The sequence below is a fragment of the Pelecanus crispus genome, chromosome 12, assembly GCF_030463565.1.
Source record: "Pelecanus crispus isolate bPelCri1 chromosome 12, bPelCri1.pri, whole genome shotgun sequence".
Taxonomy (NCBI): domain Eukaryota; kingdom Metazoa; phylum Chordata; class Aves; order Pelecaniformes; family Pelecanidae; genus Pelecanus; species Pelecanus crispus.
Genome location: NC_134654.1, coordinates 20,634,030 through 20,769,559, shown reverse-complemented (window position 1 = coordinate 20,769,559; position 135,530 = coordinate 20,634,030). Strand labels below are relative to the sequence as shown.

Below are 135,530 nucleotides of genomic sequence, written 5' to 3'. Positions count from 1 at the left end.
ATATAAATCCAGAGAGAAGGAGCAGCAGCATGGAGGCAACTGCCGGGGTGGGGTGGGGGTGTGTGTCCCTACGTGCCCCCCCAGCATCCCTGCAGCAGGGCAGGAGAGGGAAGGGTGGTGGGAGAATAACAAAAAATAAATGGATGGAGGCAGCTGTTGGCACCCCGGATCATGGCCAAGGGGGCACAGGGCAGCTGGGTTCCCCCCCCACCCCGGCTCTGGATTTCCTGGGCGCTTGTTGCAGCGGCCAGAGCAAAGCGCGCCTCTCCTCTGGCTTCCAAACCTAGCCCAGCTTCTTGCACAGACACCCCCGGGCCCCCCCTCACCCCATCCTACCTCCCTGGGCACCCCTCCAGGGCCAGATGGAAGCAGAACTGGGGGGCTGTGATTTATCAAGGTGATTTCCCCCTCCCCGTCCCTGTGACTGCCATTCATGGCCCTTCCCTGGGGAGGGGGAAGCTGGGGGGTTTTTTAGTTTTCAAATCAATCTTGCTTAAAAAAACACACAAAAAAAAAAAAAAGAACAAAAAAGAAAAAAAAAAAGGAAAAACAGGTTGAAGGTTTTTTATTAATTTAAAAATAAAAAAAAAAAAAAAATCACTTTTTTAACACCAGCTGTCCCTGCCTTTTCTCTTTGCTGGGAGGATGTCCCTGGCAGGGCACCGAGAATGGGGGTGAGCCCCGCCACGCTGCAGTGTCACCGGTGGGGGCAGGCCCCCCCCCCAGGAGCTGCCAGCAGTGCCAGGAAGCTGCATGGAGTCCCATGCACTGCCTGCGCTCTGCCTGCAGAAGCCACCACTGCTATCCCCAAAGATGAGAGCAGAGGGAAGAGGAGACCCTGGAGCCATGGGTGTACAAGTCCTGGCATAGCGAGGACCCCTAAGTACTGGGGTGTGGCCAAAACCCCATCCTGCACCCTTGCAACCCCCCCCCCCCCCCCCCCGCCCCAGCAGCCCGTATCCTCCTGCAAGCCCCACTGTGTGATGAGCCCCCCCCGGCCTCAGCATTGTGGGGACACCCAGTCCCCCTGCGACCCTGGACGGCTGCCAGGCTTTTAGGCAAACGCTGTGCTGGGGGTGATGCCTCCTGAGCGTCCCCCGCTGCAGACGGGCCACCAGCCTGAGGACGGGGCGGGGGGGTCCCTGACCTCCCAAGCCGCTCACTGTGCCACCACCCTTGTAGTGGCTTCAAGCCACACGCCAGTCCCAAGCCACTCCTGGTTTAGTGCTTAAATATCCAAACTACATTAAAATCGAATAAAAAAAACACAGCTCCCATTGCCACGCTGCTCATGCAACAAGCAATTGGGATCCTCCACCCCACCACCACCACCAAAATGGGAATGCAGCAGCTCCACAGATGCCAGCAAGGGCTGGGGGGCTCAAGGCACAGCAGCAAAGCACCCCCAGGGGATATAGGGAGACCCCCATGGATGAGGAGACCCCAAGGAAAAAAGAAAAAAAAGCCTCCAGCTGGGGCTACTCACCCGCTCCGGTGGCACAGGCAGCACCCAGCCCCACAACCCGCTATGGGTGCTGGGTGCTCATGTTTATAGGGGTGGCGGGGGAAGGGGGGGGGGTGTTTATAGGTCACAGATGTGTCCCAGAGGCAGCAAATGGGGCTGGGGTGGGGGTTGAGCACCAAAGGGGTCAGCCCCAGCTGGGCCATATCCTGCAAACGCAGTCAGTCCCAGGGCGGGTGGTTTTTAGCCCATCAGCACCTTAAACACCTGTGGGGTGCAGGATGGCCTGTTGCTGGCTCTACCCTGGTGCCCACTGGTTTTCTCCGAGTGCTCCTAGTTATCCCACTGGAGGTGGCACTGGGGGGGAACCCAGATCCCTCTGGCTCCACCTGGGCACCCCCAAAGCAGGTTTTTAGCGCCCATTTTCCCCCTGAAAAACCAAACTCACCAGGGAAAGCATCCCCTGGGGACTAAGGTGCCTGGGAACCACAGTGGGGTGGGCAGGGATGGGGTCTCCCCCCCCCCCCCCCCCCAAACTTGGGGAGAAGATCCACCAGGAGAGCGGGATTTCCACAGGGCAGTTCCCAGGGACACGTCACCGGAGGGGGGTGAGGGTTGCTCCCCAGATACCTGGAGCCCTCCTGGCTGTCCCTGGGGTTCCCCTCAGGGTTTCTCACCCTCCCACTCACCCAAAAGGTGCCACCATCTTCGTGTCCGCCCCAAATGTGTCATTGCATGTGTGCGTGGGGGGAGCCGGGGCTGTCCCCAGCGGACAGCCCCGGCTCCCCCCACGCACACAGCCATCTGTCCCCAGATGTGACACCCCCATGTCCCCCACGCTGCTGCTAGGGACTGCGGTTTCCCTGCCCGGTACCTTACCACTCATGACGCAACTTGTGCTAGGTCTCAGCGCACACTGGGGCTTTCTCCCATCCGACAGCAAGGGGATGGGTGGCAGAAGGGGGCTGGGGAGAAGCAGCCCCAAGCTATGGAGGTGGCATAAAAGAAAGGGGGGGGGGAAACATGTCCCGCCAAGGTTGGGGGCAGAGGAGGGGTTATGGTGCTTTGCTCCGGAGGTGGGAAGCATCAGCTGCCCCGAGCAGGGCAGCAGCGGGGTCAGTGCCTTCCTCTTTCCATCGATGGCATTGTTGGAAAGGGGACAAGGGGGTGACAAAGGAGGGGGCGTTTCTCCACTAGGAGATAAGGAAACCAGCTCCGTGATGCTCATCCCTCGAGATAAGCGATAGCAAACCGGTGGGATTTGCTTTTGGCATTAAGCCATGTCCTGCTGCCGCCCTTCCTGCTGGGATCCCCGTTTCCCACCACCTTCAGCAACTGAGCATCATCATCCTCCTGCTGCACCGCCTGGCTCCCCGAGACCCCATTTGGGGCCACCAGCTCCCCTGGCAGGGGCCATCGGGGCCAAACAGGGCTCATGGAGGCCGGGGGGGTGTCAGGGGGAGCGGTGGCAGCGCGGGGCCGGCACAGACCCTGGGAGGGGGTTGGATTGGGGCTGCTTTCAGCTCCTCTGGAGACGCGTGGCCGCAAGACGAGGGATGCTGCCGACCCCTCCTTGTGCATGATGGGAAAATCCTGACCCAGGGCCGCCCTGCTCAGGCTACACAGGCGCTCGGCTGCCCATCGCCCTTTATTGCTGCTGGCCAGAGCCGCTTGCTCCCCTGCTCGGCCATCAGGGTGGTGGGGGTTCAGTGGGGGACCCTCAGTCCTGCCCGGCTGCCGGGGTGCTGGATCCGTCCGGCGGGGGCTGGAGGGGTGGGAGGAACCCCCGTGCCTGGGAGAGGTGGCCATGGGACGAGGCTGGCCTGTGCTCCGGCGAGGCGGCGGGGCCTGGGGGCGAGAGGCAGGGGTGAGCCCCCCTGCAGCCGTGGGGCAGCTCTGCCGGCCCAGGACGGGGCAGGCAGCGGGGGCACCTGCCTGGCTGGAGACACCCAGAAACAGGGTCCTGGCCCCCAGCCTGAAGCAGACAGGCTGCGGTCCCACACTGGCCAGGACCACCCCTCCACGTCCCCCCCACCCCACTCCGGCTCCAACACGGACCAGTTGCCCCATCCGCCAGCCCTCCCCCTCCATCCTGCCCCTCCCCATCCTACCCCCAGCCCCAGCCCCCCATCCCACCCTGCCCGCTGCAGGCACAGACCCCCGCTCGCCCCCACCCGCCGGGAGACAGCAGGGTGCCCTCTCCCCCCCGGTGCCCCCACAGGGCCATACCCAGCTGGCTGAGTGAGGAGCCGGCGCTCTGGGGCCGCGAGAGCAGGCGGCCGGTGTCCTGGGTGTCCCACTGCCTTGGGGACAGCTTGGGCCTGTCCCTTGGGAAGCCTGGCAGGAGAGACCGGGGGGAACTGCGGGACCGGGGGGGGGGGGGGGAGCCAGGGGGGACACAGGTGGGGGAACACCTGGCACCCCACAGGCGCCCTGCCCACCCCGCTGTCCCCTTCACACCCGCTGGATCCCCCTCCCCAAGCCTGCCCCGGTCGTACCCTCCTTGCCCACGAGTGCAGGCCTGTCCCACCGGCCCCTGTAGATGTGGCCATCCTGGCCCAACAGCTCCATCTCGTCGTGCTGGGAAGGAGAGAGCTGGCTGAAACGCGGGGCCAAATTCAGCATCCCCAAGCAACCCTCCCACACCCAGCTCTCCCCGGGGAAACTGAGGCACAGATCCCCGCCGGATGGTCCTCATCACCCTCCCAGCCTGGGTGGCCCCTGCCGTATCCCTACCTTTGTCATCCCTACCTTGATGGAGAGCAGGGTGGGGGGCTGGAGCGGCCGTGGGGCGCCGGGCGGGAGGGGCTGGGGGCGCAGGCAGCGCTGCAGCGGGTGGGTGAGGGTGTGCCGGCCCCCGCAGTGCCGCGGCACGCTGGGGAACCCGCACTCGGCCGTCCGCTCCCTGTGGGACAGGCACGGGGATGCTCAACGCCTGGCGCGGTGGCACCCCGTGCTTCACCCTGCTACGTCAGGGAGGGGGCCAGGGGTGTGCTCCCCGGCGGGCTGTGCCCCTCCCAGCTCCCCTCCGACTGCTGCAGGAGACCCACGCCCGTCCAGCCGTGCTGGATCTGCTCTTTCCCCACGGCCCTGGTGAGCTGCTCAAGGCCATGGCAGGTCCCTGCACCCTACGCAAAGGACACCAGGAGGCAGGAGCTGGGCTGTGCCAGCTGCTGTGCTTAATTTCGGCAACTTGTTTCACAGGAGGCACCTGAATCCCCATCAAGCCTGAGGTTAGGCTAAGACCAGACACAACTCATCACATGTGGCTTCAGCACCATTGAGACAGAGACCTGGGCTAGATGGGGCAGCGCAGGGGGGGCTGTAAAACCCCACAGACCTGGGGCAAGCGCAGCTGACCCTCTGCAGCACAGCTCTGCTCCCCTACCCTGCCCACGCCCCCTGGACCCCTTTGCCCCCACCCCAGGAAGAGCTCTCCCTCACTGGGGCAGGGCCACCCTGCACCCCAGGGGGTCGGGGATGGGTCCCTGTGTCCCCTACCTGTGGCTCTGCTGCTGTGTTTGCTCCAGCTCGAGGACGGCATGGGGACGCCCGGCAAGGCGGGGGGGCAGTGGTGGCATGGACGGGATGGCCACGATGTGCCTGGGGAGGGCAGGACCAGCGGGTGGGTGACAGGGGACAAACGACCACCCTGCCTTGGGGCAGCGCCCCAAAAACCCACAGGCTTGTACCCCACGGCATCCCCCTGACTGCTGCCCCCGGGGCGGGGTCCCTGTCCCCCTGCTAACAGGCAGGGCTGCGGAGGGGGCTCAGCAGGGTTGGGCCCCCCAGGCAGACACCCCAACCCCCATGCCTGGCACAGCGGGGCACCGCCAGCACCCACCTCCCCCCTTCCCCCCCACGCAGCCCCCCCCCGATGCACCGGTGCCGGGTGCTACTCACGGGCCAGGCACCAGCACGCTGAGGGGCCGGTCGCAGGACACGCAGTGGAAATGGGCCAGCAGCTGCCTGGGGTGGGAGAAAAGGGCTGGGTGAGCTCCGGGGCAGGGAGCACACCCTGGCTGCACGCAGGCAGGCAGCTTGCAGGCAGCAGGAAGGTGCCGGGCGCTTCGTTGGAGCGAGTTGCAGCATCTGTGGGGGGAAGCTGGGGGTTTTGAGCCTGGTTTATCCCCCACCACCCCAGCAAGGTCCCAACACACTGGCTGGTTACAAAATAAAGGGGGTACGATGGGGGAGAGTGGTTGTTTGTGGGCTCCCACCTGGGAAAAAGCTCCACCTTGTATTAGGCACTGGAGAATCCACAGAAGCAAGCACCGAAAAACCACCACCACCTTGGGAACTGCTCCCACAGGCCCCCATGGCACCCCAGTCCTTTAAGAACTGAGGGTGCTGGGGCTGGCAGGGATAAGCCAGGGGGTTTCCTGTACCTCTTGCCGGGGTGGAATGCTCCCAGCCTGGGAGCAAGCGCTGGGCCTGGGGGATGCAGGATTCCCACAGTTTTTAGGATGAGCTTTGTCACGGCTGCCCTGAGGACCAGGACACGCTCGCCTCAGCCCTGATGGCACCTCTGAAACCCAGCAGCTGCCCATGGCCACCCAGGGCGGGCAGGGATACGAGGTGAAGGGCGCAGGCGCCCACGCCTGCCATCCAAACCAGCCCTTGCACTGGTCTCATTGCTTCGTCAGCACTAATTACCCGCCCTGCGCCTTGCCAGGAGGGCAGGTCACAACCCAGCTCCACAGCGCCACGTGTTGCGCCCCTGCCCGGGGGGATGAGCTGCCGTCCCCCACCCTCGCCCCACAGAGCCTTTGCACCCACACACCAGTTTTGGTTTGGAAGGGCTCCATGCTGCAGATGGCCCTCCTCGTGCCCCCTCTAATGTCAGGAACCGGCTGCTGGTGGGAGAAGGCACAGCTACTTCCTTAGCGTCCCCACCGTTCGCTGGCTACATTGGTCCTATGCCAGGGTACCACGCAGGCACCGACCGGGATAGCCAGAGGGAACGGGGTGAGTGCGGTCCCCGAATCCATTGCCGTCCCCATCGCACTCACTTCTTAATCCCAGCCGCATCGTCAGCCTCTGTCTGCATCGCCTTCTTGAGCTGCTCCAGGACGCTCTTCCAGTGCTCCTCCAGCTGCTGCCTGAAGGGCCCCAGCTCCAGGCGGTCCAGCTGCGGACGGGCACACACCCTCAGCTGGCTGCCCTGGGATGGGACGTCGCAGTCCCCAGGGAAAAGCCGGGAGGGGACCCTTGGAGAGATTCTGCCTTAGGCTGCCAAGCCCCAAAGGTGCCGGTTTTGTGCGGCGGGGATGAGCCACCCCTCACCTTGGAGTCCATCTCTTCACTGAGCTGTCGTTGGACCTGGTGCCAGCCCTGCTCCTGGCCCTTCACCTGGCTCAGCATCTCCTGGATCACCTCATTCAGCCGCTCCATGCTTGCATCAAACTGGGTGCAACTGACTTTGCCGGCCAGGGCGGTTTTGTCTGCTTTCTAGCAACAGGGAAAGGCAGGAGAGCAGTGGGGAAAGGATGGAGGTACGATGGGCAGGCCAGCTCATGTCGGAAGGAGAGGGAGAAATGGTTACGTGGCCCTGCTCACCCCATCACCCCCGTGGGGTTGGTCCCACCAAGGGACCTGGGGGGAGACAGAGTGACCTGGTGAGGGACCCACAGCCAGTCTGGAAATCCTCCCTCTCCCAGTTCTGCCACCGAGCCCCCAAGGGACAAGGGGCATTTGTCACCCTGCCCGGGACCCCCTTGGCTGGCGCTGGGGACCCTCGAGGCCATACCACATCGATTCCCAGCACCAGGTCCTCCTTGTCCGCCTTCTCCTTCTCCAGCCTCTCCAGGGACTGGAACAGAGCCTTCCAACACAGAAAGCATCCCATGACACTGCAGCAGGGTCAGAGCTGCCTCCCAGCCAGCTCAGCACCCCCCTGTTCCCCCTCCCTACCCAAAAACCTCCAGGAAAGGTGCTTTGAACCTCCACAGGGCTGTGGGCAGGTTGGCAGGGGGACAAATTCCTTGTGGTCGTCTGCCTGGAGGATGCTCTGACCCCACGGGGTTTCAGCCACCTACCTCGATATCTTTCTGCTTCTGGTGACGGTCATCCAGGAGGTTCCCCGTGACAGAGCTGAGCTTCTCATAGTCCCCTTGCACCTGCATGACGGTGGCCTGGATGCGCTTCAGCAGCTCCTCATCCTGCTTCAGGGAGGAAGATGACAAGGCGGTGCTGTGCAAGGGGGTCTGGCTGCCCCACAGGGACAGACCCAGGCTACTTGGGGGTGGCTGCGGGCTGTCAGTGCCAGCAGGACATGTGCATCAAGGCTTTAATTTCCTTCTGTGCTGCTGACTTGTACAGGCAATTTGGGGTGCAGTGACAGGCTCCCCCATGTTACAGTGAAGCACAACCAGCAGGATGAGTCCCAGCAACCCCCTCCCAAGCCCCCCATGCCAGCATCTCCCTACCTGGCTCCTCCCTGGCAGCTGCCTCACCACCTTGCTCACTGTCTGCCGCGACATGAAGGAGTCCACCAGCTCCTGGAGCTTCTCATAGCGCTGGAGGAGCTGCCCCACCTGTGCGCTGGTGTCTGTGCTGCAGACAGGGCATGCTGCCTGTGCCTCTGCTTGCTCCTGCCCTGCACTCTCCACCATCGCCCTCAGCTTGTCCAGCTGCAGAAAGGGAAGAAGGAATCGGCTCTGAGATGGGATGGATATGGCCAACAAACCTGGGTGCCGTGGAGGCTTGATGGCCCCATCCAGCCAGGGGATACGGCTGGGACCCCTGCCAGGACCACCCCACTGAGCCAGCGGGCGGTGGGAGCGCTCCCCCCGGACCTCACCTGCTCCTGCAGCTGGTCGGCCGTCTTGGTCACCAACTGCTCCAGCATAGCCTTGGTCATCTCCTGCTGTTCTCCCAGCTCCTTCAACTCCCGCTGTATCTCCTGCAGCGTGGACCTGGTCAGTGAGAGCGGGGCATGGGCAGGCTTAGCCTCCGTGGGGCTGCTCGGGGGGTGTCCCTCACCCCCCAACCCAAGATGCTCCCAGCCCCCCTGGGCTCCATTGCAGCCCCACAGGGTAGGAAACCCTCTCCCGTCCTTTTACCTCAGTTGCAGGACGAACTGGTCGCTGCCATCTGCTTTCCAGTCAGCTCCAGCCAACCCCAGCTTTCCAAGGGCATCCTCCAGCTGCCTGATCTGGGAACGGTGGTGGCGGCACAGTTGGGGCTTGGCCCCCTCTGTCGCCCTGGCATGGAGACCCCTTCAGCTGCCCCCTCCCTGCCCAAACTCTCCCCTAGCATCGCCGCAGCCCCCTCAGGGACCGCTGCTGGCTCACCTTCTCCTTCTCGCCCTGCAGGTCACTGGCCAGGCCCTGCAGGGAGGATACCTGGCCCTGGAGGTCATCCAGGACACTGGCGTTGCTCTCCTGGTCTAGAGGGACGTGGTCCAAGGGGACACGCTGTCAGTGAGGGGGTCTTGCCCTCGGGACCAGGCTCTGGGTGCAATGAGCCCTTGACCCAGGGTGTCCCCATGCCAAACACCCCCCGCCAGCCCCCCCAGGGCTCCCACCTCCCTCCTGGAAGAGCAGGCGCAGCTTCTCAAGCTCGGCATGGTCTGACTTGGTGGTTTCCAGCTGGGCCACCTGCTCCTTCAGGGTGGCATAGAGGTGGCCAAGCTGCCCGATCTGGCGGAGAGCCTCCACCGTCTCTGCATAGCGGCTGGAGGCGCTGCCGGAGCCCAAAGACCCCCAGGGCACCTCTGGCTCTTGCGAAGGGGGTGTGGCCCTGGGATCGGTGTCGAGGGGGATCTCGAACCCCTGGGCTGTCAGCGAGAGGGTCCCCGCTGCCGGGTGGTCTGCCCGGGCAAGCTGTGTGCTGGGCAACGCCTGGCCTCCCTCCTTGGGGCTTGTGGCATCCATCTGCGTCCCCAGAGCACCGGGGGTGGCTTCAGCAGGGACTTTCTGAGCACCAGGAAGGCTGGGCTCCGTGCAGGGGGGGCTTGGCTGAACCTCTGCTCCTCCTCCTTGGGTCTCTGGAGGTGCTGGCTGCATCCCTGGGATGGTGATTTGGGTGCTGAGTGTCCCTGGCTGCATCCCCGGGATGGTGGTTTGGGTGCCAGGGGTTCCTGGCTGCATCTCTGGGATGGTGGTCTGGGTGCCAGGGGACCCTGGCCTTGTCCCCAGGGTGGTGGTCTGGGTGCCAGGGGACCCTGGCTGCATCCCTGGGGTGGTGGTCTGGGTGTCAGAGGACCCTGGCTGTGCCCCCGCGGTGGTGGTCTGGGTGCCAGGGGACCCTGGCTGCATCCCTGGGGTGGTGGTCTGGGTGTCAGGGGACCCTGGCTGTGCCCCCGCGGTGGTGGTCTGGGTGCCAGGGGACCCTGGCTGCATCCCTGGGGTGGTGGTCTGGGTGCCACGGGATCCTGGCTGTGTCTCTGCAGTGGTGGTCTGGGTGCCACGGGATCCTGGCTGTGTCTCTGCAGTGGTGGTCTGGGTGCCACGGGATCCTGGCTGTGTCCCCGCGGTGGTGGTCTGGGTGCCACGGGATCCTGGCTGTGTCCCCGCGGTGGTGGTCTGGGTGCCACGGGATCCTGGCTGTGTCCCCGCGGTGGTGGTCTGGGTGCCACGGGATCCTGGCTGTGTCCCCGCGGTGGTGGTCTGGGTGCCACGGGATCCTGGCTGTGTCCCCGCGGTGGTGGTCTGGGTGTCAGGGGACCCTGGCTGTGTCCCCAGGGTGGTGGTGCTGGCGTCAGAAGTCCTCATCCCATCTGAGGGAGCGCCTGCCCACTTCTCAGGGGTCACTGGTGCTCTCTGCATCCCTGCTTGTGTCCCCAGGGAGCCAGGCTGTGTCCCTGGAGTCCCCTTGCTGGTCCCTTTGCTGGTGCTGTGTGCAGGCGGTGTCCCTGGTCCCTCCAGCCCCAGCGCTGAGCTTGCCCCATGTGGGGTGTCTGTGCCCAAAGTGGGGGACTCGGTGGGGGCAGATGGGCCCCCACTGCCCTCCTGGGAAGAGGAGGCAAAGGGGGGCAGGTTTATGGGCAGAAGTGCAGCAGCAAGGACAGACCCAGGGCCCCCCACCCTGTCCCCAGCCCCTGTCCCCAGCCCCCTCAGCTCACGGAGCCGAACTCAAGTACCCCACAAGAGCCCAAAGGCAAAGACTGCCCACCCCGCAGAGACCCCCGAGCTCCCACAGCCACAGCCACCCGGCCCCTCCCCAGCCCCCTTAGCCCTTTGGTTGCTTCCATGCCTGCGGAGTCATTTTAGCATCTGATCCAGGGGATCAGCAAACACCCTACTGATGCCACCTGACACAACAACAAGGCATTTTTTCCTCTAGCGATGGGATTCACTGCTCCAGACCTGCTGGACCAGACCCACTTCCCAGCCCAATGGGCTGCGCCTGCGTTTCAGGAGCAGCAGCCCTAGGTGGGATTTGGAAACCCTCATGGTGCAAAATGCTGGGGTTTGCCCCAAAATGTCTCTCTGCTGTCCCCTGCTCCCACCCACCAGCCCCAGAAAGACCGGGAGGGCAGGGAGACATTGTCCTGCCCAACGTCAAGCAAGGCCATGGGGCTGCGTGGTCACCCCGAAGGTTTTGGGTGCTCACTTGCCCCATGGAGGGGCTGTTATGGGCTGTCAATGGTGCAGACGATGGAGGAGGTCTGTCTGTTAGACCAGCCAAGGAGCTGCCCTGGCTCTGCCTGTGCCAGGCCCTGCCTCCCGGCAGGATGCGCAGGGAAGTGCCGAGCAAATCTCCGCAGAGGCCCTGGGGCATGCAGTGGCTGGAGGCGCTGGGGGCTGCGGTCCCGCTGGGTCCTGCTCCTGCAGCCAGGATGCCCCAGCACTCACCGCCAGCAGACCTCGGCCTCCTCCTCCTCCTCCTCCTCCTCCTCCTCCTGCTTTGCTGCCCACCAGGCAATCCTCCAGCACCTCCCAGCGCACCATGTTGCTCACCTCCTCCGGGGCCGGGTAGAGGCTCAGCCTTTCCTTCAGCTTTTTCTGGGGAAGGAAGGGATCAAGGGGTCGGCTGTGGCCACACAGCCAGGGCAGATGGGACCCACAGGAGGGCTGACCCCGCCAGCAGCGTTGCCCGGCACCACTGGGGACCGTGCCCTGACGGATGTGGAGGGACCGGGTGCACTGGACCCCCCAGCAGAGCTGAGGAGACGGCTGCCTCCTGTCCCTGCACAGGATCCGGGTGTGCTCGGGGCCGTACCACATCATTGTCCAATGTTGTCTGGTTGCGGAGGCCTGGCAGCTGGCCGGCGGCGTCCTGGAGGTTCCCCTAGAGCAGGGCAAGGAGCGGGATGGCAGTCCAGATGGGAGAGGATTTAAAAGGAGCATCCACAAATTAACTTGGGCACGAGACAGAGGGATGCTGGGCAGGGCTGTGCCTGGGAGCTGTGCCTGTACTGCACAGGTAGACCTTTATCTCCCCTCCTTCCCAGCACCCACATTTCTGTTTTTTATATCTGCTTAGTTAAAAAGTGCCTTAGCATCACTACGGTTGATGCATGCAGTTACCTCTTCAGCACCAGCCTGACTGCAGGCAGCGGTCCCCTTTTCTGCCCCCCCCCCCCCAGACAGCACTGGCAGGCAGAGGGTGGGAAGGCTCCAGGTGGGGTGGGCTGAGCTCCCCCACTCCCCCCCTTGGGACACCCCCCCCACTCTACCCTGCTGGTGCCCCTCACACTGGGTGACACCCAGGGCCGCAGGGCAGGGGGACGCGGTGAGGGGCAGGGAGGGGGGCGAGGGCTCACCAAGCCAAGTGCCTCCTGGATCGTCCGGATGTCCTCTCCCATGCGGGACTGTGCCGCCTTCATCCCGCCGATCTCCTCAAGAAGATCCTGGGAGAGAGCCATGGCCTGGGAGAGGGGGGTGGCAGGGGTGAGCCCCAGGGGAGGGTCCCTGGGGACCGGGACCTCTACCCTGCCATGGTCTGCGCAGAGCAGAGGGCAGCGCAGGGCACCGTTCAGCACATCTTCAACAGCCAAGAAGGGGCAGCAGCTCCCCACAGACCCCCACCCCTGCCCCGGGGGGCGGCCCATTGCACAACCCGAGTTGGCAGGGACGGATCCAACCCTGTCTGCCCATGCCAGGCTCCGTGCGAGACCACTGAAGCCGATCCAAAGGGCAAAGAGCTGCTGCCATCCCCTCAACCGCAGCCTGGCCCGGGCAGGCAGTGGCAACGGCCGCTAACGAAGCGGAGAGGGATCAAGCAGGGGCCTGCCCCGTGGAGGGCGAGTGCTCCCTGCTCAGCCGCCCGGGCAAACCCTCCCTGCTGCCGTCTCCCTAAGTGTCCCAGCCTTGGCAGGATCCGGCCCTGCAGCACTGAGGGTGGCCCCAGCTCTTCCTCCCCAAAACTCCGCTCCTTTCCCGCAGTGAAGCCCAACGTGCCACTGTCAGCTCGGGCTTAAACCTGTCGTTGGTCTAAGGGCAGCGCAACAGCGGCGTGGACCCTGGAGGAGGGGGCATCTCGTGGGGGAGCACCCAGGGGACCGGCAAGAGCCTCTACCTTGGAGATGCCGCTCTCATTCGCTTCGATCTTCTTCTTCATCTGCCCCACGTCGGCGGCCACAGAGGTGACCTGGGAGCTGCTCACAGTCCCCTGCAGCGGGTCCTTCCCAGGCGGCTGCTTCCCAGGCAGCTCCTGGGGCTGCTGCCCCGTGCCCTGGGCCCTGTCCCGGTCCTTCCCCAGGCCAGGCTGTGCCTGGGCAGGCTGGTCCCCCCGCAGGAGGGGGGTCGGGCTGTGCCCCCGCTCCTGGGCAGGTAGGTCCTGCAGGCCCAGGTGCCCGAGCACGGCCCGCAGCAGGCTGTGCAGCGCCGTGAAGTTGACGGCCCCGATCTCGGGCGTCCCGATGGCGACGTCCAGCAGCTGGGACAGGCTGAGCGGGGCCATGGCTGCTGCCCTGCCTGAAAACACAGAGCCTGACCTGGGGCGGGGGGAGCACCTGGGGGGTAGGATGGATGGGCAGCCGGCAGCCTTCCTCCTCCTCCTCCTGTCTCCTCCTCCCCGCCACAGAAAGCGGTCACACCGCTGTGGGGACGGGCGGCAGGGTGCCCCCCCGAGGGCAGGGCTTTCGGGGGGGAGGGGGATATCTCCTTCCCGGCCGCCCCAGCCACCCCCATCCCCGGCTCTCCCCGGCCCCCCGCAACGCTCCAGCTCTGCCCCTCGGGCCCCCCATCCCCGCCCTCCCCCCCGTCCGGCCCCCCCGGACCCGCACCCCCGGCCCGGCTCCTCCCGACCCCGCAGCCGCAGCCAGCGGCCCCGCCCCGCGCCCTCAGCCCGCCCCTTCCCTTTCTTCATTGGCCACCACCCGCCGCTCCTCGCCGCCCATTGGCCGAGCCCACTGCCCGCGTGCCCGTGTTTACGGGGGCGGGCCAGGGTAGCGTCTCCCGTTGCTAGGCGACGCCCAGCCGCCGGCGGCACCGGGCCGCGCTCAGCCCGTGGCACGGGAGACGCCGCCGTTCCCCGGCGCCTTTCCCACGCGAATACCCAAAATGCGTCCGGTGACGCCTAATATTTTGAAGCAGCTTACTGCAGCCCGCGCCCGGGGAGACGAGCTGCCCCCGCAGAGGGCTAAGCCATGTGCACAGCCCGGCCCGCTCCGAAACCATCCAGGAGGAGACGAGCCCCGGCAAGGAAGCGCCTCAATTTTTTTTTTTTTTTTTTTTTTTTTTGAGGTATCAAGAGCATGACAGATTTTACCCTCTCCCTTAGATGTGGGAATGGCGGAAGGCTGCTGCTGACAGCACCAACAGCCGGATTTCTAGCATCCAAAGCATCTACGCTCCAAAGCAAAGAGCCGTATAAGCAAGGAAAAAAAATGCAGATAAACACATACTTCCAGACAACCCCAGGAACTATTCAAACATTGGGAAAAATCTTTGAACCCAAGTGATCCATCAGACATGTACTTACAAAAATAATCAACAAGAACTTCTTTTCCCTTATGAACCTCCAGCTCTGACCATCAGAGCAGACATCTCCCTTCTTCGGCGAGGCACTCTAAGACAATTTCCAAGAAAGGAGGAGGGTGGGCAAGCAGGGAACAGAACACACACCTTGCTTTTAAAAGATAAAGAGATACCCATTTTCAGGCATTAAAACCAAAGCATACAGATCTGCTCTGTGTATTTTTCTTTTCCAAGCTGGGAGGACTGAACTCCAAGAGGGAGTAGAGAGATTAAGAGGTGGGACAAGATGCACCGAGCAAGAAGCTAACCCTCTTATGAGGGATCCCAAGCCTCAACTCCAGTAACTGGCAGAGCTGCAGGCTCAGGAGCTCTAAAGCTACACCCAGGGACTGGTCAAGCTTTCTAGACAGCACTCAGGACTGGCACGAAAACCTGCAAGACCCCTAAAATAGCACAGTGGTACAGCAACAGCAAGGGAAGGATCTTGGGGCAGAAGGGGAAATGCCGAGGTTTGATGCTGATGTGATGGCAACCTAGGTCCAGGCTGGGTCAGGCCGGGCAGATGCTGTGTCCTAGTGTACACTGACCCCAACCCACCATCTCCCCGTGACCTTGGGGGGCCCAGTGAATACAGGGCACCAGCTTTCCTAAAGCAGTTAGGGATTTTGAGGCGTGAACAGCTCCCGGCTTCAGTTTAGCCAACTGCTTTTGGCTTCTAGTCAGGGTACGGTTTGAAGTGAACCTGGGGATAACTCAAGCTGTGGTCCCGAGTACGACCCGGGGGACACCGGCACAACCCTCTGCTCACTGGAGCCGTGGTTCCACGGTTTCTACCCAAATACAGCCCAGTAAAAGCAAGCCTGAATGGGGCAACAGCTCTCAACAAGCCCTGACCTTGCTTCTGGCAGGTCTGACAGGCAGTTTGAAGGGGAGAGAAGAGCAATACTGCTCACATTTTTAACACTGGCTTCCAGTATGAAAAGCATGATCCGGTACTGGCTCAGAACAAGGGGGCAGGCAGACATCTGCGAGGACTTCACACACTTCAGTCAATCCGTTCAATAATACAGCACAGTGCTGTGTTACTCCACCAGGCTGAGGAGCCATGTTGTGGTCACAGAGTACAGCTGTGATTTGTTCATAATACTTTGAAAATGCAGAAAACCCATCGACAGCCTTAAAACCTCACCCAGCCCTGCGTACCCCTCGTGGGATTTGGTTTGGAGGTTTAATCCGTGCTGGATACTGGAGGCGACCCAACTGCTCGGGGCTTTCACGTACCCTCACTGGCTGCGAGGCAGGACGCTATTCTGTGAGACAAGCTCTCCCGTGCCGAGGCACGCTTGTTTGCCTGGTGTTGAAGGCTTGTCCTGCACAGAGCCGCTGCCTGCCCCTTGGCACCGTACACATTTTAGATGCTGGAGTGGAAGAGAAGGATGTAGGCAGAAGTTGAAGGATAAGCAAAACTAAACAACAACCTGCTAGAGACAGCCTGTCATCAGCAGTGCTCTTTTGAAGCAACTGCCTCCAAGCAGGATTTGTTCCTCACATCAGCAGGCTAGAAAGTGGTATAGGTTTTACCGGAGCATCTTTGTTGGCCTCATCAAGAGGAAGATCACAGTTTGGGAGCTTATTCTATCATCCTGGAGACAAAGCCCTTCACAAGCACCTTGTGTGGCTTTCTCAAGCGTCCCCTCCAGCCAAGGATTAGTGTCACTCAAGAAAGGAGCAAGCAGTGAGTCCTACTTCCCCATGGAAGGCGGCTGCAAGCTGCCAAGTGAGCCTATTTACAGCAACAGCCCCACGGTACAGACACAGCAGCTGTTCAGAGGGTACAGGGTTCACGGGAAGCACAAAAAATGAAAAATCCTATGCTTTTTATTGCAGGTTCAGTGTTAGTGTTCTGGGGAGCACATTAAAGGCAGATATTGTTCCAACTCCCCTTCCCCACGAGACTGCCACAACTCATCAGCCCCAGGCAACTCAAGAAATTGTGCCTGGTTTTGCAGTGCAGACAAGTGTTCAAGTGAGGACCTAGACCCTCATGTGACTTGCCACTGAAGAACAATAATGATCCGAGGCTTGCAAAATGAAAAGGCCAGCACATTAACTAGCACCCCTTGCCCTGCTGGGAGACACACGTGAGCTTGTTCCCAGCGCCCCGACACAAGGGTGTCAGCAGCCCTGTGAATGGGTTGCCCTAAGCTGTCCTTTCTGGATGTTCCGCTAACTTAGTTCTGATGAAAGTCCTTGCTATGCTGTGCAAGAGATGAGAGGCCACTCCGTTGGCAAGGAGCTGCTCTGCTGATCAGCTCTGCCAGCAGCAAGCAGTCCTGCCCAGCTGCCCAAATGAAGCACTCCCTTCTGCACTCTCAGGCGAGTCACAGTCAGAAACAGAAACCCAAAGGCTATCTCCTCTTGCTGCCCACACACAGCAATGAGCAGCCTCTATTCCCTTCTCATAAGCTGACAGCTACTTCTCTTTTGCTTTCCTTTCCCTCCCTACAGGGCAAGAGATGACACACACACAGAGACACAAAAAAATTAAAGGAACTTAAAAATTCAACACCACCTCATTTCTCCATCTCTCTTAATTAAGATGTAATCCTCCCCACTGCCAGTGGCCTTTTCTATTCACCTGTAAAGTGCTGGTCAGGTTGATTTTTTTCTATTAGAAATCATGGCTCAAGACCCTGAAAACCTTCACGCTCCTACAAGAATAAACAGTTGTGTTATGCCTATAATTTCTGGTATTGCTTTTTCATGCATATTTCCCTTCTCTTGTGGAAGCCAGGACAGGGGCAGCGCCAGGTCTAGTCATCGACAGTGATGTTGCGAAAGAGATAGGCCATGGACTCGCCATTGTGGATTCGTCGGATGGCTTCAGAGAGAATCAAACTGATATCCACAGTCTTTATCTTGGGGCACTGCAGCTTCTGTACCTCGTGAGGAACTGTGTTGGTTACTACCACCTACAGAGTGCCAGAAAGAAAAGACCATTAGTTGTGCCGCTGATACTCTCACTGAACAGCTACCCTAGATTAACTCCACAAGTGGTGCGTACCTGCTGTTTCACAGTTCAGGGGGAGAAATCCTTGTACGTTAGAAAAAAACAGATTAAAATAAATGGTCTCCCCCACATGACACTCAATCTGTTGAGGGGACCGGCATAACCAGCACTCTACAACAGCCACCTCCACACAGGCTGATGGGTCCAGTTAGATCGCAGGATCTGACATGTTTGTTACTAAGGGCAAGGTTTGAAATCTTATCCTCTTAATGTACCCAACAGCCTGTCAGCAGCTGGGGGAGAGGGACAGGCAGAAGGTCTGCACAGTGAGAAAGCAGTCACATGCACCCAGCTGTGGTAAGGGAAGTGTCCGGGCAGGGATGACTAGTATCTACGCATTAGGGAGAAAACATACACAGAGAAGCAGATCTGATCTGAACAAGTATTAATCACACATGCTTTTTTTTTTTTTCTTTCAATGAAGAACCAGCTAACTGAAAGCATCTGATGAAACCAGTCATTTCAGAAATGAGCTATGTGGCAGGGGAAGAACATCAGTTTGTGGGTTTTGGTGCCTTAAATCAATCCAGCTGCCAGAGCCAGCCCTTCCTCTGCAGTCCAGAAAGCAGACGCACCTCATCGATGGAGGATTCCTCTATGAGACGGGGGGCATCTGCTGACAGGAGTCCATGAGTAGCCATCACAAAAATCTTGTAGGCTCCGCGCTCTTTCAGGATCTCTGCAGCAGCTACAAAGCTTTCCACATCATCGATGATATCATCCTGAGAACAAACAGAAATAACATCAAAACCAGAAGTTTACTGTGCCTGCAGGGCAGGAGTGGATCTGCAAGGTACTGCAGCTTTGGCCGTGCACACTGCCGAAAAAAATAATCCCTGGCTACTTCAGCGCTGTTGAGATGCAAGGACAGCCACATGCATGACAAATCTGTGAATGCCATCTCCCTAATTTACAGACCCTTTGCTAGTGTGCAAAACAAATATTGTGTCTTGGAAACAAATTAGGCCCTGCACGTGCACACACAGAGCTCATCTTCAGCAAGGTGGTTTTTTTCATGGTGATAGTAGCTGCATGTTGATTACTTACACTGCAGCATGGCACAGCAAGTATGAGAAGCTCAGCAAGTTTTTTTGTTTGGTTGGTTGGGTTTTTTTTAAACACTTCAAGAGATTTCTCTGCATGTCCTGGATTTGTTGAGTATTTGTAGACATCTGACATTTACAGATTCAAGGGAGCAAGGAGATTTCAGCGTTCAAAGTGCTGAAGTACAAAGGGTTTTCAACAGAAAGCTGAAATAACCAAAGACACCAGCAAAACTGGAGACAACAGGGGTAACAATCAGGTTCCCACCCATACACCAGCACAGTCCCTCCTACCCTCTGGAATAAAGCAGCTCAAGAAAAGATGCTGGGAGGAAGCCCCCCCCCACCTCATCACACTCATACCACAATGATGGCAATTCTTCCTCCAACATCTCCAACCACAGTTATTGGCGGTTTCTCCTTGGCCATCATCACTAAAGAAGAAGAAAAAAAACCCAGGTCAGTTAGCCTTGAGTCAAACCGCAACAGCTCCACCACACAAGAAGCCCAGCCCTTAACTGTGTCAATATTGGTACACAGATACAGACACGTGCTTTACACTATCCTGACACCCACCTAAGTGGGTAACCACTGGTTTAACCATCGTTTTCCTCTTTAAACGAACAGCACTGCTGCATAAAGATGAAACTCTCAGATTCTGTGGGGACCTCGTACTGACATCAGAGACAGCAAATCCACATTACCCCTGTGCAAGGAGAGCTACAAAGCAGCACCTAGTTTACGGGAAATATCTGTGAGTTTCTTTGTGCTCCAGAACAGGACTTCAAAAAAAAGGGGTATCTCATGATTGGGAACAACAAACGGGCTTCTCTGAGCAACACCTCTCAAAGGGTGTACGCTTCACAAGGTGCAATTTTTCACCTGTTGGACCCACTAATTCACCTGAGGGATTTCAGACTTGCACTGCAGCTTGCTTGCTTTCTCTCATATCACCAAATACACCAGAGGGCTTTTTCAGAGGCTGTAAGGACCTTAATAATACCTGTTCAGGCAAAGAAAGCTTCAGGAAGTTTGCAGAAGCAAATTTGCTGGGTTTTTTTTTTTTTTTTTTTTTTAAGTGGATTAATGGAAAGAGCAGGACAAAATCCAGTTCAAACTCAGTTCTACAAGCTTGGTGCAACCAGCAGTTGGAAGCAAAAGGATACACTGATGAGATGTGCTGACACGTGGTGAAGAGATGTACCAGGAAATAAGGTTCCACTGCCTCCCAACTCTACTTTTGCACTGACATGTTGATGCAAAAACTACCTGTGTAACAGACTTTATCCTGAAAAACTTCCAGCAGCAGTATAAAAAAAGTAAGAGAGATATGAACTAGGATGCACTGAGAACATCCAGATGTAACACAGTCTTCAGACTCACATCAAACGGCAATCAGCCTCTGATACTGGCCAGGGACTTGCTGTCCATAAGCCAAACCTCTCACTTGCCAGAGGGTGCTGGTTTATACAGTGAATGCAGTACAAAAACTCCCAGCATGGAAAGGACATGGTGGTGGGCATGCATGTGTCATTAGGTGATAATCTGGGCTGATGTAACCACTGAAGCCAAGAGGAACATCCAGCATTTTGTAACACTTACCTGGCCCACCCGCACACCCCCCCACCCCTGACTTTATGCTCTCTACAGGGAGTGCAGCAAAGTGTCCAACCGAGGCACTTTGTACCCCTCCTCTTCGTAAGCTCAGGTCTTGCCAGGATTCTGGCCACAGAGGCTTCTCAAGTGCCAGGGAGTTTTGGACACCCTAGATCACAAGATTTTTCTCCTTTAAGATAACCTACTTCAATATAATACCTGAGCAGCATGAGAACACAAGCCGTTGCCCATTAAAAAGCCTGTCTGAATATTGATTTCTGCCCTCCTGGGTCAAAAAAGTCCTACACGAAACTCCCCATCCTGCACAGCAGGCTGATCCAGTACTATTCCCACAACTCATCAGTGCCTGGGAATGCTTAGAGTGCAAGCACAGCTGGGTGAGTGAGTCAGACTGGGGGATGCGATGAAAGCAATTGTAAGGACCACAGCTCCAAAGATGCATGTGTAGAGCTGTTCTTCACATACATGACCTACTCCACAGACCGGTTTTCCGTAAGCCTACCACAACTGTATAAAAGGTGTCCAATAGTTCTGTTTTGACCAAGGTTACATTACTCATTGCTAGGTTTTGTAGTTAAAGCCACAGCTACCTTGTACTTAAGAGTTAATCGCTCTTTGGAACACAGATTCCCCAGCCTCCCCTACACTGTTATTTCTGAGTCTCCTATCAAATGCAAAGTCACGTCTAAATCCTGAAGGGAAAATATTCTTATGAGAAGGAAAAGCACTTGTAATGAACTAGGATTAAGCATCATAAGAGATAAGCAGACCGTAAATTTCAATTACAGGCACTACCTACCTGCTTAGATTAGTTATTAGTTTATTATCTAGTTTGGACAGTAACAAAACTCCTGGTGGGAACTATGAAATACCAAAAGGATTACATCTGGCTGCCATCCCATCCTTAGTGTGCATCCACAGATGAGTCCCATTTCTGTTTACAACAGTCGGGCTAGGGAAAACTCTTTTCTAAGCAAATGGTGAACAGGGCTAAGGAGCTGAAATTCAGCACTATCTTACTCACAAACACACGAAGTTTCAGCAAATCAGTATCCCCCTATTCCACAAAGGAAGCAGACATATTCCTTGTTATGCGTAAAGGCTAACACAGCAGCTAGCAACATTAGCAGTGCATCTCTTTCTTTTTTAAATGCTGTATTTCAGTTTTGCTTTATTTTTAAGGTATGGTAGGCAACATGTCGACCTACCCGAATCCTAAAGAGATGTTCTCCCTTTTTCTTGTTCAATTTTCTCTGCAAAGAAAAGAAAAAAATTGCAAGCCAAAGATCTACCCACAACCACATCAAATCTCAAGAGAACTGCTCCAGTGTGACGAGAGCTTATGCAAGGGTTACTGCAGCCAGTTTCTTTTTCTTCAAAATCTTTGGACATATGTGCAAGTCAGAACTGCTACAAGAAGGTGGCTTGAAAAATGGTTCAAATAATAAAGAGCATTTTCCTCCCAGACACAAAACCTCTATTTGTATGTAGACAAAAGAAGGCAACAGAAATAAACCACAGCTGTACTTCTGCCTGGTGTAACCCCCTGGATTATGCACGAGTTTAGGTTAAAAGAGTTGCTGCTTTTTTACCGGAGAGTCAGAAAAGATGCTCATGGTATCTGTAGCTTCTGGGCAGAAAAATAAAGAAAAGAGAAAAAACCCAAACCAACCACTATTTTTATAAAACAAGAATATCAAAGAACACTGAGGGGTGCTGGGGAAATAAGTTCATCAGCCAAACACTCTAATCTGCACTTACATTCTGATGTGAGTAATATATGCCAAAGTACCACGCGTTAAAGGCGAGATTATCACTGGCAAGAAGAAACAGCATTCCCAGGTGCATAAACCCATTGCTTTAATTAAGCAGTCAAAAATGGGTTAAGAAATGCTAAAACAAATTCTGTTTGGAGCTGACAGTGTGCATTAAAACAATAATCACCAAGAAAAATAATGCTGCATTTACAACAGAGTCTATGAGCAAAAGGCTGCTCGAGAATGAACTATTTTGTGAAGAGACAGACCTGGAAGGACAGATCACATCCCTGTGCCCAGCCTCAACACAGGAAAGCGATGGGGGTAGGGAAGAAGGAACAGACCTACAGACACTCCAGTTTTTCACCCAAAGTCTCTTCCTTCATGGCAGTTTGCTGGGTTCTGGGTTTGAAGCAGACCATTAGCTATCTGTATAAAGTACTGAATTTCAAAGCCACTGGAATGACTTAACAGATGGTGCTCTGCTCCTTTTCTCTAGGACAAGGAAACATGCAAAGAGTCCACATGCATTTGTTAAAGCACAGCCCCAAGCCAGCTGCAAGCTTTGAGACACAAAGAGCACACAATCAAAGAGAATAACCTCGAAATGACATCCTGTCTCAAAGGCTCCGATTTCTGGGTTTTGAGCGACATGAGCTGTTGCTGCCGCTTTAGCGCAGCACTTTAAGAAGTGCAATTGGAAGCACCTTTGGCATTTTTCTGTTACAGCTCCGTATGACACCAAGTCAGAGTATGACATCAGGCTACACTCTCAGGACAATAAATAAGCCATTACACTGCATAACACTCGTTAATTAAAGGCACGTGATCTCTACTAGAACAGGGAGAAAAGGTGCATGCCGGGACGCAGGAGCCCAGCCAATTCACTAGGAAGCCCATGAAGAATGGCATAAAGCACAAGTCATCGCTATAGGGCTCTGGGGCTGCTCCCAGACATGAGTTTTGCCTCTCTTCTGGCTGCAACACAACTGCCAGGGACCCTGAACTGCAGAGTCTAGAAAGGGAGGATAGGACGCTCCACACCGCTCTGGTTGTAGCCCCAGAGCAGGACGCTCCACGGTCAGTCCCAGCTACCCTCCAGGAGCACCCCCACCTTCTCATTGCCCGGACCCAGGCTGGTGGTAGCTGAGCCAGGCAGACCTGGAGACCAGTTCTGTTTCAACAACTGGAGGTTTTTCTGGCCAGTTTTGGTGTAAGGAAGCATACAGCTCTAGGTGAGTAGCACGTGCCCCACCTTTCACAAACAACAATACAGGGACATAGCTGAATTCCTGCTTTACTCTGCCATCGCAGCTCACAACACTGGTATTGCTGGTGAGGGTACACACGGCAGGAAGAGCTGATCAAGGGTTTTGTCTGATGTGCCACTTGAGGTGGGAAGACCCTTTTCAAATGACTGAATCGGACAAGAAAGGAGGCGTAGCAGAGAGGGTGAGTAGACACTCATAACATAGCTATCCCTAACCCTAGCTGCATTTTCACCTCTGTCTGGCAGAGCGCAGCTCCATGGCAGAGGCTGCAACACCATCAGGATGCACTAGAAGCTTACAGACTGCTTTTAGACAGGTATTACCTCAGTACTCTGCACCTCCAGTAACATAGCCCAGCTCACTCAAAACCAGGTATCTATCAGATTAGAAAAGTAACTTTCTACTGAGAGTTTTGGACAAGTTTGCCCCATCATCCACCCTGCATCTCGCCAACAGACAGCTCCCAAGCCACAGCTTGATTGTTTTACATTTCTGCCTTAGACATGCAGGAATGTAAGGTCATTAGTCAAGTGCTGACTTTCTGCAGGAGATAAAATAAGAAAGTGGTGATACACAGCAAATTTGTGTTTGGATAGCTGAGGACGGAAAACAATTTTCCACTGGAATCATAACTAAACTGGACAAAGGCACATTTCTGCATCAGCTACCATTTACAGAGCTCTCCAGCAGCACAAGCTCCCACAGTTGAGCTTCCTTAAAGTGACATGGTTGGAAGAAAAAATACAGTTGCATCAGTGCCCTGGTGGCAGACAAACGTCAGCTAGTGATATTTTGGAGGACAGCATCCTCTTCAGAGTAGAAGAGGAAGGAAAAGGCCAAGAGTAACCATGCAAATTCCTGTTTTGTTGGAAGGGCATGAAAAAAATCCCCTTATCAGAAGGGGGACAATCAAGATGAAGTCCCAAACTTTATTGCCAAACCCCACCTGCCCCCCAAGGCCCAAGAGGAGTTTCACCAGCAACATCAAGCATTGTTTAACTGATTGTATTATAGTGAGCAATGACTGGTGTAATGTAAAATGCAATCACAAACTGGTTGGACGTTCTCCCTAAACTTCAAAAGATGAGAGGAGATGCTTATCAGTAGCCCTAGCCACTGCTGGTATAATTAAGTTCAGCTGCACAGTGGATAGCTCCTTAGCACACAGAGCAGCATGCATCCTTTCCCACAGTCACTTCTCGGCCACATTCACTGCACTCAATTTCCGTCCTACCACCATCTACCTAGAAAGCTAAAATCCTCCCAAGAGGGAGCTGGATTTTGACTGTACTGTTGTTACTTGACTGCTGCTGTTGCAGGTATACAAGCAATCCTAAGAGGACAGCATTTCCTAGAACACGTTTCCTCCTTTTTCCTTTGCTCTGTGCTCCCAAATCAGCAGTTTATCAATCGATGGCAAGAGCACAGGAAGCAGCTCAGCAATGCTCTCTGAAAACCTATTCACCCTAGCCACACAAACCTCAAAGCCTTGTCAAAACAGACACTAGAACATGATCACCTGGCTGCCAAGCAGCAGTAACAATGGCTGCAGCAGGAGGGGAAAGACAAAGGCCAGCCCTCCCCTCCATGCTGGGGACAGCAGCCTGTATTGGTGGCTGTTCCCATGTTAATTACACTTTTGCATTTCTTTTCTGTTTCATTAGCTCAATGAGTTTTGTTGCTGAGAGCTGTAAAAGCACCACCTTTACCAGAGATCTGTCAGTCGGACACTGTTGAGTGGGCACAGCCAAGGAGAACAATACTGATGCTCTGCATGGCCGGAAAGAGTTAAATAAAAACCTTCCCCTGTACCTTCTCCTACAACTCACTGATATCAACCTTTCCATGAGAAAAATTCCAATGGTCCCACCGCCATTAGGTTGGTTATACCTACACAGCTAAACCAACAGCAATTTCCCACCAAACTTTTCTTTTTTTTTCCCAAAGGTAAGCAGAGAAACTTAAATCTTACACGGCAGCTCCAGACCAGGATGCACAGTTGCATTTTTGACCATCGGAGGGGAGTGACGCCCATCATCCATGTCCTGCTCTGTACACTGAGCCTCTCCATGGATCACTGCTAGTCCCAGCCGTAGTCTCTCAGCGTAAGACTGAGCCCTGCAGGACAACCACAGCACGTCAGGAAGATGTTGGGCTGATGCAACTTCACAGCCCAGTGCAGCACACCTCTCCCAGACCCAACAGGGCAAGCAAAGACTGCACCTCTTGCCTGTCCCCCAGCAAGAAACTTCACTGGAAGCGACTTTTCATTCCTCTTAATATCCCAAAGCCCACTCTACCCCTTGGCTCCACCACAGGGGTCTAATGCTTTCTGAGATGGTCAGGCACTGCTGAAACTCACACAGCAAGTCTGATCCTGGCCCCACGTGAACCACCTAGCTCTGCAGCAGCAGACACCTCCAGAATTTACTCCCACAGGATTGGGACTGCAAAATTCAGCTGCCCATTTGCACCACTACAGATATCCATCCCGTTTCCAGCCACAAATGACTTACAGACCAGATTGCTGATCCATTTGCAAACCTCCCATATTTTTCCTGGTGTATTCCCATCAACCCAGAAATTTTCCAAGTTACTTTTAACCAGCTAGTAAAGCATTCATTTACCTTTTAGCTGCATCAGGAGATTTGGCTACAATAACCGCGTTTCTGTAATCTGGAATCTGGATGTGATAAAAAGTTATTTAAGTAAAGACCTTGCTTTACTGATTTGATACATGGCTGAATAATAGTGCCCACTCTCCTTCCCCAGACCCAAATTTTCATCTGTGACAAGAAACTAGAGAGGCAATAGCACTCGGTTTCAACACCAGTATTTGTGTGTTCTGCCCCAAATGCAACACAAATACGTTTAGTACAGGCAACAGTGCAGGTCCTACTCTGCACATGACTGCAGCTCTGTCCCTCCCTTCCCTGCTGGTGCCCACAAGTCATGGTCTGGTCCACAGTGCTGAGCGCAGCTGTCCGAGACACAGGGCACCATGCAGTGCAGGGAAGGAAGGGGAAGGTGCAGTCATGGGCCCTGGGGGCCGGAGGCATCAAATCCTGGCTCTCACCAGCACGTGCAGCCCCAGTGCCCATGCAGAGCAGGCACTGGCCTCGCGTCCAAAACGGGCAAAGGTGGGAACGATCACTGTTTAACCTGCACTATGTGGACTGGCTGCAGCTACTTCTGTCTGCAGGGGAAGGTCTGAACCTGGGGCCTGCTCTCCCCATATGGGGAAGCCTTGCTCTCACCATGTGGCCATAAAATCATCATCTTTCGCACACGGACAATAAAACCTCCATGCCCTGCCCCCAGCCCTGCTGTGCTCAGCATTCCTACACTCAGCCCAAGACAAAGTCTATCAATAATTCAGAGCAGTCAGACATCCACCACAGAATAAAAGGCGAGGGGAGACAGTTTAACAGGATTTAAAAGGTGATTAGAGGCAGGAGCATAAATAGCATCTCTCAAATGGCACTAACTCTACAGAGAAGAAGCTCATCTTCTGCTTATGGTCAAGAGTTCAATTTCTACCCAGATACAATCATACAATATAACATTTTCCCACTTTCCTAAGAAACATCAATACGTACCCCCTAAGAAGGAATGCATTAACAGAACGATTCACCTAGCCTGAAAATACAACCCCTGCATAAGCGGAGGCCCAATGCTGCTATCCCATTAAGATGAGTTAAGGCAAGTTGATATATATAGAACTAGAGTAACCTCACTTCTTCCTGTATATACTGAAGCAAGAAAGGAGACGCTCTCAGGTTGTCTACTGGAAAGCTGAAGAAGCCTTGAATTTCCTTTTGATGAAGGTCCATAGTGATAATGTGTGTTAAACCTAATGAAAAAACAAAAAAAGATAACAATTCATGGAGATGACTCCCACATGGCTGGAGTTCCTTGAATATCTCAATTTTCCAGACTATTTTAGCTACTACTCAGACTACTATGCCATGTGATAAAATAAGCATAAAAAGGTTAACGTAAAAAGTTCCAAAGACATAATGAGAAACAGGCATGCGATAAGCTACAGCACTATGCTGACACTGTATTTCAATATGACACTTCTAGGCCACTTCCCCAGGTGCAAGTTACAAAGAAATAAAATTAAGCTGAAGAAAATTAATTCCCCCAAAGTGGCTCAATGGCTCGGCAGCATGTCCCCACATCGAATGGGAGAAGAACAGAAGGACAGACACCCTCTGGGATGCCTGGCAGCTGGATGCACTGCAGTGTCCAAGCCTGCCATGCTGCTGCTCCCTGTGACACTCACCTGCCTTGGCGAGCATCGAAGCCAGCAGCTTGCAGACTATAGAGCCTCTCTTCCTCATTTTGCTCTGTTTGCTGTAGGGGAAGTAAGGGATGACCCCAATGATGTTCCTGGCACAGGAAGTCTTCAGTGCATATGCCATTATCAGCAGCTCCATGACAGCGGTATTCACATCTCTAGGAGATTTGAAAACCATTCCAAATATTAGTAGGTGTTTTTCCAGTGCAACTCCTTTTCCTTTTATACCCATACCTCTCCTCACCAAACTTCCAAGCAAATAATGCTACATCTTATGCTAATGTATGCAAGACCCAGACTGCAATCGTATAGCTCCTTCCATCATGCCACAGCACATTACAATCAACTCTTCTATGCACAGGACATGACTCCAGCACTCAAGAGCTGTGGACTGGAATTTGATTTTGTATTCTAACATGAGGTGTATGATGATTGCCCTCCATCACTGCAACAAAAAAGGCGTTTTTTCATTTATGTTGGAACAAATGTCACTTCATACAGTGTATTTTGAAATAAAATACTTTTAAAGAAGCAGCAGACATGCAGCCAACACAACTTCATCCACACTGGATTTATTAGGGTATTTTTATTTTTAACAATGTAAGGCAGGTTATTTTTCCTGCCTTAAGAAATACTGCATTTTGGAGCAGTACAGAGTCCAGACACATCACTTTGGGGGAGGTCAGCATCTCCACGCTATCTAGCTTATCTAGAGATGGAAGGAACAGCAGCACAGTAAATGCTAAATGACTGTTTCTTGAAAGAAAAAAAAACAAAAAAGCAACATAGGCGGAACATATCTGTAGCCCACAGAAAGGAATACACGTAAAACTGCATTTTCAGTTAGCTTCACCAGGATGACTGGTGTGGCCCAGCAGGAGTATATTAATCTGCATTTTACTTCATTTTGGGAAGGGGGAAAAAAAAAGCCACGCCCTTTTAGCTCCTTAAAACCAACACTAAGAGACACCATCTGCACCGTCACAAACTGACTTGAGACCATTTGGGAACTGAAGAACATGTACTTCAGAGAAGACAGAGGGACAGGCAAGCCTCCTACAATGCAGACACCCTTGCTTGGGGGTTTTCAGCACAGACAGCCTCAAATGACACACCACTTCCCCAGACTGGTCCCCAGGAGGGCAATGCTGGTGGTGGCTCAGCTGTGGAGCCCACGGTGACAGAGCAGGGGCTTGACCGGGTCATCTTTCCACACAGCAGCAGGGGAATAAACAGCACAGAGCAGGTTAAAGCTCTGCAGAGCTTTTTGGATATTACTCAGACATTGCTTGAGGACCCGCTTTCTGCCTGACCACTGGGGACGGCTTCCCCAAGAGCTCAGAGATACTGTTTTCCAAGCCTCCGTCTGTGTGACCTGTGACAAACCTCTAACTATTTCCATTTCTCCATCGCTCCCCCTTCCTTTGGAAATTAACCTCCGTTTGTGCCTCTTCATTTGTGAGTGCTCTGGGTCCCTGTTTCCCGCTGGCCCCGCCAGCCCTCGCACACAATGCCGTTTACACACAAGAAAGCTTTGTTAGCTCTGAAGCACCCAGCCAAGAATTACATAAAACATAGCCCCCTGCCACGTAGGACAACGAGCAAACAAAGAACTGTTTCTTCCCTTTGGTGTTTTAGCTGTGCCAGTGGGGCCGCGAGAGGAGAAAACGATGCTACTATCAGTGTTGTATAAAAACAAAGTGGCCAAGTTCAAACCTATTTAAAGTTCATCCCAGAAATTCAGTATTTTCCACCATTATTTTTTAAATTACTCCTTAAAATAAATATATATATTCACATGGAAAGCAGATAGAGAACAAGACTGCTCCTGGGAGAAAGGGTTACTACCGATTTCAAAAGGCCCCAGCAGTCCCGGTGCTGCTGTGGGACACTGGTAGCTGTATCGATGGAGAAATTACTGGAGGAGGAGCACCTCTCAATATTCAAGCAGGACTCCACGCTGCACTCCGGGAAGCTCCTGCAGACCAGCCGGCACAGCATTAGGCAGCGGTGGACGTGTCTGTCCCTCCAGCAGGACCCAGGGTGGGCAGGCTCGGGGGGCTCGTCGAGGCGAGGAGCATCCTCCTGCATGCTTCATGCTGAGCCGCTCCTCCGCACGGGGCACTGACCTGAACCAAGGGCCCGGCTCGGAGTGGGGACTAATTGGGGGAAATAACACCTGCAGCGGAACCCCAGCCACAGCACCTCCAAAACAGGTACCCAGGAGACCATCCCAGCTTCCTTGCTGACCTCCCCACCTCCTCCCTTGAAGCCGTGCTCACAGTTACTGCTGGAAAGCCTGAGCCAAGACCGCACACAGGAACTGTCAAGCTCATTACCAGGACATTTAGAGTCAGCTCAGCTATCCCCCATGCCCTACTTACCACCCATCTCCAGCAGCCTGGAGCCTCCCTTGCTGCTCCCCATCCCTGCCTGAGCCATCCCTGGAGACCCGTTCTCAGGGCTGAGCAAATGGCTTATGTGAAGCTGCCAATCGACTTTGCAACAACCAGCACCACCACTCAGCACTAAAAGACTCCTTTCAGTATATCACTAAACCACCAACTCCTTCATTTTTCTACAGTCTAAACATAAGCTATTTGATTTTCCCTCATACGAATGCTAGTCCACACACCAACAGTCTTGGATGATACCAATCTTTGCAACTTTTTAGTTCTGCTATATGCGTTTCGGACAGGGAGCTTGTATCAAATATTCAGGTCTTTCTGGTCTCTCTCTGTGCATTTAAGATGCAGACTGTGAATTCACACTGCAGCATAACAAGGCTGTTTCCCTCTCTATGCTTTTCCTACTAAGTCCTAATATTTTGTTTGCTTTTCAAACCACTGAGTGCAGAAGTCCTATTCTCAGATTATTCAACACAGTTGTTTTTACTCTCCTGAAATGCTCCCTGAAACCCACGGCAAAACTGAGTTGCCCTTGAACCTGTCCTCTCAAGCAATACAGCAAAGCACAGCTGCAGCTTAAGAATAAAAGATGACTTGGCCGCACAATGGTGGCTCCTCACCTGGAGGGCCTTGACCATTTTGGCTAAAAAGGATCCATTTCTTGGCCCACAACATTGAATTCAGTTTATGGAAAAACAAGGGGATCAACAAGTTAAAAGCAGGGGAGATTTTCCCCTCCCAAAACTATTGCTGTCCCTAATGCTATGAGTTATCTCTCTCTGAACACCTTATCTGTTTTATGTTTACACAGCTCTCAGTTACAAGTTATTTCAGAGAATTCTCTCACAAGGGACAACAGAATGGCACTATTCACCCGAAACATAATCCTGCATCAGTGGATTTTCATCTTGCAGAGATTTAGTTGCTCCCTGAGGGAGGAAACACTTGGAGCATCTCTCTGGAGAGAGATGAGATCTAGGAAAATGTCTCAGCCTGCAAGAGGAACTCGAGAAGTAAGCAAGCTGATCTTGTAGTCCTACTGACTTCTTTAACAACAGGCCAAGCATTACAAAGAGGAAATGAACTTGAATTCTCACTGGGCTCTATTTCTTCTGTTTCAAGGGCATTCTGCTACCTGCTTGAGCCCTGGTACTTATTAGTTCTTGTGATTTCCAAAATCTGAGCAGAATATCAGAGCAGGAATATCCTCGTTTTGCTAATTGTGCAAAGGGCATCCTATCAATACCTTGCCTCTGAAAACAGCACCTCCCTAACTCATGGCTGGTCATTTTGCAGTTATCATTTTTACGTAGGCTCCCTTGCCACCATCCTAGTGCAACCTTGCTACACTTCCTTAGTCAGCAAGCAGCAATGTTCCTGGGGTTAGCAGCCGGTTTTCTAGGCTCCTGGTTACTTGCAACACTTCTTTTTGCTCTTACTCTAAGGCTAGAACAGCCCAAAATAAAAACCAAACAGGCTCACTGAAGAAAAGACCCAACATCATTAAGAACTGTAACAGTACAGAAGGGAAGCTATGGGCTTCCACCTGAGTTCAGTTTCATATCACTACAGTGAAAGGGGAAGAGGAATCCAGCCTGCAATGAAAGCAATAGCTGCTGTTTGTTGCTGGCTCTGCTGTTTGGTAATTGGAAGGCAGAGGAAATCAGACATCCTGAAATAGAAATGCCAGTCAGAAATCACCGAGCAACTGAGCCTGCAAGGACACCAACACACAGACCAGGGATGTTTCACTTGAAGCCATCAGTCATACTTGTTCTTGCCTCAAGTGACACACTTAAGCTATTTGATAGGAAGCTTCTCAGTTTGCTGTGGCGCAAGTGATCCTCTGGGAATTTTAACAGCTTAACACTATGCGGTGTCTTAAATGTAAGGCAAAGCAATGACAACACTGGAAAGAGACTGATCATCATGCTAATGGCAAGCAAACCTATCGAACAATCTGCTGAACCAGGAATTCAAAGCATATCACAGCTGTAAAACTGAGCCACAAGTCCCTTACCTGGGGATTGTCTGTATAATGAAGATATCCTGTCCCCGGACAGACTCTTTTATTTCAACTCTTGTTTCTGAAGAGGATTGAAAACACAGTTAGTTTTGTTTCCAAACATCAGGTTTACAGTGACAACACACCATGTTTTAGCAGCAACTTTGCCCACTGGTCAGGGCAGACGAGGACCTGCTCCTTGGCCCTTTGTGCACATACACGCACTACACACACACAGATAAGCCAAGTGGATTTTCCAAAGGCTGGTCCTGAGAAGTAAAGAGCTCATGACATACCAGTGAGTTAGCTGTATTCGCAATGCAAAACCAGGCTGAACAGCTGTTCTCTTACACATAGAAGACAATTACCTAACTCTCAGTGAGAGATCCTTTTCACTTCTCCATGCTGAGTGACGAAAGCTGTCAATACCACATTCATGAACTATGAACCACCCAAAGCAAAACAACCTCTAGTACTTGATGGCCTGGTCAGCTCCATACAGGCTGGATAGCCCAAGGCAACGCCAGCAGCTCAGAGTTCAGAGGGAGAACCCCCCAACTTCACTACCAAGGTCAAGACATTTCAACACTGACACAAGCTGGAAACCCGGGTCTCTGCTGAACACAGTTCCTACAGTCCCAGGCTCAAATGCAAAAGCCAAGCCCCAAAGCAGCTCTGCAAAGCTAAAGCAATGACACCAGGTTTCCCAAGGTGCCTGTCTTAGCCACTCATTTCCTACACAGTTGTGAACTAGAGGGCAGGGATAAGCAAAAGGAGAGAAATATCTAGCCAGCTACCAAATTCAAAGTCTAATTGTCTGGGCACTGGCACTAACCTTAAGGGACTCTGCTGAAAGCAGACTGATTTGCTGTGCAGTGATGAGGAACGACTTCAGACCTTGTAGCAAGCGACCTGATTTAAAACTAACCCCAAAGGGCAGCGAGCTCTCACTAGTGTGAATGCAACAGCCAACCCAACCGTAACTACGGCAGCTTACAAACCGCGTGGCCCATTCTGGCTGTAAGAGCAGCAGCACTATCATAAATCCTCATGCCAAGCCAGCACCATTTCATCCCTTCCTCTCACCTGTATCAGCTCTCTGATTCTCGTCTCTCTTGCAAATAACTGAGGTCTTGAAACAGTAAATGACTCTTAGCCACTGAACTCTGTTAGCCAATATCCCTGTGTTTTAGCCCAGCATCTGAAAATGGACACTTGCTCCATTTAAAGAGATGAAAGCAAGCTCCAAGAGGCACACTCCCCAGCACAGCCCTGAATTTGCACTCTTTAAAGCAAGAGGACAGGTCCTTGCTAGGGCAGCTGTAAAGTGCCTGTAGCAGCAGAGGGCTGGAAGAAGGGGATAATTTAAAAGTTTGCAAGGCAGACACTTAGAAAGCAGGCCATTACTTTTAAACCTGGGAGTTTTTTGCTAAGCACAAGAGCGTGTTAAGATTTTGTAGCAGCTAACACCCGAGGTAGGACTCTCCTTTAGATGAGAGTTAGCCGATGGGCAGACAAATGAGATAACAGGGGAAAACAAGGAACACATTTAATTGCTTGTCCAAGGTCAGACATGGAGGTTTAGCACTGCCAGGAGCAGGAGTAACATCACAGCTGAACCACTGCACTTATTAGACAGGTTTGGCCGATGCAGCTACCCGGTATTTCTAAGATTACCTCAAAACAGTTGCAAATTACTAGTAAAGATTTCTCTTACCTCCATTGGTTTCCTGGTACACCACAGATTTCCCCAGCTCAGCACCAAGACGCCTGGAGAGAAAAAAGGAAATTAAAAATGGAGGAACCCAGCAGTTTGTGATCCAAAGCAGAGACTGGACCAACCATTACAGACCAACAAAACATGGCATTGCCTAACAGGGAGCTGAGTGTGCCAGCCAGGCTGCAGAACTACATGTTGTCCCCTTTCCCGGAGGTCTCCTTCCCTCCGACACCCCTGGTGAGGGCCCTGGCACAAGCTGCTCTGCGGCAGGTCCACGCAGTACTCAAAGAGGATTCCTTGTATGACTGACCAGAGGCTGTGTCTCCTGATGGCAAAGGACATCTTGCTAGCCCACGCAGTGCCACCTTAGGCAGATCTGCTGTGGAACTAAACATTAATGATTTACTCAGCCTTGATTAATAGCAACTGAGTCACTTTTTTTGACTCCCACGTCTTTTACCCCCCCCAACCTTCCTTGTGAAATAACTCAGCTGACTGAAGAGATTTTAACTTTAAAAAAAATTCTCATTTTTTCAAATTACTCCTTCCTCTTCTCAAATGTCAAACCAACAACATCCATCACAACAAAGATTACAGTCGCTCCTTTTTTTTTTTAATTTCTTTCTTATATAAGAAAGATTAATTTTGAAGAGCATTTTTAAAAGCTCCAAAAGGCACACTATTCCCTCAGGTGACACTTCTGTATTTAACTGTACTGACAAGTAATCCATTAGTAAGTATTTAGAGGCATGTGTGCTTTAACCATGAGCCTCAGCTGAGAGACCCCGCACCAGCGAGACGCTTGGGATGAGTGTGTTGCTGCAAGTCAGCTGGCTGAAGCACAAGGCAAGTCCCTCCTCTCTTCCAGGGTCTGCTCAGTGGCCATGCCCACATGCTGGACTAGGAAACAGTTTATGCCTGCAAAATACCTTTATTCAACACGTTGATTACAGTGGTTGTTTCCTGTCTGCACATATACTGTATTTACATGGACACATGCCAAAACTTTGTGAATTGGGACTAATCCTAAATAAAGAGCCCACATCTGTTGCTGGCTCTCCCCCAGTCTATCACCAGTCAGTCTCTCTCCATCTCCTTAGCCACAGACTCTGCCTCGGACTTCAATTGTCACAAAGATACATTTTTTCAGAAGTCAATGAGCGAGACAGCCCAACACTGGCATGCTGCTGGCCCATCAGCAACTGCTGGACTCAGCTACAAGCCCACAAGCTGGAGGTCTCAGCTAGAAGCCAGCGTGGAAAGCATGCCCGGGACAGCTGCGATAACAGATACTCGAATGCAATGTGATATATTTGCTTAGCTGGCTACAAAGCACGTATTTGGCACACACGTTCCCAATTATGTGTCTGGCAGCACATTTTGCCATGGCTGGGCCTGGTGAGTAAACTGCATTGAGAATCGTACGTGCGAGATTGTAACCAGCCTGGCTCGGGTACTGACTGGAGCATCACCCAGGGACCATGCAGTCCAGAGCAGGCAAGCCACCCAAACCTCTAATTTGGCTTCTCTCGCCAGCCCCGCTGGATTAAAACTTGCAGCTGCAATACTGAAGGTACCGAGGATGCCTTTGTATCTTCAAAAAAGAGTTGGCAGCTGGTCAAGCGAAGGCAAGCCCGGGGACCCCAGGGATAAATGCACAGTAAAGGTGAGTTTTGTAGATAGGATCCATTGAGCACTTACTGCCACCCATTGGGATCCTGCTGTCTTTCTGATGACAGTCAGGCATTTGCAACCACTAAGACTTGGCCTAATTGCTGCCAAGGCATCCAAGTCAAAACAAGTGCAAGAATTACACACGAACACACAAAACAAACCAGTGTGTGTGGGAAAATGTTTAATGACTCACACTTGTTCCTCCACAACTGCACAGCAAGTCTTGCAACCTCCCTTTGGAGGCATGTGCACCCTGACTTCACTGCAGACAGCACGTTCCTACCTCACTACTGGGGAAAAAAAAAAAATCCATTAACGAGACTGTGCAAATGCCCTTAGTCAACCCTGCACCTCATGGAACGAGGGAAAGTTTCAGAAACAGTCCAGCTGGCCACATCTCAACTAAACACCCCTTGGAGGGTGGCACTTCCAACGCTAAGAGGTGGCAAACAAACACTGCAGAGGTTTGCGACGCTCTGTGAGGATGTAGCTGGCAAGAAGAAACCAGAGCCCAGTGGTCCCCTCTTCAGATCGTACAGCAGCAATGCAGTTTCTGTGCTGCCGAAGCAAGAAATCAGAAAGGCAAGTTTGCTCCCTGATGGAAAGACGGACACTAAACAGCTCAGATTGTCAAACCTGGGTGTAGATAGCAGCAGCAGAGACAGTAAGCAGCTGCCAACTTAAAGGAATGGGTGGTAGTAGATTGCTCTGGTCAGACAATAAATCCCATCTCTGCTTCAACTGTTGACTGCAAGTAAACAAGAGAGGCAGCAAAGGGAAGGATATGAGATAAAACTGCCCATAAAAGTCATACATCAACCCCACCTGCAGCGCTCTGCAGTTCCACAAGCTGCAGGCACGGCAGATGAACCAACAGGCAGCTCCACCAAAGCAGTTCAGGTATGTTTACCCAAGGGGCACACCTTCCAGTAAATCCCTTTCTGAAGGTTTTGCGTAAGCTGAGACTTCAGCCAGTGCAGGAGCCCGATAAAACCTTGATTTAGGCAAGGCTATTAAAGAGGGGACTGTTTGTGCAGCTCCTGTTGTAAAACACTGAATTCCACAGGACTTGTGTCAAAAGGGAGATTTACACAGAAGTCAAGGGCAGAGCACGGCCTTAGCCACCACACAGCCTGAGAGCAACCATTTGTAACAGAGTTCAAACAAATTCCCCCTTCCCGTCACCTCTCCCTTTCTCCCCTTCATCCCCAGCTCTTTTCTCTCTAAATCCTCTCCATGCAGAAGCTCCCAATTGCTTGTTGCTGTAGGCGATAGAGGAATTAAACCGAGAGCAAGAACCCTGTTTGCATTCGGCTTCAGGATTAACAGCATAACCGTATGAACGGGGGCTATCACAATTACTGGATCACTTGTCTGCAGACATGGTATCTACACTAGGAAAGAAAAGGCTGGCACTACAGAGCACACACCCCCGCAGAGAGATACAGCTGCTTCTGGCAAAAGTAGTATTTTAGGTCCTGTACATAAATCACATCTCCAAGCAAAATGAGCTCCATCGACAAAAGCCCTGCTGTGTGGTGCAGTATTTGGCTACAGGGAGGTGGGGGCTTTTGCTTATACTGAAGTGTTTAAGACTGAATAATGGTCAGGCTGATTTTACAGTATTTGCAGAAATCTCACTTGTTAACCAGCGCCGAGCAGACATCAGAGAAGGAGTTCACTTCTGGAAGCTCCCTTCTCCATCCAAGAGAGACAGAAACTCAGTTTGGCATTGGTTTTGTTTTTAAAAGCAGCAGTCTTCAGAACTGGGATCTGTTAAAAAAGCTATGTACATGCAGTCCTGCCAAGCTCAGTGCAGAGGGCTGGGCACAGCGGGATCAAGGTACTACTACTCCAGGCTGCTCCCAGCCTTTAAAGTTTTTGACGCCAACTCAGTGTAAGCTTTCCCTGTGTCACCACTTGCTGCTCCTGATGGGGAAAGCCCTGCTTCGTGCTCTGCTCTGCCATCCTCGTACCAGCTCCATCACTAAACCGACTCCTCTAGGTCCTGATAGCATCTAAGAGAAAAATTCTCTTTATGGCTTTAAAAATCCTACTCAGAGCAATTGGCCAGTAAAAATTTATATTGATCTGGAATATCTCTCTCTATAAACACTGCCCAAGAAAGATGATCTAATTTTCCGCAGTCTCAACACATGCCAAGAGGATATTAAGCTGTGGATACAAAAGTGTTTATAAAATCTGTCTCAAATTGACAGCCTAAATGTGAACAGCTCAGAAGTCACCTATAGCTTAATGAGGAAGTGTCATACTGCAGTATTTTAGGAAACACTACAAGGCTGTATTAGACTGTACTTTAAAATGGTTCTCTGAAGACTGTCAAAAACCACTGCTCTTGAGACAAAGGACAGTCAGTTAAAAGAGACTTGACATTTTGCTGAATCAAAATTCAAGAGGCAACTGCACTTGCAGTATTTCATGCCATCAAAGTACGTTGCAGTACCACCGGGAAGGGCTCTCGGCCTGGGCTGCGTTTCCTTCTCCCACTCAGTGACAAGCACCTAAAAGGCTTTCGTAAAGTTACCTCTGAAGGAAGCTTCCAACCAGCTTGCAGTGCAAACATTCAATTTGACAAGAAATTTGCATACAAAGCCCTTGACTATGATATGATTTTATTTTGGCAATATCCTCTTCATTACACTTTCACTGGTCTCAGCCCTGCGAACACCTGACTTTCCCCACACCTACAGACTCCAAGAACTGCTGCAGACTCCAGACCTGGAGCTGACAGCAGAGGATCTGCTCCGTGCTTGACCGTGGCCAAAGCAAGCCACGGCCTGACTTTGAACTGCTTTTCAAACTCGAGCAAATCTTTAAATAAAAGATCAGTCAATTGGTCCAGCTAGCACAGGGGCAGCTCTATGGTGTATTTCCTAATATTCCACTTCAAGAACAAGCCAGGAAAGGGAAACAGCAGCTTCCTGGATATAAGGCAATATCCTTGTTCAAATATCCTTATAACTGTCAGAGCTCTCCTTTACCTCTCTCCATCCACCTGGCATGACTAGATACTTGAAGAACAGTCCCTGCTGCTCATCTGCCACTTGTACCCAGAGCCATCCAGCACTTGCATCATTTGTTCCAGCCATGCCAAAGCCGTGCAGCTGAGCTACCAGCAAACACCACGCAGATTTTCCTCTAGTCCTACCAGTCTGCTCCTTGTGAAGGAACTTCCCCTAAACCTGGTGCCGGCCAGCACAGAAAGCTACCATGCAAAGCCAATCTGCTCAGCCACATTACATGCTCCATCTAAGCTGCAAAGAAAATCTCAAAGCCCAACTGCTCCACGCTCACCCTACTCCAGCACCGTCCCCCAGCTGTAACTCTCTCCAACTACACTACTTTTTAGCTGGGTATTCTTTTCCCTTTCCAAAATCCTTTGATGCAGTTTCACCCTGTAGTATCTGTTAGCCTCCTGCCACAGGGCTGCATCTTCTGAGATGGAAAAGAGTTGGTGCCACCTCCTCTCTTCCTGTAGCACCACACAAGAGCTCTTTCCAGGAAGGCAAGAACAGTGTTTGGAGATGGGGGAGAGCAGCATCACAAGGTCACTGTGATCTGACTCCCCTGTGCCATCCTCTCACACGCTGGCACGATGACCTAATGAAGAAGGCTGACATTACTCTTCCTCCATCCCATCAGAAATTCTCCTTCAGCTGAGGGAGGTTGTTGCAAGTCCTCCTAACATACTGTCTGTTCCAAAAGCAGGGCTCACCACCTGCTCATTCACAGCAAACACCACCCTGGTTTTTGTGCTCTGTACCCAGCTCCCTACAACCAGAAATCAGAACACAAGTCTCCATCTTTTCCTCATTACTCCATGTTGTTTAGGCTCATGGTGTTACTTTTATCTTTAGATCACCAGCATTTTCTGTGCTGCAAACCAAATGAATGTCTAGAACACTTGCATCCACAGTCTGCAATGAGTTTACGATAGTATCACGTCCCATATAACGCAGACCTGCAGGAGCACTGGGGAGGAATTAGCAAGCTTTGATCAGCAATCCCCTCCAACCCAAATACACAAGCAGGGAGTGGAACGTAGTATTTGTACCCTCCGTGCCAAACACTGCAGTCAGAGGGAGATCTAATGCATCTCTTGGACTCCAGAGATTAGACTTGCTAGAGCTCTCTCCCCCCAGCAGCACACAAGGGCCATTAGGGACCAGCACTGGTCACAGAAATTCTCTTTCTCCTCTGCAAATGCAGCTTGTAATCAGGTGCCAAGTGTCCTAATTACAGCAGGAGTTTTCTTTCCATCTTGGAAAGAATTTAAAAAAAAAAAAATCACCCCTCTCAATTTATAAGATACAAGTAAACATATGGTTTTATTTATGTTTCAGTGGTCCTCAATCTAAGGAGCATCTTTATTATTTAAAGTTTCACAAGGTATTTGGTTCTCATAAGCCAGCACCATCTCCTCTCCCTGGCAGATGCTAACATAAACAAAAGCTCTGAAAACTCAAAGTGAAAGTTAGACTAACCATTTAGTCACTCATCCTATAAACAGACAAGAATGCATAATGGGAAATTGTAAAGATCAGAAGCATGCCAGAATGCCATGCTCAGATCCTGAATCGAAAGTAACTCTGGAAGTTTTGCATTAAATGAAGTGAGGAGACTGAAGAGCCTTCAGATGTCTGGTTTATGTCACACTGCTCCTCTGTAGGCTTGAGATTTTAAAACAGGATAAGCCAGGACTCCTCAAGTATCAATTTTAACATCATACCTAACAGGCAAAGAGCAACGGAGCCTAGATGGACAAGTGTCTCAAGGGGCCCTACTCCTAATATTGCGTGTTGTTTTAAAGTTCTTTTACTACTTATAGTAAAGGTCATAAAAAAACTTTAAAAAGAACGCACAATATTAGAGGACAGACTCACCCTTGTAAGACTCCTCCAACTCTATTAAAAGGCGCAACTGACCTCCCCAGCAAAGTACAGGCTGGGATGTGACACAGTGGGAAAGTCAGCAGTCACACATCTTTTGCAACCTGAAACAACAAGGGATGTATTACAAACGTGTTGAAACAGCCCCTGAGCTCCTAAGGGAAGTCAGTGCAAAACCACTGCACGAGATGCTGAAAATAACTTTATTTCTGGGAGACTTTTTACTGTAGGCAAATCCGTACTATTAATGGTTCCAGATTTTGCACCCCCCTCCAACAAAACCTCATCCGCATATAATGCTTCACATCTCTCCATTTCAGAGTGGTCGCTACTCCCATTTTACAGATGGTAAAACTATGCGTCCTTAAGTCTCAGTTTAAGCAGTAGCTGTGTATCACACTATTGTGCTCATACCACCTGTTCTGGTTTAACCCGGCAGGCAGCTAAACACCACACAGCCGTTCACTCACTGCCCTCCTCCCCAGTGGGATGGGGGAGAGAATTGGGGAAAAAAAGTAAAATTCGTGGGTTGAGATAAAGACAGTTTAATAGGACAGAAAAGGAAGGGAAAATAATAATAATATACAAAATAAGTGATGCACAATGCAATTGCTCACCACCTGCTGACCGATACCCAGGCAGTTCCCGAGCAACAACTGCTGCCCCCAGCCAACTCCCAGTTTCTATACTGAGCACGAGGTCATATGGTATGGAATAGCCCTTTGGTCAGTTTGGATCAACTATCCTGGCTGTGCCCTCTCCCAGCATCTTGTGCACCTGGCAGAGCATGGGAAGCTGAAAAGTCCTTGACTGGAGTAAGCACTACTTAGCAACAACTAAAATGTCAGTGTGTTACCAACATTAGTCTCAAACTAAATCCAAAACACAGCACTATGTCAGCTACTAGGAAGAAAATTAACTCTATCCCAGCCGAAACCAGAATACCACCACTGGAGTATCCAACTTCCTCGCTGATGTTAGAGCCAAGGCAAAAAGCTCACATTGCCTCTATTAAAAGTTTATTTTGTGAAGGACAGCCAGGAGGTCACTCTCTGGATCCTGCTGTCATTCACCCTCAGAGCACCACTGGGAACCCTGCAAAGGGTTACAGGAGCACGTCACGCAGCCAGCTGTGTGTGCCACAGCCTGGGGAAGCCTGCTCCATGTCTCTTCTCATTACATCTTTAAAAAAAAGTGAGTTATTTTTAAGACAAAGAGCAGAGAATAAAGATTGCCTGTTTGCCCTCTCAGTCCTGAGAACTTGGAGCTCGTCCCCAGGGGACTTCTGTTATGTTCTGTGTTGACACAACAGGACAAGCCTTGTAAAACCATGTCCCATCTGTTGCAGCAAAACTTACCTTTTTATACAGAGAGACTTTATTTTCAGAGTTGTATCAGTGAAGGGAAAGTGATGCAGAACTGACCAAATATACATGAATCAAAAAAAAAGCTTTCCGCTCCCAAAACCAAGGATTTCCCTCCTCGCCTCACAGCCAAAGAAGTCCATCACTATTATCCAACGTTCATCCCATCAACACCAGCGAACTGGCCAAACAACCAAGTCAGCTTCGTGGAGATAATCTGTGCTAAGGATTGAACACATTGTTTATTAAGCTGGCTGGACAAATAGCAAAATGTTCTTCCAGTTTAACGTGGCAGCACACCTGTATTTAGTAATGTTTCCAATTCAAGCACGCCTTTGGGGACAGGAACAGGCCAGCAGCTGCCTAAGGGGTAGCAAGGATGCTATCTGCTGCGGCAGGCAAACAAGCACTGAGCCCCCTCGATTTCAGAGGGGCTTCCTCTGAACTGTAGCTGAGAAGCAAAAAGGAAACCGAAATCCTGCTTTAGGATGACAGCTCCCCAGTACACAGATGACTGTCTCAGAAAAGCCCCTTCAGCTGGGAGCACCCTGATTTGAACCAAAATAATTCAAAACAAAAGATCAAGCATCAGGGTAAACTCAGTGCTCCTCTGTGCAGCAAGAGACCCATTTTGGAGCCAGCTGTTACACACCACCTTCAGCAGGACCAAGTGCATCCATCCTTGCCAAGTCAAGGTCAAACTGCCCAAATTGATGGGCAGAAAAAAAAAACCCCAAAACCCCAAAAACAAAGGGGAGGGGGGCACACTTCTATCCCTAAACTTTTTTTTGTTAGCATGCGCTGCCCACCTTTCCTACCCCACCGAAACGCAGATTCACTAATCCGCTTTGGTTAGTGCAACTGCTGGTGTTGCACTGAGTCCACACAGGCAACGCTCCCTGCGCCCCAAGCACTGAAGCTGTTGAGCACACCAGGTCGCTAGCCCGTCCCCACAAAAAGCAGTGGAGAGAAAGTTTTGAGCATCTCCCAAACCAGTTAAAACGCTTTCTGAGATTTGTTCAGCCACGCTTCACCTTCTCCCTCCCCAAAAGTAACAGACTTTGCTGCAACCCGGCCTTTCCATCATTGAAATGGATGTCAGAGACACAAGAGGCAGAAAGCAGCCGGTCCATTTTCATCGCTGGGTCAAAGTGAGTTATCAGGAGGGATGAGCCGGCGCCAAGAAGGAGAAGGGCAGAGCTGCTGAACGCTCTCAGTGCAAAACCTCTGCAGCAAAGGTGTTCACAGCAGGCGCCTTTGGCTGGGGAAGGTGGGAGGACGCCAGAAGCCTCTCCAGCCGCTTTGAAGAAAGCCTGCCTGCTCGGAGGAGCTCGGGGTGGGGGGAGAGAGAAACTTGAAAGAGAGGGAACTTACTCCGTGATCCTCTTTGCCAGCTCGGTGCAGGCTGCTGTGGAGTTGGCCGAGAAGACCCGGTAGCCACTTCTGGCTGCGTTCATCGCCAAAGAGTCATGCGACCCCCGTGGAGCTCGAAAGTGAGAAAAAACAGATTTATAAGGCAACAAGAGCTTCCGTGGCATCCTTTTCTTCCTCTCCGCCACGATCACCGCCCCTTAAGGGGTGGGGAGAAGGAGGAGGAAGGGAACTCTTCCGCTACCTATGGTCTTGCTGGTCCACTCCTGTGGCAAAGTATAAAAGGGGAGGTGGAAAATATGACTATTAAAATAAAATGGAGCAGCAACAGCTGGGGGGGGGGGGGGGGGGGGGGGCAGCGCGCTGCCTGCAGAGCAACCCCCACCCCCGAGGAGCCAGGCCTCGGGTAACCCCAACCCGCCCCACGCTCACCCAGAGGCACCTCATGCACCAAGGGAGGGAAGACCCCCAAATTAGGGGCCGGGGGTAGCAAGGCAGACAGGGGTTCCCTTGGCTGGGGAAGGTGGGGATGGGCTGAGGGGGGCGCGGGAAGGTTGGAAAACGGGCCGGGCTAGGGGGTTTCCCTGTAAGGAAGCAAGGCTGGAGGGGGGGGGTCCCTGTTCTGGTGGGGGGGCGGGGGGGGCTACGAAGCCGGGAGGGGTCCCCTCCCGCTCCCCTCACCCAGCCAAGCGAGTTCCGCCACCCGGCTAGAGCGCCGCTCCCCTCGGCGGCCATCTTCTTCGCGGGGAGAGACCGCCCCCCCGCCATCTTAGGTGAGGGCACAGCGGCCATACTCTCCCCTCACAGCGGGAGAGGGGTATCAGCTACTGCCCGAACAGCGCCGGTACCTGAGGAGGAGGCGTGAGGACGGCGTAAACTCTCCCTCCTCGGGGTGGTGGTGGCGGGGGGGTTTCACCGCCCGTTTCCCCAGTGCGGTTGACAGCGCGGCCGCCTCCCCCTTCTGCCCGGCGGTGCGAGGCACGGCCTCAATGCGGCGGCTTCACTGCCCGCGCCTAAGATGGCGGCCGCTCCGGCAGCCCGACGGAAGCGCTGCGGCGGCGCTCTGGCCTTGCTCTATGGCAGGCGGGGCGGGAGGCCCACCGGCTTCAGGAGGGGCTCTGCCAGCCAGGCCCCAGCCCCACAGGGGCCAGGCCCCACCCTGGGCCTCCCCTAAGCACCCCTGTGCCATGATGGCGGCCCTGAGGAGGTGCTGCTGGAGCTAAACCTGGTCTCTGCACCATTTCCCATGGGAACACTTGGTATCAGGCTCTCCAAGATCCTCCCGGCTCCTTTGATGTGAGGACAAGGTCCCTCTCGGGTACAGGCACTAAATGACTTCTCTAAGCAGAAAACTTCTGCTCCCACCTCTCTGGCAGAGCTCTGTGCTGACCTTTCCAAGCCCAAAGAGCGTGCTTTACGTTGCAGAGAAGGCAAACAGCATTAAAGTCATCACCAGGATTGCCCTGCATCGCTTTGTTTGCCCTGGAGGGAGAGGTTTTTCTCAGCAGTTTTCTAAGCCGCTGTGTAAGGTCATCATCCCTTGGCCTGTTTTCTCCTGGCTAAGAGGGGGGAAGTTGCAATAGGCTTTGTTCAGGACATGGAGGATGTACGCCTCCGTTATTCAGTAGCATCTCCCCCTGCTGCCAGGCTGCTCCGGTGCGTGCCAGCTGCTCAGGGTCGGGTACATGACAGTGGTGGTGCCTCTGGTGACAGCTCCTGTCAGAAACATTTCATGTTTGGCTGGGAGCTGCAGCATCACCATCCGTCCCCTTCCACCGAACACTTCATTAAAGATTGTCTCTCTCCAGCCTTTGTTAAGATGCAGCATCCTCAATGCAAACAAGAACAAATGCATCGGTGTCCCCTCTGTATGCCACTGCTGCACTGCCCGAGCATCAGGGTGAGAAGTTTTGTCTCCCTTCACCATGCCTGCTGACACGTACTTGTTCCTGCGGTGTGGTTCCATTCCATCATCTCCCTCCATGATCACTCAAGACCAGACCCGCAGTTATTTACCTGGTGTACAAGCCAGGAGAGTCCCCCTTTCACGTCACTAGCCACCTGGGTTTGCTCCTGCAGCAGGATCTGGCCACAGGGCTCAGTGCGGATCCCCCACCACAGCCGTAGCTCTGCCTGGACCAGCCACGAGCACAGTGAAATGGGCTGCAGGGTCGCATGCTGCAGCCGGACGAGGTCAAGATTTACATCGCAGTGCCTGCGCTGGCAGGGCAAGGGGAGCCGCGGCGCAGCCATCACCCCCTTCGCTCGTTGTGGGGGCAGATCCAGTGCGGCACCAGGCACCTCTCCTCTAGTTTGCTGCCACCAAAGCTGCGTGTGATTCCCGCTGGGTTGCTGGTGCCTCTCCAGGTCCCCTCGATCCCCTGCAGGTCCTTCATCAGTGCCTTGTCACAGCAGGGGCTATTCCAGCTCGACTCCCACATCCCAACTTGTTCCCCAATGGCAGCACAAGGCAAGGTGAGAGCTAACAGCATCAGCTGCCTGGACTCACTCTGAGAAGGCTGTACAGCCTTAGTGTGATGCTAATCCAGCCTTCAGGCGGGAGATAACCCTGCAGCTTGGGATGAACCAGCAGCCTCTGTCTGCCAGGCACCCCAGATCCCCCTCATGGGCACCCCCAACCCTGGGCCAGACTCTCCCTCAGCCACACATGCCAGTGTGCATTTAGTAATGGCCACTGCTGCCCTGCAAGGCACATTCATTTGACAGCAGTTACAGCAGCTATGCTGCAGCTGTTCACTTGTCACAAGTTGCTGGCTTTGTCCTTCAAAAGGAAGAAGCTGGGGCAAAAATTGGGGGGGAAGACTATTTTTGGGACGTAGGAAGTTGGCTGCTTCCTGAGGTCCCTCCTGCACCCACCAGAGATACAGCAGCTTCTAGGGGAGCAGGGACAGGCTCCTGCAGGGACACCCTGTCAAGGGCAGCAGCAGGGACAAACCCCAAAACAGCACCCAGGAAGGGGAGGGCAAGGGACAATGACCACAAGGGAGACCCAGTGTTGCAAGGGCCATGGCACAGCATCTCTGCAGGGTGCTCAGCCTCCCACCAGCTCCTTCCCAGGCCCCTGGGGAAGGGGCTTGCTGCTGCCCTCCTCTTTTAAAGCCCTTACCTCCTGGCTTGCCATGCAAGTCAGGTGTGCCGGAGAAGGCGGGGCTGTTTAACCCCTTCCCACCTGGCAGCCTGCTCACACCAGCCTGGGACTGATGCTGTGGCTTCTTTGAGTGCCCTCAGCCTCTGCTTTGCCCTCTGGGTCCCCCAGCACCGTCCTGCAGTCCTCATTCCTGCTGCCCTGCAGGGTGCTCAGTGCCATCCCAGCCTCAGCAGACGGATCGTGCCCGTGTTGTCACCTGCCCTCGCTTTCCTAGCTGCTGGGGCTGAGATGCAATGAGTTTGTGCATTCTGCTGCAGGGCAGCCACCGGCACAGCAGACCCCAGGTGGCACCTCTGCATGCAGTTGCCTCGGAGGGGCTTGACAACACGTCCTCCCCAAACCCACCCCACTCTGGTGTTTCTGAGATTTTCCCCCCGTGTCCCCAGCTTCATCCCTGCAGGGAGAGGCCCAGCAGCCTTGCAGGATCGGCCCTGCGGGTCCCACCGGGACGGCTGGTGGAGCTGCAGGGTTGGGATCAGCCCCCCAGGAGCGCGGGCAGGGCAGCGGGCAGAGATCACGGACGTTATTGCTGTAACAACCAACCTTTCTCCTGGAAAAGGGAGCGACTCTGCTCTGCGGGCTGACGGTCATACCTGGTTTTACAGCCAGGCAAGGAGAAGAAAGAAGCAATTCTGTTTACTTAGGGAGTAATTAATATCCCAGCTCCTGGCATGTACAGAGGCAGCAGAAACCTCCCCCACAGCACACGGAGAGCAAGGCTTTGCAGCCTTTATTATTTCATTATCAGCCGGGCAGGATTAGGAGGGCGGGTCAGGGAACAGTGCCGGCTTTAAGCAGGTTTAGCTCCTTTGAAAAGGCTTATCCAGGCTCAGTCTCACTTGCTGGCTGCAGTGCGGTTATTTGCTGAGCAGAGGGGTTTCAGTAATATTGGGGGGGGGGGGAAGCAGGGGGTTGTGCATTTTTAATAACAAAAAAAATGGTAAAGCCCAGCAGGGAAAACCTGGGAGGTTCCTTTACCAGGAACTGGCTTTATTTGTTGAATTTCAACAACCGCAGAGGGCAGTTTCCCCGCTCTGCCAAAACCTACATCTCTCCTTGGAGAAAACCAGAGCCTCGGGGCTGCCCTGTGCACGCCGGGGTCTTTGGGACAGTTTCTTGCATGGGGCCGACACAGCACGGAGGCAGGACAGCCATTGCAGGCAGCTTCCTGCAGAGCTGGATGAAGTTTTGCCCTTTCTCCTTTACTGAGTTTCTCCCTGGAGCCCGGGTGGGGTGGCTGGAGCATGCCGATCCCAGCCCGGCAAGGAAAGACGAGCCGTGGGAACTGCGGCAGCAAATCCCTCTTCTTCTTACCCAGGCCACAAATGGCAGGCTGTGGTGGGACGCTGTGTCCCACATAAGTAATTCTGCCCCGGGGATGCTGCCCGCAGGTGCTGAGCATCACAGTGGGGATCCTGCTCATCCCGGGGATTGGGATCGAGCTTCCCTTCCCGGCCCGGCCAGCGGCAGCCCGGCCAGGTGGTTCTCATTGCAGCCTCTGACTCACCTCCCAAAAATGCCTGCGCTCACATCATGGCAGGAAAACGCTACTAGGAAGTGGTAAAAACCCTGCAACGGCCTGGAATTTGGCTTCCCCCAGCAAAGGGGGAGATCAAACGGCAGCACTTCATCCTCAATCCCTCTGACGCCAGTACTAGTCATCGGGGTGACTTTTTGGCTGAGCGAGCGGTGCGCACGGTTACTCCAGACTCAGCAGCTTCTCGTGGGGCGTTTGGGAGTGTTTCCTCTGAGGAGGACTGACCTCAGAAATATTTTTGAGTAAATCATCGGCTGGGAGGAATGAGCCCAGCTTGCCAGCATTGCCCAGGGCTTCCCGATGAGCCCCGTGGTCCTGGGCTGTGCTGGCGGCCGCTGAGAGCTCAGCCGAGGGTCAGGGCTGGGTAGCAGCCCATGGCGGGTTGCAGAGCCTGGCTGTGATTTAAGAGCTGCCGTAACCCCCAGCTCCTCGGAGGCTGAGAAGCCTCCTGGGTCAAGCCGTGAGCCCCGTGTGAAGCCAGAATTGTGGGTGATACCTGCTGGGTCACGGAGGCAGAGACCGAGGGCGCAGTCACTTGCTGGAGTCCTGCAGCAAATCAGTGGCAGACTCAAAACCTGTGTCCCGGCTCATGCACCTCAGGTGGGATGCGATCCCCATCGCTCTCCTCCAGGAGATACCTCTGTTATTTCTGTCCCCTGCTGCTCAGTGCTGGTCCCCTGAATCGGCACCAGCATCTCCGTGGGGAGCTGCAGGGTGACTGCTCCCTGCGAGCCCCCACAGCTGCAGGCTGAGAGGGGTCAAGGCGCAGTGCCTGGGCTGGGTCTGCCCCAAAACGGCTCCGTCTCCACGCCATCCGCTCCCACAGGCACTGGCTGGAAAGTTCCCACTGCTGCAGTCGGTGCCTGTCCCCCTGCCAAACCCTGCAGCCCTGCCAGCCCCAATGCAGCGCAGAGCCGCGCTATTTCTGGCTCCACCTTGAGACATGTACCTTCAGCGGTGGGAACGATGCTAAAAGAGACGGATCTGGGATGAGTGCATCCCCTTCCCTTCCCCAGCGGCTGCTGGCGGACGTGGCAGAACGGGCAGGGATCTGGAGGAGCTGTGTGCCTCGAAGCGAAACGCTGCGGTTCATCCTGCAGCAGAGCCATGTCCTCCGCACACCTCCTCCGGGGCTGCCTGCCACTGCTGTGTAGGCAGCTGGAGCCTAAAATCCGGGCCTGCCCTGGCACAGAGAGCCTCCGGTCCGTGCTGCAGCCAGAATGCATCAGCCAGGGGTGGCAAAGGGTTATGGCAGGGCTGAGAAGCCCCCAGTCTCTCTGCTTTCTTCCCCCAGGACATGGTCTCTGGGGGGACCAGCTCCTCTAGCAGCTGGGGGCAGGAGCAGCAAGAGTCTGGGGGCAGGAGGGAGCTGAGGGGGTGTTTAATTGCCATATTTGACCCTTGGCTTCTTGCACAACTCAAGGCAATCCTTGTCTGCTGCTTCTGCCTCAGTTTCCCCAAACACAGAGCATCCATTACCTTCTCCAGTGAGCCTGGGGCATGGCACTCCAGATGTATGAGCCTTATCCCCCAAATGATGTCTGTGGGGTCTGGGGTACCCCACAAGCCCTCCCAGGACAGGAGTTTGAGGGGTGTTTGCTCTTGAAGGGAGCCTGGTAGCCTCCGTGGTCACGGCAGGACCCGACACCCTGTGCCCTGGGCGAGCCCCCTTTGCAATGGGGGATTCACCGCCAGCTGTCCCCATGGGCACGCCGGCTCCATGCCGCATCCCCACGCCACGTCCCCATGCCACCCTCCCACACATGGGGCCTTCGCGGTGCCAGGCAGGTGGGAACGGAGCCGATCAGGACAAACCCGACGGGCAGTCACCCGCCCACAGCGTGGAAGCCCTGGCTGCTGAGCACACTTTGGGCTGCTGGTCAGGGCAAGGGAGCTCATTAAGGCTTTTGTAATTAAGATAGCCCCAAATGACTGTTTATCAGCACTAAGCGGTGATGGAAGCAATCCCACTTCCGCATTAGACATCGCATCTGGAGGCAAACAAATGGCACCTGTGCAGGACCAGGTCGAATCAGCCCACGGCTGTGGAGAGCAAAGGGACCCTCGTGGGGCTGGTGGTGGGCACTGGCCTGGCCATGACACGAAGTGGGCACCTGCCAAGGGTGTCATGGCATCGGGACGGGTTCACGTGAAGTCCCCATAGACTGACACCAAGGCAGAAAAGCTCTGCCTGGGTGTGATGTGCTATCGCGGAGGCTGAAATTGTGCTGGTCCCATTCTCCATCCAAGAATAATCTGGCTACAGCCCCCTCATCTCCCTGCCCCGGGCATTCCCCCCATGGGCTAACCCTTCCCGTGCCCGAGTGCTGTGGCATTGCTGGCTTCGACAGCTCACGATGAAGCTGCTCTCAGCCCCTTTCCCCGGCCCACAGCACGGCCGTGGCCAGTGGAGCCTGGCCAGGCATTCCACTCCTATTTACAGCAGAGGCAGGGAGGGTAGGAGACCCCTGCGGCATGGAGCCACGGACGGATGTAGCACGGTGAGGACAGAGTCCAAAGCAGCTCCATTGCCTCGTGGCACCTGCCAGGAGCAGTGTGACAGCTGCTCTCATATCCTCCCACCATGTCTTGTGCCTTCCTGAGCGGAAATTGGGAGTGGTTTAGTCATCCAGAAGGGTGAGGGGCAGGTCGGGACGTTGCATTCCCCAGCATCCAGCTATTTCCTCCCATGACACCTTGCCGAGGAACACAGGCTGTTTACAAACGCTGGACCGCGGCACGGCAGTGGCCGGCGAAGCAGCCATGCCTAAATCTCACCCAGAATCAGCTGCGGGTGCTGCGGTTCCCCAGCCGAAAGCATCAGCCAGCAAATGGCTGGGAGCGGGTTTTGCCCCACCTCCCCCTCTAAGCATCCCTTTGAACGCATAGCACCCAGGGAAGTCTTTTTGGAAAGTGCGAAGCTCCAAATCATGGCACCTCGGCTCTCGTTTTAGGTCACTCTGGGAAAACAAGACTTAACTGCGTTACCCGCCCAGGTGGTCATCCCGTGCCCTCTCTGCAATTTTTGGCAGGTTCCAGAGGGTTTAAGTGGGGACAGAGGGCTGAGGGCTCACCGCTAATTAAATTGCTGGAAGTGTGAAGAGCGATGCCTCCCTGAGGTGCGAGTTCAAGGTTACGAGGTCTCAGGCTGCTGCCAGCCCAGCAGCACGCGGCGTGCAAAACCTGTGTGAGCGCTGCCATGAAGGGGGGGCTGAGCGATGAGGAAGGGATGAGGAAGGCCCAGGGGAGGCGGAGGGTGGGACTGGGGCACCTCTCCGCTTGCCTTACCATTCCCACGGCGCGTGTCCGAGTGCTTATCACCCGCTTCCCCGTGCAGAGGCTCAGCTCTGCTTTGGTTAGAGTCTCAGGAGAGCAAAGGGCCAGCTGGAGCGCGTGGAGCAGAGCTACATCCATGGGGAACTGGTTGGCAAAAAAAATCCTCGCTGAGCTGGGCCAGCCCCCCCCGGAGCCCAGCAGCCCCTTGGGAGGGTAAGGCCGGTCCTTTCGCCATCAACAGCTGCCGTCAGTGATTTTTGCCAGCGGTCGCGGGCACGGAGCGGCTCCCAGGCGTGCCGGCACCCTCCAGGCAGGCTCCCTGAGCTCCATCCCCAGCGCTGCGTGCCCCGAGGTGGGCTCCCAGCACAGCCCACCTCCCTCCGCGGGGCTCGCTCCATGCCCGTGGCACCCTCCCACCTGCACGGATACCCGACGGCGAGCCACCGGTGGCGGGCGGGACATCGCCCCCCTCCGTCCTCTCTCCCGGAGGTGCCCCCCGCCAGCTGCCCGCTGTCCTCCCCCGCCCTCGCCGTGCCGTGATTTCTCCAGGCACCCGCTCCCCTCGCCCCGTCCCGGCGGGGAGGTGCAGAAACGGTGCCAAACGCTGTTCGGCGGGGCCCGGCGGGGCTGGGGCGGGCGCGGTGCCCCTGCCCGTGCGGGCCTGTGCGTTGCCGGACACCACGCCCCGGGCGCGGGGCGGCGCCTGGGGAAACTGAGGCAGGCTGCGGGGAGGGCCCGGGGGGTTTGGGCAGCCCCGGGACGGGCCCCCTCGGCGGGGGGTGGGGGGTGGGTTCCATTTTTATGAATGGGGCCGCCCCGCCTGCCATTGCCGGCCGGCGCGGCGGGTGTCAGCAGCGAGCAGCGGCGGGCGGCGCTCCCCGGTGCGCCCCGCTCCCCTTCCCCTTCCCGCCGCCGATGGCCGCCGGCCGCCGCGCTCCCCCGGAGCCCGGTGGGAGCCCGGTATTGCTCCAAGGCGTCTTCGGCGCGGGACCGGCCCCCGGGGCTGCCGCCTGCTCGCTGGCCCTGACGGCCCGGGAGCTGCAGGTGCGGCGTCCCGGCGGCTCCTCCGGGGGCTCGGCCGGTCCCGACGCCGCGCTCCGCCTGGCCGACTGCGTGGGCTCCGCCGCCTTCCCCGCCGCCGCCGCCGCCGCCTGCTTCTCCCTCGTCTGCTACCCGGTCCGCGGGCCGCGCTGGGGCTCGCCCGCCCGGCAGCGCCTGGAGCGGACCTTCCGCGTCTGCCGGGGACCCGACGCCGAGGGCAACCTGAGCATCGCCCAGGCCTGGAGCCGCAGGATCCGGGAGCTCTCGGTGCCCGCCGTGCCCACGCAGGACGGTGAGCACCCAGCCGCCGCGGGCGCGGCCGCCCCACGCTCGCCCGAGGGGGGGGGACCCGTCCCCGCTCCGCGGCGGGTCCCGAGGCGGCGAGCCCCGGGAGCGGGCGGGGGGTCGCGCCGGGGCCGGGGCCGGGGCCGGGGCCAGCGGCCGCCCGGGGGCGCGGGGCCCGCCAGCTCTCCCTTGCCCGGCCCCACGCGGGACGCCGGTCCCCGAGGGGCGGCGTGGGGACGCGGTTGGCGGCCGGCGGCGGGAGCGCTGCGCGGTGGTCGGGCCCCGGAGGGACAGGTCGGGGTCCTGGGGGGGACGGGGATATCTCTGTGCACAGCCCGGGGGCCGGGAGGGGGCTCAGCCCCCTTTCTCCCTTAAATTGAAGGGGCAGCAGGGACGTGGTCGCACCACGGGGGCCCTTTGCACGCCCCCCACCCCCGCATCGCTTCGGTTCAATAACTAGCAGAGCTCCGAAGGGCAGCATTAACCAAGAGGAAAAAAAAAAAGTCATCGTTGCTGACGCAGGCAGGACGGGAGCCAGGCACCGTCCCCGGCAGGTCCCATCCGTCACTTGGGAGCAGGCATTGAATCCCCCCGGGACCCCCCGGGGCCCAGCGGGGTCCCAGGGCAGTGTGGAGGGGTCCGGGTTTCGGTTCCCTCTCCCTTCCGGGAGCTGTCACCAGCTCGAAGGGGAGCGGCTGGCTCGGGGGCCAAGTCCCCCAGCTCCCGCAGTCAGGGCAGGGCAGGCTGGCATATATTTGAACATCTGAGCAGAGATTCAATTATATGCACTACTTCATTTATTTAGCTGTCCAGTCGCACTGATCAGACTTGGAAATTAAGAGGCATGCAGTTAGAGGGATCCTGTCACATCGCATTTAGCCCCGCTCTTCCCTGCTTGGATTTTAAAATGCAGCTTTTTTACATGACCTGCAGCTACAAAACAACTTTCTGCTACTCTTCCTAAAGAATAAAAAAAAAATTCCAGTGGAAAGGGGCGAGGGCAAACCCAGTTCCCCAGCTCTATTTCCAGCCTGAACGCTGCAGCTGTAAGTCTCCAGGCGTTTTAAAACCTTCACCCTTTTAGCAGGCGGTGCAAGGGTGCTGGGGCAGGAGCAGCTCATTGCACGGCAGGAGCCTTGGGGGAGCTGGAGGAAGGAGGCCAGGAGAAGGTGGTGTGGGATTTTGCAGTTATTTTTCTAGCTGAGGGCCAGCAGGATTTGCAAACCTCCTCCTCCCCCAGTTTGGGACAGAGATAAAAATGCCTCTCGCCACACCCTGCACTCGCACGCACCCTCACGTGCCGGCATCATGGCATGTGTGGGACAGATAAGGCCGTGCTGGGAAACTGCGTGCAAGTCCGTGCGGAGCAATCCTGCCACCCTGTCGCCGTGGGGAGGGGACCCAGGGAGCCACCAGCGATCCTGTCCTGGTGTCATCTCAGCTCCAGCATCCTCTGGGATAAGCCCTGCGGAGAGCTGCAGCAGGGTGTGAAGCTTCCCCCTCCTTATTTCACCCCCCAAAGAAGTCCCTCAGCAGTTAATAAGCGCAAAGCTGGGGCTGTCTGCAGCATGCAGGGAGGTGTCCCACCCTGCAGCTGGCCAGGAAGGAGCAAACCGCCCCTGGGCTTGTGTCTCGGTGGGGAAATCCAGCACCCAGCTGTGGCAGGAAGCTGCCGTCGAGCTGCTGGCAGTGGCTGCAGCGTCACAGCGTGTCGGCAGCACTGCTGGCGGCGAGCGGGACCTTACCCTGCTGCAAGCCCCTGTTTCGGGGGACCCCCTCGCCACGTGGAGGTGATGCTCTGCGGAGGCGGGATGCAGCGGGCATGCCCCAGTCTATCCCAGCCTCATGCCAGCTGGGTCACCGGGCAGGACAGCCCTGTCCCCCGCCAGCCTGGCACACTCGTTCCTTGTGCCCAGAGAGTTTCCAGAAGGACGTGGGGACACAGCGGAGCAGCTGGAGCTGCTGACGGCAGAGCCGTGGCAGCGTGATCCCTGCCTGAGCGTGGCTGGGACACGTGTCCCATGGGGGAGTGTAAGTGGAGGGGGGAGAGCAGAGTTTGTGCACTGGCAGCAGCTGGAGCCCCTTCCTCCTGCTGACTCAGTGTCTGCTCTGCTCAGCGTTTGAGGTTGAAAGCAACCGCGCTGTGCTGGGAAGTGGCTGAGCCTTGCTGAGGTGCCAGGGACCAGCCAGTGTTGCGCAAGGAAAAGGGATGCTGCTGAAATCTGCCCCCCAGCCGCCTGAGCATGGCCGCTGCTGGGCTCTGGCTCTGAACCAGCACCCTCTGCTCCTGCCACGGGAGCCTGGGCCGAGCCTGGTGCTGCTGGTGTCACTGGTCCTGCGCTGAGATCACGTCCCCATCCCTGTTCACACCCTGGTACCAGTAATCTGTCCCTGGTGACGGAGCTGCAGCATCCCTCAGTGCCCTGAGCAGGGTTCGCCGTTCCCCCTCCAGCCAAGGAGCAGGTCCTTGGGGTCCCAGCTGTACCCCGCTGCCCAGCGGAGGCCACGGGGCAGCAGCCACGGGTCCAGGCAGGAGTTTCAAGCAAGACCCAGCTGCAGCTCCATATGCATGTCAGAAACGATGTGGCTGATGAGAAACATTGTGAGTTTAAAAATTGCATTTAGGCTCTTGAAGTGCCTTGTGCTCTCACTCTGCATCCTCCAAGGTGGGGGGGAGAAAGAGAGGGAAAAGCACCCCATCACCTGCCTCCGGCAGCTGGGGCTAGAGCACAAAACCCCTGTCCTGGGGGCTTGGCTGCATTTCTCAGTAGAGGATTTTTAGTGCCAGTAGTGACCGGGGAAGGCTCGGAGGGGAGGGAGCAGGGCCAGCCCAGCCCCGGGGTTGCCGCCCGTTATCCCTGACCTGAGCTGCTTGTGGCCCTTCACCACCATCCCTGAGGGCGGCCGGTCCCCGCGTGTCCAGTGCCCACTGGTACGGGGCCGGGGAGGGTGGGGGGCAGGCGGCAGCTTCCCCCAGCCCTGGGCGGCGGTGGGGTGAGCCGGCCCGGAGCCAGCGCCTGGACCCAGGCTCAGCCCTGGCTGCTGGGGCTCTTGTGGGCAGACCTTTGCTGTGGGATCCGTGGCAGGTCCCAAGCGGCTGGCGTGGGGACAAGGAGGTAGCCCGGAGGGTGACAGCCTCACCAGGTCATTCCCGGGGCAGAAAAATCAACCTGATGGCACCGAAATCAGCAGAGCTCTGTGTGCTCCCCAGGGCTGGGATGGGCACGGAGATGGCGTGCCTCCCGGCGGGGCAGCTCGTGGAGCTCTGCCAAACTGGTGGGGAAGCCTCTGCGAGGCCATGACCGGGGTGATGCTGGGCATCACCCTGGGGAGGTGGCACACGTGGGGACCTCCGTCACCCCAGGCTCCCCTCTCCCTGCCTCCGTCCCTGGTGCGGGCAGCAGGAGGGGCTTTAGCTGTAAAAATGCTGCCTGTGTGTTCAAGCAGCTCAAATCAAAGTGTGCAGACAAGGCAGGGGCAGGCAGCCAGCCCCAGCCTCCCTGCCCTGGGTTAGAGGGGGGTTCCCGGCCCGGGGCAGTGCCGGGAAATGTTGTCTGCTTTGGTGACTCAGCGCCTGATGGAGAGCTCTTTCTGCTGAGTCAGCAGGCACAGCCCCCGCGCTGTCCCGCAGAGCCCACGCGCCCGGGCAGGCCCCCGCTACCCCCCCCGGGGGCCAGATCACGGCTTAGGGGGCCCAGAGCTGGTGGGGACATCCCGTAACCTCCCCAAAACTGGCTTCACCCTGCAGGGCCAAGGCTTTCCAGAGGCGCTGCGGGAGCTCGAGGCAGCTACCCTGCTCATTTCAGGGCTCGGGGTGCCTGAGCAGCACCCAGGGGTCCTGTCCTCAAGCGCGCTGCCGCCAGCTCCACCGGGTGCCACCGCATCGCAGGGCTGCTGCAGCCCGGGCTCACCCTGTTCCCCTGCGCGGGGACCGCTGGGCTGGAGGCGGATGGTGGGGGCAGAGGGATGCGGATCCCTGCCAGGCTTGTAATTACAGCCCGACTGGGCCCTCGCGTGTGAAACCTGAGCCCTGTGGGGAGCAGGAGAAGCAGAAGCGTCCGTCTGCCGGCGCAGGTGTCTGGCCTGGCCCTGCTCCATCTGGGGTGGATGAGGGAAATTGGGACCTCAAGTCCCCCTGGCCCTCATCCCCCCTGTGCTTGTCTCCCTGCGCACTGGGGGACCAAGCTGCATCGTGAGCTGTGGGGTTCAGCAGGGAAAACTCACAGCCGAGGGTGTTTGGGGCCAGGTGCCCCTGGGAAGTTTGGGTTTCAAACCTCCTCTTTACTTCCACCCTTCTTCCCTCAGCGTGTCCGAAAGTGCAGCCGGCAGCGCCCCGCGGCCCTGGGATGCACAGGGATGCCCGGTGCTGCGGAGCCCTGGCTCCACTGCAGCATTGCTGGGTTGCTGCGGGGCTCCGGCCTGGGCGTTAAACATCTCTGCTGATTGCGGGAGAGCTCAAGATGAGTCCCTGCAGGAGCCCGTGTCCCCATCTCTGCCACCTCCCCTGCTTTCTCAGCAGGGACCCTCCATCCCTGCTCACCTCCCGTTGCCTCTGGGTAGGGATGCAGCCCAGGGAGCTTGTGGGGATCAGGGGCAGCTCCCCTTCCTGTGGGGCCGTGGCAAACGCTGCCCCGGCTGGCAAAGCCCTCCCTGGGCGGTACTGCAGCCCCACCACCCTAAGCCCCGCTCTCCCCGCCACGCAGGTGACAGCTACGGGGTGCTGCCCCGGCCCTGCCGCGCGCTGGTGCTGCTGAACCCGCGGAGCGGCGCCGGCCGCGCGCTCGAGGACTTCCAGGCGGTGGTGCAGCCCATGCTGGCCGAGGCCGACATCGCCACCACCGTCTTCATCACCGGTGAGTACGCAAGCAGCTCCCTCACCTCCTCCTCCTCCCTTCCCAGGATCCCACCTGCGTGCTGCCGCTCCGGGACAGGCTCTTCCGAGGGCCTCGAACCCCCCGCATCGCCACGGCTCTGACTCCCACGGGGCTGGTTTGGACAACATGGGTGGGGCTGTCACAGGCGGTGGTGGCAAAGGGTGCAAGGGGACACAGTTGCACTCACTGTGGGTGACTGCCTCACCTCCTGCACCCCTGGCTGGGACCCCCATGGGGAAAGTGGGGCTGGGGTCACCATCTGGGGGGTGGCAGCAGGCAGGACAGAGGGACGGAGGGCAACGCTCAACTCTCTCCACTTTCCCCTGCAGAGAGACCCCACCATGCACATGAGAAGGTGCGGGATGAGGACCTGTCGCAGTGGGACACGTTGGTGGTCATGGCCGGGGACGGGCTGCTGTACGAGGTGAGGGGCACCGCGGGGCATCCCCCCGGCCAGGATGGTCGCAGAGCTGGGAGGAGAGGGATGCCGGGGGCAGGAGCCAAGCTTGGAGACGCGAAGGCAGGCAGGGAATGGCAAAGGAGAGATGGCACCTAGCTTGGAGCAAAGCAGGGCAGCCATGGCCTCGGACCTGCCCTTGCCGGGGGCACTGTGGGCCCTGCTCCCGCCCTGGGCTGTGTGGGGGCCGCTGGGTTCCTTGCCCAGCCCCGGGTGCCACAAGCTCCCTCCGTCCCCACAGGTGGTGAATGGGCTTATGGAGCGGCCGGACTGGGTGGACACCATGAAGAAGCCGCTGTGCATCCTGCCGGGGGGCTCCGGGAATGCCCTGGCCGCCTCCATCAACCACTATGCAGGGTGAGCCCTGGCCCCACGGGGCACCCACTGCCGGCACTGCACCGGCTGGCACATGGGGCTGCGCTGGCACCGAGGCGGGAGGATGGAAGCGAAAGGCTGCGCATGGCTCCAGCCCCAGGGAAGGGTGCTGGGATGCCCAGCACAGGGGTGCTCCCCCAGGTCCCCACCTCCCTGCAGCACTCGGATTGCATCCTTTCACCCCAGCTCCCCCCACGCCCTGTCTCCTCTCCAGGCTCTGAGTGTGGCAAAGCTTTACCCCAAAGGATCCACCCTGGGGCACAGCCGATCCCGCTGCATGCTGGGCGGACCGGGATTGCCCTGGCCCAGCAGCCCCAACTCGGTTCCCTCTTTCAAGAGCTGGTTTATCCTTCCCACACCCAGCAAAACCTCTCGCAGCAGCTGTCCCTGAGAGACACTGTCACCCAGCTGGGATATGGCCCAACCATGACACCAGGGTGAGGGTTGCATGTGGATGCTGGGACAGCAGGAGAGGCCCTGAGCGGGGTCCAGCCCAAACTCACCCTCTCCGTCCCTCACAGGAACGATCACGTTGCCAAGAAGAAGCTGCTGACAAACTGCACTTTCATCCTGTGCAAGGGGCTGCACACACAGATGGACCTGGTCTCGCTGAGCACGGCCTCGGGCAAGCGGCTCTTCTCCTTCCTCGGCTTCGGCTGGGGCTTCATCTCGGACGTGGACATTGACAGCGAGAAGTACCGCCGGCTGGGCAATGCCCGCTTCACCCTGGGCACCCTCCAGTGCCTGGCCAAGCTGCGGGTCTACCAGGGCCGCCTCTCCTACCTGCCTGCCGTCCCCGAGCAGGGCACCCCCCCGGCACCCGGGGACCCCCACGTGCCCGTCACCAATGGCCAGGCTGGCTGCATCCTGCCGCCGGCGGGCACGGAGGCGGCCGGGGCTCTACCTGCCGACTCGCTCCTGGTGCCGCTGTGCCAGCCGGTGCCGGCGCACTGGACGGTGGTCCCCGAGCAGGAGTTCATCCTCGTCTATGCCATCTACCAGTCCCACCTGGGCACCAACCTGCTGATGGCACCGGCAGCCCAGCTGCACGACGGCTGCATCCATCTCTTTTACCTGAAGGCCGGCATCAGCCGTGTGACACTGCTGAAGCTCTTCCTGGCCATGGCCAGGGGGACCCACCTGGACTTGAACTGTCCCCACCTGCACTACGTCCCCGTCCGGGCTTTCCGCCTGGAGCCACAGTCGGCCACAGGCATCATGACAGTGGACGGTGAGGCGCTGGCCTGCGAGCCCGTGCAGGGCCAGATCCACGACCGCCTCTGCCGCGTCCTCAGCGGCTCCTGAGCAGGCGGGTTCGGCCCCCCGCAGCGCTGAGCCGCCGGCACGGCCCAGCATGAGGGCAGCAGAGTCTTCCTCCCACTCAGGAACCTCCTCCTCCTCCTCCCACAGCAATAGCTCTTGGGGGGGGCCGTGGGTGCTCATCCCCTCGCTTGCCCCCATGCTTAGCTTTACCCCCTTGGGACAGCCAGCAGCGCTGTCCCAAAAATGAGCCACGAGCCCCATCAGGTACTCTGTGCCGGCACGATACCAGCGTGTTTTATCCCGGTACGAGGTCCTGGCCCCGGGGCGGCTGCGCTGGCACAGCCCTGTCCCCTCCCCGGCTCAGACGCACACAGCGGCACCGCTTGCGTACCCGCCGCGGAGCCAGTGCCACCCCCCAGGGATGGTCAGGACCAATATATCTAACAGAAGAAATCGATTTTTTTAAGAATGTTTCTACCCAAAGCTTCCTGTAGAAGCAGAGTTTATTCTTGTGAGAAATGCAATAAATAGCTAGCATTTGCAAAAAAATCCCCCCTGGGTTTTAAATCTGAGCTCACAGCTGCCATCAGGGCAGGGCTGTGGTGCTGTTGCCGGGGCTGGGCTCACACACAGCCCGGCCAGGCGCTGTCAGGACAGGTTTTGCTCAGCACCGCAGCCCTTTGCTCCCCAGCATCCTGCCCGTGCTGCCAGACCACCGTCACCTCGGGGCTGGGACCAGCACAGAGCGATGGCCCCAGGAGATGCTCCCGGGGGAGATGCCTCGGAGGCAGGACATGGGGCATCGCTGCCGGCAACCCCGATTTTTGGGGTGCTCTGGTGCCTCCTTGCCCAGCCTCAGGCTGGGGCTGATTCAATGCGGAGAGCCCAGTCCCACAGCAATGGTTTGGGACATCCTGGGGAATGTTCAGTGCCTCCAAGCGAGGGCAGGGAAGGGGTCATGGAAGAGGTTCAAGGAGGGGGTTGTTGGAGCTGAGGGGTTTGGCTTTCCACAGGGAGCAGGGGCCCCACGGGGAGCTCACACGTCCCCATTCTGGCACAGCCCAGGGCGGGACTAGTCTGCCTGTTTGGTATAAAAATGCAGTAATTAAACCTCATTTACAATGCTCGAGTACAAAGTAGAAGCGCAAACAGTGCTGGCTGTTTGCATTTATTCATCTGCGAACTATGCCATTAGGATTGCAGAGCCCAGCGAACCAAGAGCACAATTGTTCCCCAAGCCCCACTTGTTCATAGGGAGCCAAGCTCATGTTCCTGGGCCAGCAAGGCAGGCAGCAGCTGGGAACCACCTCCCAAAGTAAAGTTATTTCCCCCCATGGTGTTGGGCCAGGTGTAAAAACAGGTTCAGCAATACTTTGCTGAACTCCCTCACCATACTGAATGGCTGCTGCTGCTGGAGGAGGCTGGGGGGAGAGCCCAGGGCAGGGCTTGTGCTCACAGCCCTTGGCTGCCTCGGTCAAGCGAAACAGTTCACCGCAGCCAAGCCGTTCAGGTTCACGGCATGCGAAAGGCTCCCTGGAGTCTCCTCTGGGCCTCTCCCGGGGACAGTTGTATTGCTTGCAGCAGCAGGTTGCTTGGGATCTCCCTCTTCCTCCATTTCCCAGGTTTTGCTACACAAATCTCTTCCTTGACCCAACCACTTCCAAAACCTGTCAGCCAGCAGCCATCACCTCCTCTGGGGAGCCTTGATAGTTCGTCCCATGCAGCCCCTGGCTCCTGCCACCCAAGGGAGATGGCAGCAGCTGCCACACCCCCCTCAAAAGGCAGATGCTGCTGGTTTTGAACAAGTCTCAAGCCACTAACATCACTGCCCTTCTCTGCCTGCACTGGCCCCCTCTGAGCCCCTCCTTGCAGGCAGAGGGGGCCAGGGAGGGCGGTCATGGGGGCAAACATCAGCAAGGGTTAAATGTGCCATCAGCACCCAGGAGGTGCAGGAGTCCCTTGGCCCCCGCAGCCCAGACGTGGCTGTGTCTGTCTCATCACATGCTTACCTGTGCGCTGAGGTGAGGGGCTGGCAGCACCAGGGCAGAGCTGCCAGGGCCCCCGAGCCATCCCGCTGCCAGCCGGGGGGGGGTCTGCAAAGGGTTTTGCTTCGCCCCAGGTCTGGCCCCACCGGCCAGGGCTGCAGCCAGTTGAGCCAGCAGCCATGGCACAGCACACGCCGAGCCACCGGGCAGCCTGCGTGCGCCACACACCAGCAAAGAGCACGGAAAGTAAGAAAAGCCTGACAGATGTCCTGTGAATCAGGGTTTTGGGGAGCTAGTTTATATGGAGCCACGGGGGCAGCCCCTCGCTGCCAGATCTGTCTGGCTCCCTCCGGATTCACTGCCCTCTCCGCACCGCCGACTTCAGCCAGCGGGACCCCGTCCAGCCCAGACCCTGGCGCAGGGATGCACAGTGGAGACGGGGCAAGTGCCAAGCATGGCGGGGGGAAAAAGAAAGAGACAACAGTCAGAAATACTCACAGAGGCAAAATTTAATGGCAAGTCATCTTCCCTCCTTTATTACACCTTGGTTAGCCAAACAAAAAAAATTCTGCAGGTAAAAAAAGTTTTAATGGTCACACAGCACTTTATACATATATCGTAAGCAACCAAGCATCCACATCTGCACATGAACGACACACCTCTAAGCATGGCCTCAATAGTCAGGTCTTTTTTTTTTTTTTTTTTTCATTAAATACTGTACAGAATCAAGGCTACAAACTGATTTTGTAATGCTTCTTCCCCAACCCCAGCACTTAAAACAGTTACAGGCTGCTCTCATTTGTACATCACACAGTCATGTAGCCAGTTTTAAGGCTAACAATATGCATCATGCTTTGGCTTTTTTTGTGTGTTTTTAATGTTTTTTTTTTTAAGGTTTTAGCCTTTTAAATTTTCTTACCCTTAAATATTACATACATACACAAAAAATTACATAGCTGCAGTGTGCTCACCACCAACCTCATCACCCAGGAGCTTCACATTATCAAAAGCTTTAGAAAATTTGTAAACCTCTGCGCACGCTTCGGTTTGGGACAGCCAGCTACGGAGTGTGATTGATGCCAGGGGTAGCGGCAGCCGGGGAGCAGCGTCCCCTTCCAGAAGGCCTGTACACACCTCCTCGGTAGGAAGCCCCAGGAACCTGTGCAAAAGCTCTTGATTATGATCAGAGGAAACAAAGAGACTTCTTGGGCGAAGGGGAGGACTCAGCGGCCAGGGACTGAGCAGGTCACGCAGCAGCCTGCCCTCCTCCCCGGGCGGGTGGGCAGCCTGCCCAGCCCCTGCCCACCGCCTTCCCCGTGAGATGAGAGCTGCAGGGAGTAAAGGGTGGGCGAAGCAGGGAACTCCAGAGCTCCTCCGTCCCTCCAGCCACAGCTCGGCCCTGAAGGCTTTTCTCCCTCCCTCCCTGGCTGGCAGGGCTAAGGACAGCCACAGCCTGGCACAGGGGACAGAGGAAGTTGGCATCTGTAGGTCACCAACCGCAATTTTGTCTGGTGAGTAAGAGGTTTAATCATTTGTGGAACAAGCCTCTCCGCCTGCCCTTCCCCTGCCCTGAAGCAGCAGCCTCACCCTTCTGCCCCAATCGGCCCTTTATATTTCAGAGACGCCCCTGCTCCTCCCTCAAAGGGATTCATTCGTTTAGCACCAGCCACAGCCAGAAAGCGGCTGTGAGTTACATGTGCAGCTCGCACGGCCCTGCCTGTGCCTCAAAGCATCTCTCTGCACACCGGATGGGGGTCTGCTGCACTGCCAGACCTCCTGCCTGCTGGGCAGGGAGGGCTCCCGGTGCCGGAGCAGGGCCAGAGCTGCTGCACAGGCGATCCACCTGCAGAGCAGTGCTTAGAGAGCTCTGCAGGCCCAGGTCTTCACTCACAGCTAAGCTCTGCTTCTTCCAGAGCACCGGGAGCAGGACATGCCCTCCAAAATCGCGGAGGTGAATGGTGACATGAGAAGGGCTTTGCACAGCCAGCCCCTGGCTCCGGAGCATCACAGGGGCAGCTGGAAATAGCAGGTGCAGGGAGCTGGGTGGGGGGATTTGGACCAGTGGGTGCAGCCCCTGGTGTTTCAAGGAGCAGAAAGCACTGTGCAAAGGTGCTGAGATTCACCTGCTGTTCTCGTTTCAAAATGAGAAGGCCAGATCCTGGCCTGGGCGGGGGGGGGGGGAAGGGAACGCAGCCATATCAAGCAAGAGCAAAGGAGAGATTTGGCTCCATCCTTACTTCTGGCAGAGCTGTCTGCTCAGCCTGACTCCTCTCCCTGGCAAGCCCGGCACCACTGGCTCCCTGTGCCAGCTGGAAGGACCAATGGACTCTCCCTGACAGACTGTGCTCCACATGGATGCTAAGTTGGGTGCTTCTCCAAAGCCTAAACACTGGGCAAATGCAGTAGTGCTGGAGTGTGATCTCCCAGCTCCAGAAATAAAGTAAGTGCGTGCACACAGAAAGTGAGGCTTCAGGAAGGTGTCTTGACCAGGAGACTCTGGCAAGTCACTGCTTCAAAGTGCTCACGGTCACCAGCTCAGACAGCTCTCTGCTGCTGAAACATGGGCTGATCTTGCCAACCGTTTCCCAAAGCAGCACAGCAGCGCTGCAGTTGAGATTAGGGATAGTACATGCTGTGCCCACAACGCTGCTGGCCACAGCGGACCCAGGCCACCACGGGAAACAGCTGGCAATGGAAGGAATTGATAACAGTCCGCACTAGTGTCTGATGTGCTCCAGTTGCTGGCTGAGTAACAGCACAGGAACAGTCACAAAGTGCTGCTGCTACAACAGGACCTCGTCACAACACAACAGCTCCTTTCCCTTGGGTGACCCTGGCTCAACCAGCTCCGAAATACCCATCTACAGCCAAATGATGGAGAAGCAGCAGCCACGCCAGGTTTACCATCCAGACTAGCTACTAGATCTACAGTACATCCCAAGGTCACTCGCTGCCACCTGCCCAGGCGAGGCTGAGATCCGGGGGTAGGTGTAGTGCTGTGTGACAGCCAGGATGGCTGGCAACAAAAGACACAGATACCTAAGCAAGTAACAAGGGCAGAACCTTGAATCCCATGTATTTCTAGAAGACAGGCATGCATGGTGGCGAAAGGGAAGTTTGCCTTACTCTGGAGAAAAAGAAGTGGGGATGGCTAGAATTGCTTCCAGAAAACCAACCAGAAGTTGCAGAACTGGATGGAAACCCCGCAGCACTACCATGGCAGCACCAGTGCAAGTGCAGAGCTCTGGTTCTGCCTACCAAGTCCTGATTGGAAAAACCTCAAAGCTATCGGTGAACAACTAAGACTAGAGCAACTCTGTATGGTGTAGACAACTTCAATGCAAACACAATCCAATGTCTAAGTACATATAAGCTGGGGTAGACTTCATAAAACCCATGGCAATGCTGACAAAAATGAAAGACTGGGAGGGCATTGCCCTTCATTTCCAGATACTAGAGCAATCACGTCTCCTGGCTTAAACCCCACCAGAACAAACTGCTGGGTGTAGCGCTGGGTGGGAAGAGTCCTTGTGCGGAAAGGTGCCCCATGATGAAAGTGCAGAGGGAACGTGGCTGCAAGACTGCTTCTGTGCGGGTCTCAAATCTTACCATTGCAGGGTCAAACTCGCAAGAGGAGCACGTACATGGGACAGGGGGAAGGAAGAAGGGCTGGGGGCAAAGAGTTATTCATGCTTAGGCAACCCTTCTTCGGAGGAGCAATCAGGCCTACCACCTTCTTTGGAACAAACCAAGCTGAGGAAGAAAAGCTGGAAGGAGAAGCCAGTTTACTGGTAACAGCGTTTGCCAATTTCCTTTCTGCTGCTTTCCCTTCTCCCCTGCACCTGCCTGTCCCTAACCTGATGGTTTATTTGTCCTCTGTCCACTCTGGGATATTGGCCCCTGCTAAGGCAGCCCGGTACTGCTGCAAGACACCGCGGATGCTTTTAATGAACCCCTTGGACAAAGGGAAGAGGGGGAACCCAATATCAGGGTAACCGCTCTTCTCTGGAAGAAAACTCCTGTAGCTCTTTCTCCTTTTCTTTGGTTTCACACTAGGCTGCAAGGCAGAGTCCTGGGCAGCCTTCCCCTCGTCCGTTCGGTCTCTGGCCAGGTCTACCCCCCTGGCTTGGCCTGTGCCCTCCGAGTCCGAGTACTGTTGGAGATCACCGGCGTTGGGTGTCGAGGTTATGAACTCCGACTCATCCAGCTCCTCCTTCCCGTCGAGCGCCGAGTCAGAAAGTTCGGCAGTTGCCCCCTGCTCCAAGCTGCTGCCGTATTCCCCCAGCGATCCTGCATTGTCTCCTGGGCTCTCTGCCAGGGTGCCGCTGGCAGAGAGGAGGGAGGCAGAATCCGCCCCGTTGGCCTGTTCGTGGCTCCGCTCCACCAGCTCGTTCGTCTCCAGCCAAGACTCGATGCGGGACACCAGGCGCCAGCCGTTGCAGCGAAAATGCTCACGGATTTCATGCTCAAAGACTTCCACCGGCCTGCGCAGCAGCTGCATCATGGACTGCACCACCCGGATCAGGGTCATCTCATTGTAGCAGCGACTGTTCTCATAGCCCTCCTGGAGGCCCCGGTCACTGTCAAAGCCCGCCTCATTGTAGTAAGGCTCATTGACTAGGATGAGACCTGCCAAGAGAAGGGGAGACCAAGGGGTTAAAGGAGAAACTTTACTGTGAATTGCCATCCAAGGCAGACACTGCTGGGCCCTGATTTCTGCCCAGGTGGTTGAGGTTCAAGGGTCACAGCACCACCTCACTGAGGCATCACACCAGCTTCACCCGCAGCCACACCGATGTAGGCAGCCAGAGGCTGGCAGCAGGCAGTGCAGGGAAGGGACCACAGGAGAACACACTGCGGGGAGCTAGTGCTTTGACTTCAAGCAGGTAGCAGAGGCCAGGTTGGACAATCAGCAGCAACCTGCAAGATGCACTGGACTAGTATCGCAAGGGGAGCACTCGTGTGGACAGGGGTCTGTGGCCTTCTGCTAGGGCAGTGGGGATCTTGGATGCTACTGAGAGCGGCATTCAAGATCCTTGGCTGGCAAGAAGAGTCTTCCACTGGCATGATGCAGAGGGCACGTGACAGCAGAGCAGGTCAAAAGGGCAGAAGAAAGGTTTCACAGTTCCTTTCCCTTCCCAGCAAAAAAACCCACAAACACACCCAAAGCTTTTTTTTTCTTTTTTTTTTTTCTTCCTCCTCTTAATCAGAACAAAGGCCAATCTTCAGTAACAGGCTTTGAGCTGGCCAGGTCCTATCCTATCCAGCATAATCCCATCAGACAGTGCAGTTCTGAGACAGTGAATACTGTGACAACTCACCCATATCAAGCTTTCTCCTGCTTGCTTCTGGTCCAATGTAATTACATGTATGTAGCAACGGCACCAATACTGCCAGGCTGCTGGCAGCCTGCCACAAACTGCATTAGAGCTGGTGGAGGTGAGATCATGAGTCTCTCAAAGCCCAGGCAGCAGGAGCGGGAGAGGAGGTTTTTCACTAGCACAAAGTTGCTCTAGTAAAACATTCAGTATTTCATTTTCTAAATTTGGATCCTCAGCTTTGTAAGAAAGAAAAGGCTTTTCTCGTGGTGGTGGTGTTCCCCTACAGGTGGACTGTGAGACTTCAGAGGAGCAGGAGTCACCTGCTGACTCAAGGCAGGAGCCCTTGCTCTGTGTCAAAGGTTTCTCAAGTCACATGCCTGGCCTCCCTGCACAGAAAGTTGGCCTTGAGGAAGAGATTTGAGTTAGTCTGTCTGCCTCTCAAACTAGATATGGCAGGGCAAAGCCCTCTGGCAGGAAGCCCTGGGGCTGGTCTAGACACACCCCGATTATCCTCTGCTTCAGAAGGAGCATAAACACCATCACCATGTGCAAAAATATGCCCAGTGTAGGATGGGCGGGTGACTCAGTGGGGATAAAACACAGTCCTGTGAATGAAGCCCAGTTTAGCAACTTCAACTAACTTTGGTAACTGGCTGAAGACACAGTGGTCACCTTTGTCAGCTCAGAATAACAAGCAAAACAGCTCTGTGCTTAGCTGCCACAGTGAGAAGAAGGGAAAGCATTGTCAGAGACCTGGGATGCAGCCAGAAATCAGGGCATGATAAAAGCTTGCACCTGCTTTGACTGCTGAACTGGAGAGATAAGGACACTGCTTTGTCCAGCAAGGTGAGAGCAAAAGGCAGCACTAACCCAACTGGGGCAGCAGATCCCAATTGTGTGCACCCTCATAAGCCTGCATCCCCTCCTCCCTCCACCTTTTCCTGTCCCTCAGGCTCTGCAGAAGCATTTACCTTGGATGGAGATGAGTACTTGAAGGAGGCTGGATTTACTGGTCCACCTTTCTGTCCCCTGAAATGCACATACAAATGCATTAAGGGCTGAAGCACCATCAGTTTGCTCTGCAATAACTGTTAGACGAAGTGAGGCCCCAGTTTCTCTGCACCGCTATTGCTAAGCTCCTGTGGCTCATAGCAGGAACAAAGGACTGACTCGACAAGCACATGATGTGCTAGTGTCCCACTGTACCAACCGATCTCTCAACGGTTACTTTTTGCCAGCACTGCACCCCATCAGGCCAGTTCTGCCTGGAACACTGTAACCCCCCACACCAGACACCAGTCCCAACCCCTCCCCAGCTGCCCTGCCAATCTACCTGCCCAAAACACAGCATTTCCCTGGCTGTGTTTATTCCAAGTCTCCAGCTGGACTTTGTGCCACACTACACGATTTGTCTGCAGTGTGGGAGACAGGCACCCAAAACACAGGAGAACACTCCATGCTGGTGTTGCCATCTCTGCTCTGTCCAACCATGACACAGCCTGGCTGGTCTGACCACAGGCTTCTCATCAAGGAATGACAGACAAGAGTCAAATACAGTCCCAGCAGAAGCCAAACTACACCAGTTACCCGCTCCAGACATCTACAACAACCCAAAGCCAGAGCTATCCCCAGATCAAGCACCACCTGACACCAGAAACCATCCAAAACTCTTGGCCTGGTAGGAAGTGGCTTGTTCCAAAAGCAGCCTGCCACAACCACTGCTCCCCACAGACAGGCAGATGAAAGCATTACCTTGCCTATCCACGTCCCCAGGAGGCTGACACACACTTTGCCATTGTCGTACAGGTTGGGATTCAGTCTCCCACTGCACTGGGAGAGGTAGCGGAAGAGAGGCGGGACAGCAGGGTAGATGTTGGGGAGCTGGATATCAAAGAGAAAGAGGCCATCTTCATAGGGCGTGCGCGTGGGCCCTTTTATAAGTGCTGAGAAGAGATCCTGTGGAGACAGGCAATACAAGCCAGGCACTGTGAAACATCCTCTTACCTTGGCAGGGTTGTACTTACATAGAGGGAGAGAGGGGATCTGATTAACTCAGCCCTTGCAAGAGTCAGCTCAAGCAACACATCTCCAGGCACCTTCCCCCTAGAAGCTGCACTTCTACCATGGCCTGACAGCAGACCAAGCCTTCAGATCTGAAGCAGGGCTTCAGAGGACGGCCAGTCCCCGAGCTGCTCACTGGTTACATCAGCCCTGTGCTGGCTGCCTGCCTGCCTTTCCTGCCCAGTGGGACAGGCAGCCCAGTGAGCAAAGCACCCAAAATAGGCTTCCTGCAATGAAGAGCTCCCCATTGTTTGTCACCCTGACTTAGGGAATGCAAAAGCAGCCGTTTACAGTAATTACAGCCATATTTCACATGCTGCACACATTCCTGCATCTCTAATGCTAAGGATTAAGGCTAAGCAGGGAATTCCAAAGAAAGCAATCCGGATGCTGAGCCCAGCACTAACACACAGGCATTTGAGAGCAGACACTTGCCATTCGGTCCTCAAAGGTTTTAACCATGATGCCATCAGGCAGGGAGGTGGCCAGGAGAGCCATCTCTTTCCGCACGGTGCTAAAGAACTTCTTCGCTTCTGGGGGCTGAAACTCCATTTTCTTGAAGGCATGGGTATCTGCGGGGCAAGGAGAATGGGATTAAAGTCTGCCTTTGGAAACTGCTGCAGGTTCCTTGAGAGAGCAATCTATCCATGTGTTAAGCCTACAGTTTGGAAGGGAAGAGTTGACTTGCTTTGGTGCTGAGCCAGGAGGCAGCCTAGAGATAGTCTGATTTTTCCCACACTGTACAGCAGCCACAACCCACATCTCCTGTTCTCATGGTCCCACACAACATTGTCCCTGTGCCCCACAAGGAGCCCTGTCCCACAGCTGGGACAATGATGCATCTCACAAAGTGATGACCCTTTCTCTGCAAAACCTAAGCATAGCTCCCCATCTGTATTTATACACACCTGCAGGTTCAGAACAGTTTGGCCACCTTTCCTTCTCACGTCTGGCCCAGCTGCCTGGCTCGCCGAGCACCTTGGGCTCCACTGTCACCAGTGTTCCACACAACCAGATGCTCTTTTTTATTTTTGGCTGATTAACATTGGCGCAAGTGAACAAGGACACTCACCCACCAAGGACACCCAGCACAAGAACACCAGCTGTTCCTGCTCTGCTTCTCAACCAATCCATCCCTGCAAAAAAGCTTGAACAAACCCTGTAGCTTTCAAGAAAGTACCTGCAATGGAAAGCAACTGACCTCCACAGCCCTCTGAATTTAGTTACCAATGTGGACAAAGGGGAAGCCCACTTCTGTGGCTTGACAAGTTACAGTAGTGCCTAGAGATGCCATCTAAAAGCCAGGTTTAAGTCCCAGAACAGACTGTGCTACAGAAGTTGTCTTAATTTCTCTTCCCCAGTTAATGAGCTGTGAAAAGGATGGACTAAGAAGAAGAGAGGATACCCAATCCAAAAGGCCTAGAAGCAAAGGTTTTGGAGAAAGAAACACTGCAGGACAGCAACGAAGGACAGAGTATCCCGCAGTGGCCTGACCTGACACACTCACCTGGAGCATACTCCAACACGGAGAAGACTTCTCCCTTGGCACTGGTGAAGGTGACTCCAGGCTTGCCTCCACTCTGCTGGCAGAGCACTGGTGTCTCACTGGGCCACTCTGACCTCACTGGTGTCTGTGCCTCTGCTTTTTCTTCTTTCTTCTCAGTCTCCACCATGGCTTCCATCTTTTCCTCCTCTGCAATAGCCACATTATCCAAGGTCTTCTTTAGATTTTCCTGCAGCTTTTTAATGTCATCCAAGAACTTCTTCTCCCGAGTGGGTTTTTCCAGCTCCACAGTTGGGGAGGTGGGAGAGCCAGTCAGCAACTGCTCCACAGTCATATTTTTCAGGCTTTCCAAGATCTTTATGGCCTCTTTTAGTTCCCGGAAGCTCTTTGGGGCTCCGTCCTTGCCAGCTTTCTCTGCAGCAAGATCTGCAACTGCCATAGCCACAGCTCCCTGGACTTGTTCCTCTACTTTTTTCACCTCCTCTGCTGCCGGCTCCTCAGGCTCTAACTCCTCAATTTTTGGGTGGTCGTCTTCCATGAGGCCATTGTCTGTCTCCCAGCTGTCGCTTTCATCCTCCCACTCAGAGGATGCCCCGCTGGTGCTGCCGTCAACAGAATCATAGTCCGACTCCTCAATTTCTGATTCAATATTGTATAAGTGCTAAAGGAGAGCAGAGTTATAAGAAACTTAGGCTGAACCACAGAGTTTTAGTTGTTTTTAAATGCAAGTCAGCTCTCCCCGTGAAAAGGGAGCTTCCATCTAGGATTGGTTGGGCTGTTTCAACCCCTTCCATCTATACAGGGTGGACTGTGTTTGATCTGAATAATGTGCTCATCAATGACTGTCACAGATTATGAATCACCATAGCCCCATCCTCCACCTTTCAAAGTAGGACATTGGGGAAAAACTAGGGCAAGTTCTAGGTGGGCTGCAGCCATCCCAGTGGCTGGGATCCAGCCAAGGAGAGCACGCAGGCACCAGCAAACAGCTACCTGGATGCCCCAGTGTTTCTGACTGCAGAGCTAGTTCAGGAGGTATTGGGTATCGAGTGCAGAGTTAGTATTTCTGGTCGTGCTTCTGCACCAGCAACTGTGTTGGCACAGAGCCCTGGTTTGGCTGCCTCCACACTCCACTCTGCGCCTTCCACAAAGACAATGCTGGAACCAGGAAAACATTCCCACACCAGCTTTCTTCTTCTGTGGCACACAACGCTGCTTTAGCTGTTGTATGTCACTACTGCTTAAAATTCAGCTGGGACAATGAAGCCTAACCCAAACTGCTGAATAAGCTCTTACATAAAACCTTCTCTTCCCCTTCACTACTGGAAGCTGAACCCACCCACACCCCATCTAGCCTCACCTGTTATAATCATGCTTTTGCACAGGCTACATCTCTCATGAGGTTTCCCTGCAGAGGCTTACAGGCATATCCCAGCTACAAGCTCCAACATAGAGGCAGGGGAGCAAGAACAGCTTTGTAAGGCTGTGTTAGGAGTTTCATGATGGAGCATTTTATCCACAGGCTTCTGACTGAGGGCCCGAGAATGCTCTTAATCTTGGCAAGGTATAAGCCCAGAGGCTAAAGCACATGGACATTCAGTTGTCTTGTCAAAGCCTTGAACTGAACCAGCACAGTTCAGCTAGTCCTGTGCCACCCAGAGACAGGCAGCCAGCAGGGGTTAGTTGGGTTCAACACAAGTGACTGCAGGCAGGAAAAGCCATCAAAACTCACTGCCCTCAAAGCTAATCCAAATCTGAGTTGGAAAGTTAATTAGCCAGTTATGCCATCTTTATTTTTAGAGCTGAGAAAAAGCACCCAGACAGCTCGTCTCTGGGCACATGGACAGGCATTGATAAATCACGGTTTTACCAACTGATAATTCACACTCCTGACATTTCCCCAACTCCCATAATTACACAGATGAGCGGAATCGAAGGGACTGGCGTGACACAGCAGGAGCTGCTGCAGAGCCCCAGCACTGCAGTGCGAGAACAGCCCTTTGTGGAACACACATCAGACCTCCGATTGTGCCTGTGATCCAAGCACATGTGACAACAGGGGGAAGGGAGACAGCAGCCTGCTTTGTAATGCTACAGTCCACTGCCATAGTGCAGGCATTGACTATTCTACTGTAATTAATGCAGAGCTGCTTGGTTTAAAAAGAAATCTTGATCAAGTGCTTTCTACTTGCAAACGGATCTCTGCAGCGGAGGCAGTGGTGTTCTCTACCACAGTGACGGAGATAGGACCCTACAGAAGCAGGTCTTTTCTTATCTTTAGGCTGTCTGCCTTAATTTGAGGCAAAAAGGAGAAGAGAGACAGGATGAAACTGTATGTGGAGTAGTGAATAAGACTACAAGACAGTACAACAAAAACCTTAGAACAATACAGAAGACAAATCAATGGGGTTAAGTGGATTAGTGTGGCTATATCTATACTTTTAAGTTCACACTTAACTCCTTTCCCTCCCTGCCCTGGGAAGAGATTTGGGTCCGATCCCTAGGCTAGCTAAGTCACAACTTGTGGCTCTAGCCCAGCTTCTGGAGGAGCTTCTTTAGCCAAAGAAAACACTACAATGCCATTTCACAAGACAGAGCAAGCAATCCTCTCAGCAGTACCTTAGTTGGGCAACACAGTGAACCTGGGCTCAAGTCAGAACTGATGATCCCTGAGCTCTACAACCCCTCTGCAAAGCAGCAGGTGCTGGAGGCCAGGAGCAGGGCTGTGGTCAGAGCTGTGAACATGCAGTGCAGCATGTGAAGGGAGCAGTCTGCCCGTACTTTCTTATTCTCTACATTCAAGAGCAGCGATGACCAATTAGTTGCCCAGTCCTCCTGACAAAGGAAGGATTTTCTTGCGCTAACAGAATCAGGAAGCCACCTTATCATATAGAAAAGCAGCAATAAATAGAACAAGATTCCCTTACACAGTGAATCTCTCTGCACCCAGGATTTGAAACCAAGATTTGTCACTCAGCTAAGAATTACAGCGATATTGCGAGCTGGAACAGGACCTCACCTGAGGCAGAATGATAGTCTTGGAGTTATCAGCCCACACCACTTCCACTTTACTGCTGACATCCACACGAGCTACCTGTCCGACCGAAGGCTGTGGAAACAAAAGCAGTCTGTCAGTCCCTCTTCTTTCCCAGGCATTTCAGTGCAGAGCCAGAAAGGTTTTGAGAAACAGGTATTCCCCAGGTTGGAGACCTACCTAAAACAATGACGGCAGCCTGCCACAGGAGGCTGGAGTCCTGGGGTACCATGCCAAGAGGAAGAAGAATCATACAGATAGGGTTTCCATGAGAAACCCCACAACACTGCACGGAGATGGGGAAAATTCCGCTGTCCCCCCCAAGGAGGAGAGGACCAGGAAGGCTGGTCTGGCAGCAGCAGATCCTGACTTCTGGTCAGGACCAAAGCCATTGCAGGGCCATGGCCTTTCTGCAGGCGGCACCCGGGGTTGTGCCAGCCAGGGGACAGGACCTTGCTCTGCAGCGGGCTGCCCTCTAGCGGGGCGCCAACAGCTGGCCCCGGGCTCTGACACCCGTCATGGTGGGCTCCCAGCAGCGCGGGCGCAGGGCGAACAGACAAGTCACAGCTGGCACGGGGTGCACACAGTAAGCAGCATCTCGCACTGGAAGAAGGCTTTTTAGGTCAGCTGAGCAAGCTTGGATGTTTTTCATGCTGCTGAAACTAGAACCACAATAAGAGCCACACTACACCTTTTAACCCTTTTCTAGGGCAGCAGTTGCAAAAGCTGGAGGTCTTCCCTGCACAGTAAGGAAGCCTGTTTCCTAGCAAAAAGTGTATCCTCTACAATATGAATTGTTCTCTCTTCCTCCCCAGGAGATCAATCAGCTCAACAAAATTAGTATGTACATAACTCGGATGAAAACTAGAACCCCAGTCTTCTGTTGCCAAGTGAAACTGGTTTCATGACAAATCCACCTTCACTCTTGCTCAGGAGCCCACAGAATATCTTCATATTAGAAGTTATTCTCAAATCCTAAGCAAGAGTTTTATTAAAAACCCTCAGGCATATGTTTGATTGTCTCAACTTTGTTCTTGCTCTGCTATAGACTCTGTCACTGAGGTCAAACAGTTTCAAGGTTACAACTCCAGACTTAAGACATTTAATACATTACTCATGACAGCAGGGGACACTGATACAAAACTAGCAAGTTAGGCCCACAGAGGAATCCTAAACTCCCCAAGACCCTCATATTGACTCTTTCAAGTGTCTCTGCTAATACCTGGTGACAACATGGTCACATAAATGTGCCCAGAACCTACCTCATCTTCCTTAGCTGTGGCTCCGTCTGAGTTGCCAATGCGAATCACAATGTCAGTAGTACGGAAGCGAAAGTCTGGATGATCAGCAATATCATACACACTCACATCCTCTTCCTCCCCGATCAGCTGCATCAGAGACAGAATGTGAACATGTCAGACCCAGGATACTGCACTGACCTTCGGAGCATGCCTTCAACACTTGAAAGTACTTTGTGTTATATTTTGTCAATTTTCAGTTGCTCCAACAGACTGCAAGGAGCTGCTAATTGTCACTTCTTGTCCCCTCATCCTGTAGCAGCACATCATTCAAGGCACAACAACGAAAGGAAGCAGGTATTCCGTCTCATGCTCACCCTCACCTTTATTTCAGGTTCCAGGTCACTACAACCACCAGACATGCAAGAACAACATTTTATCCCCTTCTGAACACTCAGATTTCTCAAAGCAGTTCACTGTGGCCCAGAGGGTTAGAGTTTACTTTTGGAACGATCCAAGGCAACAGGAAGTGTCTGACAAAAAGAACCCTTGTCAATTAATGAGAAATATCTTTCCTTTGATTTTTCCTGGAGGAAGAGAGCTAGGAGCCCACAAATAATGAGAAATAGGTAAAGTGGAACACAATGCCAGGCCAGACTGATGCTCTACTTCTGTATGTAGAAGGCCCTGTGCTCAGTTATGCAATGTGGTCTCCCATCCTAAGGCAGAAAGCAGTACACCAGATTTGTGTGGTCCAAGCCTCCCTCTTATACCCAACTAGACTGTAGTCTATCAAGACTCTGCATAATACACTTCCTACAAGCTCCGAGAAAAAGGTATTAGGCTGACTATAGGCAATAGTGCCTGGCAGAGGCAAGCAGGACGACACACAATAGATTGATCCTCTTTCCATGAACTAGCAAAGACATGGGAAAGAAAAATTCTTACAGCGATCTCAAGAAATCAACTGTCTGTGACAACTTCAGCAAAAAATCTCATCCATACCAGCGCCTGATGTTGACTATGGGATGCAAACCCTCTGCTTGGTCTTTGTTGCCTTGCAGGCATCTACAAATATGAAGCAACACCACCTCTAGCTAAGCCTCCCAAGCCCAAAGCACATTGCTGTTCCCATCCTCAAGGACAAACTCCATTGCAGAGCTGACTCCCAGGCTTATCTGTGAAGCTTGTGCTGTTTTGTGGCTGCTTTCTCTTCGCTGGTTCCAACAGGCGCTGGCTCCTGCACTTACCTCCACATCATCTCCGCTGGATTTCAACTTGAACCACTTCACCACACAGGTACGGCCAATATGGTCACCAGACTGGACGACTCCATATAACCCGGGGTCCTGGGAGCTCTGAGCTTTTGTCCGCAATGGTAGGGAAGAAAATAGACAAGTTAAGTGGAGGAGCACAGACTTTACACAGCAACTGAGGCTGTCAGCTCCCAAGCTCTCACAGCTGAAACCTTCCATTTGTGAGTGGCATGAAGAAAAACAGTTCTTCCTACACAGTCAAAATTGTACTCAGCTAACAAGTTGCATTTTAATGGGGCATGGAGTGATGATAAAGTAAGATTATGTTGCATTGCACTGGGTGAACACATTCACTTTGTGACCACTTTCAAGCTCTATCACCAAGAGAAAACACGCTGCCACCTTAGTGCTCTGCTCTCCAAATTAGCTCTACACCATGACTGTCAGAGTTTGCGGACAGGCTGGCCTAGAGCTCCCTGCGAGCAGCCCTGGCTGCCAAGCTCTTCATCTAGAAATGTGCCACCCACAACAGTTTTGCTCCTCTGGAAAAATGGACTGGACAACAAAGGTGGAAGGCAGGCAGGCATACATGTGCATAGACATGCACTGGGAATCCAACAGCACCAAAGCTGGGCCTGGACCACCCCTCTAGGCCTAGGCTGTTATCCAGCACACTGGTATCCAGATACCTTTCAGATTTATCTGGCTGACAAGATACACCTCCTGGCATCCTTAGCAGGGGGATGCAAGGAACCACAGGCACCCCAGACTGCTTGGAGAGTACATTTGACAGACATAGAGGAATACAGATTCCTCCCAGAGGCCAAACTAGAATGGTAGAGCTAGAGCTGATGGATAACTTTAGTTTCCACAAACAATGTCTAACCCATAAGACCAGTCATCAGAAATGGCCATGCAAAACAGCATCTTTTTTTGCTAAGCTAGCTTTCCCTCTTCCCAATCTGACAGTATATTGTGCTTCCCACTGTTGAGGGTCTATCCCTGCTAGAACAGAGGAGCCGAGCACCAGATGGTGTGCCATCAATATTTCATATCCAAAAGCTGTACGTCTCCTTGAACTTGTACTGTTACCCTTCACTAGTGTCACCAATTGGTTTGGCGAAAAGGGATGCAAGGAGATGCCTTTGGAACTCAAAACCCTCCAAGAAAACATGGAGGGTCATGATAGGTAAGCCACATAGAGAAAGCAGTGCGAGTTGTTCATTTCTCCCCTTATTCTACGAGAGCTGTTTGCACTTTCAAGGAGAAGGCTGGCCACCTCTACTCCACAGAAATACTGAGAATCCTAGCCTTGTTCCTTGGCATTTATTCCTTTCACACCTTGCCTGTTGTCATAGTTCAACCTTGGTATTTAAATAACATTTCTCTGCTGACATTCATGTTAAGTCACCTGAATCACTGTCGGTCCCTTGTTAGGCTCTTGTGTCTACCCTCAAGCAAGTATTACTAACAGCTACTGTAAGAAGGGCTACAATGTACATTAGGAGATCCAGATTGAAGAATACTTCACAATTTAGAGCATGTTTGTTCCCTGAGGAGACCATTGTTTTGACACCAAATACCTCTTTTGTCCACCACAAAATCCCCAGGGCAGAACTCATTGTTGTCCAGATGGTGGACTGGAATCAGCTCATTGGACCGAATGTTTGTCTCCACAGTGCCATCCTGCCACATCACATCAGCTGAAGTCATCGTGGTCACCACTTCTACAGCAACCCTGGGAACACAGAAAGGCAACGAGTTACCAGAGGGAACATACATGAGCACAACCAGCATGTGATGCTGCCAACATAAGGAATCAGGACAATCCCAGCAACACAAGGGTACGCATATCAGCAGGCTGGGAAGCAAGTCAGAAAACCCCATCTAGTCCCAGTAGAAGCAGCCACACAGCAGGCTTTGTTTTGACAGATTCTCAATCACTGCAGATGTTACATTGCTGCAAGTCTATATTGCAGGAGGACTTACTTTCCAGGGAGCTGATGCTGAGCTCGCTTTTATTCCTAGTGGAGCAAATTAAACATCTACTAGCACCCACTTTCTACCCCTGGCAAAGGCACAACAGGAGCTTCAAATACTTTGAAACTTAAGATCTTCTCCACTGAAGCACCTTCTAGCCTGGCAGCTCTGAGGAGTCTTTGAAGCTAGGAGCATGGGACTGGAAAGGAAAGATAAAGCAGCATCCATCTCAGCCCTTCCAGAAAGAAAAAGAAAAAAGTCAACACATTGAATGTGGGTAGCAAGAGGATTTTGTTTAAAAGAGACAAGTCTCCTTCCCAGCTGTTCAAAGACATACATGTGTGTCTCTGCAGCTCAGAAATGAAACCCAAACATGCAACAATGGACCACATGCTGGTACTCTGCTGTGGAGCTTGACAGAGTTGCTTGAAGACACAAGTTGCTTGGGGGCAGGAGGAACAGAGCTGCAGTCTAGCTGGACAGTCTCTTTTAATGAGCCCTCCACCATTTTCATGTCTCATACAGCACAGAACAAATCAAATCCCATGCTGATTTTAAATTTTGTCTTTATTTTGCTGGCCAGGCCTTCCAGACATAACACAAGTGCTGCATTTATGTTGGTTTCAAGTCAAACCATAAAGAAGATACAATAGGCAAATACAACTGTTTCCCTCCAGTGCTGTTTTTATGAATGTCAGAGAAATATTTCTCTAAGTAGAAATAATCTGAAGTTTCTAGTAGGCCAGCACTCAACAGCAGAAATTATCAGAGAAGGAAATCTGTAACAGGTCAAGTGTGGTGGCTGACATGCCAAGAGATGGTTCCTTGGGGGAAGTTGGGTACATGCGTAGCTGAGGATGGGAGAGTGGAAATGCAGGCCACCCAAGCAAATCATACTGTCCTGTCTGCAGTGCAGTTTATGCCACTTTGCAAACAAAAATCATGACTTGGCATTAGTAAAAATCCCCGTAGATCCTCACTAAAAAGTAACCAGAGGTCTATGTGCTGCCTGGAGAGCTGCAGCAAGTCACTAAATGATGGTAAAGCCACTTGCTGAGTTGGTCCCCTGCAGTCAGAGATGCCCATGAGCTGACACATCAGATCTGGTGACTAACTGCAGCGAGCCCATCCACTTTGCATTTCTCAGCAGTGCTTGGCAGCACACCTACTGATGGTCTCACCAGCTTCACCTGAATATTCAAACAGTGAAGACCCCTCATACCAAGCTGTGACCAGCTGCCACATACGCCCTTTAAAGTATCAGCTAGGGTTTCATATTCTGTGCTTAAAAAGGCCTGTATTTCTTATTTTCTGTGACATGGTCATCTCTGCGAAGTGTTCCAACATCTGATTCTCTGCATTTCCTCATACAGAGCTGCCCAGATCCAGCACAGGAATCTCTCTGTGTTGTCACAGGGATTTGTCCCCATTACCTGTACGGTGCAGAAAGCTACCGGCTTTACTAGCTAAGCTCTCCTTAGGAAAGCCTTTAGTGAGGTAGAGGCACTCAGCAGGGGTGTGAGAAGTGAAAAGTGATCTGAGAATCAGTTCCCAGGCACTCTATCATGCACTCCCATTTCTTCTTTCACTCAAATGCTGCTCTGCTCATGTTTGTGACCTTCAAATCCAATTTCTCCAAAACCCACAAGGACTAAAGGAGCAACTTGCCTTGCATACAGGCAAAGCTAAAATACCCAAACAAAATGTGAATGAAATTCATAGCATTCTCAAACTACTGGATCCCTTGAATCCTGATAATGTCACTTTTCTGGGAGGATTCTCACATATTATCTGCACTAGCTCGTTTCTGATGCAGGATCTGTATAAAACTAAGTAGCCCAGGGAAGCCAGCAAGACAGCTAGCCAGCTGTCAGATGTCTCTGCACCCCTGAAAACAGTTTAAACATTCTCAAGTTACGTAAAAGGTAAAAGCTGCTGAGATCCAGTTTTATCTAGAAATGGGCAGATACACGCAATCCTCCCTCCCCCAAGCTACTGAAATACATTCCTTCAAGGCTCTCAAGGAGTGCATTTTGTTCATTAAAAACCCAATAAGAAGTGTACTGCTGGCAAAAGTTGCAGATGTCTCTCCAGAGCAGGGTAATGATAACAGAGACCACTGCAGTACGAACCCCTGCCAGCACAGACCGCCATGCCGATCTGGAGACAGCTCTCTGAGGATAAGCTGTCCATTCCCGCTAGCATGGTCTATCCTCAGCCTGTCTGCAGAAGCTGCCAATGAGGTAACCAATTAGTGCCATGTTTAAGCTGTATGATCTTCATTCACCTGTCCCTTTCTCTGCATACAGAGTCTATCACAGCACAGATATTCTGTCGATGCCCTGAGGCATAGCTGAGATAGAATAGCATCAGTGTCACATCACGTGGCCCCACTTTCATTAGAAGCTAGACTGAGACCAAGTTGATTTCAGCCAGGCCACTGCACAGTCATCACAAGATAATCACTGTTGGTTACTACCAAGGGGTGTTGGTTACTACCTCCACCCAAGCCGAGGAGGTGTTTTACATCCGAGAACTTTGAAAAGGGATATTTTGGCAAGTATACCTGGGTTTGGTAATCCAACTGACCTGTCTCCTGGCTTAAACTCTCGTGAAATCTTGGTCTTCTTCTTCTTGTGCTTCCGCTTCAAGTTTTTGATGGAAAGAGGGATGCTCTTCTTGCGGCCAGTGCCACTGCCACTCTGAGATGAAGCAGTGGAGCTAGCAGAAGAGGTGACAGAGCTAGTGTCATCAGTGTCATCAGCTGCCTCATCATCAGCATCTTGCTCCATGGACTGAAGCCGGTAGTCAGATGACCCTTCGTCTTTCAGCAGAAAGGGAGGCTGCTGCTGTCGCGCTGCTGCTCCCCCTTTCTCCTTCCCTGTTTCTTCAGGCTGCTCCTCCTTTCTCTCCCCAGGACTTGGTGCACTGTTGGAAGAGTCATCCAGCTCACACTTTGATCCAGGCTTAAGCTCTTCTGATTTTTGGTCAGCAGCTGCAGCAGAGTCTTTGTCAGGGGCTTCATTGGTACCCTGAGACTCTGGGGAGCACGACATGATCTTCACTATCTGCTTCTTCAGCAGCCGCCTCACCTAGAGAAAGCAGACCTGGGTCAGACAACATGCCTGTACACTCAGCAAGCTGCCAGCCAACCTGGGGAATGGTTAGCTTTGTACACAGGGGAAACCAGCACCCCACAGGCCTCCGCACATTTCACCTGCACCAGAGTATCCTGCAAACCAGCATCTCACCACTGCTCTACTCAGGACCAAATACCAGTCAGTTCCTGAGCAGCACCGGACTAGTCCGAGGAAAGTGAGTTTTGCTCTTTAAGGCTATTTTAAGCATGTTCTAAACATTGTTATGGAAAGTCACAAGAGGCTGCACAAGTTAATCTATGTAACAGACACAGCTATGCAGGGAGGGCACCATCCACACTGCTGATGGCCTGTTTTTCTAGGAACACCGCTGCTCTACAGCCAGCATGTAGAAACCATAGCGTGACTCATTTGGCCTAGGAAGCAAAGACTTCTTGTCTCATTGTAGCAAGGATTTAACTGAACAGTTCAGCTCTGTAAGAAACCTGAGGTCATGCTAATGAAAACGACATGGATAACAGTCCCAGCTGTCACAGCACACCAGCTCTGACACAGCTTGACCCTGCAAGGTGACACCTCTATGTTCAATGTCCTGTTCGTGTTCTCTCGTGGCATTAGCTGCATGCTTCACCCAGTGCAGCAAGACTGCTGTACAAGGTGACTTCGCTGCTGGCAACAACAAGCCATTACTCTTTACAACCACCACTTCAGGAGTCACATTTCAGACCACATGACTACCAGGAAGATTTCTGCTTTAAAAGCCACAGTGACCAGAAATGCTTAGAGAAGTCAACACCTCCCTCAACCCTTCAACTCACCTTTTTGGCAACTGATCCTTCACCCAGGACACAGTTCCTCTCTGGGCATTCACAGGTGATTTTTGCAGGTTCCACTTTGTCTGGGAACACATAGAGGCACCTTTCCCCAAGCTGCCTTTGGGCATGGTCAAAGCACCCTAGACGCTTTACCCTGGTAGAATGGGAGGACAGCCATGAGCAAAGTGCAAAAGCAGTAACAGAACCTAGTAGCGACCAGGGCCTTCACAAGGCTGGCACGACCTCATGCCAACGGCACTTCTGCTGGGGTGGCAGAAGCCAACACCACACCAAATCTTTTCCAGGCACACAGTTCTAAAGGACGAGTGGGAAATCTCACCAGGGACTGGGTGGGGATATAAAGGGTTTGGGTAGGACATCAGTCACTCCTCTCCCTCTAGCTTACCCTCCCAGAGACAGCTGCCAAGAGACATTTGAAGCTGGCATTGTTTTTTTTGCTGTCATCCCAGAGCTCCTCTCCTCCAGCTTCCTTACGAACTCCAGGCAGGAACTACTCTGTATTGTGCTATTACTCATCTGACTTTTCTTTCTGAGTTTTGTCCAGCCCATTTTTGCAGCTGTAGCCTGCAGAGGGCACCAGATGCTCCCTCAGCACCAGCCTGGGTCCAGAGCAGGACACCTTAGCTGCCTACTGCACACACACAGTTAAAAGATGCGGCCTGGTCCGCATCTAATTTGGATGCTAGTCTCTCACATTTTTGAAGCTCTGGAATATACAGGCATACAACAAAGAGAAAAACCCACTGGAAACAACAGCATTGTGTCTAATCAGTTGGTAGGCACGTCACTTAGTCTGTGCAGACCCTGGGTGCTGGGAGTGAAAAGGGATTTTCAGCTGATCTCACCTGGACAGGTTCTCCTGGCTGATTATAGAGGGAGGAGGGCTCACACTGTCAGTACCTCCAGGACAGAAGCTTTTAGTGATCCAAGTAACCTTTAGTTCTACCACCTGTACCTACAATGAAAAGAGAGAGAAAGCAATTTTATTTTTCAGAAGCTTTCCTAGACCAGTGTCCAGAATCTGAATGCACAGGAAAGCAGCAAACCTGCTTTTATCACTTAAGATGGCTAAGTGCAGTTTCACCACATCCAGGACTACTACAGTGCTCCCCCAGCATGGCTACTGGCAACACTGAGAGCTTCTACAGTTTTTAACTTCAAGACAGACAACATCTGGCTTGGGAAGGAAGCTATAGTACATACAAATCCGTGGTCCAATGTCACAAAGAGACATGCTAATGGACTTGGAGCTGCTCCCTCTTTCAGCAAGAGTCAGCACCATTTCTCCATTTTTGGATAGCATGCAACATTACATTTCAATAGAAGAGGTGCTTCTACTACCCTAATGATCAGCAGTACTGGCCTCTAAGTGTATTGGCACATGATCACCTTTACAGGGTGCTGGCAGGGACCCTTGGGAGTAAAAGCCAAGCCACGCTCAAAAGTCCCGTCAGTCCACAATGAGGAATTTGTCACCTCAGAAGAACAGAGCCACAGTGCATTTGCTCTTGGAAGGTTACCATGGCAAGCTGACTTTGTTCCAAAATGCCAGCCAGGGACCATTCTGTGCAGAAGGTGGCCGTGTGTCAGCTTGTCAGTCCTTACCTCTTCCACCACCACTCTGAACTTGCTCTTTGTGCTCAGAACAGGCTTCACACCCGAGAGCCACTGCACACTGGAGAAGACTTTAGAAGGCCCGATGAGGACTTGCCCAGGATAAAAGCCATATGAATCATCAAAGAAGAGACCCTGTGCAGGAAAGGGAGGGGAAAAAACCAGCATAAAGGACTCATGCGCTTAAGATTTAAGATTCCAGCATTTCTCTTCTCACATTCATGATTAGCAAGATTAACCATAAAGGAAAAGTCTGCAAGTTGCCCATCTCTTAAAGCTCATTCCTCTCCTGAAGTCAGCCCAGCAGTTCCTATAGCAACCCGCTCTGTCATACATCCGTATGGGACTATGACTCAAGTGGGGGAGAAGCAAAGGTACTTGGAGGAAACAAAAGATGTGGATTTTCATGCAAATGTTCTCAATAACAAGGTAGCCAAGGTGGGCTGAGTCCAGGACAAGGACACCCATCTCTTCCATGCTCTAATTCAAGTACCTATAGCTTTCAGAGCCAGGGGATGCCTGCTTTCACTCCTCTGCTTGTCAAATTAAGTTTGTAAGTATTACTACTGTCTGAAGGGGATTAGTTAATATGACAGTTCTTTGAAAACAAAGCAGGATGGTAAACAACAATTGCTGTCCTAGAGCTCTTTCCCACTGCTATTTAGAGTAACTTGATGAGCCAAAGATTCAGAACATGGGGGCGGACAGAGCAGTTTAGGGTAGACAAAATACTGAGCACAAAACTGTATCAAGTCTTGTAATTTGTCAGAAAGGATAAGAGCAGCGTGACAAGATCTAAGTCAGGTAAGTATCTAACACACAGCAATTCTGAGTACAGGATCAAGAGTAACACTGGAGACAAGTCGCATTTCAGACCAAACCACAAGTCTGCAGAGGACTACCTACACTTTAAAGGCAGCCTGACTCAAAACAATGTATCTCAAAATTGGGTACCCAGAAGCTGGATGCTGCTACAGCATCCATTTTGCAAGTGGAAAACATACTACACAACCCAAAGTAGCAGAGACTAAGATACTGGAGAATATCTAGCAACAGACCACACCTTTTCTGTACAGAACAAGAAAACCACAGCAGCACATCCTATTAAGCAGATATTCCATTTACTCTTCAAGAAATAGGCATCAAATTTTAACAGAAGTGCAGTTTTAGATCAAAGAGACCTTTGCTTTGAAGGCTGGGAAGGATAAGGGCTGACTGCATTGCTATTTCCTAAGAATTACACACCATTCTCAGTCAACTCCCAATACCGCTGCCAGGAGTGCAGCAAGGCCCTCCTGATGCTGTTTGGAAGAATGAGCAAGCTGTCATCAGCCTTTGAAGGTGAGAGGTTAGATCCCATCATCACACAGGGAACTCTAGTTTTACCCAAAAGCTAGCAAAACCTTCCCTACCATGCGATTTGGAAAATGCCGGTATGGTGGCCGGTCTCCATTCAGCAAATGCGATGGATTACAATAGCAAGAGAGACAGTATTTTACATGACCTGGAAATGTGCTTCTAGCAGAACACCTTTTAAACAATACAACCTCTTCCACAAGGGAAATAATTTTGAAAGCATTAAATGGAGTAAGAGCCTTTCCAAGCATGTACAGATATAATAAGATGACAGTGAACTGCCTTGACATCAGCCATCTGACTGCATGTTATGCAAGTTGTTTGCAAAGAAAGCAGTTGGATATACTAATTGTAATACCTCCTAAAAACCGGCTCATTAGTAACATTACCTTTAAGCTACATCCTGTTACACTTATTTCAAGTGAAGATCTAGTGAAGCGTTTTTCAGCTGTGACACATCATTTAATTTTTAGGATTAATAAGTGCCTATGCATTTGCCTTCCCCCTCCCTCCTGCACAAAAAGCTTAAAAGATGAAGTTGATCAAAAAGATTCTCAGGAGAACCAGAAGCTCACCGAGTCACTGACATGAGGACAAACGTCATACAGCTTGGCTCCATCTTCTGTGCTCATAGAACACCTGGAAAACAGACAAGAGACACAGCTGCATTTCCAGAGCCCTCCACCTCAAAAGCAAACAGCACCAAATTAACTGACACTGCCTGAGCAGGTCTGTCCATATGCCCAGCAGTATATTGCCAAGCCTTTATGGTCCACAGCAAAACTGGTTGCAGACAAGCTATAAAAGCACTGTCTGGTATTTAAAGGTTCCCTTCAGCATGTAAAAAAAATAGGTAATATACAGGGTGCTGGACAAAATTTGTCTGCTGCAAAATTCCCATTTGTTATTCACACTGACACTGGAACCTAAAGGCAATTTGAGTATACTTGCTTCAGTAATGGCTTCATTTCCAGAGTAAGTTCTGGTGAGATTTCAAATGATTCATTAGGAAGAAATTTTGAAAACAGTTACCTCATTTTACATAGCTATGCATGAGCTGGTAACAGAAACCAAGCAAGGTTTTAAATTGCACCAGTTAACTGCAGGCAATACAGATAGAGAAGTGTAGCTATTTTTCACTCCCAGTTTAACATATGCGTAAGAGCCTTTCAGTCTGCGTTAACTGAAAGCTAAAACAATCAAAATCACAGACGCATCCACCAATCATCTGTTATAGCTCTCGCATTACTCACTTCTCTTAGAAAGACTCAGAGCTGGCTGCAGGGTTGTGGATTTGTTTTCTTTTTTTTTTTTTTAAACATCAATGTCAACACTCAATTTACAAGACAGATGGGTTATCCCCCAGCTGCCAGGCCCATAAGCCTCTTGGCCCTCCACTGGTTCCTTCCTTTTCAATAAAAAAGTTTGTTGGACAAGACAGGCCTCAGTAACAGCGTGAACATAGTGAGTTCAGACAGTTTTAGTTCTCAAGTAACCGTTTGACATACACAAGGAATAGAATACAGATTCTTCTGCTGGCTTTGCAGAACTACAGAATAAGTTAACCAGATATTTCTTTCAATCCCTCTGGTTAAATCTCTCTAGAGATATGACTTTGGATTATGTCTTCATTGAAAAAACATTCCTAATACAGTTGCAAATAACAGTGAAAACAAAGCAATCCTGTTCAGTCTTGGGCTGCTTTTTCATCTTTGATGAAAACCACTAGCCTGCAGACATCTACACTTTCATAGATTTTTTTTTTTTTTTTAAAGAGGTAAGAATCCTCCCTCCCTGCATCTCAGTGGAAGTATGCACTCCTACTGAGAAAAAGTCTGGCATACGCAAACCATCTTAAACAGCCACTTTTCCAGGGGAGAAGTGCAGCTTGAAAACAAGCATACTTTAGTTCTGGAGGACTGATCTGCTGGGACTGAAAAAAATCCGTCACCTCTCAAGCAACAGCTTTTCCAGAGGGTGACCAATGAATCTCAATGTTTTCAAAAAGATGTATTCTTACTCTACATCTGAAGATAATACAAGCAGATGATTTATCAGTATGCAAATGTGAAGCCCAGCCTGTTTCTAGTTCTCTCAGAATAGATCAGGATCGTGAAACTCAAGGGGGACAGTCTTTGACAGAAAGAAGTACCTGGCTCCATTGGAAAGTTTGAGGATGACTTGGTTCTTCAAATCATAGACTTTGCCCAGCCAGCAGTCGTAGGCTATGTAGTCACCATACATGAAAGGCTATGGAGAAAACAGGAAACAAGCCTTATAAACATCAACCCTTGTATTCTGAGCCGTCAAGTAAGTCCTCAGACAATGCAGATGAGATAGCAATCTCAAAGGGATTTATGACAACTGCAGATTTCACTGTAAACCAGAATAAATGTACATTTAAAAGCTTGCTTGACAGACAGCACATAGCCTGGATTCTCCAGTTAAACAGCTCGGGCTTTCTCGGATTTTTTCCTCAGATCTTAAACTTGCTAAGTCACACTTGCTTTCAGCCAATATTAACAATTAATTTTTATTACTAAGCCTAATATTCCATTCCAAGTAGAGAAGTCTGTATCCCACTGCCGTTCCACAAGCTGTTTCTTGAGAAGGGTTTTGACACTCCTGCTCTGCACTCCCAAATTATCTTTTTCTCAGAGGAAAAAGAATGATGAAATCCTATCCCACCTGGTCTCTGGAAATCACCCACCCACTCAAGAGGGAGAACCAGGTACATTTCAGACTGTTCCAGCTCAGCAGAAAGATACTTGACTCCTCTCAGCATTTTTATAAGCCTGTTTAAACAATAACAATACTGCAGCTTCAGAAGCCCTGTGCCACTGCCATAGGGCTGCCCCGATCAGGTCATCACACCAGTCCCCCATCTCAGTGCAGAAGTTCACACACAATTTCATGTCAACCTAGCCCTCCAAGTCAATTTGGTCTCAGTGATGTGATCAGAAACACAGAACAGATGGGGAGATGAGGCGATGCTGCATCATCTTCTTCCAGGGAGGATGCTTTCAGTAAGTTTAAAATAAAACCAAACTGCAAATGCATCTTGTACAATATGGATGCTCCCTTGCATGTGTTACTTGGAACACAGCAGCATCCCTCCAAACCACCAAGCCCTGGCTCCCATGTGTATTTTGGCTGTGTTCTCACCCAGATATGTTGCAGGTCTTTGCTGTTGACAGGGTAGAGGATGCAGTTGGTTCCTACCAGCTTCACAGCACATTCTATGTTGACATCGATTACAGTCCCACACTGGCTGTCCTGAAAACACAAAAGAGAAAAAACAGTTTACCACCTAGGAAAGGTCCTACATACATGTAGCTGTTTACATGCTCTGTGTACAGATGGAAAGGACAGAGACAAGTCTCAAGAGTAAACCTGCCTCATACCTTTCAGGCCCCTGTTCTGAAGGGGCATTTCACATGACCCTGACAACTCAGAAGGGCAGATCACTATTGAAGACCTGCAATGTTTTCTTCCCTGTTAAAATTTGCAATGGCTGCTAATGCAGCAGCTCAGAGACTCCTACATCCAGTCAAATAAGACCACAGTATGTCAGGTGGTTAGCGTTTACCTGGTTTAAAATCTGCCTGGCTCCTTGGTCTATCCAATTGAGCAGATGTCTGCAACTCCACAGGACCATCCTGCAGGTACTGCCCTGAGCCAGCAAAAGCAGGGGTAGATTATCAGCCCCAGCATACAAGGGAAGACCTTTAAAGCTACCTGTGACTTCTCATGTAAAACTTGATTTTGCAGGACAATATAAATGGTCTTCAGTTGCTGCCATACTAAAAAACACACCCTTTCATCAGATCTCAGGGTTTCAAGCTAGATATTTACAGTTGGTCCAATTACAAGATGGTTGTCATTATCTCCCTTACTTTTTAGCAAAGTTTTAATCTTTTTTGTCCCCAAGAAAACACCGCATGCTGTCAAGAGCCTTCTGGGGATAGTTTGGCAGGGAGCACACAATATGCACATTGCTTACACATATGGCAGAGGCCTGCAAGGAAGGGCTGCTAACCCAAACACTGTCAAATGCAGCAGCTGCCCTGGCCTCCTGACAGCTGGGACAATCAATACTCTTATTTATTAAAGACCACAAGTCCATTATAAAAGCTGACTGAGGGCCAGCATGACAAATGCCCTGGTATCAGCAACTTCTGAAGCTGTCCTTATCTCAAACATCAAGGTCTCTGCTCCAACAGGACTTGAGCATAACACTTGAAGGGCTTACACCCTGCGAGAAGTGGGTCTGTTTGCTCAGTTGCCTTACAAACATGCTGTTCTTTAAACCACAGGAAGTATTTATTCAAGGCTTTCACTCAGAGCCCTGGGCAGCCCTTTTGGGAGTTCAGGAGTTTTCTGGTGCTCAACTGATCCAGCCTCATCTTGGGGGCTGGTAGTTAGAAGAAAGATACCCTACAGACACCAGCAGTCCAGGATAATTCCTGGACAGATTGCTCAGCCCATTTGGCTGGCTTGCTTTCCACCTGCCTGCTATTAGTCCTCTTCCTCACATCACATAAACCCTGCGCTCCTCAGCCCCCTGGCTCCCGAGGAGGCAGCGATGAGGAGAGTGGGTCCGGCCCCACACATCACCCATGCATAACTGTGCCAGCATGGCCAGGAGGGCTGGCAGAGCCCAAAGCAGTAGGGGCTTGTTCTCTCCAGCTGCTCCACATATCACTCCCATTTCTTTCTAGAAAGGCTGGGAAGCTAAGGTAGCCTTCCCCAGCTATAGCTCCATCATGACAGCAGCTAAGCCTAACATAGCTTGCAGCCTGCACACACAGCCAGGAAAGAGCCCAGAGCTGTACCATAACTCTCACCTGGAAAGGGTTTGCCAGAACTATGCCAGATTCACAACAGCTGCTGCCAGCACAATTTGAGCTGTAGGATGAGCAAGGCCTGCTCAGAAGTGGCACCTGCTCAACTGAAACCCACAGCTTCTGAAGGCCAGAGCACAGCCACCTACCCTGCTTTTCCTCTAGATTAAGCTAAATTAAGTATGCTCAGCCCATCCCCTGCCCATGCTTTGCAGTTCAGGCCCTGTGTTTTAGATTTCTTAGTAGTCAGAACCAAAAAAACCTCAAGAAACAAATCCCTTGCCCTACACTGAGCATTTCAGAATTATTTTTTCCTTTATCAGCAGCCAAAATGACAGCAGCTCTGAGACATGATACAATCAAATACCTGCAGTTTCTGTGGATCATCTTGTCTCTGGGCCTAAATGCCCTCTTTTATTGATGGTGGAAGAATAACAAATAATAAAATCAGGACTGGAGCAACTGATGCACACCAATACCCTCTGCCCATTCTCTAAGTAACCGTTTCCCCATGGAGAAGGTGCCTGCACCACCCTATGAGCCTGCATCCTATCTAACACTGTTGGGTGCCACCTAGTCATGGGCAAGGGCACCAGGTTCAGTTCAGCTTGCTTCTCCTTCCCGTGGCAAAAAACTTGAGCAAGCACAGAGCACTGTCTATGGTTGAGAAAGCAGAGATCGACGTTGTGAGCAGCCCCGGAAGCTACAGGGCTGTTGAGTCACAGCTCTCCTCCCTCACCTGCCACTGAACCTTTGTTTATTTATTTCACTGTCACATGAAACATTAGACTGCAACAGGGGAGGCAGATTTGCAGGCTGAGGGGTTCTGCTGAATCACTCTGAGATTATAGCAGTGCTCAGCAACGCAGTCCCGGAGCGCAAAGTTGCCAACTTGTCTCTTGTCTTCCAGGGCATGTCTACAGCCGGAGCATGGCTCCGCACCAGCCTGCTCAAACAGAATTGTCCTGTACATTAGAGACTCCCATTAAAGGAGGGGCCAAATGAAATGAGCTGACATTTCACAGTTCTGTTATAAAAATCAATTTCCATCAACTCCAACAGCAGAACCAGAAAAGGGAGGTTACTGACCTTCGTTAGAAGAGTTGATGGGTTCCAGCCCCACTCACACCAGAATTAAGTACACTCCCTAGACTTTCTTCCTGCTGCTTCTGGTACCCTAACAGCATGCACCATGCTGGAGATACTATTTAAGCAGTGAACGGATGGAGAGGTGACTCCCTTCCCCATAGAGAAGAGACAAGGCTTTAAGGCTGACCAGCAAACTCCCATCTGAGAGAAAAGCAGTTCAGCTAGAGTAGGCTGCAGTCCCATGTCTTCTATCCCCAATCCTTCTACTCTTTCCCTCAATGCTCTCTTTTCTGATAAGGGGATCTTCACACCACACTTATTCCTTTATTTAAAAGGGACAGCATAGTCCAGCACCTTTTGAAGCAAGAAAATCCAGGTACTTGACACATTACAGACCTACTTCTAATCTTTCCCCCAAATTAGCATATTACCTGGAAAAATGAACTCTGCCACTTTCACCACTTCTCATCCAGCTGAATTAGACTTACAGGCCCAACTGCATTCAGAGAAAGTGACCTCATTTTATGCATTACCCCCGAAGCAGTCCGTCCCCACATTCAGTGCTTGATGAGAAGCACATGAACTTGAGTCAGCTCTCTTCTCTTGAGGAACAGAGGATTTCAAGTCCTTCCCGCTCAAGGTTAAAAACAAGCCGTAAGAGAGTGTGGTGAATACAGAATAAGTTCCACATTGTGCATTTGCCAGGCCAACTGGTGCAGGGCAACCATCCCACATTCTGAATTTGGCAGGCTGACACTTGCAGATTTTCTATTTTAAATGCTTTTCTAATTTTTGGAATACATCTGATTAACAAGTGAAGGTTTTCTTTGGGATACAAGGGGTTTGTTTCATTCACCACTGACATTTAAAACATATTTGAGGGCAAGGTGAAACATTAAGTCATCTTCCGATCTGCTATGCTTTTGACTAGAGGGGAGAGAAGGAATTGAGTTATACCCTCACCATTCTGTCAATTAAAAAAGTGAAGTTATCAGTCACTAGTAGAAATGGTCAAGCAAAAGCCAGTGTCTAAACATGCAAACAGACAATAAAGGAGTGTGCAAAACAACTGCTGGGCCATATATCTACTGATACATATGCAGCAAGCCAGAGAAGCCAATTTCTGCTCAGATGAGTATGGAAATTGCAAACAAAAGCAGCATGTCATGTTTGCCAAGAGAAGAACTTGCTGCCCCGAAAGCTTCAAATGACTAAGAAGCACTGGAGAACAAACAGTTGAGAGGCAGGACTCAAAGCATCCCTCTGAGCGAGAAGGATATACTACAGAGTCCAGCTGTGCCAGGTACAATGGCATGAAAAGATGATACTTCAATTTGCTAGCAGGTCTTTGTTTTGGATTGAAACGCTTTCATAAAGCTACATTTTTAATAAGATGTGTTGACTCTAAATTTCCATTTCAAACAACAATTACATTTCTTAAGGAAATACTTTGTTTCAGCATTTTTCAAATTACTTATCAAGTTTTTTTCCCTTTTCTTCTCTTCAGAACATTCTGTGAAAGAAGCGTGGGTTTACTTTTTTTAATTGACAAAAAGGCTTTATTTAAAAAAACAAAACACCCAGGTCAGAGAATGGCCTTCCCCATCCCTGCACCAGGCTGCACACCATGTGGTGCAACTGCAGCAGTTAGTGGCCAGCTGCCTGCTTCATCACAACCTTGGTAGCCACATTGCTGGAAACAAGTCAAGAGAAGATACAGGCATACACATGGCAGGCCATATGGCTTGGGGTTATAGGTTAGGTGTGAACAACAGCAAGAAATTGCCAACCTAGCTAAGCTCCTAAAGAGACCACATCTCATCTGATAATTGATCTGAACAACATTCCCAGTATTCCCTACACAAAAACCAAATCCACTTATCTCTGATAAGCACAAATGCTGTACAACTAGAACAGAATGAGTAGGACTTAAAATAGCATCCAGGAAGAGTAAAGGTAATGATTATAGCCTACTGACCAGCTTGCTTTCTGCTGACCTAGCTGTGTCAGATGCTTCAATGTTATGTCTTGCTTTAGTAGTGTTGGGATTTGCCATATTTCTGGGAGAAATTGGACAAGATGGTGCTCACCGTAGATTGAGAGGCCTCCCTGAAAACATTTCCTCCAAATTCTCTACCACAGTACACCAAAAGGCATGCAGTGGCAATGTGATCTACCTCCATTCCAAGCCTCCCTGATAGGTCTGGGAGAGCAGGTCCACACTCCCCACATCTCAGAATAGATTGATTTAAAACTTAAAGGATGGCAAGATAGACAAGCTTCTTGTCTCATTACCTGACATTATCAGGTTTGCTCGCTCAGAAGACCTTTGCAGATATGCAACAGTAGAGAGGCAGCCTTATCAGCATTTCATTTTCAAAGGATGCAGCTAGGTCTATCAAACACACTAAAAATAGAACATGCTTACAGCATTACTGTTCAGTTCCATTCAGGCAATTTGGCAAGTCTTAGAAATCTGTGCAGCAGTATCACAATCAAAAAAGGGACAAAGAAAAAAGCACTTACGCTGGAGCTCATATGTCTGACCACATCTCGAGGGACCACAGAGCGATCTTCAAGCTTCAGCTAAGGGAAGAGAGACAGACTGGAATTAGTGACCCCAGATGATACTTGGTCAGAAATAACATGACAAATACAAATGCACAGTATCCTGTTCCTCCAGACTGAAAAGGTTTTCAGCAGAGGATGGTACTTCCATACACAGTTAACCCCTTGGCACATTCACAAAATCCAGTTGACACAGCAACCAGGCAGCCTGTCCACGACTGCTCTAAGTCAGCACACACATCAAAAAGGGCGCAGACATTCTGACATGTTCAATCACTTCAAGTCTCAACTCTCCTCTTCCTCCATCTGCATCACACAGCTTTTCCTACCCACATCCAGTCTATGTACTAGAGAAGACAGGAGATACAGGAAGAAGTGCATCACACCACAGTTCCCTCATCCTGTGTGCTTTTCACCCAAGATACCCCCAAATATCTGCAGAAACCCTGTTCGGCCTGGAACATTTTAAGAAAAGAAATGGCTGTTGCTGTACTCAGTAGCCCCCAGGTTCATGCAGGTAACACAAAACGTCGATAAGAGCATGGATAAAGTCAAAGCACTGCTCATACTCCAGCTTTGCTAAAGCACTTGCTGGCAAAGAGCTCGTGCTGGCATCAAAAGATGTGGCTGGACCATGATTACACATTCTACATCGGTTCACGTAGAGCTGTGGGCACCAGGAGTCATCTGGTAAGGGGAGGTATCACTTGACGAATCTCAGAATCGTTTAGGTTGGAAAAGACCTTTAAGATCATCCAGTCCAACCATTAACCTAACATTACCAAGTCCACCACTAAACCAGTTCAGGGTAGAGTAGCAATTTCGTGTTTCCTGGCTTGTTTTTAATGAAAGTAAAAACTAGGAATCATTAAGACTGGAAAGGATCTCCAAGATCATCATTCCAATCATCAACCCAACACCACCATGCCCACTAAACCATGTCACAAAGTACCACGTCTACCCATTTTTTTGAACGCTTCCAGGGATGGTGACTCCACCACCTCTCTGGGCCGCCTGTTCCAATTCTTGACCACCCTTTCCGTAAAGAAATTTTTCCTAATTTCCAACCTAAACCTCCCCTGGCGCAGCTTGAGCCCATTTCCTCTCGTCCTATCGCTAACTATGTGGGAGAAGAGACCAACACCCACCTCACTACAACCTCCTTTCAGGTAGTTGTAGGGAGTGATAAGGTCTCCCCTCAGCCTCCTCTTCTCCAGGCTAAACAATCCCAGTTCCCTCAGCCACTCCTCATAAGGCCTGTGCTCCAGACCCTTTGCCAGCTTCATTGCCCTTCTCTGAACACGCTCCAGCACCTCAATGTCCTTCTTGTATTGAGGGGCCCAAAACTGGACACAGTATTCCAGGTGCACCCTCACCAGTGCCAAGTACAGGAGCACAATCACCTCCCTGCTCCTGCTGGCCACACTATTCCTGACACAAGCCAGGATGCTGTTGGCCTTCTTGGCCACCTGGGCACACTGCTGGCTCATGTTCAGCCAGCTGTCAACCAGCACTCCCAGCTCCTTTTCGGCCAGGCACCTTTCCAGCCACTCTTCCCCAAGCCTGTAGCATTGCATGGGGTTGTTGTGACCCAAGTGCAGGACCCGGCACTTGGCCTTGTTGAACCTCATACAGTTGGCCTCAGCCCATCAGTCCAGCCTGTCCAGGTCCCTCTGCAGGGCCATCCTACCCTCCAGCAGATTGACACTCCCACCCAATTTGGTGTCATCTGCAAATTTACTGAGGGCACACTCAATCCCCTCATCCAGACCATTGATAAAGATGTTAAACAAGACTGGCCCCAAAACAGAGCCCTGAGGAACACTGCTCGTGACCAGTCGCCAGCTGGACTTAACTCCATTCACCACTACTCTCTGGGCTCGACCACCCAGCCAGTTTTTTTACCCAGTGAAGAGTACGCCCATCCAAGCCATAAGCTGCCAGCTTCCTAAGGAGAATGCTATGGGAGACAGTATCAAAGGCTTTGCTGAAGTCCAGGTAGATGACGTCCACAGCCTTTCCTTCATCCACCAGGCGGCTCACCAGGTCATAGAAGGAGATCAGCTTGGTCAAGCACGACCTGCCTTTCATCTCCAGCAACTACTGGCCAGTTAACCAAGGCAATGTCCTTCCAAAAGTGGTCCTTCATCAAGTTGTTTCAGTGATCCAAAGACTACTTGCAGGCTATTTCATTAAGTGTTATCAGCAAACTCAAAACTACAACATACAGTTGCCATTGAATACACTAATACTACAATGCTACATGAGGGATAATGTCCTAAGCATACTAAGACAGACCACAAGACTGAACTCCAATTTCAGGCTTGCTCAGCCTCACAGTAACTCAGTTAAGATTTCCTTCTGCTGAACAGGGAGAAGTCTTATCTGCATTTCAGTGGTCAAGAACATATTTGCATTGGTACATCATTTGAGACCTGCAGATACACTAATTATACACCAAGCGTTTTGGAAGCACCATGTGAACGCAGTATCGAGGACAGAGCCTCTTTCACATCTCACTTTCATAACCTCTCTCTCCACTACTGCTGCATTCGTTGCTCTTCCTTGTTGATCCCCAGCCCAAAATCCACTGTGCTTTGTCAGCATCTCATCCTAAACCACACCCTGGCTTACAGCCTGCTTTACTACATTAGACATAAATCTATAATCCAAAGACAGGATCCGGAATCAAACCAAAGTACCTGAGTATTTATTGCCTTCTTGATTGCGTCTTTCAGTAAAAGAGGAGGATCGCCAGCCAGCTAGGCTTTTAGACCCAACTTCTGAAGTCAGAAGTCCACTGGAGTGGGAAACCTGAAGCCTCCCACAGCCCATTTCCAGATTGTGGAAGGGTTTTCATTGCCTCCCACATCCCACCAGGGTATGTAGATAGACATCAATTTTTATACATCTTTCTAAAATTATTTGTTAAAATAAGTACTGTGTAGATAGCCTCTTAACATCCAGAAACAGGCAGCAACATTCACATTCCAGTAAGTACTCACGCATGAGCAACACTTTGGGTATTTTAACTGGAGTTCTCTTGCTGCAGAGCTCCAAGTGTATAATGATACTTTCATTTCAACATACATTAAGGCAATTTAATCTCTGACACGTGGTGTTTAAATTGATGCATTATGTTTCAACATATCACTAAGCCATACCTCTCTGTTCTGTATTAAACAGTATCTGAAGAACCCAGACTGACAAGATGATCCGATACTACCTGGCAGCAGCAGTATTTGTATGTTAGTCAACTCTGGTAAATCATAAAAGTTGTAAATGAGTAGCTTTCCCATTTTATGATCCTTTCCGAAGGATATAATCACACAAATTCTTCCCAAAGCAAGGCATAAAACTTTCTCTGCCGGGGAACTACATTTAACCTGTTTTCAGATCTCTTGATTTTTAAAGGCAGCACAACTATTTTCAGCTTCATGTGCCAGACACACCTGCCTCAGTTGCTAGGATAAGCAAGCCAAGTAGTAGGCAGAATGCCAGCATCAACAATAAATACTTAGCAGGTCTGTCATCACACAAAAGACTGTCAAAACCCAGAAGAAACCCAACCAGAGGAAGCCAGAATGGCTGTTGATGAACACATGACAGTTCAGTCATTCCTCCTTTTGTCTGTTATACCCAGAGCAATGTGATCATTAGCCAAAGATTAGCTCCCTCGCTCAGCAGTGAGGGAACTCAATATTGGAGAAGCACTTTTAAAATAGGTACTTACAGCTCAGTTGCTATATTTACTTTTGTGAAAGTCAGTATTAACATGAGTAGTTTTGTGTTCTAGCCATGCGCCTTGATAACAGCACCCAGAATGAGAAATACCAGTTTCCCAGAGATGCGCTCCACTAGTCCTGCACTCCTGCATAGCAAGCTGGGCTCAACACCCTCCAAACGCTTCAAACGCAAGGTATGTTTTATGTTGCCTTTCTAAAAAATAAATTCACATTTATGTAAGTTAAATAAGGCAAACCAAAGACACTCGCCACTGCACACACATTTAACCCAGGCAAAAAGGGATGACCAACACACATGCACCAGGAGTCAGTTACGTTGGTTAGTGCACCGACTGCAAAAAGAGGCAGAATAGCTCTGGCACCCATTGATTTCCTCTGCTATTCAGATGCCTTCTTGGTGCTCAGCACTGAATCAATGCCTGAGCTCCACAGTAGATCTACCAGTCAGAAGGCACCAGCTGCAACTTGGAAAACATCTGATACTTCACCAGGTCTGATGATGCTCTCATACCAATGCAGCAGGAGGGGTACAGAAATTTTGATTTTTGCCGAGAACAAGCACCAACAGGAGCATGTTCCCCTTCTCAGCTGAGCCACCTCAAATGAAATAAAGTAGCCATCACAGCTCTCGCCTCAAACTGGGAAGGCTAGGAGAGAAGGACAGACATTTCTGCCCAGCTGCTGAGCAATAACTCATTAAGCCTTGGTAGCTTATTGCTTCAAACAATTTGTTTAATTTCTTATCACAAATAAACTTGTCATTTGAAGCAAAATCTTTATGTATGTTCGTTTGTTTCAATTAACTGCAGAGATTGGGAGATGTACCTGTGGCAGTAAACTGGATCCTCGCTTTAGCAAACAGTTCAGCAGCTAGGTGTAGGCATCCTTGGACAGGGGTGGGTTAAACTCACACTAACTCTGGTTTTAACCCCTCAACTCCATAAAGCAAATGGGAGACATGGGGTCAGTTTTCCTCTCCAACAGCCACCTTCTGACAAGAGATCAAAAGCAGAGTAATTTATTTTGATGACATAGACTAGAATCATAGAACAGAATCACAGAATCGTTTAGGTTGGAAAAGACCTTTAAGATCATCCAGTCCAACCATTAACCTAACATTACCAAGTCCACCACTAAACCAGTTCAGGGTAGAGTAGCAACCCCACGCCTCCTGGCTTGGTGGCTGGATCATTTATAATGAAAGCAAAAACTAGGAATCATTAAGATTGGAAAGGATCTCCAAGATCATCATTCCAATCATCAACCCAACACCACCATGCCCACTAAACCATGTCACAAAGTGTCATGTCTACCCATTTTTTGAATGCTTCCAGGGATGGTGACTCCACCACTTCTCTGGGCAGCCTGTTCCAATGTTGGACTACCCTTTCAGTAAAGAAATTTTTCCTAATATCCAATCTAAACCTCCCCTGGTGCAGCTTGAGCCCATTTCCTCTCGTCCTATCACTAACTATGTGGGAGAAGAGACCAACACCCACCTCACTACCACCTCCTTTCAGGTAGCTGTAGAGAGTGATAAGGTCTCCCCTCAGCCTCCTCTTCTCCAGACTAAACAACCCCAGTTCCCTCAGCCACTCCTCATAAGGCCTGTGCTCCAGACCCTTTGCCAGCTTCATTGCCCTTCTCTGAACACGCTCCAGCACCTCAATGTCCTTCTTGTATTGACGGGTCCAAAACTGGACACAGTATTCCAGGTGCGGCCTCACCAGTGCTGAGTATAGGGGCACAATCACCTCCCTGCTCCTGCTGGCCACGCTATTCCTGATACAAGCCAGGATGCTGTTGGCCTTCTTGGCCACCTGGGCACACTGCTGGCTCATGTTCAGCCGGCTGTCAACCAGCACTCCCAGATCCTTTTCGGCCAGGCACCTTTCCAGCCACTCTTCCCCAAGCCTGTAGCATTGCATGGGGTTGTTGTGACCCAAGTGCAGGACCCGGCACTTGGCCTTGTTGAACCTCATACAGTTGGCCTCAGCCCATCAGTCCAGCCTGTCCAGGTCCCTCTGCAGGGCCATCCTACCCTCCAGCAGATCGACACTCCCACCCAATTTGGTGTCATCTGCAAATTTACTGAGGGCACACTCAGTCCCCTCATCCAGACCATTGATAAAGATATTAAACAAGACTGGCCCCAAAACAGAGCCCCAGGGAACACTGCTCGTGACCAGTCGCCAGCTGGACTTAACTCCATTCACCACTACTCTCTGGGCTCGACCACCCAGCCAGTTTTTTTACCCAGTGAAGAGTACGCCCATCCAAGCCATAAGCTGCCAGCTTCCTAAGGAGAATGCTATGGGAGACAGTATCAAAGGCTTTGCTGAAGTCCAGGTAGATGACGACCACAGCCTTTCCTTCATCCACCAGGCGGCTCACCAGGTCATAGAAGGAGATCAGCTTGGTCATACTAGCCAGCAGTGCCAAGTATTGTGACAGGTAAATAAGTAGCAATTACTTCTTAAGTCTAGTGACAAATAATAGAGGAGTTGCTGAGATTGCTGCAGGGACAACTAGCCCTGATTGGCGTGTATCCAAACAAAACCAGCACTGGATGTACTCAGTAGTGGCATAAATCCCTGGTCACTATCTGCATATTTAAAAGCAGAGCTTAAATTCACTAACTAGCTGCTCAGGTTTGCTTGTAACATGATTGGTACCCAACAGTGGACAAAAACACCTCTACACAGGCTCCAGCTACCAGTGTCATCCCCCCCACAATGTTTTATTCAACAGAGGGGAAAAGATGACACATACATGCTTACCACCAGCACATCTCTTCCTTTCCTGTTCCCATACAGTCTCTTTTCTGCATGGGGCAGGAGTCTTGATATTTTACTTTAGGAGAAAAAAAAAAAGGTAATTCTGCCTGCAAATAGCAGCATTTTGTTTTGCTACTGCCACACTTCACTCCAAATGGGCAATGTTGTCACAGGAGATAATTACGAACAAACTGTCCCCTGCTCCGAACAACCCAAGAACAGAAGCTGCGGGACAAGCTTAAACACAGAAGGGAACCATAATTTTAAATGCTGAATGCATCTACATGCAGTCATTGGTTTTTCAGCCTCCAACACGCCAGCACGCACCTTTTGGACAGGCTCCCTTACCAGCTTTCAGAGCTGACTGCTCCGTGGACCTTGCAGGTTCAACCCACGCTTGGACACCAGGAAGGACAGGAGACCTTGTCACTATGACTCACCATTGCCCAAGGCTGAACTTCAGATCACAGTTCCTTGATCTTTAACACCCAGCGACATGTGGACTTGGGAGCACACCTTTCACCTGGATCAGCCATGGTTTTACAACTGCATTTCTGCTCAGCTACCCAGCAATAGAGTTCACCCTGGCTATGGAAGATGACACCCGATCCAGCATAAAGCTTGCCAATACCAACTTAAACTGTTAAAGTTCACGCTTGGTCAGTGCTGTTGCATAACTGCAATGTCTGACCAATGAAGAATAAAATTTGCTCGAGGGTGCTACTGTGATCCCACAGCCTCTACCCCTAATGCAATCACTGTGGTGAGCAGAACATCAGTTTCTATTCCAGACACTTTCCAGATTTTATCCTCGAAAACAAGAGCCTTGGGAATAAGCACATAAGGATGGAAGAGAAAAAGCACACATCCACCCTCCCTTGGTAACTGCTTATAAAAATGGGAATACGAGGCACTGCAAAAAAAAAAAAGGAGGAAAGCACAATGCTGGAGATGAAACTCTATACATTTGTTTAAACTGCTATATGATGGTTGAGATGTTTATCCAACTAAGAGTCAGAAGGAAACTATCTATTACAGAAGTTGCTTCTGCCATTTGTGTTAAGCAAGGACTTGGCTAACAGTGGTCACCACCACAAGGGCAGGGGAGCCAGGCTTTGACCTGCACAGACCTACCTCTATTCATTCTGGGCTATTTCTCCATCCTTACATGTCCCAGCACTTTCCTCATACATCTTGTGTAACTGATCTCATTTAAACCACTGCTCCCAGGTTCTCCTCCTACATTTGCAAACAAAAAAGTAAAAAAGAAAAGAATTACCTGCAATTTTATAAAGCCTGTCTTCTAATAGGGATGGTGGGACTAAGAAAGAAAGTGTGAGGGGGGAAAAAATAATAAATGCTGCTTTTTGGATCTATTACCATTCTATGGCTCCTTTTTAGTCAAGCCAAGGTATTATACAAGGAAAACATATCACACTTTTGTCTTTTCTGTGCCAATGGAGAAATGTCATGACGGAGGAGAGATGAACTAGATATCTGATTTCTGCCCAAGTTTAACAGTTAGTGTTTTACACTCACATATATTGAGTTGTTTTTAAACTGCACTGGAGAGTGCTCCTGGCAAGTCAAGTGGGTGAATCTGGAGTTACAAATTAATCCCCTCCCTGGGACATCCCTCCAGGTCACCAACTCCAACTGCCAGTGTCCTACAATCCCCATGCTAGTATTTTTGTTTTGAAAGGACAGCGCCTATGTGTTAGCTTGGAAGTTGTCATGGAAACTAGTAGCATCAGTGCTCAGAGGAAAAAGAAATACCACAGGTTAAGAGCAAGCCACAGGGATAGCAGTCTACTCCAGCAACAGGTAAGAAGGCACTGCAGAGCTCTCCAAACCCCAGAAGGAGCAGAGGATGGTCCTTAATCAGTTAAAGCTAAATCAAAGTGCCCCATGCTGTGAAAAGATATGATCTTGCTTCATCCAGCTGACAGACAGGCTCCTCGTAGGTCTTCCGAATGCCCTGGCCTGAAGTCCACGTGAAGCAGGGCATGGTGTACTGTATTTCCATGCCTGGTTTCTAGATCTGAAAGCTATCATGTCTTCTTCTCCAAAGGTGAAGCCATGATTCAGAAACCTATACCAAATAGCACTGGTTCATGACTGGGACCGCTGCAGGGCTCTTACTGGGGATTAAGGGGAAACTTCGTTACTACATGAAGCACGTCCTGGTATACTACCAGCTCTAGTCCCAGGCACTAAGAGAAAACAAAATGGTGCCAACGGATGCTATGGCTGGCTGCAACCTGGAGCAGCTCAAGAGCATCCTCAGCACAGGGGTGGCTGTGGGACAGGTGTTCGTGCAGGTGGGACAGGAGGGAGCACAGCTGGCAGCAGGCTGGGCAGCAGCCAGCCCAAGTCAGCATCCCCCACTTTTTTTTTAACTCTAAGGTCTGATTACACACCCAAATTCACTTCAGCTATAACAGTAGTGTAGCAATCATCTCAACACAAGCTGTTTTAATTTAAATCCAAATGAGGTGTCTAAAATAGCAAGTCAGCTGTCCAAATATAGCATGGATACACAGAGTTAGATGACAAAGGTTCAGAAATTCAGAGACCCAGAAGATCTGAAGCCAAGATATTTTTAATATCATTTCAGCATCAACACATTACCAGTAGCATCACATACTACTCTCAGGAAAATATGCTCCACATACAAAGTTCACTTCCCTTGAAAGACTTCTGCCACATTGATCATATTGCATTGCACATGAGCCATCTAAAAAGCAGGAGGAGAGAAGATAAAGCAGTAAGAGCAGAGAATCCCATGGAAGCTCAGATTTGGCTCACACTGCGACATTTGAAGTGGCACACATTGCTTCACTTCTAACAACTGGAGGTTTCCAACCACACTGAGTTTTATGTGGAAGGAAGATGGGAGAATGGGGCAGAAGAAAGACTACTAGAAACTCAAGACTCCTGAGAACTGAAATTCTACTACCCAGAAGAGCTAAACAATGAGCTAGATAATACAGAGGGTTTTAAAAACAACCCTTGAGGGATGCAGATGCAGCTGCTAAACTCCAAGAATAAATCTTCTGCACTGATTGGCACAGAAGTTCTGCCCATGACAGCTCCCGGCTGCTCTTACATGACAAGCACATATAGTCTGTGGCTCTTTCAGAAAAAAGGTTCAAAATCTGTTTGAAACAGGAGGTTGTGGAGATGCCTGCATTACTTACAGAAGAACTATGCCCTTCTGGGACAAGGTCTAGGCTTCTGCCTGATCAAGTAGAAGATGTCAGAGTAGTATGTTGCTCCCTATACCCTACTATACAACAGTGTCAGTCACTGCTCTGCCACATAACTAATGCCTTTAGATAAGTTTGGGTTTTTAGCCATTTTGCATTATAACATCATCATTCTGCACTTTCATGATATCATGATGTCATCTTAAAGCACTCAACGAATTACAAAAGGAGAAAATATTTAAAAAGTTACTTAGGAATTGCACCAGGAGATTAAAAATAATAGTTTAATACAGGCCATGTTGAACAAACTCAAAAACCTTGAGTGACTCAGGAACATGCAGTTCCCCATTTGGATTGGTCAAAGTGGGGTAAGGACAGCGAGCAGGATCTTTGTTTCCTATATTCAGTGCAAAAGAGTACAAAAGCTTGCTCGTGAGGCTGTTCTGGGCAGTGCAGAACACCACTCTGCAAAAGGTCAGGTTGACGATTAACTTCAGCTGCAGGAAGAACAGAACAGGGGTAGCAGGCAGGGAGGTGCTAAAATGCTCCCCAAAACTGAAATAAATGCTTTAAAGGACTTCACAGAAGGTAAGATGAAATCAAGACAGCTTTGCATCACGTGCAGCACTACCTGCAGGCAGTTGACTGATAACATATTACAATTCTTCTGTTCAAGCAACTAGCAGATCTGAATCTGCCAATCATCCAACATTCAGCACATTCACAACTAGCAGCACAAACTAAGATTCACCACTAAGCCTACCCCAAGTTGTGTCTGTTACCAGCAAACCACTATGGGTTTAATTGTACAGTGTGGACATAACACTGTTTCAAACAAGCAAAAGGCATGACCTAAAGTAGGATTTCCTAATTTAGCTCACGAAGATCCCATTGCTGGTATGGATGAACACAGCCACTTCCAGCCCCAGGCCATCATACACTGCTCTAAAATAAACTTGCCTGTCACCAGCTGAATGTCTACAACAACTTTAAAGCTCCTGTACAAAGGGGACATGAATTTGTCAAATTACACACCAATTGTTTACTGGACCACCAGAGACAGGCAGCACCTGCAATCTTCTAAAGAGTCATTTAAGAAACACCCGGCAGGTGACTGCATGGAAGGCAGCAGAGGAGGGAAGCCTTTGCAACACCCACAGGAGATCAGGCAATCTGAAAAACGAGAATCAAATCATCGGCTCCACATCACTGTTCCCTTTCAACACTGCTAGCAACACGGGAAGGCTTGTTACACAGACAGCTTCAAAATCCAGCTGTGTCATTAGTTCCTATAATCTCCCAAAACTGCGAGCCTCCCTGGGGACCTGCAGCTCTCATAAGACAAACTCACAGCTCTTTAATTTGTCTTTATGACATATTATGGAGATAGAGAAACCTGAAGTCATGCCACTCAGTTGAGCTCCTTCCAACTCCAGGCTGAAGTTTCCTGAGCCTGCCCTATCTACACATCTACCTGCAATGGACTTGTAGCTACTTTTGTCCCTATCCACGTTTCTGATCACCCTACCTGTTGGGGTTACTTTACTCTCCCCATTATGTTTGCGTAGTAAAGTTCTTTGGTAACAGAGTATCTTTCCATCCTCTCCAAGTACAAAACTCCTGCTGCAGCACAGTTCTGGTCCTTCACTCCCAGCCGTATGCTGCAGCATCTTCCCCCACTCCCAACAAATATCACCTTTGAGCCTTCTGGCAGAAAGACACTAGAAGGCTCTACTTTCCTTTTCCAAGAAGTGCAATTTGGCTAAAAAGTCTGAACAAATCATTGGATGCAACAAAAGTTCAGTTTCATTATAATGTAGCTAAATGCTGTGCTTTGGAGCAAAGGAATCTGGTTTTAACATAAATCTTTTGCTTAGCAAAACTAAATCTTTTACTTGGATTTCCCCTGTTCAAGACTGTCAAGCATTATTTATTATACCAGCAACAAATCAATTCTGTAGCTCTGCAAATTTACATGACATTTTGGAAAACACTGCAAGACAGATTCCTTGGCCTGGTGAACACACCAGTCTAAAAACAAAGACAAAGTACAAGGCAGTAATTCAAGGGAAGGAAGACAAGATGACAGGAAGGTTACTGGGTTATTATTTAAAGGAAAAGAAGTAGGTTTGGGAGCATTTCCCAGCAGAGGCAGCAGCATGGTTGGGAGAGAGGAGGATCCTGGGAATAGAACAAGGAGAGCTGCACAAATCCACCTTGCTCTCCGCTTCGCTCGGAAGGTGAATCCCACTTATAGCCAGCAACAGCAACTCTCAGCTTTTCAGCATCCTTAGTCTCGCGTTTCTATCTCTTGTGCGTAAAAGTTGAGCACCACCACTCACCGCAAAAGGGATGCAGCAACAGGGAACCCACTTGCATGCGAGCCTGGGTCAGATGCCTGCAGAAGTGGTAAAGCAGCAAAGACAACCTGGTACCTAAAGCACCAGCTCTGGCTTGAAGGAAGAGGAGCTCAGCAGCCTACTGAGCCTCCTAGACTCAACAGGCAAGAACGACCTTCAGTGCAATTGGGAAAAGAGTTACAGAAAAGTTTGACTTTGTCTAACCTTGTCATCAAGTGCTGCTGAATTACTTGTTCAAACAGGCTTACATTCCATATACTCCCTCACATCGACCAATAACCCTGTGTGTGCGCAAAAAGGTTTATAAAACCTTAGACGAGACCTGAAAAAATTCAGAAAGAACAAACACGATATGGAAGACTAAAGTTTAAAAATACATAGCTACGACTACAAAATATGGAAAGATCTTCTAAGAGAAGATTTACTGACTAAGTCTAGCAGTAAGCCACTTAAGAGTCCTATGGGGAATCTTTCAAAGATGTCCCCAATTACAGTATTTAATCTAAACATAGGATTTTTCTTCTCAGCAGCATTTTATAGTAAAAGATATGATCCCCCTTCCCAGTGTTTATACTTCTTGCTTCATGTAGCCAGTCTTCTGGGTATAGCAGTTCTGGGAAAACCAGTTGCTTAATAGAAAAGACAAGACAGGCCTAAAGGATCTCTTCCAGGTGCAATGTCCCAACAGCACAGATTATTACAGGACAGCCCTCCTCCCATTTTCTTACAGTAATATGGCTGATTAAAAGCAATACTGCCCTATTACCTCTGCCTAAGAATTTGAGAAAAGCTTGCTAAAGAGCAGTGCTCTAGCACCAGATGGCACTGTTACCTGAAAAAACCCACATGAGACTGCAATTAAAGACACAGGAGAAGCTGGTTGGAAGCAGTAAGCAGAAAAGTAGACAACATTTTGCCTATATATCAGCCAACACTTCTCACAGACAGGCTGTCTCAACACTCCCCCAGTAAAGCCACATCTGAAACACAGGTCAGAGCTAGCAATCCCCACCAAGAAGAAAACAGCCATGAGCAGCACAGCACCTCTACAGACACCCAAGCCCAGCTTGTCAACAGATGCCTGGTTCAAACAGGACTAAGAGGATGGCTGTGGAAACCTTGGTGAATACCTAACCATCCAGGGTGAAAGCAATGGTTGCGCTGATCTTTCTGGCAGTATCTAACAAGGTCTAAGTGAGATGCATTTGACTGCTAGAAGAGACTCCCCTAAGAAGCAGCTCACCTGGATGCTAACACCAACTGGTGTGACATACAGAGAGTAGAAGCCCATTTCAGCCTCCAGTCTAGATTCCTGGGATTCCCAACAGCCCACTGTTTTAGCTTGCCAATTAAACTGCGTTCCTCCTTGTGTGCAAAAAGAATCTGTCCAGTAGCTCTTTCATTTACCTGCAGCAAAAGGATTCCTCAAATTGTTGCCTCAGGAGGGAGATGGCAGTTGTTATGCAACAGGTTTTCCACCTTTTTGCTGGGACTGCGCTGGGGTTGCCATCTGGACAGCATCAGCGCTGTAGAAATTAGTCACTCGCCACTCTGAGCAGCATTTGGGGCACACCGCCAGGCCTGGAGGAAAGAGTGGGACTGCTCAAACCTCCATCTGCCTTTCAAGAGGGTAAAAGGGATGCTGCAAGAAAATCTGCGTGACCATTGCTGACCGATTCACTCCTGAGGCACAATAAGTGCACTGCCCCTTTCTACATCTTTGGGAGTAAGAATAAATTGTATATCCATGAGAAATATTCCTCTGCTCCATTCCTGGAGTAAACTAGTGGGGGGGTTTTCTGCTGAGCCAAAAGCGGACTCTGCTGGGTTGGTGGTAACACTGTGCTAGGGAACGAAGCATCTCCTCTCCTCTTGCAATCAGGTCAGCAGTGTGCAGGAGGAACTCATTATTAGCCCACAGCAAAAATCCACCTTGCAAAAACTGCCAGGGAACAACAAGAGGGAGACACATCAACAGAAAATCACCATGTCTGCTTTCCAGCTGGTTAGCTCATATGCTGCTGCTGTGAATACAAACCAGCGATTTAAATTAGCTTCTAATTGTTCACAATTATTCAGAGACAGCATAACCTGCAAGCAGCTTTAAGACAACAGGCAAGTAGGATAGAGAGAATCATTTAAGATGCCTTAACAAGATTCATATATTCATGCTTTGCAAGTCTCAGCCTGCAATCTCCAGCAATGCTTCCTCCCTAACAGACCCCCTCCCCAAGATGTGTGCTTTGCATGCATCAGAGGAAGATAACCCATGGGTGTTTCTACTCTTTCTTGCTCCAGTTTTTGGACTGGTTCAAAAATTAAACCAATAATATTTTGGTCTACCCCAGTCGTTCACAGTCTCTGCACACACAGGCAGTTTGAGCAACACTATTTATAAAGCTGCTTAAAATTCTGGACACAGCCAGAGCTCTTTGATAGGATGTCAGCCATGCAACACCCGAACGTAGGAGGTTGACACAGGGTTGTTAGTGTAATACAGCCCACTCTTCTTTCCCTTTCTTTCACCCAGAGCCTCCACTACCACCCTCACAGGAGTCCCTTCCCCCAAACGCAGACCGTAATGTTTCACAATTGCTGCAATTTTCTCTCCTAGGAGAGAGGGAAGATATTAGCCTCTTATCCTTAAATCCCTAGCACATCAGTTTTGGTTCACAGGTAAGACCCAATGCAAGTCCAGTCTGCAGGTTAAATTGCTTTAGGGGACTGAATCCAGGTGTACCTTAATGATGAAATCCCTCACATTCAGCCATGTTTGGACCTAGAGGTACAGTGCTACCACAGAGCCAAAATACTCATCTAGGTCTAGGAACTGTAGCTAATTTAATAAACTTAAGCAGGATTATTTTATCAAGTACAGAATCTCCTAAAGGAGACAAAATAATACTGAAAAGCAATATATAAATAGCTGTAGCTGAAAGCACAGCAAATGCTGTGTCATGCTACACTCCCAAGTCAGCCCTGGGCAGCGAGTACATGGAGCTGACTGGTCTCTTGTAGCTTCTCTGAGTTTCATGCCTGCTCTGAAATGAGAGCATCCCCCTTGAGAAATATTCTTGGTTGATCTCACATGTAGAACACACTCCCCAAACACACTGCAGTGCCTTGCTGCTCTGTTACATATGAGGAATGCTGCACAGACTAACGGGCTGTCTGAAGCCCAAGGAGAAGAGGCAGAGCAGTGAATTCAATGAAGTGGATCAGGACCTGGGTAAATTTGCTAGCTTAGCTAGGAAATATAGGATGCTCAGGCTGGAGATGGGGCAGTTTCCACAGCTAGTGATTAATAGTACTCAGGGGTAACTCTGAAATTTAGCTCCCAAGGAAACCAGTATCACTGCCTCCTTGTCAGGACACAGCCAGGGCATAGGTCTAGGGGTCATCTCTCCAGTCCCTCCTTGCAGAGGGTAAAGGCAAGCACTGTTTTAAGAGGTACAGTGGCTAACGCTAGCTGCAAGACATAGCAAGTGTTCTGCAAAGGCTTTCTGTTAAATAACATGCCTTCTGAACCAGCTGTATCCACAGTTAAGGCAGATACTGGTTTAAAAAGAAATCAAAGCCTTTACAAGCAGTTCAAGCAATCTCTGGAATGCCACAAAGTATCCACCCAAAATTCAGTGACAGTGTGGGTACCCCATGCATGCATTTAATTCTGATAAACAGCAAAGCCACTCCCCCAGCTCACACTGCAGAAGAGAGTGTGTGAATGCTACTGGGACAATGCACCACAATTGCATCATTGCCCAAAAAACCTCAGCTGCATTTTCTATTCACTGAAAGAGTTTCAATTATCTCCCCCATACGTAAATGCTGTATTGGCCATTACAAAAAGAAGGAACAGCCCCTACTGAATCCATACAGCAGGCTATAGAAGCCCAGTTATTTAACAACTGAATTTCTGCAACCCCTGCACTGTTACATGCCTTTTTATTAAAGGGGTAAATTCACCACTTGCAGAATGGCTGGGGGAAGACTAAAACATCTCCCAGCCAGAGCAGGTTTAATTCATTGCCTCCTGTTTGTGCATCCTATGATACAAAAGCAACCAACCTTCTGTTCCCTTCAATAACTCTGAGAAAATCTCACCAGGACTGGTGACAGCAATAATGCAATAGGGACAGAAGTGTAAAAGCCCTTCAGAATCTGACTTAATATTCCTGGAGCAAAGCATTGTTTCACCCCCCTTGCACAAGTAAGTCTAGTGGACTGACTTTTTCTTCCTTACCATGTCAGAGCACAAAGCTTTCAACATCATATTTAAAACCCATCAATGCAATCATACAACACTACTGTATCATTTTGCCTTCAGGTGTTTTCTAGGTTGACTTCTAAACCATTTATAATAAGCTCTCCAGATTTGTGCCAGCAACCTAAGACAACACAGCATTTGCCCAGCAGAACATCTAACACCTGCATGGAAACACCACTCTCCTCTCCATGTTACTCCACAGGTATCCATTCAGTTATTCAGCAGCACATTTGATGTGACAGTAACTCAGGATTACAGCTCAGGGAATCTTCTTTTCTCCCCCTGTCCCTTCCCTGGCAACTGAGCAACCAAAAAGCACACATATAGGTGGCTCATAGAAGTCAGAGCCACTGGTATAAGTAAACACTTATAGCAATTGCATAGAAACCAGAGGAGCAATAAAGCCAGATGTTCCCTCGTTTTGTATGAAGTCCAGTTCCCATTCTAAACCTGCTGAAGTTAGATCAAGTACCTCCCTGTACACAGGTTTCAAGGGCATAATCCTTTATACCTGCATTATTCCTCGCCAGCCTCGTTTGCCAGCATACAGACAACAGTAAACCTCTTGCAGGAGTACATCTTTACACTCCTCAGCTCCGCACATGCTCTACAGCACAACACAGCCCAACAGCTGTACAGCAATCACAAATTACTGGGAAAAATATATTTCCCAAGATGCTCAAATCCAGTTCTCAAGAATGGCTTAGGCATTCAGGAGACCCAGCACCAGAAGAGTCCCCAGGGGAGTAGCACACTTCTAGGCCAACCAGAAAACCATGAAATCTTCCATTTTTAACAAGAGGAGTGTTTCAGAGAAACCTGAAACTGCCCCTTCACTAAAAACATTTCTAAAAGGTCACTTCTTACAGGCAAGCAAGGGGAGATTGACTGTTAACAGAACTTGCCTCGGAGCTGACTATCTTCCCATAAATGTCAAAGACTTTAGTCTCAGAATTTTCCTAACTGGGGTTTAAAACTGTTCTAAGGGATGCTTTGCTGCATCCCTCACCTCTGCATACACATCAGTAGGCTACTCCTAGCAGGGTTTTTTAAAAAGCCTTCTCTGAATTTGTACACCTTCAGCAGGAACATGGGAACATGTCTCTATTTTCTTCTCGGCCTAATATGACAAACATCAGATAGTAACATCACCTGTAAGATATTTAATGCAGATCTGGTTAGAAAAGATGCTAAAATAGCATTGGGGGATGTTACCTTTGATTCAGCAGCTCTGTCAAATATTGCACACTTACAAAGTACATTTGTTCCTAACCTTGCCACACCCCACTTCAGCCCTGCTAGCTCAGCCTAAGGTCTGAGATGAGCAGAGGTCTTTCACTTAAGCATCTTCACTGCCTCCACAGGCTCTCTCAGGTGTAACCTGACTGGATGTAAGTAGCTCTGCTGAGGATGCCCTTAGAGGAATAAGTGCTCACTCCAGGCAGCATGAGCAAAAACACAGTAAAAGCCTGTTTGCCTGAAGTCAGCACTTCTGCCTCCAAACAGACACACATCTAGTCAGAGAGCTTTTTTCTTTTTTCCCCCTCCTTTAAAAAAAAAAAATTGCCTTTCAGAGCAGAAAGGCACTAGATTCCTAGCAAAGATGCAATACCAAGTCTTGCATTGTAACTGTGCTAACAGCCTCTTGGGAATATCTTAACCAAGAAGAAAAAATACTAAGGACAAATGATGCAGCTAATCAATTACGAAGCCACTGATCCCTGTCCCAGCAGTGGCATGACTCCAAGTGTATGCTTTGTACATCTGGATGCCTTCACATCTACACACCAAAGAATAAAAACAGTCTGGTGAACAACTAATCAATAGCACCGTCTGCAAAATACATTTTACCTTCTTAAACCAAGTCAGTTATCCTTGACAGGGAGCCCCGTATTTCCTGGAACTGTAATTCGCTTGATGCCTGCTTCCTAAAATGACCTTTTTTGAGGATATATTGCTATGCACGTATACAGTAGGAAAGTGTGTATTTTGCTTTAATACCAGACTCTTTGTTATGTGCCATATACATAACATGTTCTTTGCTTTAATGACTTCAGTTATAATAGAGGGATTTCAGCCCATCACAACCCCAGTGAAACACCGAGACATAAACACAGAGTAGGTTTGCAAACACTACAAAAATACCCCCACAAGATGATTTAGAGAGCTCTGCTCCTGACAGCTGGTGCAGTGCTCTGCCTCCTCCTCCCTGCTTCCAGCAAAATGGAGGTTAACTGAACTCTGCCTGTAATGAGCACTGCCAAAATGCCATGGTGAGGACTGCCCTGCAAACCCCTGAAAGAGGGACAAAGCTCCAGGCCTGTGACTGCAGAAAGTAAAAACTGGACAGCAGATTTCAGAGTCACTGAAAAGCCACATGGCATGAACTGAACAGCATGAGCATGACCGCAAGCAGAACTGCTCCAAGGTGCTGAGCCCCAGCCCTGTTCTGGGAAGGGTGCATGTGTTAATAAGCCTTAGGCTGCATTATATGACCTGTCATTCATAATTAAACATACAAACTAGGTTCTTCCTTAAAACTGCCCATACTCATTAATTGCCACTGTATACTCCTCAGATTTGGCAGGCTCCTGAACAGGATGAGTAACCTCCAGCAGCAACTCAAACCAAGTCAGACCAGCCACCACCAGGACACTCCTATGCTTACAACAGTGATTTTTACTTGAAAAAGATTCCCCAGCTTTGCAGGCTATGCATATGCAAAGGTACTGTGTCATCAGCCACTGAAATGCACCTAGCACTGGTGTTGAACACGGTAACTATGAAGACTCAGGTACACCGTTAAACAGTGGACAATAATAAGCCAAGTACACAGCACTTCTCCATTTGAAGGTGTACACTCTGCATATACTCAAGTATATGTTCATATACACAAGTACTCAAGATACTGTCAAGATTAAGAAGTATGTTGAGCATACAGAAAAAGCAGCAAAAGGGATACCTTTGCTATGAATATGAAATGACACACTGTGTTCTTACCACAAACTAAAAAATCTAGAAAGCACCTGATGCAGCAGAATCCTGTAGTGAAAGGTCCTCAACCGTGAACATCTGCGTAATACAACCACCAGCCTTAGACTCACTGCCAACAGGAACTTGTCTTTCTGTCAGATTTTTTTTTTGGATACACCCCTTATCAGGTGTGCATTAGGAGATCTCCTGCATGTTACAACACGCGCCTTTGCAACAGATTCATGCAGTGAACACAAAGCACCCCCTTCTCCGCACAGAGCCAGCTTCCATCCCACTTAATTCATCTGTCCAGATTCATTTCTCATTACCCCGGAGGTACGTGCCTGGCTCAGACAGCCATGTATGCAACATTACCTTTATCATATCGGGTACTTAATGGTGCCTTGCACCTCACTGCTTTCCTCTTTTACCCTTGCCTTGGGCACTGAAGGCTGAGAATACCGATTTGGACAGAGAAAACACAGCAGACAGAAGGATGCGCTGGTCAGGATGCCAGCCCTAAAGCCTTAAGAATCACATGTGCCATGGCATTTAGTAGGGCTGAAGCTGCTGCTTAATTAGGTTTGCCTAATGAGTCATATTAAATAGTGGATATGTAAGAACAGGTTTTCTATTAGTGCGAGGACCTCACTGGATTATCTAGGTGAAATGCTGCCATTACAATGGAGTCTTTTTTCATTTTATATACTTAACCATGACCTACATTCCTTTGCTCGAAGGAGGCCCATCTCCAGAGGGAACGAGCCTCTCATCAGCTCCAGCGTTTTTTCAGGGTTCAGCAGGGATGGATGGAGCAGCCTCATGTCTCTTCAGATAATGCACAGGTTACAGAAGCTCCAGGAGAGAGTGGTAAAAAAGCCATCAGGTTCAAATAAGGGCAGGCAGTATCTGCAGCCTGATCTGACCAGCAACCTCCGCTCCAGAGCCTGCTGGGGTCAATGAACACTAAAGCCTCCACATGCCCCCAGTGAGCCCGGCCGGCTGCTTTACCTTGTGCAAGGGGTTGTTCTCCTGGTGAAACTGCAGTTAAGATCAGGTTTGAGGAGGAAGACAAAAATCAGGATAAGTCTTTGGGGCAGTCAGCAACCTTAACTCTTGCCTCCACAGGAAAGGAGCCTATGAGCCATTAGTAAAGAACATGTAGAGAAGCAGACTCACCAACTGTACTAAAATACAAAAAGGGAGCAGCAACTTACATGTAAGGATTACACCTTACCCTTGTTTCCTACAAGTTTTGGGAAATTCAAACTGCTTCCAAGATACAGTCTCTCCTCTCTACTGAGTCGGCAAAAAACACCCCCACCCCAAGAAAACAAAAAAACCCAGAAAGGAGCCACAGAAGGCTCAAAAGAAAAGGAAACTGTGCAAAGCTGCTCTGGGGCAGCGTGTCCAGGGAGCCAGGCCCATCCCCTCACGGCTCTAGCCTGAGCTGCTCAGGGCTTCCCCCAGGCACACCACAGACATGGACACAGCCTGGCTGTAGGGCATCAGGTTGCAAGGACAACAGCTCACTCTGAGGGTGTCAGGGCCGCAACAGGAACTGATAAGAGCTAGAAAAAGCAGTGACAGAATAACACATCTCACTGCCACAGCCTTTGGAAAACACTAATTTGATCAATGCATTCTCCCCATCAGGATATGTTTCAGATTTACACTTTTTCAATCCCGTATCAAGTTTAGATGTTCAAAAAACCAACAGTTTTTACATGTTAAACCACATCATTTTTCTGCCTTCTCCACCACCACTAGCAATACAGATCCCCGACACCTCCAAGGCTGTTAGCTTTGCTGATGCACGATGCAGAACAGGATACGCCCAACGCTGCAAAGCTCAACAATACTGACAGCAGTAAAAATAACTCCTGCTTTGGTATACTAAGCAGTTAAGATCAGGAGGTGCACAGAGAATGTGCATACAATAAGCTGTCACAAAACGATAAGGATTATGTTGCACAGAAATAGGTCTGAGATTTAAACAGATATGAGATCACCAGGGGTGTGGTAAGCAAGCCACAGATGAAAAAATCCCACGATTTTCCCTTTTGTTCACATCATCCCAAACAGAACAAACTAAGGAGAGATCAGGCTTGAAGTTCCCTCCAACTGGAAGGAAACAAGTACGCCCTCTCCTTTGTTACGGTATAAACTCCTCTCCTTCACAAGTGCAGCTCTACTGGTGGGTGTTGGTGAGAAGGGCCTTGCCTGCACTAAGCCAGCAGTCAGGGCAGGTCCGGCAGCCAGACCGCATCCAGCTCCAGGCTCCTTACCGCAGGACAGACCCGAGCCTCGCTCTGCGGCAGGACCCACCACCACCACGGGCACCGTTCCTACCACATCCTACTTCCTCACGGCAGCACCAGCACCTCTCAAGTTCCTGGTGCCATTCAGCATGGCCTCTTCTCTCAAACTTTTCCATCCTGTGTGCCAGACTTGGGGAAATGAAACAAAGATCCCAAACTCCTGTGTGCAAGCATGCGCTCTCACACTGTACTCTACCAGAGCATAACAGTCTCTGCAAGGAGGCAAGGGATGAAGAGGTGAAGTCTGCTCATCTTCCTCCTTCTCCTCACACAGTCCTTTGCAAAACTGCCATCTCCCTTGCCATTTTTAAGTGTTTTCAAATCTCAGCCAGAGAAGCATAACCTGGGAGTACAAAGCCATTAACTAACTACTTCTGGCCTCGAATCCAAGCAACTGGAGAAGGCAGGACAAGCAGATTTTTCCAAAGGCTTCAACGCATGAGGGGCTGCCTGCCCATAGAGCTACTTCTCTCTACACAACAAGAAATAACCAATCTTGCTGAGAATCCATACAGAAGGGTTTATGGAGCCTGTTGTATGACAGCCTCGAGGGCCACTGAATATACTAAGCACACTGTAAACTGATCTCATCTCTTTACTTTTGTCAATGTTCAGACCTTAGAACAAGATAAGGTTGCTTTTCACAATTACCTACAAATATGAAGAGCCCATAGTGGAATGCTTACCTGTTTTAGGAGTAAAGTTTAACCCCAGATTTTTAGGGAAGCTTAAGCCAACATTTATATTTAAGCTGAAACAACAAGAAAGGTCTCCTCTTCTGTGTACCTGACCAGCAGTAACACAAACCATTCATGGCAGAGTCCCAGCAGAAATAGAAGTCAGCTCTAAAACCATCCCCTGCCTGCAAGGGTTGCACTGATGGATGGTTTGTATTGAAGTACAGCAATAATTAGTAAATTATTAATTGAATAGCAGGCAACCATACAGCTCTCCTATCAGAAATCTTCATTTTCATCCCAAGAGAAGAGGCAAATGCCACCTTTCTGGGTGAAATGATTTTACAGAAACTCCAACTCGTACCACCCCGATTCCTACACCCCTCAGGATGGAGCCTCTACCTATATTCTTACCACACTTGTGTCTTCCACAAACAAAGCATACATGTTGTTTCAGCCCCAAATTCAGAGTTCTTCCTAGCTTTCAGTCTGGTCAGCAACCTAGGCCGAGATGGTAACACAAAAATGGGAATTACTAAAAATCATTTATACGGTGCTGTGGTACATGCTTGTCCATCAGTGCTCGAGTCTTCTGCCACAGCCACATTCCAGAACCTTTTCAGGATTATATTGTCACCACAATTACATCACCCGCAGGCATCAGCACTAAGCCTCCTTGACAGTCACAAGCAGGGCAATGCAGAGATAACTTCCACAGGTTTGGGTGTTAGACATTTTTACCAATACCTTACTAGCTCACTTAATAAAGCAACAATGGTAACTGCAAAAAGGCACTCTCCAGTCAAGTTCTCCATCCAGCTACCTGAAGTCTCTAAGCACCTCAGTATTAAAGCATAAGTGTCATGCACCTTTTGAGCAGGAACTGCCCAAAGATCCAAAGTTGGCTTAAAAGTCAAAGCCTATAATTCAAAAGTCCCAGATCTATTTCATCCAGCAAAGATGATTTTGACACAGTAGCTTTAAAAAAGGATGCCAATGAAGTTTAAAAAGAAGCTGCTGCTCTCATTTCAAGGGTAAGTGATGACTGGCAGAGTTCATCATCTCAGAAAGTGATCGTGATAAAGACAAGTAAAATTTGCAGTTGAATCCTACTTTTCTTCTACCACATGCACCAATCACAGACCTCTCCACAAAGTTCAAGTAACACTTCAGGGTTAAATGAATCAAGACAAACTGCAATTTTCCTATTGCAGAAAACCTCCCACAGCATTATTGCAGAGATGGCATGCTATGGATAAATATTGCAATGGGGAAGTCACCATAGCTTACTCTTTCAGAGGACAATTAGAGAATTGTGAAGATACTGGTGAATATGCACCAAAAAGCATATTGCTAGATGTTACCAACAGTCTGGGCACTCAAACAACACTTCTTTTCATAATAATGGAAAAAATCCTCTTGTGATATGCACAAAAGTAGGGAACAGAAAAAGTGTAGAGTTTCCTGGAGAAAAAAAAAAAGAAAAAATATCACTTACAGTGGGGGAGTAGGGTGGGATAAAAACAATACACATCTATCAGTGTGACATTTTAACAACAACAGGAGCAGCTTTTGTGAATGGAGCACTGAGATGATTCAAGAAAATATTAGAGTTTCAAAACACTTCAAAGAGAAGGTCTGATAAATAGCTATCTCACCATTACAACATCTCTTGGCAGAGACGTGCAGCTTTCGATACATCAAGACAATGCCTCTCTCTGCTCAGAGACATGCATTCAACACATCGCTCAGATTTCACCCAAGTGACATTTCAGTAGCACCTGCCCCCAGTTAAAATAGCTATTTATAGCAAGGTGAGTGTCAAGAAGGGTAATTTCACCCATCACTTGAGGCCTGGGTGCAAATCACAAACTGCATGTTGTCATTTATGATTAAAAGCTCTTCCTCTTCCTGGGCTCTAATGGAGATTTGCCACTTTGCTAAATCACAGCATAGCTGAACATGACAGGTGCCTTCTCTTCCTGAAAGCACAAGATAAACTCAAAGGCAATGTTTGGATGACGCTAAGCTGGAAGTAGCAGTACTAGCTATGCACATAGCACATACTAACCTTGCAACACTCCTACCAGAGCCTCATTTCCACATGGGAACATAATAAACATCCTTTGTTTTACTCTTCTTCAGAACACAGATAATCCTGTTCCATTTCAAATGCCCTGAAGCAATTTAGCAGAAAAAATGCCCTTTCAGCTCACATACCAGTGTCGTTCATTAGCAGAAAAACCTAAAAACTCAGCTCAACATCACTCCTCACCCTCAGTTCAGATGCAACACTCCCAGACTAGAAGGTCATACTTAACCAATTAAGAATTTTGAGAACATCCAGGGATTTTTTTCTGATGAAACTGGAAAAACAAGAGGGCAAACGGATGCCTTGCCAGCCAGGGAGGCAAAGCATTAGACAGGTCTGCCACCATCCAGAGCAGGGTAGGGACCACTCTCTTAAGAGCAATGAACATGTTATTGCCCTGAATAACTTAACTCCCAGAAAAAGCGAAAACAGCCAAGATTAAGGGATGTGAGGATAAATGGGTGAGGAGAAAGGGTCTTTGAGGTGCCAGAGATCCCAGTGCAGGGAGAAAACTAAACCTAATCAAAGGGCATGAACACCTAAGGGCCTCTGAAGCAGCAAAATGCTATAAAAATGAAAGAAAGAGCTATGAAAAAAGACCTGCTACCACAACAAACTTTTGTCTACAATAGCAGACACCTGTCTACACCTGATCATCTTACAGCACAGCAGGAACCAGCTGAGCTACAAGGCAAGCTAGCAAATACTCAAGAACTGCAATTTGGTGTCTTTTCTACCATGCTCAGTAGTACATACAGGTTGGACAATGATGCTATGAATGTCATTCTGTGTCTAATACTTGATATTTTGTTTTAAGCCTTCATTCAAGCATTTCCAGCACTGTATATCAGAGGCAGGCAATCTGAACTGTAGCTGCGCTAAGTTAGCAGCACTAACAAGAACAAATGGCACTTCATAAAGATTTTAGGCTGCTTTCCAGAACAAGTATCATGGGCTCTCCAGCTCCTGGGGTGTTCAGTTCACTGCCATCATCATATCAACATAATTCTTCCAGCACCAAGGAGATGCAGATAGGAGCCGCACAGCAGACTTCTAAGATTGCTCATAACTGCTTCTACAAAATGGCTTGCTAGCCCAAACAGTACTAAGCAGTCAAAGATCCAAGTTCTGGAAAGCAAGAGCTTTCCACCCTGAGTTTGTTGCCCCTCCACACATTCACCCTTGGCAGTATAAGAGCACAACACTCATTTAAAGAAGCAGGTACAGGAGCACAGAGACAGGAATCTGCCCTACAAACACCACCTTTAAAAGCTGATCTTTTCAGTCCTTTCATTTCTCATCACAGCTCTCCTGACAGCAAACACGTACCAATACCAATTAGAAGAGATTAATTACATTATCACAACAGAAAGTTAAGGTTCATGTCAGTCACCATGGGCAGTAAAGTACACTCAATAGTAACTATCAGAAGTAGCGTGGATGATGAGACTGGTCTGCCCAACTGACTATGGCCAAGGTCAAATGCAGTTTGTCAAACTCAACATGTAGGGCTTACCATCGGTTTCCAGCCATCTCCAGAACCACTAAATGAAAGAAAAAGCTTTTGCAGCGAGTGCTCACTTTACAGCAAGTATGTCAGCTATGGGAATTCTCAGATAAGAGTATTTTCTCTACAAAACTGCCTTGCTTGCATGGTTGTACATATGCTAATCAGAAGGACTGCCATAAACTGAAGAGAAAGCAACTGTGTGGGGCAGAAACGAAAGAAGCCAAAGCATCACTGTGAGAGAGACAACATTAGGTGTGAATACATCTTGCATGTTTGCACCTGAATGCCAATTAAACATTAGAATACACAGAATTAGCACAAAACACACTCAGGCCACATTCACTACACTAACATAAAGCATAATTCAACTCACAATTATTTTAACCATTGTGCAAGAGCAGATAGATTCCAAATGGTAACCAGTATCTATGGATGGCAATCTGATACTAAATTATCTTACTGAGTATAGAAAAAAAAAATACAGACAGTGAGATTAAGAGGCCAGGAACTTAGCCTGGATTTCTTCCAAAGTGTCAACACTGAAAAAAACCAAAAAGACTCCTCCAATTAAAGATTCTACACATGCATTACAGTGACCAGATCAATTACCATATTTGTGATATTTATTTCCTATAAATTATTAATCTTTCTCTAATATCCCCAACAAACCAAGAAATATGAGAGGTGATAATACTCCTGTGAAATACAAAGAGTGCTTGATATGGGAAGTGTTAAGTTTTCATCTAACACTTGGACTTAGATAAAAGCAGACTCAGGAAAGAAACAATACCATTCAACAAGGTACTCAAGGCTGATGAGGGCAGCCAGAGCCAATTCTGATCAAGAAAGCACAGTGCAAGCTGGAGTAGGTACAGACAAGGGCTACCAGATAAGCAGGGAAAGAGCCTATCTGGCAAGGAAGTTAGTGATACACAATCTGAGGGTGAAAAGGGAGAAAATGATTGTGCTTCACCACATAATAGCAATATATATAAAGACAAGAAGCTATTAGGAGCCAGGTTTGGGTTTTACAAGAAGAGATGGGTGTAAACTGCTTGCACCTTTATGCTAGAAACTAGAAATTTTCTCATCAAGATTGGGACAGCTTCCTAATTCAAGAAATCCAAGCAAACAGTTAACTCTTTTTATGACGGACCTTCCCTGACAGATACATGAGCAGGCTGCTGCTGCAGCGATAGCAAGGACTGGCTCAGGATGCCCTCGCTAGTACTAGCCTGGAGTCACACGCAGGGAGTTCCTGCCCAGCACACATTTTATTAAAGTCACCCTGTACTTAGCACTTTGCTTTATCATTACAGGGCAGATTTCATTCATGAACCAAACGAGACATTCCTCTGCCATGTACCAGCACAATCCCCGACACCACACAAAACTAAATAGAGGAAGTTTCTAGCCCCAGAGTCAAAAGGGCAAATAAGCCAATTCAGCTACACAGGTCAGATGTTCTGGGTGAAAAGGTAGTTACCGAGCCAATAACACACTCTGAATCTGATTGTCTAATTTTTACACAAAGTGAGATCTCAAAACATTGACAGCTGGCACATTAGGATGATAAAAATATCAACTAATGTATTAAAAAAAAATCCTGACATTTCTTCCTAATCTAAGCAGCCAGGAATTCTGGTATTTCCTGTGCAGTGTCACCTTCCCTGCTGTGTAATTCTGCAAGGGGCTCTCTTTTCTTGTATTTCAGGAATATACAGAGGTGCATAGTCTAGGAAGCAACTTGCTTCATCCAGGATGCAGCTTGCATCATCCTGTGAAGTTTGCTCCAGTTCAGAAAGCTTCCACAGTCAGGATAATTCAGGTCTATGTTCATCAATCACAAGCTGCATTAAATATACCCCAAGGAGGAAACATTATATACTACTACACCTCCTTAGGAAGAGCTTCCCAAGTTCTTTGGAATACACCCGAAATGTTGGCCAGCCCACCTCCTACAGGAAGCAAATGAATCATCCACATCTGCAGACCTTAAAAAAAAAAAAAAACAAAACCAGAAGTTTTCCAGGAAAGACGGAGATTCCTCCCTCTCCCCTGCTCCCATTTTCTGCTTTAAACTGAAGCCCACAGCCAATTCACTAAGATGAGATTGTACTTCAGCATGGGAAACCAGAGCAACTTTTACAACCTGTGGCACAAGGACAGAGAAAAGGCTTCTGACAGAAGTCGCATGTGTTAAGGACAAAACAAATACGAAGAGGCAGTTCATTATGTACCATTTCCAGCCAGTTACACAACTGTATAGTAAGTCTAAATTTAGAAAATGTGGCTATTTTGTCTCAAGACCAATGCTGTTTCAAGGAACTTGGACTCGGACGCTGAACAGAAGCATGAATATTTCTTGCAATAGTCATGAGAATTATTCACTTGGATTAGATACATAACCCACCTTCCAAGGAAAAAAAACTTGAATCTTCAAAAGCAGACAGAAGGGCAAAGCCAAAGGACAAATAGGGCCTTGCTGGAAATCTGATCAACTCTGAACAAAAATATTAAGCAGTGCTCCATGCACACTCACCTCAAATACTGAAAAGCAAAGGTGTGAGGGCAGAGGCCAGCGGCAGCACTGGCCACTTGAGATGGGCCACAGCCCCCCCCACTGCAGGGGCCAAGACCTCCAACCCCTCTCCAGCAGCAGGTAAGGCAGAAGTGGCCATTTTAGTGCCATGTGGAATAAAGCCGGATGAAGGAAAATACAAAGGCTCCTTGGTGATCAGAGCACTACTTAAGCTCCCACTGTGTTTCAGCATAGCTGCTGCCAACAATTTCACTGAGGACTGAGATCTAGGACCAGTTATTTAACAATATATCTTGAGCCAAGAGACCTGAAACACCCACTTGATTCTAAAACACCGCTATGAACTAAGTTAACAGCCTACATCTAGGCTGCTCTTCACTGACTACGTTTCTTTCTAACCCAGCCCTGCAAAACTCACAGCTCACTAGATTTATAGCTAAACTAACTTTTAAAAATGCTAGGTTACTCGATTTAGCTACTTACATGAGTAAAATCAAATCAAACTTGAGTTCCTCAATAGCAAAAGATACAGCATGCCATCTAGTTTCCAAGCACCCCATTTTACACATATGCCGAATAACCAACATATTATGGTTTGGGGTGAGAATAATTTGCCCAGACAGAAGTCTCTAGCTATAGCTGCACTGAGGAACATCGAAAGTTTTTCCACCATCCAGACAGCTCATGCTCTCCAGCCCTGATCAGAAAGGGTCAAATAGAGAAAGCACTGAGCACACACCAGGAAAACACCACCAAGGGCCTGGCAGCCCTGATGCAGGCTGCCTTACCCAGTCACCCGAGGGGGAAAGTTTTCGTCACCTTTCCAACACACACAGCCAAAGAGGCACTGCCACATCAGAGCTGGGAAAACACTTTGAAGATGAAAAGTGCTACTTACTTGCTAAGTATCCTTATCAGCAGAGAAGCAGCACCATTTCTTACAACCAAAATGATTCATATGCAAAATTATTTTATTCTCAAAGAACTTATATCCTTCCAAAAGCAGGTAAAAAAATCAATCAGTTGTGATGGAACTAATTCCAGCTCTTCCAGTATTAGCGTATGTCACTAAGCAGAATGTTCATCGTCCACTGACGAATGAAAACTGTACCAGCCACTTCAACAGGCATGATGCACCACAAACTCCCAGGTTTGGGCTAAGAAACACAGTTAAAAGCCTTAAGCTCCTCATCTTTTCAGCTGTTGATTAAATAGCCCTCTTCACTTGGCAGTCTCCAAACCCCTCCCTCACAAGCAGAAAAGCTAATAGCTTTACAGGCAGCAGTAAGAACAAACCACCAAAGCTGTGTTTGATGTGTGCTGAATACAGAACCACATGGTACCACTGTTGCAATCTTATGGCACAAATGAATGCTGCTTAATGGACCAAGGGCATAGCTACCCAGTTTCTCTTCAACTCAAGAGATTGTAACCAGAGCCTGTGAAGTGATACCACTGCAAATGCAAGCTGAGCAGGGTTTTCTTGTTTCAAATTTACTCCTGTGAATTAAATTTTTCCCTGGCCTGGAACCTACAATAAGATACCAAGTGCTCCTGTCCTCTCCTAGCCTGCTTTCCTCCAAGTCCTCGGTCTCACCTCCTACCAACAGCCTTCACACTGCTCCCCAAAGGCTGGGGCAGAGCACACAGCAGACCTGGCTCCATACGCACACTCAAATGCACAAGGTAGGTAAGAATAATCCTGAAACACACAGTAAGAGATGCTTTCTGCCAAGAAATGCAGCTGAGCCCACAACACACCTACCTGCACAAAACCAGGCTGCATGTTCTCTGGCTTACCACCGCAGGCATAGGATCCTCCATGCAATTCATTCAGTACAGACCAAAAAGAGCAGTAAAACTAAAAGGACACCTGTCAACTTGAAACTCAGGCACATCTGAAAGCATTGCAGCTATTACAGTTATCAGTAATCCCCACCACCTCTACTGCCCAAACCACATAGTTTTTCATAGTATTTGACATTTCTAATCACCCCTTACAATCATTATCATTCTATTCCCCACATAGTCTCCTGCTCCCTTCACAGAAACACTTAACATTCAGAAAGAAAAAAAAACAACTTATCAATATCTGCCAAAGGTAAATCCCCCATCCGGTCCTAGCACCTTGCCATTAACAGAAATTGACTTTTGCTGAAGTTTGTTAACTTCGCAAATTCAAGTTAGCAGAATATTTTGGTTTCAGCCACACACATGCACACATCTATTTAGCAGCTTAACAGCCAACAGCAAATAGAAAAAAACCCAAACATTACCATGTAGTCTCCCTACTTTTTTTTTTTGTCTTTGTTGCTCCTGAAGATGGAGTTAGCATTCTCCTACTTGTCAAAGGTCTAAAGGTCTCAGGAGTAGGACACACCAGCTATGCAAAGTAGAGCCTGAACTGAGTAACAGGTCAAGTGCTCCGAAGCGCAACATAAAAACAAGAAACCCAAGCCATCATCTCACATCTCTCAGTTCCAGGAAACTCAGGACTGACAACCTCAAAACTGCATGCAAAGATTTCAGATGAAAGTATCAGCTCCTGTGCTTACAATGACCCTTTGGGTCAAAAACCCAGGACGTGGTGGGAGGTAACAGTAGAGTGGAAACAATGAGGCAGATTTTTCTTAAGTAGCATTTAGGAAGGTGTCATCACCTTCTGAGCCTTTGAAATCCCCCAAGTAATTAAACAGTCAAACAGTCAAAGCAAGGAGGCTTTTAGCTTCACAAACATCAATTATTTCCCAGCACCAACACAGATGCCGAACATTAAAAATAGTGTCTTTCCTCTGAAGACAGGAGAGAAGCTGAGGACAGCTGCCATAAGCAAGCAAGACCTTGCCCCAAAAAGCATCTGTCAAAGCTTCTGCCATTTAACTTCAATGAAAAATCTTCAGCCAAAAAAGTAACTTTATAAAATTGCTTAAAGCCACTTCTCTGCAGAAGTCTGCATTGGAGCTGCATCACATCAGCAAAGGAAAAACTTGTATGAGAAAGCTGCAGCAAAATGCCTCACTCACACAGGTATTTCAAAGCCTGTCATGGGCTTTGATTGATTCCTTCTAAAGCTTTTAGTGCACATTAGTTTGTTTACTAGTCCTAAGAGCATTACTAATTTAGCTTTTTTTTTTTTAAGCTATACCAGCACACTGAAACTGAGTGCACCTTGGAAGAGAGCGCATCACACAAACTACTTGCTTGGGGAGAGGTTTTGTCCATTTTAAAAATAACACTCCTGTCTAGATTTGGAATAGTTATAATTAAATGCTTAGCCCAGGTGGCCACTTGCAACTCCTGAATTATCAATTCACTCTGCACACTGTACACAAAGCAATTCTCCATACAGTAATAGCATACACTTATTTAGTACTCCTGAGATTTCCATACTGCGAGTTATGCCAGATTCCACTTTTGCAGTAAAATATTAATGATGATCCCCAAGTCTATACTGCAAGAGCCAAACAAATCAAAGTAAAATGGGAAATCGACTCAAGGGTACGTAACCTTGCAATGGATACTCACAGGATGGAAAGGTCACCCATTAAAGTGGTTCTATTTTACACAGAACTGCAAAAATTCCAGTAAGCCTTTTCTCTTCTCCTGTCTCTAACAGCTACAAACATCAGGTGGTTTCAAAGAACCCCCCTGGGAGACTAACTGAAATGTCAGATGCAAGAAGAGGGTTAGATACAGCTTCCTCACGTGATAAAACCCCGTATTAATAGTTTATGGGCACTGAATTTCTGTGCACAAACACAAACCCAAAACTAGAGTTCTGCACTGTGACCAGCATTTCCTTATGGCTCCTGAAAAGGACCCTGCCCATGCATGGCAGAGCTATCCTCTTCACCTGCTGCAACGAACCTGCGCTGCACCACCACACTTCCAGATGGTGAACGCCTTGCCAGGTTTGATGATGCAAGATTTTTAAGGCTCTCTATTTTCATCCCTCAATTGCAAATAGGTTCCACAGAGTCACTAGCTAGGATTAACATCTGAAGAGTACACGCTGGTGGGCTGGAATCCCAGCAGTGAGGGCTGAGAGTGGCTGTAAAGGGACAGAGAGGGAAAACACAGGCCTTCAGTAAAAAGAAATATTTCCTTCTCCTATAGTATAAGCACAGAAAGATCGCAACTTAAAAGTTGAGGTCACAGCAGTAACTACATGGCAGAATTCAGACAAGAAATAAAGTATTCATTAAAATCTTGAAATTATGTGAGCATAACATCTTCAGAAACTTCTCCTGCAACCTTATATTCATGACTCAGTACTTGAGGTCAAGAAATGATAACTATGAAGGGTGGGAAGGAACAGAAGGGATGAAGCAGAGCTGAACTCATGGAGAGACTTGTGGAGATAACATCAGATAACTTCCAGCCAACGAGCTGATCAGCCACTGGATTATGTCTGAAGAGCTCTGATAGTTTGAATCCATTTCCAAAGCAAAGCTGAATGCAGTAATAAGAGAGCCACCCAAAACAAGTTGTATTCTGGACCTTACAAAACAAAAGGCTGCTAAAAACTTAAAAAAAAAATTGCACCTTGACTGTTACAGCAATCCTGGGACCCTATAGAGTCCCCTACATGTAAATCAATCAGCACCGTGCATCCATACCACAGTGTCCCACCAAGACACTAGCGCAAGCATTTGCTTCCCAAGGCAGACACAGAGCAGAAGGCAGGGAACTCAGAGGCAGGGAACCCAGCAGCCTGGCCAGCTGAAGGCCTTTAGATAAGGTGCTGAAATACAACACCTGCACTTTCCATTTCCCCCTGCTGCAGAAGAGGCATATCTGCCTCGCACAAGCTTTGTGAAAATTAAAGGTGGCAGAGAGCTCTGAGGCTTTCAGGTGAGACTTAGGAGGAGGAAGGGTAACAGCATTTTAAAGCACCCTATGAACCTTACTAATAATTAATACATTCGAGCATTTTTGTAAAGTTCCCAAAGGCAGCTCAAGTGTGCATCAGGAATGCTAACCTACAGCTGAGAAATCCTGAAATTAAAATTCAGCTGGGTCTCAAGTACTCCTGCTAATTTGTTAGAAAAAGAATCAAGTGCTCACACCAGTCTGCAGTACTTTCACAACCTGAGTTGCAAATTACATCTAGCATTCCAACAGTACCACAAAGACAAGAGAGATGGCTTTAGCCATAGAAGAGGAACTGCTCTTCAGGTTTGTTGGGTCAGGCAAGATATGGATGGCAAACATATTTGGAAAGGGAAGCTTTCTGCTTCCAGGACTGCTTGGGCTTTACAATATTCAGCAACAATGATTTCCCAGTGTTTTGAATGGGGAAAGTGGTCACAGAAGGCAGGAAAGGAGCGCACAGAACCAGAGGGTAAGAAATCCTGGCTCTTCTTTTATTCACATCATTGTCATGATACTGCTAATGACTATCAACACAGGAATCAAAGGCAGGAATGCACCTGGATAAACCACTTAGAGGAGCTAGTCGGGCTTTGTACCAAACAGTAGTTCTATTTCAAGAGAAAGTTTCTATTACTTACTAACATCAGTAATCATGTGCTTGGGTTTAAGTAGCAGTCTGACTACCATTTCCAACAGGAAAGAGCAACAGAAAGCATTGAACTTCTAGAAGCAACAGTAAAAGTGATTAGCCTACCTATTCCCTAGCTGAAAAAAAAATTATTTAGCCAACCATAGCTTAAAGAAAAGACAGGAAAGCTCTAGGATTATAACTGGGTACAGAAAACTGCTTTTGACCTTAGCACTAGGAGCCAAAGGTGCTCCTTCACTATCCTCAAAATTTGCAACAACTTTATTTCTCTCCTTCCTTGGTTACAACGCTCACTCTATCCAATACATGCACCGGGGTTCACAGATCTTAAAGTGCTTGACAAACAGGAGATGGACAGGCACCCAGCATTCTACATGAAAGTAGGATCTAACATACAAAACAGGCACATGATGGCACAAGATGGGGCTGGTGAAAGCTCTAGCCCCAGGAGCGCCTTTACGCTCTGCCCATTGCAGAATTAAGAGCTCAGGGAAATAAAAGGTAATAAACAGGAATAAAAGGGTGCAACAAACACTCTCTTGAATCCATGGTTTGGCTGCAACCAGGACAGGTTAACATTTTTAAGGATGTCAAACAAGAATCTCACAGCCAAAGATGTATCTGCAGATAACAGCAGGCAACAGCACCCAAAAGCCAACAAACTTTAGGCCCAGGACAGCCACGTGGTGCTGACGAGCACCTAATAATGACAAGCACATCAGGCTTACCTGGCTGGTTCTCACTCTGGTGTAACGCAAAAAAGGCTGGGTCAGCGGACAGCTAAAAAAACCTGAATACAACCATGAAATGGTAAGTCCCACAACAGGTTTCCAATGGCATCAGGTTTGTTTTTAGCAACCCTGAGCTGCAGCACAGATCATACGCAACGCCTCTCAATTTTGTTAGCAGGCAGCTTTTCAAATGGAAAAATCAATATGATAAGTACACCTAAATTCCTCAAGCACTTAGGAAACATCTCCCCCGGGTCTGTTATCCGAGTGGTAAAGACGCCTACACCAGATGAGAAGGACCACGAAAAGGGACGACAGACAGACCGTTTATTTACATAACTGTCTTCGATTTCTGATCCTCCCCAGTCTAGCTTCTTCTAATGTTGCAAAGGGTACAGTTACCAAGCAACTAAAGTCAGAGCTAGCACTTCTGGGTTTGGGAACCCAATAACAACTCCTAAGTCCGTGTTTATTCACCCAGATTGAGGCAGCTTTGTTTAGATGCTGAAAACCACACTCGGCTTGGGACAAATTTGTGCTGCAACAGCACATGAAGATTTTGTTGGAAGGCTGCAGTGATTGAATTGTGGTTCTTCAGAGAAAGGCGGCTTTTTTTTTCTCCTAAGGTAGAAATACACCACGTGGCAACATCTTTTCTGAATACCTGTTTTCATTTTCCTTATCTCCAACGGGTCACGTGTCTAATGACACTACCGCCTAAATTTAGCTCATTCTGTTAGCACTTGCAATCCTACCGATGCCTGTAGGACTGCAACACACCTCTCTTCCTCTCAGTCTCCCCTCTCTCCTTCAGCGTACGGGGCCATTTCTGAAAGAGCAAAGCAGACGGCATACCAGAAGCCTCCCACTTTCGCCTGCCACCCCAGAAGAGCACCCGCTCCGCTGCAAGGACAGCGCAGGCCGCCTGTTTTGTTCAGTGCAACGCCCATTCCTCGCAGGCCCCTTTGTGCTATATTACAGTGCCCCCTCGCTCGCTTTTGTCTCCGTACTGTCAGTCAGTCCGCGCGAAGCCCCACGCCAGACGAACTTTGGGAAGTGGGAATATTCTAACGCAGACCTGCGCCTTGTGGCTCTTCAGATATAATTAAGAGGTCACAGATTTACGTATGCCTCATCGGCAGGGGGTAAACGCTCACGTAAACAAGGGCAGATCCAAGCCGTGGTTACTCGCCACTGAAATCTTTATCTAGTCGAGGTTTCCCCATTGCGCTGTTGACTCCCTTGAAGGAGGCCATGACGACACGGTCCAATACAGGCAGAGATGCTGGCCCGCATCCCCAGCAAGTAAGAGGGGTCTGGCAGCCGGCTCAAATCACCTTCGAAGGCAGGCCTCTCCTTAGGCCATTAAATCCCAGCGAAACGGCCGTGCTCTGCCACCGGCGCCATCCGTGCCGGCCTTCCAGAAGGAGCGCGATGGAGGAAGGGAAAGGGATTTCAACCTCTGGAGGACACCGTCCACCTTCCCCGCGCTCAGCCCGCCGCTCGCCACCACCGGCGGGCAAGGACGGCGGGTGATACGGGAAAAGGAGCGCTGCCCCCCGCCAGCTGCCCCCCCCCGAGCAGCCGAACACCACGGCCCGCGGGGCAGGGAGCCGGCCGGCAGCCCCGCAAACCGGCAGGCCGCGCAGGCCGCTGCCCCGGGAGGCCTCCAAGGCGGAGCCGCGGCCCCGCAGCCGGAGCCAGGCCCCCCCGGGGGGGGGGGACACGACACACACACGGGCGCAGAGGCCGAGCCAGGCCGCGGGCAGCCCCGCCTCGGCGGGAGCCGGCGGCGCCCCAGGCCGCCCCGGTTACCTTGGTCTCCTTGACGTGCTGCTTGATGCCCTCCGGGTACCACTGCACCCGCACGTAGCCCCGCCGCAGCGGGCTGGCGCGGCCCTCCTCCGCGCCGCCGGTCCCGGGGCCTCCCGACTCGGAGCCTCCCGAGCTGGCGGCGCCGCCGCCGGTCCCGCGTCCGCCCTCCTCCTCCTCCGAGTCCGAGTCCTCGCCGTGGATGAGGCGCACCAGGCCGAACCGCACCGAGCCGCGGTAGCGGCCCGACACCAGGTCGTGGGAGAAGAGGAGGCGCTGCGAGCCGCCCGGCGGGGCCGGCAGGGGCAGGGCGACGGGGGGGGCCGGGGCGGCGGGGGCCGGGGCCGCCTCAGCGGGCTGGTCGGCCATGGCGCCGGGAGAGCGGGAGAGCGCGCGGCCGCCGGCGCAGGCTGGGGGAGGGGATGGGCGGCGCGGGCCGCGCGCAAGTAACGGCCCGGGGGCGGGGCCCGGCGGCGCCACGCCCACCTCGGCGCCACGCCCACCTCGGGGCCACGCCCACCGCGCGGGGGGGGCGGGGGGCGGGAGGTGACGGGCCCGGACCTGGGCCCCGGGCGGGCTGCGCTGCACCGGCCCCGGGTCCGCGATCACGGGGGGCTGCGCTGCACCGGTCCCGGGTCCGCGATCACGGGGGGCTGCGCTGCATCGGCCCCGGGTCCGCGATCACGGGGGGCTGCGCTGCACCGGCCCCGGGTCCGCGATCACGGGGGGCTGCGCTGCACCGGCCCCGGGTCCCAGTCACGGGGGGCTGCGCTGCACCGGCCCCGGGTCCGCGATCACGGGGGGCTGCGCTGCACCGGCCCCGGGTCCGCGATCACGGGGGGCTGCGCTGCACCGGCCCCGGGTCCGCGATCACGGGGGGCTGCGCTGCACCGGCCCCGGGTCCGCGATCACGGGGGGCTGCGCTGCACCGGCCCCGGGTCCCAGTCACGGGGGGCTGCGCTGCACCGGCCCCGGGTCCGCGATCACGGGGGGCTGCGCTGCACCGGCCCCGGGTCCGCGATCACGGGGGGCTGCGCTGCACCGGCCCCGGGTCCGCGATGACGGGGGGCTGCGCTGCACCGGCCCCTGGGCCCTAGTGACATCGGGGCCGCACTGCATCGGCCCCGGGTCTACAGTCACGGGGGGCTGCACTGCATCGTACCAGGGCCCCCAGTCATGGGGGAGCCGCACTGCATCGGCCCCAGGCCCCAGACATTGGCAGGGGGGCTGCACTGCATCGGCCTCTGGGCCCTAGTGAAATCAGGGCTGCACTGCGTTGTACCAGGGCCCCCAGTCATGGGGGCCGCACTGCATCGGTCCCGGACCCCAGTCATGGTGGGCGTGCACTGCATCAGCCCCAGGGCCCCAGTCACGGGGGTCTGCACTGCATCAGCCCCAGGGCCCCAGTCACGGGGGTCTGCACTGCATCAGCCCCTGGGCCCCAGTCACGAGGGGCTGCACTGCATCAGCCCCAGGGCCCCAGTCACGGGGGTCTGCACTGCATCAGCCCCTGGGCCCCAGTCGTGGAGGGGGCTGCACTGCATCATCCCAGGGTCCCCAGACATTGAGTGGGCTGCGCTGCATCATCCCAGGGGCCCCAGTCGTGGAGGGGGCTGCACTGCATCATCCCAGGGGCCCCAGACATTGTGTGGGCTGCACTGCATCATCCCAGGGGCCCCAGTCGTGGAGGGGGCTGCACTGCATCAGCCCCTGGGCCCCAGTTGTGGAGGGGGCTGCACTGCATCATCCCAGGGTCCCCAGACATTGTGTGGGCTGCACTGCATCAGCCCCAGGGCCCCAGTCACGGGGGGCTGCACTGCATCAGCCCCAGGGCCCCAGTCACGGGGGGCTGCACTGCATCATCCCAGGGTCCCCAGACATTGAGGGGGCTGCACTGCATCAGCCCCTGGGCCCCAGTCGTGGGGGGGGCTGCACTGCATCATCCCAGGGTCCCCAGTCACTTCAGGGCTGCACTGCATTGTACCAGTGTCCCTAGTCATGGGGGGGCCACACCGCATCGTCCCCAGGGCCCCCAGTCATGGAGGGGCCGCACTGCATCAGCCCTGGGTCCCCTGTCATGGGGGGCTGCACCACATCGGCCCCAGGGCGCCCCGTCACCAGGGAGGCAGAGATGTCCCCAGCCCTGGTGCTCAGCTGGAGTGGCCAATGGGTCTCGCCCCCGAAGCGTGTGCGCCTCTACTATAAAAGTCTCAACATTGCAACCCAGATGCGGCTATCTGCACGAGGAGGGGGTACAAAGCCCACCCACCACCCCTTACCCCCACCCAGGCCCTCCCTGCCCTGCCGAGATGGCCGCCCTGGGCACGGGGTGGGGGTCCACCCTGGCACCCAGCACTGCCCTTTGCTGGGAGGTGCTCTCCGGCCGACAGCAAAGCCCGGTTTTGATTTTATGGCTGCTAGAAGCCCTCATTAGGGTGTGCAAATGAGCCAAATATTTGGCTTCAGTGACTCGAATGGTTTTTTCCCCGTCTATCTGCAGGGACTTCTGAAATAAAATGGTTCCTTGAGTGGGTTCCGCTGCTCTGGCAGGCAGGCGAAAGGCTAAAGGAATCCAAAACAGCCTTTGCTGCCCATCCTTTACCCAAAGTTATCCCGTCTCTTCGCTCCCTCGATTTCCCCAGCTGTGCAGCACTGGCTGGAATATCAGGAAAATGCCCCAAATCCTCAGCCTGACTTGTTTTGGTGCAAAAAAGCCCCAGGCACAGCACAGCAGTGTTTTCCTTCTTTCCCTCTCCCTCCCACCAACGCAGGGCTGCACTGCCTGGACTGAATCAACCAGCTGGCTATCATTGCTCCTTCCAATGTTTCTCCTTTTAGGAAAAACAATCAGGATAAAGGTCTGCCTGTGCTCACCTCTGAGATTCACCACCCCAGGAGGGAGCAGGGACCCTCTCCTCAGGCCTGCTGGGATTTTCCAACCTTGCAAATGGCCCTAAAGCCCTGGGAAGCAGCTGGGAAGAGGCTGGGGCAGACGGGTGGTGCGTGGGTGAGGGGTGCGCTGGGAGCCAGCCGGCATTCCAGCTCTGCCCAGCTCCTCTGCTATCCCTATGTGTGGGCGGCAGGACAGCAGGATGCTCTAAGTGTTGGTGAAGTACAAACTATTCCTGTCCTGCCTCCAAATCAGGGAGCTGCAGGCGGTGCAAGCACTCTTAGCGCCTGCCTTCCCCTGGGCTCTGGGTCAGCCCGACCTCCATGCCAGCATTTAATCACTCGCTATGGCATCATTTTAATCAGACGGGTATCGTGTTGATGTGGTTCCCTGCTGCAGCATTTTTCAGCATCAGCCCCAGGGATAAGGAACAGAATAGAGCTAAAAGGGACCATTGGGTGGGAAAATAGCAGCATACCCTTGGGGAAAGAGAGTTTAAATATCCATTCAGTGCCCCATGGTTATACAGCTGTTTACAGGGATGTGCTTCTGGGAGTACAGACCTCTGTCTGGAAGCCATGACCTTTGTAATGTGGATGAGGTGGAGAGCAGAAAGGCAGTGCTCAGCACGCAAGCGCCTCTGGTATAAGAATTTCACCCTCCAACCATCAACCATTACTGTGCCGGAGCGGGGAGCGCGGCACATCTCTCCAGGGCATACAGCCAGCCCACCTGGAACCGGGGGAGAGGTGCCGGCTGCCCTCCCTCTGAAGCCAGGGAGAATGGTGCCTTTGTGGGAACGGGATCAGGCCTTTGGGATGGGGAGAGGGTGCCCTCTGGCTCCACTGGAATTGGCGGCATGTTCTTCTCAAGGTTTCAAAGCACAGCTTTATCCAGCATGGTGTTGCTTCTCATCATCTCCTTAATGTACATCATCACAGCCGCTAATAAAATATAGATAGACATAATGGGCATAATCATGTGTGTAGATGGAAACTGTCCCTCTTCAGAGCAATTATATGCTGAAGAGCAGCGGTGGGATTTCAGGTAGCCACAAATAGCTGTGCAAACAATTGCATTATACAACCAGCCAGGCTCACGGCAGGGGGATTTTAATGGGGACAAGTCAGGGCTGTTTGCTCGTTAGCAGGAGTTGAGCTGGGTGTGTTTTGCACTGTGATCCCAGCTGGGGCTCTGACATGCTTCCATCGGGAAGTGGCACTGAAGGAGAACTCATCGCTTTTTCAGGACACAACAGCCTGGGGCCCAGACTGCCACAACACTGACGTGCTTTGGGCACGTCACAGTCCCTGGGTGTCGAAAGGAGCATCTCCCATTCAGCAAGCCAGGCTGTTTGGATCTCCACTGAGGGACCTCAGCAAGTCAGACCACCCTGCAAAATACTAACGCAAACCCAAGAAGCATTTTGTGTGCATGACTTTTTTTTTTAAGAATCAGACTGATTCAGCAGGAGGTCTTGAACATGCAAGACTTCTGCAAAGTGACACACATCAAGCAGCTTCCCCCGCCGTTTAGGGACAATTCCTGGTGTTAGGCTGTTTTGGGAAGCATCGGCCTGTACTCCCTTTGCAGGAGAACATCCTCCCTGCAAGCAAGCTGCCCGTGTGATCTAACCGCCTCACCTACCTCTGCGCCAAGATACTGGTGAAAAGCACGACCTGTCCTTCCTCCCTGGGACCCAGCTGGTGCTGGGTGCACCTCTCATGCGGCATCTTTGCCGGGGCCTTGTGAGGGTTAAGGGGCAGGTGCCAGGATGCCTGCAGGGTTCCAGGGTGCCCACTGGGTGCTGGTGTGCCCACAGGGTGCCAGGATGCTCACAGGATGCTGGGGTGCCCACAGGGTGCTGGGATGCCTGCAGAGTGCCAGGATGCCAGCAGGTTACTAGGGATGCCCACAGGGTGCTGGATGCCTGCAGGGTGCTGGGGATGCCCACAGGGTGCCGGGGATGCCCGCAGGGTATTGGGACGCCCACAGGGTGCTGGGGATGCCTGGAGGGCACTGGGATGCCTGCAGGTTACCAGGATGCCCATGGGGTGCCGGGATGCTCGCAGGATGATGGGGATGACTGCAGGGTGCTGGGTGCCTGCAGGGTGCTGGTGCCCACAGGGTGCCCGCAAGGTGCTGGGATGCCCGCAGGGTGCTGGGGGTGCCCGCAGGGTGCTGGGGATGCCCACAGGGTATTGAGATGCCCACGGGGTGCTGGGGATGCCTGGAGGGTGCTGGGATACCTGCAGATTGCCAGGGATGCCCACGGGGTGCCAGGATGCTCACAGGGTGCTGGGGATGACCACAGGGTGCTGGGATACCCGCAGGGTGCCAGGGTGCCCACAGGGTGCCCGCAGGGTGCTGGGGATGCCCACAGGGTGTTGAGATGCCCACGGGGTGCTGGGGATGCCTGGAGGGTGCTGGGATGCCTGCAGATTGCCAGGGATGCCCACGGGGTGCCAGGATGCTCACAGGGTGCTGGGGATGCCTGCAGGGTGCCAGGGTGCTTGCAGGGTGCCTGCAGGGTGCCGCGATGCCCTCAGGGTGCCGGGGGTGCCCGCAGGGTATTGGGATGCCCACAGGGTGCTGGGGATGCCTGGAGGGCACCGGGATGCCTGCAGGTTACCGGGATGCCCACAGGGTGCCGGGATGCCCGCAGGGTATTGGGATGCCCGCAGGGTGCCCGCATGGTGCCGGGGTGCCCGCAGGGTGCCGGGGTGCCCACAGGGTGCTGGGGATGCCCACAGGGTATTGGGATGCCCGCAGGGTGCCCGCAGGGTGCCGGGGGTGCCCGCAGGGTGCTGGGGATGCCCACAGGGTATTGGGATGCCCGCAGGGTGCCCACAGGGTGCCCGCAGGGTGCCGGGGGTGCCCGCAGGGTGCCCGCAGGGCGCCGGTGCCGGGCTGCGGCGGGGCTCTGGTGCCACCTCGTGGGCTGCCGCCGGGAGGGAGGGGACGGCCCCGGTTTGTCGGTCCGGAGCAGCAGAAGCTTTGCTGGGCGGCCCCAGCGCTTGCAGCCGGGGTCAGCCCGCCGGGCTGGGGGTGCTGGCGGAGCCCCTCGCTCAGAGGCAGGAGAGCTCTCGGCTCCCCCCGCTCTGCTCTGCGATGCAACCCCTCCTTGGCCAGTCCTGCCAATATTTTCGTCATTTGCTGCTTCCCAGAGGCACACGTGTTCCTGTACCACCCCT

At 51.3% G+C, this 135,530-nt stretch overlaps 3 protein-coding genes across 7 annotated transcripts; 1 reads left to right on the top strand and 2 right to left on the bottom strand.

The window, feature by feature from the left end:
- Positions 1-16,191: 16,191 nt before the first annotated feature.
- Positions 16,192-43,718, bottom strand: PRPSAP1 (phosphoribosyl pyrophosphate synthetase associated protein 1). 5 transcript variants are annotated; one of them, XM_075719694.1, is made up of 12 exons: positions 43,240-43,291; positions 43,089-43,196; positions 42,848-42,959; positions 33,523-33,575; positions 31,821-31,887; positions 27,378-27,550; positions 26,827-26,942; positions 25,717-25,772; positions 25,062-25,207; positions 18,808-18,878; positions 17,977-18,123; positions 16,192-17,303 (listed from the first exon to the last, which is right to left on the bottom strand). In XM_075719694.1, the coding sequence occupies exons 1-12, from the start codon at positions 43,289-43,291 to the stop codon at positions 17,145-17,147; spliced, it is 1,260 nt and encodes a 419-aa protein (XP_075575809.1). In that variant the 3' UTR covers positions 16,192-17,144. The 5 variants fall into 5 exon arrangements, 4 of the variants coding, with proteins under 4 accessions (XP_075575809.1, XP_075575811.1, XP_075575810.1 ...); XM_075719696.1 differs by lacking the exons at positions 43,089-43,196; positions 43,240-43,291 and adding an exon at positions 43,693-43,718; XM_075719695.1 differs by lacking the exons at positions 43,089-43,196; positions 43,240-43,291 and having other exon boundaries at positions 42,848-43,081.
- Positions 43,719-51,741: 8,023 nt separating this feature from the next.
- SPHK1 (sphingosine kinase 1) lies at positions 51,742-59,688 on the top strand. The gene is made up of 5 exons (XM_075719783.1): positions 51,742-52,159; positions 56,856-57,005; positions 57,356-57,450; positions 57,725-57,840; positions 58,380-59,688. Exons 1-5 carry the CDS (start codon positions 51,742-51,744, stop codon positions 59,161-59,163), a joined length of 1,563 nt encoding a protein of 520 aa, XP_075575898.1. The 3' UTR covers positions 59,164-59,688.
- Positions 59,689-61,597: 1,909 nt separating this feature from the next.
- UBE2O (ubiquitin conjugating enzyme E2 O) lies at positions 61,598-129,815 on the bottom strand. The gene is made up of 18 exons (XM_075719712.1): positions 129,450-129,815; positions 92,864-92,923; positions 87,570-87,680; positions 86,557-86,654; positions 84,980-85,043; positions 83,040-83,183; positions 82,280-82,389; positions 81,417-81,567; positions 80,090-80,592; positions 77,104-77,258; positions 75,515-75,627; positions 74,289-74,414; positions 73,012-73,101; positions 69,996-70,653; positions 68,924-69,060; positions 68,180-68,383; positions 67,399-67,456; positions 61,598-65,735 (listed from the first exon to the last, which is right to left on the bottom strand). The coding sequence occupies exons 1-18, from the start codon at positions 129,813-129,815 to the stop codon at positions 64,972-64,974; spliced, it is 3,912 nt and encodes a 1,303-aa protein (XP_075575827.1). The 3' UTR covers positions 61,598-64,971.
- Positions 129,816-135,530: the final 5,715 nt, after the last annotated feature.

Excerpts from the sequence above, each read along its gene's own strand:
- UBE2O (XM_075719712.1), bottom strand. The coding sequence starts at position 129,815 with ATGGCCGACCAGCCCGCTGAGGCGGCCCCGGCCCCCGCCGCCCCGGCC. Across the intron at positions 74,415-75,514 it reads CCAGCGGAGATGATGTGGAG|CTGATCGGGGAGGAAGAGGA; the intron begins GTAAGTGCAGGA and ends TCTCTGATGCAG. Across the intron at positions 69,061-69,995 it reads CGTGTTGGAGTATGCTCCAG|ATACCCATGCCTTCAAGAAA; the intron begins GTGAGTGTGTCA and ends CTTGCCCCGCAG.
- PRPSAP1 (XM_075719694.1), bottom strand. The coding sequence starts at position 43,291 with ATGAGGTGCCTCTGGGTGAGCGTGGGGCGGGTTGGGGTTACCCGAGGC. Across the intron at positions 18,879-25,061 it reads TCCTGGTCTGGAGCTGCCGT|TGATGATGGCCAAGGAGAAA; the intron begins GTAAGATTTAAG and ends CTTCTTCTTTAG. Across the intron at positions 18,124-18,807 it reads GAAGAATTGCCATCATTGTG|GATGATATCATCGATGATGT; the intron begins GTATGAGTGTGA and ends GTTTGTTCTCAG.
- SPHK1 (XM_075719783.1), top strand. The coding sequence starts at position 51,742 with ATGGCCGCCGGCCGCCGCGCTCCCCCGGAGCCCGGTGGGAGCCCGGTA. Across the intron at positions 52,160-56,855 it reads CGCCGTGCCCACGCAGGACG|GTGACAGCTACGGGGTGCTG; the intron begins GTGAGCACCCAG and ends CCCGCCACGCAG. Across the intron at positions 57,451-57,724 it reads GGGACGGGCTGCTGTACGAG|GTGGTGAATGGGCTTATGGA; the intron begins GTGAGGGGCACC and ends CCGTCCCCACAG.